Source organism: Pristiophorus japonicus, chromosome 1 (genome assembly GCF_044704955.1).
Source record: "Pristiophorus japonicus isolate sPriJap1 chromosome 1, sPriJap1.hap1, whole genome shotgun sequence".
NCBI classification, from domain to species: domain Eukaryota; kingdom Metazoa; phylum Chordata; class Chondrichthyes; family Pristiophoridae; genus Pristiophorus; species Pristiophorus japonicus.
Genome location: NC_091977.1, coordinates 229,422,252 through 229,544,147, shown reverse-complemented (window position 1 = coordinate 229,544,147; position 121,896 = coordinate 229,422,252). Strand labels below are relative to the sequence as shown.

Sequence of the window (121,896 nt, the reverse complement as noted above, 5' to 3'; positions counted from 1 at the left end):
AAGTGAACATTACTGCCCAAATTACTGCCGGCGCTAAATTCAGCAATTCGCCCAAATACCGTCCAAAATACCGCCCAGAAAAAGCTGCACTCACCTGATCTTAACCCAGCTGTATGGATGCCATGTTTTAAATCAGATGAAGTTGAAGAAAAGACTGCTTCAAGTTGATGGGAGCATTAAAGTAATTTATGAGTGGATTTTAAGGGTGTTTGAAAATCTTGCACATTATCTGAGCACATTGTGGTCAATTTAGTATACATTTGTGGTTGTTTAAGGGCAATTAAAGAATTTTGAAGACAGTTTAGGACATTTAAAGGAATGGGACCTGTAATTTCTCAGCCAATCTTGCTGACTACTCACCCGCTGCAGAATAGATATGGACGAAAGTTCATTGAAGAGCATTATATGCCCAATCGAAGAGATGGCAGACTGCTGAGGAGGTGGAGGAGGCCTTACCTCCAACGTATTTACAGGGAACAGCAGTCATATCTGCACCTGTCCAATACAATGTGCGTTAGAAGACTGCGCTTCCGAAATGAGGTCATCAGTGAGCTATGCCAACTGCTTAAGGGAGACCTGCAGCCTATCAGCACCATCAGGACCGCACTGCCCGTTGAGGTTAAGGTGACTGCAGCACTTTCCTTCAATGCATTGGGCTCCTTATCATCATCATCATAGGCGGGCCCTCGAACGAGGATGACTTGCTTCCAATGAGTTCACAGATGTTTCAATGAAGGACCCGATGTTCAGTCCTGAACTCCAAATGAAGGGTGGAAGATGCCTGTGCATGGATTTTTATAACGTGTGGTGACCGTTGCACATTAGCCACCACATGGGCTCGACAGAGCTAGGTCTTTATCCATTGGCAAGGGTTAACCAGGATGACTGGAGACCTGCTCTGTTGCACGGACTGAGTGCACACACATATCGCAGTGTGGACTGTCCCGTGCTGACCCTGGGCCCTCGGCTCTTCTGGGCCATATACCCTCAATTGCCGCACCTCCGCCATGATCTCTCGCCGCACCTCCGCCACAAACTCTCGCCGCTCCTCCGCTACAAACATTCGCTACACCTCCGCCACGATCACCCACCAAATCTCAGCCACGATCCCTCATCACTCCTCCGCCCCAATCACTCGTCGCATGTTCGCCATGACCTTTCCGCTCCTCCGTTGTACCAGGACCCCGCCGATGCTTCTGCCCACGCTCCAAACGGCGACCTGGGTCCTGATGACGTCACCCAGTCACCCACCTGAAAGCCGTCGCACATTTGTGTCGGCTCGCGCTGGAAGCTGCAGTGGCATGCTCCAGCTCTTATACTCCCGACCTGCGGTGGTGTCCTCTCGCAGGTCGGGGTGGCCCGAGAGGACACCACCGCAGGTCAGGAGTATAAGAGCTGGAGTGCCGGGTCCCTGCAACATCGTGGGCTTCTTATAGGCATCAGCTGGCAACATTTGTTGCATCTCTCAGCACACCACACATCGTTACATTCGCCAGATGACTGAAGCGCTTTACGTATGCAGGACGGACTTTATAAACATCTCAATGACCAGGGAGGCACAGAGTGAGAGGGCTTTGGGTTTTTCGAGAATAGCAAACTTCCCCAAGGTCCACAGTGTCATAGACTGTATGCACATCACCCTGCAAGCACCTTTAGAGGGGCCAGAGGTGTACCAGAACCGTAAGGGATTCCATTCCCTGAACGTGCAACTCATTGTCGACCACATTCAACGCACCATGGTAGTAAATGCCAATTTTCCAGGGAGCATTCATGATGTGTACCTCTTGCGTGAGAGCACTGTCTCTGACCTGTTTAACAGTCAGCCACAAGGTCAATGCTGGATGCTGGGTGACAAAGGATACGGCCTCGCCACTTGGCTCCTGACCGCCCTCCGTAAGCCCCAGACAGATGCCGAGCATCGCTATAATCACAGCCATATAGCTACACACAATAGCGTCGAAAAGACAATTGGAGTGCTGAAGCAGCGCTTCAGATGCCTGGACCACTCTGGAGACAGCCTGCAATACTACCCTGAGCAGGTCACTGAGTTCATTGCGGTGTGCTGCATTCTGCACAGCTATCAAGAGGGGACAGGATTTGCCAGATGGGACTGTGGACCATCTCAGGAGAGAGAGGAGGAGGAGGAGGACGAGCAGCCTGGCAATGAACCCGTGCCAACCCCCCTGCCCCGCCCCCCCCACCCCCTCCGCTCCCACTACAACCACAGGAAAAGCCCCGTGGTAGTTACGCAACTGCAAAACTGTTACATCAGCAGCTCATAAACGAACACTTTGCTTGAACGGTGACAGTTACGTTTCATCCTTGCCTGACAATTGTTTGCAACCTGTTATGTATGGACACAGAGTCAGACTGAACACTGTGAGCTCAAAGTAAAGTGTGACCATAGTCTTTTATTGCAGGTCTCCAGAGTGCCTCTCCAACCTGTGTGGCCTCCTTAAATACCTGGGCTCCCAATGGATTATGGGATTCTTTGGGACTCTAGAGGATGAGCCCTCTGGTGGCTGTACAGAGTAAATACAAGTTCACATATATAACACTCCCCCCCGCCAAATCAATATTGTAACTATTTACAACGTGAGTCGATCTGGGGCCCTTCTTGCCCTGGTTGATCGTCTCGTTGTGAAAGCTGTTATTGTTGAATCATTTGTTGGGCCCTCGCTGGGCTGCTGTGCAGCTATGCAGCTGGCCTTGCTGGGTTGCTGTGGATGATGGGTTCTGCTTCGTAGTCAACCGTGGTGCCGTGGTGTGGATGTTGGGGGATCAAAAAAGGTAGGGTCCAAGGTGGGTTGCTCAGGATAGTCCATAAATCTGAGTTTGATTTGGTCCAAGTTTCTCCGGTGAATGAGTCCATTTGAAAGTTTGACTCGAAACACACTGCTCCCCTCTTTGGCCATGTTAGCGTGAATGTTTTCTCAGAAGAATCACTCAACACTCAGAGTCGGTTCCAACGCCAATGCGGCCTTTATTAACGCCAGCGGGGAGGAAGCCTCAGGACTGGATCCAGGCACTTCACTCCGCTGAACAAAGAAACTCATCGATATTTATATGTTTTACAATAGTTCTTTACAGTTACTCAGCCCACTTCGAGTGGACACAATCCAATCATAATGATTATAGATTACATATAGGTTTCTTTAACCCAATAGGATTCTCCTGATACCTCAGTTTTTGTCAGCTCGGGCTGATTAATGTTCGGTTTTTGTCAGCTCGGGCTGATTAATGACCTCGTTATGTCTCTTCCTCGGGCTTCGGCTGTGTGAAATCACTGGTTCATTATAATTATCTTGTATCCAAGGCATTCCTGGTAGTGGGCCTCACAGGGTCATTGCTCGGTTATTGCTCGGTCAGTCCCAGTTCATTACCCTAGACCACGGTTTGGAGAGCCAAGAGCATAAACTTAGTGGCGCCTCCCTGGGTACATTTCTTAACTGCGAGCATGTATTACATCTGTGAACGCAGAACTCTAAGTCCGCATCGATACCGGGCCACCACACATGGGATCTGGCTATCGCATTCATCATTACGATGCCTGGGTGGGTACTGTGGAGGTCATTGATGAAGGTGTCTCTGCCCTTCTTGGAGACCACTACTCGATTGCCCCACAGAACGGGGTTCCCATCATGCTTGGGCAGCCATTTTATATGTGGCCGCTTTAAACTTATATGAGTTTAGATATATTCAGCAGGTGCCTAATGCCTAGTGTTTTATATATTCAGCAGGTGCCTAATGCCTACAACAGGCCATGACAGTGCCGGGAAGCCACTTGGGACCTTGTCCATAATTCACTACAAATACAGGATCATTGATTTCAATCTCGCGTGACACATTTGCACTATCGTGGTATGTACTTTGTTGAAGCCGCCTGCTCTCTACCTGTTCATGTTGATCAGGGTGAACTAATGAGAGCCTTGTCTTTTCATGAGCAGTTCAACAGGTGGGATTCCAGTGAGCGAGTGGGGTCTCATGCAGTAGCTAAGCAGGACTCGGGATAGGCGAGTCTACAGCGAGCCTTCAGTTACCCTCTTCAAGCCTTGCTTGATGGTTTGCATTGCTCTCTCTGCCTGACCATTGAACGCTGGTTTAAACGGGGCAGTTGTGACATGTTTGATCCCATTACGGGTCATGAATTCTTTGAACTCAGCACTGGTAAAACATGGCCCGTTATCGCTCACCAGGATATCGGGTAAGCCGTGTGTGGCAAACATGGCCCGCAGGCTTTCAGTAGTGGCAGCGGACATGCTAGCTGACATTATCTCACATTCAATCCACTTGGAATACGCGTCTACAACCACAAGAAACATTTTACCCAAGAACGGGCCTGCATAGTTGACGTGTACCCTAGACCACGGTTTGGAGAGCCAAGAGCATAAACTTAGTGGCGCCTCCCTGGGTACATTTCTTAACTGCGAGCATGTATTACATCTGTGAACGCAGAACTCTAAGTCCGCATCGATACCGGGCCACCACACGTGGGATCTGGCTATCGCATTCATCATTACAATGCCTGGGTAGGTACTGTGGAGGTCATTGATGAAGGTGTCTCTGCCCTTCTTGGAGACCACTACTCGATTGCCCCACAGAAGGCAGTCTGCTTGTATAGACATTTCATCTTTGCAACGCTGGAACAGCTTAATCTCTTCCTGCATCTGCACTGGGACACTGGACCAGCTCCCATGAAGCACACAGATTTTGACTAGAGATAATAAGGGGTCCTGGGTTGTCCAAGTTTTGATCTGTCGGGCAGCGACGGGTGATTGTTCACTCTCAAATGCTTCCATAACCATGGCTAAATCTGCAGGCTGTGCTATTTCCACTCCCATGCTGAGCAATGGCAGCCTACTGAGAGCATCGGCGCAGTTTTCTGTACCTGGCTTGTGGCGGTTGGCATAGTTGTATGTGGACAATGTGAGCACCCATCTCTGGATGCGGGCCGATGCGTTGGTATTTATCCCTTTATTCTCGGAAAACAGGGATATAAGTGGCTTATGGTCGGTTTCCAATTCGAATTTTAGCCCAAACAGATATTGATGCATTTTCTTTACCCCATAGACACAGGCTAACGCTTCTTTCTCAATCATGCTGTAGGCTCTCTCAGCCTTAGACAGACTCCTGGATGCATAAGCAACTGGTTGCAGTTTCCCCGAATCATTAGCTTGTTGCAATATACACCCGAAGCTATGTGACGATGCGTCACATGCTACTACCAAACACTTACATGGATCATACAACACAAGCAATTTGTTTGAGCATAACAATTTTCTCACTTTTATAAAGGCATTTTCTTGGCTTTTGTCCCAAACCCATTCGCCCCCTTTTCATAGTAAAACATGTAGTGGTTCTAACAGTGTGCTACGACCCGGGAAGAAGTTACCGAAGTAGTTCAGGAGTCCCAGAAACGACCGCAGCTCCATCGGTGCATTCTCAATTGCCTCCGTCTTCGTGCTGGTGAGCCTGATGCCGTCCACCACAATCCTCCTTCCCAAGAACTCCACTTCAGGCGCCAGGAAAATGCAGCGTTTTAACCTGAGCCCCATGCGATTGAGTCGATTAAGAACCTCCTCCAGGTGCTGCAGATGCTCGACTGTGTTCCGACCTGTGACCAAGATGTCGTCCTGGAAGACCACGGTGTGCGGGACTGACTTCAATAAGCTTTCCATGTTTCTGTGGAATATCGCCGCCGCTGATCGGATTCCAAACGGGCATCTGTTATAAACAAAAAGACCTTTGTGCGTGTTGATGCAGGTGAGGGCCCTCGATGATTCCTCCAGTTCCTGCGTCATGTAGGCTGAAGTCAGATCCAGCTTCGTGAATGTCTTTCCTCCCGCCAGCGTCGCAAAGAGATCATCGGCCTTTGGTAGTGGGTATTGGTCCTGCAGAGAGAAACGAGTGATCGTTACTTTGCAATCGCCCTTGAGGACAGGAATGATCGGACTGGCCCACTCGTTGAACTCGATCGGTGAAATGATGCCCTCTCTTTGCAGCCGGTCTAACTCGATCTGTACCCTTTCTCTCATCATATATGGTACTGCTCTCGCCTTGTGATGGATGGGTCATGCCCCCGGAATTAGGTGGATCTGCACTTTTGCTCCTTGGAATTTCCTGATGCCTGGTTTGAACAGCAAAGGGAATTTGTTTAAGACCTGGGCACACGAAGTGTCATCAGTGAGTGATAGCGCTCGGACGTCATCCCAGTTCCAGCATTTCTTTCCCAGCCAGCTCCTGCCGAGCAGCATGAGACCATCGCCTAGTACCACCGAGTGTGTAGCTTGTGCACCGCTCCATCATAGGAGACCTTTACGGTAGCACTGCTGATTACAGGAATCAGTTCTTTTGTGTAAGTTCTTAGTTTTGTGCGAACTGGAGTTAAGACTGGCATTAAGGCCTTGTTGTACCACAATCTTTCGAAAGTCTTTTTGCTCATGGTGGACTGGCTCGCACCCGTGTCCAGCTCCATTGACACCGGGAATCCATTTAGTTCAACATTCAGCATTATCGGGGGACAATTCGTGGTGAATGTGTGCACCCCATGTACCTCTGCCTCCTCGTTCTGAGGCTCTGGTTCGTTGTGATCCTCTGTGGATCTGTCCTCCTCTGCAACATGGTGGTTTGCAGCTTTAACAGGATTTGCAGCTTGCCTGCACACTCGTTGGAGATGTCCCATTGTTCCACAGCCCTTGCAGACGTACCCTTTGAATCGGCATGAATGGAAATGATGATCACCCCCGCAGCGCCAATAAGGTGTTAATGGCCTTGCATTCATCACCCTTGATGGTGGACTCTGAGACATCTGCGGATGTGCAGCTGCAGGTATATGTGACCTGCCCTGTACATTACGATTCGAAAACAACATCACTTTGTTCACAGCACTTGTAGCATCACTTGTGTGCTGAAAGATTTGCTTCATAGTGTCACTGGTGGCAATGAACACTTCGGCTATCGCTATGGCCTTACTCAAGGTTGGGGTCTCCACAGTCAAAAGTTTGCGAAGTATGGTTTTGTGGCCAATGCCAAGTACGAAAAAGTCTCTGAGCATGTGCTCCAAATGTCCTTCAAATTCACAGTGTCCTGCAAGGCGTCTTAGCTCGGCGACATAACTCGCCACTTCCTGGCCTTCAGATCTTTTGTAGGTGTAGAACCGGTACCTCACCATCAGAATGCTTTCCTTCGGGTTCAAATGCTCTCGGACCAGTGTGCACAAATCGCTGCATGATTTCTCCGTGGGTTTTGCTGGAGTGAGCAGATTCTTCATGAGGCCATACGTTGGTGCCCCACAGACGATGAGGAGGATCGCCCTTCGTTTGGCAGCGTTCTCTTCTCCATCTAGCTCGTTGGTTACAAAGTATTGGTCGAGTTGCTCCACAAAAGTTTCCCAATCAGCTCCCTTGAGAATTTCTCCAGGATGCCCACTGTTCTCTGCATCATTGGGTTCGTTATCTGTATCTTGTCGCCAGTTGTTATGTATGGAGAAAGAGTCAGATTAAACACTGTGAGCTCAAAGTAAAGTGTGACCGTAGTCTTTTATTGCCAATCTCCAGAGTGCCTCTCCAACCTGTGAGGCCTCCTTAAATACCTGTGCTCCCAAGGGATTATGGGGTCCCTTGGGACGCCAGGGGATGAGCCCTCTGGTGTACAGAGTAAATACAAGTTCACATATATAACACAACCCTTGTATTGATTGTTAACCTTCAGTTTGTAAAAGTGGGTGAGACACTGCACAAGAATTGTTAAGTGGAATAAAAGTTTATAATTTAGGAAAATTGAAAAACATAATCTTTGAAATAAATTAGTAAATAATTATTTTTAAAGGAAAATGAAACATAATTTAAACAAAACAACCAATTAACAGCAACAAACATTTGAAAACATTAAAAACTTAAAACACCCGCAACCCCCCTCCCCCCCCCCCCCCCCATGCAACAATCAACAATTTTAGAATAACAATTAAAATAACAATAACACCCACAACAATGACCACCACACCCTGCCCCCAACCCGGCAAAAATTCTACTTGCAGCCACCATTCTCACCGCCTTTGCCCCCTCTGGTCTTTACACATCCTTTCCCCCTCCCATTACCCCTGCCCCTGGCCCTACCCGCGATGACACCAAGATGTCGTGCAGCAGGGCGCCTCGAGCGCTGCTGCTGTGGGGGGGGGGGGGGGCTGGGGGAGGTGACAATGGCAGCATTATTTTGGGGGATTCTGGAGAAATATCGGTTTCTGACGACCCTTCTTCAGAGTCAGAAGCAATTGTTTCCTCCCGACTCTCAGGTGTTGCCGGCATAGGTGGTATGACACCTTGGGGTGCAGTGCCATATACCGATTCTATCATTTGCCGCATGGCATCGACAGAATTGGCGGTTCACCACACCACAGCAATCAGCTCTGCTATGTCCTCCGAATGACGTGCTGATTGCGTGGCGATGTTCCCAGCTAAGCCATCAATAATCTGGAGGAGCTCTCGACCAACGTTGACACTCGTCCTAGACAGTCCCATCATGTCCAGGTCGACGTCGTCCTGTCGTCAAGCATGCCTGCCCCGCCAAATAAACCTCCGCAGATTCGGCATATGTGCTGGATCACTCGGTGTGCCCTGCTGAACGCCGCTTAGTCCCGCTACTTCCTCGGAACCGAATCCAGGAAAGATGGATTCGGCTGAGGAAGAGGTGGCCGCAGGTAGAATGGACCCGAGTCCCCGACACCCCCTCTTCCATATTCCCCTGAACATGTTATGCACATGACATAGCTTGGGAGTCGTCAACTCGATCCTCCTCCTCCGTGGTCTCTCCTCCGGTGAGTACCAATTGTAGCTGTAATGGTGAAGCTCCAGAGGGCTCAGCAGGTCTCCGATACACCTGGGCAACTAGAAAACATAATATGAGAGGTTCGTAGAAGGGGAGGGGAGGGTCAGGGTGACACGATAATGCTTATGTTGTGCAGGCATATATAGAGGAGCAACACTACTGCATTAGAGATGTTACATGCAATTAACATGAACAGAATGTACAGAAACTGCATGGCATTATAAGATTTCATGATCCTAGCATTACATCACATTACATTGCATCATTCATACATTATACTCACATAGCATTAAATTACATGACCGCTGCATGGCCCGGGGATTATACATGACTTACCTGCCGCTACTACTGGATCTGCACCACCACCGTTGGCCAAGCAATTATGAGGGCTGCAGCCCACTCCTCCAGATCTGTGAGTTCCAACAACTCTGCTGGCCCTCCTCCCATGTGCCGATGCTCGGCGCAATTGGATGATATCTTCTTCTGCAAAGATGACTAGAGCATGGTATAAGCTAATTGCCCAGGTACTAGTACGGAACACACAGATAGACATCCACAATTAGCCATCTCCAATGCTTTTCATCAATGTCCCATTAATGTTATATGTTAATACCTTTAGGATGCAAGTGATGCATGATGAACACATCTAAGTACAGAAAAACAATGTAATAAGATCATGGATGGGTCCTCAGTTTAACGTCTAATTTGACACCTCCGACAATGCAGCACTCCCTCAGTACTGCACACGGATTTTTATCAGCCTAAATTTTTATGCTCAAGTCTCTGGAGGGGGACTTTAGCTCACAACCTTTTCACTCAAAGGCGAGAATGATACCAACTGAGCAGTTGGGATTCGGTTTTAACTGGTTTAAAATTGATTTGTGAAATTGTAAGTTTTGCAACTCGATGTTATGCAACACTATAGTATCCAACAGGACTTGCGTGTTGTCTCCGGTTGCGCGGTAACTGCAGTCACGTTGATTCTAATTTCCGGATTACCAACCAATCGGATCTTCCGCAAAACACTGACGCAATTTTGGAATGTTACCCGGGGTGTTACTAGTCACTGTCACCGTCGCTGTGCCAGGGTCGGAAAATTGGGGGCAAGTGACAGCGCAAGGCTAAAATTGCACACCAGCATCAGGAGGTGGGGGACTCGCCTCGAATTCCCCAAGAAACTCCGTCGAAGAGCCGGTATGTGTAGGTGTGCCCGGCGGTGCGGTCATAGTCTAAAGATCTGTTTGGGCGTGGGGACCGGGAAATTGGCAAATGCTTTGGGAGCGAATAATTATATGGGCACAATCTGCAGATCGCTCGGGAGAATATGCAAATAGTATTATTCTGGGTATAAGAGTAAAAGCAAAACCTCAAACTAATGAGAATCAATAGGAACGATTGGGCTGTGCAAAGGTGAGTGAGATGCACCAAGCGTAAAAAGACTTCAATTTATTAAAGTTTGGTTCGAGGTGCAATCTCTCTTATTTTGGACCGACTTTCGGTCTCGTCTGACTTGGGTTGCGAGATCTGGATATTTTGTCCTTGAGTTATAAGTTTTAGATGTGTTTAATTACGCTTATATTTCCGACTAAAATGGACGGATAAACCAATTTAACGTGTTTTCTGTTTATATATTTTAAAGACTGGTGCATTTGAAATGATAGCTCTTCCTATTACTGTTTACTGACTTCTCTGACGTATTTGCCCGTGGTTTGCAGCATCATTTTGTGCGTGTGTGTAATTGTAGGGTTCAAAGAATGATGGCAAATGAATTAGCACAGGGCACCAAGTCAAGTCAAACGGCGATCTTCGCGTCGCCAGAAAGCCCAGCCGCTCAGACAGAATGTGTTAATGCGAGTGCAGAGACACCAACTGAGACCGATGACTTGGCGAACTACTTGCAGTTGAAATCTTCGAATAAAAGGCGGGCGCTGCCCAAAAAACTATGCGGATATCTCAACAAGTTGGGAGGCAAAGGGCCGCTCAAAGGCTGCAAGACCCGCTGGTTTGTGTACGACCAGAAGAAATGCCACCTGTATTATTTCCGAACTGCCCAGGATAGCAGCCCATTGGGGAGCATGGATTTAGCAAACGCGGTGTTTAATTATTGCCTGGAAGCCGAGGAAGGAACCTTTGAAATCAAAACTCCGGAAAAGGCTTATACTCTGAAGGTGAGGTGCTTTATGTTGCTGCTCAATTCTAAACGGCACATAGTGATCGACATTCAATGTTATTTTAAACAAAAATCCAGCGTTCCCTTTTTAAAGAATATGAAAATGTTTTATTCACAAACCCACTCACCGGTCTTCTGACCAGAGGGGTGATCTCTTGAGTAGACATTAGATTGTGAAAAAAAAGTCAGGTTTCGGTGCTTTACGGGAGAAATTGTCTTTCTGTCTCTGCCTGTCTCTCTCCCTCTCGCTCCCTGCTTGTCTCCCTCTCTCTTTTTCTGTCTCTGCCTCTCTCCTCTGTCTCTGCCTCTCTCTCTCTGTCTCTGCCTGGCTTTCTCTTTCTCTCTTTCTGTCTCTGACTGGCTCTGCCTCTCTCGCTCGCTCTTTCTATCCAGTTTATTTATGAAATATTGATGCATTTGAAGCATTATTGGTTATGAAGGGCTTTAAAAACGTTTAACATTGAACACTGCACAATATTTCGGACTCCTCACTTTCCATCCTCATGGTTTACGTTAAAATGATATGCAGTGACTATCCAAATGACTTGTGACAGATACGGCAGATTCAGCATTATTGCAAAAAAGTTCCATAATTACAGATTTTGCCGAATAGTATCAACAAGTTATGAGGCAATTTCCAACTAATACTTGACTTGCTAATTTCTGTAAGTCCAGAATGAGAAATATACATTTACTGTTGCCGTGCTCTGTTTGCAATCGCTGCAAGAAGCAACTGCTTCTTTTCCTCTTTCCTGTTTCATCTACCCCAAACAAGTAATGACTTTTAAGAACGTAAGGAGCAGGAGTAGGCCATTTGGCTCATCGAGCCTGCTCTGACATTCAATAAGATCATGGTTGATCCGCCTTCCCACCCGATCTCCATATACCTGGATTCCCCGAGTACCGAAAAATCTAGCGATTTCAGTCTTGCTTTGCAGAGTACATATAATTGTTTATACGGAAGGCGAGTAATCAGTTTATGGGATAGAATAACAATTTCGATTCTTAGATAATGTACAAGATAAAGCCTGGGTGACTAATCACTAATCTGCAAGATTTAGTCATCATTTCCTGAGCAATACATCGCAGTGGCATTAACAATCTTATGGTGTGGTGCATAAACCACATTTAATTTCTGGCAAGATGTGCATTTCAATTTTGTATGAAAATCTGCTGGAAACGCAAAACAATATTTTGAGTGGGGTAGGGCCCTACTGAGGAATTGGCATCTTCCCACTCTCTTGGTTGCTGAGCTGAGCCGTACCAACCAAGCAGATTGGTGACTGGAGACTTGCGGTGAAGATGGGAGATGGAAAAATCGGATAGAATCATAGAAATTTATGGCACAGAAGGAGGCCATTCGTCCCAGCGTGTCTGTGCTGGCCGAAAAGGAGCTATCCAGCCTAATCCCACTTTCCAGCTTTTGGTCTGTAGCCCTGTAGGTGAGAGCATTTTAAGTGCATATCCAAGTACAGATACAACGTCTAAAATCCGGCAACCTCTGGATCGAGACAATGCCGATTTTCGGATTTTGCTGGATTTCGGACCTCGCTGTTGCGCTCCTCGCTTCCCGTTCTCAACTCCCCTGTAAGCCTTCTATCTATTACTTTAAATCTATGGCCCTGGTAATTGACATCTCTGGTAGAGGAAATAGGTCCTTCTTATTCACTTTATCTCGGCCCCTCATAATTTTATACACCTCAATTAAATCTCCTCTCAGCCTTCTCTGTTCCAAAGAAAACAACCCCAGCCTATCCAATGCTGTTACATGCTTTCTTGTGACTAAAGAAAGCTTTGGCCAGGTCTGGAAATGGACTGCCTTCCCTATTGGCAGCAGAAACATAGAAAATAGGTACAGGAGTGGGCCATTCGGCCCTTCGAGCCTGCACCACCATTCAATAAGATCATGGCTGATCATTCCCTCAGTACCGCTTTCCTGCTTTCTCTCCATACCCCTTGATCCCTTTAACCGTAAGGGCCATATCTAACTCCCTCTTGAATATATCCAATGAACTGGCATCAACAACTCTCTGCGGTAGGGAATTCCACAGAATTTCATGGAATCTAGAAATTCAGTGGAGAAAAAGCTAATTACGTGTGCGTCTTTAATTAAAGTCTCCTAGTAAAAGATCCCCTCGGAATGAGTGATCATAGCATGATTGAATTTCAAATTCAGATGGAGGGTGAGAAAGTTGGATTTCTAACTAGCCTTCTAAGCTTAAATAAAGGAGACTATGAAGGTATGAGGGGAGAGTTGGGTAAAGTAGACTAGGAAAATAGATTAAAGTGTAGGACAGTTGATGAACGGTGGTGTACATTTAAGGAGATATTTCACAACTATCAAGAAAAAAATATTCCAGTGAGGAGGAAAGGGTGTAAAAAAGATAGCCATCCGTGGCTAACTAAAGAAATAAAGGACGGTATCCAATTAAAAACAAGGGCATACAAAGTGGCCAAAACTAGTGGGAGGACAGAAGATTGGGAAGCTTTTTTAAAAGACAGCAAAGAACAGCTAAAAAAATGATTAAGAAAGGGAAGATAGACTATGAAAGTAAACTAACGCAAAATATAAAAACAGATAGCAAGAATTTCTATCGGTATATAAAAAGGAAAAGTGTGGCTAAAGTAAATGTTGGTCCCTTAGAGGACAAGACTGGGAAATTAGTAATGGGGAACATGGAGATGGCAGAAACTCTGAACAAATATTTTGTATCAGTCTTTACGGTAGAGGACATTAATAATATTCCGACAGTGGATAGTCTAGTGGCTATGGGGGGGGAGGAACTTAACACAATCACAATCAATAAGGAGGTGGTACTCAGTAAAATAATGGGACTAAAGACAGATAAATCCCCTGGACCTGATGGCTTGCATCCTCGGGTCTTAAGAGAAGTCGTGGCAGGGATTGTGGATGCATTGGTTGTAATTTACCAAAATTCCCTGGATTTTGGGGAGGTCCCAGCAGATTGGAAAACTGCAAATGTAACGCCCCTATTTTAAAAAGGAGGCAGACAAAAAGCAGGAAACTATAGACCAGTTAGTCTAACATCTGTGGTTGGGAAAATGTTGGAGTCCATTATTAAAGAAGCAGTAGCAGGACATTTGGAAAAGCATAACTTGGTCAGGCAGAGTCAGCATGGATTTATGAAGGGGAAGTCACGTTTGACAAATTTGCTGGAGTTCTTTGAGGATGTAATGAACAAGGTGGATAAAGGGGAACCAGTGGATGTGGTGTATTTGGATTTCCAGAAGGCATTTGCCAAGGTGCCACATAAAAGGTTACTGCACAAGATAATAGTTCACGGGGTTGGGGGTAATATATTAGCATGGATAGAGGATTGGCTAACTAACAGAGAACAGAGAATCGGGATAAATGGTTCATTCACTGGTTGGCAACCAGTAACTAGTGGGGTGCCGCAGGGATCAGTGCTGGGACCCCAACTATTTACAATCTATATTAACAATTTGGAAGAAGGGACCGAGTGTAACGTAGCCAAGTTTGCTGACGATACAAAGATGGGAGGAAAAGCAATGTATGAGGAGGACACAAAAAAATCTGCAAAGGACATAGACAGGCTAAGTGAGTGGGCAAAAATTTGGCAGATGGAGTGTAATGTTGGAAAGTGTGAGGTCATGCACTTTGGCAGAAAGAATCAAAGAGCAAGTTATTATTTAAATGGAGAAAGATTGCAAAGTGCCGCAGTACAGCGGGACCTGGGGGTACTTGTGCATGAAACACAAAAGGATAGTATGCAGGTACAGCAGGTGATCAGGAAGACCAATGATATCTTGGCCTTTATTGCAAAGGGGATGGTATATAAAAGCAGGGACGTTTTGCTACAGCTATATAAGGTATTGGTGAGGCCAATACTGCGTGCAGTTTTGGTTTCCATATTTATGAAAGGATATACTTGCTTTGGAGGCAGTTCAGAGAAGGTTCACTCGGTTGATTCCGGGGATGAGGGGGTTGACTTGTGAGGAAAGGTTGAGTAGGTTGGGCCTCTACTCATTGGAATTCAGAAGAATGAGAGGTGATCTTATCGAAACGTATAAGATTATGAGGGGGCTTGACAAGGTGGATGCAGAGAGGATGTTTCCACTGATGGGGGAGATTAGAACTAGAGGGCACGATCTTAGAAGAGATGAGGAGAAATTTCTTCTCTGAGAGTTGTAAATCTGTGGAATTTGCTGCCTCAGAGAGCTGTGGAAGCTGGGACACTGAATAAATTTAAGACAGAAATAGACAGTTTCTTAAACGATAAGGAGACAAGGGGTTATGGGGAGCGGGCGGGAAGTGGAGCTGAGTCCATGATCAGATCAGCCATGATCTTATTGAATGGCGGAGCAGGCTTGAGGGGCCGTATGGCCTACTCTTGTTCCTATTTCTTATGTACTTCTGTTCTTAAAGTTCTTGAGTCCCAGCTGTGGCTCAGTTGCTTGCATCCTCCCCTCCGAGTCAGAAGGTTGTGGGTTCAAGTCCCACTCCAGAGACTTGAGCACATAATTTAGGCTGGCACTCCCAGCGCAGTACTGAAGGAGTGCTGCACTGTTGGTGGTGCTCGCTTTCGGATGAGACGTTATACCAAGATCCCAACTGCTCTCAGGTGGACATAAAAGATCCCATGGTACGATATCAAAGACGAGCAGGGGAGATATCCCCAGTATCTTATCCGATATTTATCCCTCAATCAACATCACTAACACAGATTATCTGGTCATTATCATAATGCTGTTTGTGGGAGCTTGCTGTGTGCAAATTGGCTGCGGCTTTTCCTACATTACAACAACATTTAAAGAAAAAAAGTACTTCATTGGGACATGAAGTAGTCATGAAAGGCGCTACATAAATGCGTCTTTTCTTTTAAAGCCTGTTGTATTTTTCCTATAATGATTTTGAATGTGTGTGTGTGTGCGCGCACATCTGTTCCACACTTGACATGAGGGAATCAATCATTAGGCTAATCAATCCATCTAAATAGTAGATTTGGAGCCATGCTACAGCTGCCCTATTTAATGCACAAATAACACTGCAGGTCTTGTGTTGGAGCATTACATAGGAGTGACAACACGCAGACAGGCTGTTCGACCCAACCTGTTTGTGTTAAGCTCCTCAGTGCTAATTCCATGTGCTTGTTTTGTTCCCGTATCCCTTTATTCCCCTTTATATAAAGCAGCTCTTTAACATATTCTTAAATGTTAACATGGTCTCTGCTTCAATCACTAACTCCGGTCATGCATTCCATAGCCTCGCAACCCTCTGTCTTGCCTGCTCTCTGTCTTAAATCTCTCTCAGTTAATCTGGTATCAATGTACCCGTCAATACTGAACAAGAGCATTGTTTAATACAGCTGTCATTCCAGACATACAGTACACAGCTGCTGACCTGGGGTTGTAGCAACACTTCGAGCACAGTTTAGTCCTCTTCATTCAAAACTGCTTAATTCAAATGATATGATAATTTTTTTAAATTCCTAATTTCCTGTTATTTACACCATAGAACCATAGAATGGTACAGCACAGAAGGAGGCCATTCAGCCCATCGAGTATTCACTGGCTCTTTTGAAGAGCAATGCCATTTTTTCCCCTTCAAATATTTATCCAATTCTCTTTTGAAAGCCACTATTGAATCTGTGTCCACTGCTTTATCAGGCAGTGCATTCCAAATCTTAACCACTTTATTAAAAAAAAATGTTTTAACTCCAATGTCTTCATTGTTAATACAAGGGACAATCAGCAGAATGAAAAGCTAGCTAGCTGCAAGATAGATAGCTAAGAGTAGAGGTAACGGGTAGCTGTTCAGAGTGGCAGAAGGTGGGAAGTGGGGTCACACAAGGATCAGTGCTGGGACTACTGTTGTTTGCAATTTATGTTAATGATTTGACTGTTGGGATCAAACACTTTCTAAATTTTCAGATGACACCAAATTGCGGTGGGTGGGGGATAGTCAATACTGAGAAGAACTGCAATAAATTACATGAAGTAATTAATAAACTTGCAGATTAGGCATATAATTGGAAAATGAATTTCAAATATAGGTAAGTGTGAAGTATTGCATTTTGAGGTCACATATTACTTGGAAAATAAGAATCTAAATGAGGGAGGGAGTGACTGAGCACTTGGACAAGTATGAGCCGATCAGAGAGTCAGCACGGATTTGTGAAGGGTTGGTCATGTCTGACTAATCTAGCTCAATTTTTTTTTGGGGGGGGGGTCTTATCAAATGTCCATGTAGACAACATACTAAGGTTCCGCACTAGAAGTTATCAAAACAGAAGGTATTGAGAAAACTTGCAGATTGGGTGGGTAAATGGCAAATTAACTTTGGAATAGATAAATGTGAGGTGATGCACTTTGATAGGAAAAAACAAAACATCACCTACATCTTAGAAAATAAGAAACTAGGGTAGAAGAGCAAAGGGATCTAGGGATACAGATGAACAAATCATTAAAAACAGCATCGCAGGTCAGCAAAGCAATGAAAAATGCAAACAAAGCACTGGGATTTATTTCTAAGGATATAGAATTCAAAAGTGGTTAAGTTAAACTTGTATAGGACCCCGGTCAGGTCACACTTCAAGTACCATACTACATAAGGGACATAGAAGCACTGGAGAAAGTGCATAAAAGATTTCCAAGAATGGTGCCAAAACTGAGAGATTACAGCTATCGGAAAAGATTCAATGTGTTGGGTCTTTTTTCTTGAGAATAGAGAAGACTTAGTGGTGACCTGATAGAGGTCTTTGAAATTATGAATAGATTGGAGAGGGTCGATGTGGAGGGAATGTTTCCACTTGTAGAAGAATCCAAAACTAGCCGCCATAAATACAAGATAGTTACTAATAAATCCAAAAGGGATATGAGGAGAAATTTCTTTACTCAGTGGGAGTGGTGAGAATGTGGAACTTGTTACCACAGGAAGAGATTGAGGCAAATAGTTTAGATGCTTTCAAAAGGAAACTAGACGAATACACGAGAGAAAGGGGATTAGAAAGATATGCTGTTAGGCTGAAATGAGATAGATGGAATGGGAGGAGGTTTGTGTGGAATATAAACACCAGCACAGACTAGTTGAGCTGAATGGCCTGTTACATAGAAACATAGAAACATAGAAAATAGGTGCAGGAGCAGGCCATTCAGCCCTTCTAGCCTGCACCGCCATTCAACGAGTTCATGGCTGAACATGAAACTTCAGTACCCACTTCCTGCTTTCACGCCATACCCCTTGATCCCCCGAGTACTAAGGACTTCATCTAACTCCCTTTTGAATATATTTAGTGAATTGGCCTCAACTACTTCCTGTGGTAGAGAATTCCACAGGTTCACCACTCTCTGGGTGAAGAAGTTTCTCCTTATCTCGGTCCTAAATGGCTTACCCCTTATCCTTAGACTGTGACCCCTGGTTCTGGACTTCCCCAACATTGGGAACATTCTTCCTGCATCCAACCTGTCCAAACCCGTCAGAATTTTAAACGTTTCTATGAGGTCCCCTCTCACTCTTCTGAACTCCAGTGAATACAAGCCCAGTTGATTCAGTCTTTCTTGATAGGTCAGTCCCACCATCCCGGGAATCAGTCTGGTGAATCTTCGCTGCACTCCCTCAACAGCAAGTATGTCCTTCCTCAAGTTAGGAGACCAAAACTGTACACAATACTCCAGGTGTGGCCTCACCAAGGCCCTGTACAACTGTAGCAACACCTCCCTGCCCCTGTACTCAAATCCCCTCGCTATGAAGGCCAACATGCCATTTGCTTTCTTAACCGCCTGCTGTACCTGCATGCCAACCTTCAATGACTGATGTACCATGACACCCAGGTCTCGTTGCACCTTCCCTTTTCCTAATCTGTCACCATTCAGATAATAGTCTGTCTCTCTGTTTTTACCACCAAAGTGGATAACCTCACATTTATCCACATTATACTTCATCTGCCACGCATTTGCCCACTCACCTAACCTATCCAAGTCACTCTGTAGCCTCATAGCATCCTCCTCGCAGCTCACACTGCCACCCAACTTAGTGTCATCCGCAAATTTGGAGATACTACATTTAATCCCTTCGTCTAAATCATTAATGTATAATGTAAACAGCTGGGGCCCCAGCACAGAACCCTGTGGTACCCCACTAGTCACTGCCTGCCATTCCGAAAAGTACCCATTTACTCCTACTCTTTGCTTCCTGTCTGACAACCAGTTCTCAATCCACGTCAGCACACTACCCCCAATCCCATGTGCTTTAACTTTGCACATTAATCTCCTGTGTGGGACCTTGTCGAAAGCCTTCTGAAAGTCCAAATACACCACATCAACTGGTACTCCTTTGTCCACTTTATTGGAAACATCCTCAAAAAATTCCAGAAGATTTGTCAAGCATGATCTCCCTTTTACAAATCCATGCTGACTTGGACCTATCATGTCACCATTTTCCAAATGCGCTGCTATGACATCCTTAATAATTGATTCCATCATTTTACCCACTACTGAGGTCAGGCTGACCGGTCTATAATTCCCTGCTTTCTCTCTCCCTCCTTTTTTAAAAAGTGGGGTTACATTGGCTACCCTCCACTCGATAGGAACTGATCCAGAGTCAATGGAATGTTGGAAAATGACTGTCAATGCATCCGCTATTTCCAAGGCCACCTCCTTAAGTACTCTGGGATGCAGTCCATCAGGCCCTGGGGATTTATCGGCCTTCAATCCCATCAATTTCCCCAACACAATTTCCCGACTAATAAAGATTTCCCTCAGTTCCTCCTCTTTAATAGACCCTCTGACCACTTTTATATCCGGAAGGTTGTTTGTGTCCTCCTTAGTGAATACTGAACCAAAGTACTTGTTCAATTGGTCTGCCATTTCTTTGTTCCCCGTTATGACTTCCCCTGATTCTGACTGCAGGGGACCTACGTTTGTTTTTACTAACCTCTTTCTCTTTACATACCTATAGAAACTTTTGCAATCCGCCTTAATGTTCCCTGCAAGCTTCTTCTCGTACTCCATTTTCCCTGCCCTAATCAAACCCTTTGTCCTCCTCTGCTGAGTTCTAAATTTCTCCCAGTCCTCAGGTTCGCTGCTATTTCTGGCCAATTTGTATGCCACTTCCTTGGCTTTAATACTATCCCTGATTTCCCTAGATAGCCACGGTTGAGCCACCTTCCCTTTTTTATTTTTACGCCAGACAGGAATGTACAATTGTTGTAATTCATCCATGCGTTCTCTAAATGTCTGCCATTGCCCATCCACAGTCAACCCCTTAAGTATCATTAGCCAATCTATCTTAGCCAATTCATGCCTCATACCTTCAAAGTTACCCTTCTTTAAGTTCTGGACCATGGTCTCTGAATTAACTGTTTCATTCTCCATCCTAATGCAGAATTCCACCATATTATGGTCACTCTTCCCCAAGGGGCCTCGCACAATGAGATTGCTAATTAATCCTCTCTCATTACACAACACCCAGTCTAAGATGGCCTCCCCCCTAGTTGGTTCCTCGACATATTGGTCTAGAAAACCATCCCTTATGCATTCCAGGAAATCCTCCTCCACCGTATTGCTTCCAGTTTGGCTAGCCCAATCTATGTGCATATTAAAGTCACCCATTATAACTGCTGCACCTTTATTGCATGCACTCCTAATTTCCTGTTTGATGCCCTCCCCAACATCACTACTACTGTTTGGAGGTCTGTACACAACTCCCACTAACGATTTTTGCCCTTTAGTGTTCTGCAGCTCCACCCATATAGATTCCACATCATCCAAGCTAATGTCTTTCCTAACTATTGCATTAATCTCCTCTTTAACCAGTAATGCTACCCCACCTCCTTTTCCTTTTATTCTATCCTTCCTGAATGTTGAATACCCCTGGATGTTGAGTTCCCAGCCCTGATCATCCTGGAGCCACGTCTCCGTAATCCCAATCACATCATATTTGTTAACATCTATTTGCACAATTAATTCATCCACCTTATTGCGGATACTCCTTGCATTAAGACACAAAGCCTTCAGGCTTGTTTTTTTAACACCCTTTGTCCTTTTAGAATTTTGCTGTACAGTGGCCCTTTTTGTTCTTTGCCTTGGGTTTCTCTGCCCTCCACTTTTCCTCATCTCCTTTCTGTCTTTTGCTTTTGCTTCCTTTTTGTCTCCCTCTGTCTCCCTGTATAGGTTCCCATCCCCCTGCAATATTAGTTTAACTCCTCCCCAACAGCACTAGCAAACACTCCCCCTAGGACATTGGTTCCGGACCTGCCCAGGTGCAGACCGTCCGGTTTGTACTGGTCCCACCTCCCCCAGAACCGGTTCCAATGCCCCAAGAATTTGAATCCCTCCCTGCTGCACCACTGCTCAAGCCATGTATTCATCTGCGCTATCCTGCGATTCCTACTCTGACTAGCACGTGGCACTGGTAGCAATCCCGAGATTACTACTTTTGAGGTCCTACTTTTTAATTTAGCTCCTAGCTCCTTAAATTCTTTTCCTTCGACCTCATCCCTTTTTTTACCTATGTCGTTGGTACCAATGTGCACCACGACAACTGGCTGTTCTCCCTCCCATTTCAGAATGTCCTGCACCCGCTCCGAGACATCCTTGACCCTTGCACCAGGGAGGCAACATACCATCCTGGAGTCTCGGTTGCGTCCGCAGAAACGCCTATCTATTCCCCTCACCATCGAATCCCCTATCACTATCGCGCTCCCACTCTTTTTCCTGCCCTCCTTTGCAGCAGAGCCACCTACGGTGCCATGAACTTGGCTGCTGCTGCCCTCCCCTGATGAGTCATCCTCCCCAACAGTACTCAAAGCAGTGTATCTGTTTTGCAGGGGGATGACCACAGGGGACTCCTGCACTATCTTTCTTGCACTGCTCTTCCTGTTGGTCTTCCATTCCATATCTGGCTGTGGACCCTTCTCCTTCTCCTGCTTTCATTTTAACATAGAACATACGAAACTGTATGTTCTATGTTAAAATGAAAGCATGTGGAAATGGAATTAATGTTGTGACATTGGTTGGGAGGTCGGATGCAGAGAGTAGGATAAAGGAAATGTTCTCTCATTGACTGGATATGACAAGTGGCATTCCTCAGGGATCTGTACTGAGGACTCAGCTTTTTACTATTTATATTATTGACTTGGATGAAGGAATAGAGAGTTATATATCCAAGTTTGCAGATAACACTGTTGGGAGGCACAGTGAATTGTGCAAGTGGGAGCAGGAAGTTACAAAGGGACATTGACAGGTTAAGTGAGTCAACTCCATTTGCCACAGTTTTGTCCAATGTGGGGAAGTGTGAGGTCATCAACTTTGGATCAGAGATAGAAAAATCAGAATATCTTCTTAATGGTGAGATAATAGGAGCTGTGGAGGTCCAAAGTGATTTGGGTGTCCATGTACACAACTCATAAAAGCTAATACACAAGTACAAAAAATAATTAAAAAGGCAAATGGAATGTTGTCCTTTACCTCAAGGGAGCTGGATTATAAAGGGAAGTGATGCTTCAGTTGTACAGAGCCTTGCTCTGACTCCATCTGGAATACTGCATTCAGTTTTGGGCACCGCACCTCAAGAAGGCTATATTCCCCTTGGAGAGGGTGCAGGCTTAAAGGGTTAAATTATGAAGACAGTTTGCATAGACTTGGCTTGGAACCCCATGAATTTAGAATGTTGAAGGGTGATCCAATGGAGAAGCTATTTCCTCTGATGGGGAATCGAGAATAAGGAGGCATAACCTTAAAAGGAGAATGTGGCCACTTAGGAGTGAAATCAGGAAGCACTCCATACGAAGAGTAGTGGAATTTGCTCCCCCAAAAGGACGTGGAAGCTGGGCCAATTTAGATTTTTATGACCAATCGATTATTGTTGTTAAGGGAACCAAGAGATAAGGAGCAAAAGCAGATAAATGGAGTTGAGTTACAGATCAGCCAAGATCAAATAGAATAGCGGAACAGGCTTGAGGGCTGAGTGGCCCACTCATTTTCCTATCTTCCGATATTCCTAAGGAAGTCTATGTTTTAATAGCTTTAAATAGGGGACTGAGTCATTTTAAATGTGGTAGAAAAGGCTATTTAAAGGCATTGTTATTGTGATGGTTTCCACTTATATTATATAAATATAAGCTAGTCACCAATAAATCTAATAGGGAATTCAGGAGAAACTTCTTTACCCAGAGAGTGGAAACATAGAAGGAGGCCATTCCGGCCCATCGTGTCCGCACCGGCCGACAAAGAGCCACATGGCCCTTGGTCAGCATCCCTAAAGGTTACATATAAACCTATGAACAATGATGGAAAGGCAAAGACCACTCAGCCGAACCAATCCGCCTCGCCACAATTGCGACACCCCTATACTAAAACATTCTACACTCCACCACAACCGGAGCCATGCAATCTCCTGGGAGAATCCAAAAACTAGATAAAAACCCAGGCCAATTTAGGGAGAAAAAAATCTGGGAAAATTCCTCTCCGACCCATCCAGGAGATCACCCTGGCTGTATTCTATTCCCTACAGTACTTACCATTATATCTGCTCCGTTCAACAAAAGGTCATCCAGTCTAATCCCAATTACCAGCTCTAGGTCCGTAACCCTGCAGGTTATTGCACTTTAAGTGCCCATCCAACCGTCTCTTAAAAGTGGTGAGGGTTTCTGCATCCACCACTCTTCTAGGTAGCAAGTTCCAGATCCCCACAACCGTAAAGAAGCCCCCCCCTCAAATTTCCTCTCAACCTTCCACCAACCACCTTAAAACTATGCCCCCTCGTAATAGACCCCTCCACCAATGGAAATAGACCCTTACTATCCATTATGTCCAGGCCCCTCAATATTTTGTACACCTATTCCAATGAGATCAAACCCAGACTATCCAATCTATCCTCACAACTAAGATTCTCCATTCCAGGCAGCATCCTCTGCACCCTCTCTAGTGCAATCACGTCCTTCCTATAATACGGTGACCAGAACTGCACGCAATACTCCAGCTGTGGCCTAACCAAAGTATTATACAATTTAAGCATAACCTCACTGCTCTTATATTCTATGCTTCAGCCAATAAAGGCAAGCATTCCGTATGCCTTCTTAACCACCTTATCCACCTGGCCTGCTAATTTCAGGGATCTATGGACAAGCACTCCAAGGTCCCTTTGTTCATCTACACTATTAAGTGGCCTACCGCTTAATGTGTATTCCCTTTCCTTATTAGCCCTCCCAAAGTGCATCACCTCACACCTCTCTGAATTAAATTCCATTTGCCACTGCATTGCCCACCTGACCAGTAGATTGATATCCTCCTGCAGCCCATGACTTTCTTCTGCATTATCAACCACACAACCAATTTTAGTGTCGTCTGCAAACTTCTTAATCATACTCCCTATATTCAAATCTAAATCGTTGATGTATACCACAAAAAGCAAGGGTCCCAGTACTGAGTCCTGCGGGACCCCACTGGAAACATCTTCCAGTCACAAAAACATCCATCAATCATTACCCTTTGCTTCCTACCTCCAAGCCAATTTTGGATCCAACTTGACACTTTGCCCTGTGTCCTGTCGGCTTTAACCTTCATGACCAGTCTACCATGTGGGACCTTATCAAAAGCCTTGCTAAAGTCCATATAAACTACATCGTAAGCATTACCTTCATCGACCCTCTTGGTTACCTCCTCAAAAAAATTTAATCAGGTTAGTCAGACACGATCTTCCCTTAACAAATCCGTGCTGACTGTCCCTAATTAATCCGTGCCTTTCCAAATGCAGATTTATCCTGTCTTTCAGGATATTTTCCAATAATTTTCTCACCACTGAGGTTAGGCTGACAGGCCTGTAATTACTCGGCCTATTCCTTTCTCCCTTCTTAAACAAGGGCACTACATTAGCAGTCCTCCAATCTTCCAGCACCATGCCCAGATCCAAAGAGGACTGAAAAATGATGGTCAAGGCCTCTGCTATTTCCCCCTTTACTTTGCTCAACAGCCTGGGATGCATTTCATCCGGGCCTGAGGACTTATCTACTTTTAAAGCTGCTAAACCCCTTAATACCTCCTCTCTCACTATATTTATTTCATCCAGAATATCACACTCCTCCTCTATAGCAGTATCTGCAATGCCCCTTTTCTTTGTGAAGACAGATGCAAAGTATTCGTTAAGAGCCCTCCCAACATCTTCCATCTCCACACAAAGATTATCCTCATGGTCTCTAATAGGCCCTACCCTTTCTTTAGTTGCCCTCTTACTCTTAATATATTTATAGAACATCTTGGGGTTTTCCTTAATTTTACTGGCTAAGAATTTCTCGTGCTCTCTCTTAGCATTCCTAATATCCTTTTTAATTTTACCTCTGAACTTTCTATATTCCTCTAAAGATTCTATAGTATTTAGCTGTTGATATATGACATAAGCGTCCCTTTTTTTCTTAATCCTCCCCTGTAAGTCCCAAGACATCCAGGGTGCTCTAGAATTATTTTTCCCAGCCTTTTTCTTTTAAGGGCACATGTTTGGCCTGAGCCTTCCGGAGCTCCTCCTTAAATGCCTCCCACTGTTCGGACACTGATTTACCCACAAGTAGCTGTTTCCAGTCCACCAAGGCCAAATCACTCCTTAACTTAGCAAAATTAGCTTTTCCCAAAGTCGGAACTTGCTATCACAAGAAATAGTTAAGGTTACTAGCATAGATGCGTTTAAAGGGAAGCTGGATAAACACGAGAGAGAAGGGAATAGAAGGATATGTTGATGGGGTGAGAGGAAGAGAGGTGGGAGGAGGCTCGTGTGGAGCATAAACACCGGCATGGACTAGTTGGGCTGAATGGCCTATCTGTGCTGTAAATGCTCTGTACTAGGCACAATACAGATGGCTGGAATTTTCCAGCAGAATACATTTTGACTTGACTCTTTTTGAGGTTTTAAGAAATATGACGTAGAGACATACTTGCCGGATTTTATGTCAGCATATCCATACTTGCTGGCTATTTATCTTTTGACAAGAGATTAGTGTGCAAAATTAAGGCACATGGGATTGGGGGTAATGTATTGACGTGGATAGAGAACTGGTTGGCAGTCAGGAAGCAAAGAGTGGGAATAAACGGGTCCTTTTCAGAATGGTAGACAGTGACTAGTGGGGTACTGCAAGTTTCAGTGCTGGGACTCCAGCTATTTACAATATATATTAATGATTTAGACGAAGGAATTGAATGTAATATCTCCAAGTGTGCAGATGACACTAAGCTGGGTGGCAGTGTGAGCTTTAAGGAGGATGCTAAGAGGCTGCAGAGTGACTTGGACAGGTTAGGTGAGTGGGCCATTGCATGTTAGATTATCCACTTTGGTGGCAAAAATAGGAAGGCAGATTATTATCTGAATGGTGACCGATTAGTAAAAGGGGAGGCGCAACGAGACCTGGGTGTCATGGTACATCAGTCATTAAAAGTTGGTATGCAGGTTCAGCAGGTAGTCGAGAAAGCAAATGGCATGTTGGCCTTCATAGCTAGAGGATTTGAGTATAGGAGCAGGGAGGTCTTGCTGCAGTTGTACAAGGCCTTGGTGAGACCACACCTTGAGTATTGTGTGCAGTTTTGGTCTCCTAATCTGAGGAAGGATATTCTTGCTATTGAGGGAGTGCAGCAAAGGTTCACCAGACTGATTCCCATGATGGCAGGACTGACATACGAAGAAAGGCTGGATCGACTAGGCTTATAGTCACTGGAATTTAGAAGAATGAGAGGGGATCTCATAGAAGCATATAAAATTCTGACGGGATTGGACAGGTTAGATGCAGGAAGAATGCTCCTCATGTTGGGGAAGTCCAGAACCAGGGGTCACAGTCTCAGGATAAGGGGTAAGCCATATAGGACCGAGATGAGGAGAAACTTTTTCACCCAGAGAATTGTGAACCTATGGAATTCTCAACCACAGAAAGTTGTTGAGTCCAGTTCGTTGGATATATTCAAAAGGGAATTAGATGTGGCCCTTACGGCTAAAGGGATCAGGGGGTATGGAGAGAAGGCAGGAGTGGGGTACTGAAGTTGCATGATCAACCACGATCATACTGAATGGTGGTGCAGGCTCGAAGGGCCGAATGGCCTGCTCCTGCACCTATTTTCTCTGTGTTGTGCATGTATAATGTATGCACTGCAGCATTCAACCACTGAATGTATCTTCACACTGTATACACCATACCTGCACCACCAGAGGGTGCTACTGGTGGAGACCTAAGGGTCACCTGCACACTGCAGGTAACCAAGTATAAAAGGGAGCTCACCTCATTGTGTCCTCATTCAGGGGAGCTACAATAAATGGACTAAGGTCACAACAGTTCAAGTACAACACCCTACCTCATGCATATATAACAACTGGTGACGAAATTACAAATTTCCACGCGCAACATGGCTAACCTAAGCAACTTTCAACAATTCGCGCTGATGGAGAAGATTGGGATGCCTTTGTGGAAAGGCTCAAACAGTTTCATCGCGAACGACCTGGCTGGGGACACACCGACCTCGCTGGCTGATAAGTGCAGAGCCATCCTGCTCAGCAGCTGTGGGCCAACTGTCCATGGCCTCGTCAGGGACCTGCTAGCCTCAGCAAAGATGACAACCAAAACGTACACGGAGCTCGTAACAATAAAACAGGAACAGCTCAAACCTAAAGAGAGCATCCTCTCAGCAGACACCGGTTCGACACCCACCGGCGGCCCGAAGGCCAAGAAATCGCAAAATATGCTGCAGACCTGAGACAATTGGCCGCACCGTGTGATTTTGGCGACCACCTCACCAAAGCACTGAGGGACTTCTTTGTTGTTGGAATCGGCCACGAGGGCCTCCTCCACAAGCTGCTCTCTGCGGACACCACGGTCACCCTGCAGAAGGCAATTAAAGTGAGTCAGGCATTCTTGATTTCAGCCTGCGATTCCAAGAGGATGATGACTTGCCCCCAGGACTGTAACCCGACAAGTACCATGAATCGAATGGCGCCTTTCAGAGGCAAGACTGCGACCCCGAGTACCGCAACCCTGAGTCCGCCACATGGGGCCAACGGACTAGCCCCGTGCTGGTGCTGTGCAGGAAATCACAGGGCCCACCAGTGCCGATACAGAGACTATACTTGCAAAGGCTGTAACACTAAAAGTCATCTCCAGCGAATGTGTAGAAGAAATTTTACTCAGAGTTGCTGAAGAGTTGGCCGATCACCCGGGCTGCAGCGCTGATGAAGATGAAGAGAGAGTTTATGAAGCAGCTCAGCCCCTGGAAAAGGTGTACGGAGTGTATACCTGCTCCACCGAGAGTTCCCCATGGAAAATGGAAGTAGAAATCAACGGTGTTCTAGGCTCGATGGAGGTCGACACAGGGGTGGGTGAGCCAATCGCTGATGAATCAGACGGCCTTCGAGAAACTCTGGGACAATCCCGGCGAGTTGACCGAAAATGCTCCCAATCCAGGTGAAGCTGCTCACTTACACAAAAGACACCATCCCAGTCGTTGGCAGCGTGGATACCCAGGTATCCCATGGTGGCGCGATGCACAAGCTACCTTTGTGGATCGTTGCTGGTGATGGTCCAATGCTGTTGGGAAGAAGATGGATGAAACAAATCCAAATCTGTTGGAGCTGGGAAAGCCTCCAGGCCCCGGCGATCGACGTCCTACGCGGCCCCAAATTTGAATCCATCACAGCAGCTGAAAATCCTACCGTCCAACTCGACTGCCTGGCGAAGACACAGACCACACAACTCAACGGCGAGATAATCCAACCCAAACGACCAGACCTCACCTACTGGGCTCCAGTGGCAGGACTCCGAGGGAAGAAGATCGGCGCAGAAGTTAGATTCCTGGCTTCCGTGGTAGAACCTGGGGAGAAAAGGATCACCGCAGCCTACCTCGTGGAGAGAAAGAAGATGGCGCCCGCACCACGAGGTGAAGCAGCTGAAATCAAGATGGCCCCGACCAGACCACGAAGGGCTGCGTTGAGGGAGCAACACGTGATGCCGTGCAGTGAACCGGATTGGGGTAAAGATTGCAAGGCCCTTTTTAAAGGAGACCGGCAACCCAGCACAATTAAAGGGACAGTTCAACTCTTTATACAACGATGTCGGTGACCCTAATGTAAAAAATGTAATCAACAAATGCAAGTATATAAATGTACTGTTGAACAGCGATGCCGGTGATACTAATGAAAAAGATGTAATTAATAAATGCAGGTATCTAAATGTAACCTTGCACAGAGATGCTGATAGTATACAGGAAAGTGATGTAATTGGCAAATGTAAAAGTGTGAAGACAAATAATAATGTCGAGTCGGCTGATTGCGGTCGGAGCCAATGTATCAGGAATGCCAATGATGAAATGAGATGTGATGCCGGGTTCTACGTGCACGCCGACAAAGCCAGGGGCAACCTCCCGTGGGAAGCACCCAGGTCTAGTGGGCTACCCGATCATGTAGCCCGCACCTCCGGGACCAATGTGATTCCCCAGGGAGGGTGGCCACACACACAGTGGGAGCATACGCACTGCAGGGCCAGCGATCAATGGACGGCACAGGCACCACCACACGCACCCTGCCCCAGATCGGCCCTACCCCCTCTGGCCACCAGGGCCAGCACTGGGAGCAGGAGGCCAGCACCCTCCGGCCCTCCCAACGGGACCTGGGATGACCAGACTCCCACCACCTCTGAAGGGCAGCAGGGAGACCCTGCAGCCCTCAAAGGAGGACAGGAAGGCCACACATTCCTGTGGCTCTGCCCACCACTAAGCAACGGCTAAGGCCCTGAGACACAGCCAGGTGAGCAATCCGAGCCCACCCAGCTGGCAGGGGGCGCAGTCTGGTTGCTCCGGAACAAGTGTCCTCACCCACCTGCACCCACATCCCAAGGGCAAGACTGTAATACCACGTATGTACCTTACCTGTAATATGTACTTGTTCCACTACTGCTGAACCCCAAAACAGCGATATAACCAATCCTATTCTTTATTCTCTGTACATGTACGCCAATGCAGATGTCGAGCCACACATGCTCTATGCATGGGGGGGGGGCGGAATGGATATACGTAGCCATGGACACACATGGATCACACCCAGAGCCCACACAACCCTCCTCACAACCTCCAACTGTCCACTGTCGTGGCAATAAGGACTTGGGGGTCTACAGGGAGAGAGCCATTCCCAAGCAAAGACAAAGTGCAAGGGCTTTGTGCACTCAAGTCTAGGGCCAGAGCACACAGTGCAAAAGCCAGTGGCACAAGACTTAGGGGTGAGTGTTGTTGTGTATGTATAATGTATGCACTGTAACATTAGACCATTGAATGTATCTTCACAATGTATACACCATAACTGTACCACCAGAGAGTGCTACTGATGGAGACCTAAGGGTCACCTGCACACTGCAGGTAAGCAAGTATAAAAGGGAGCTCACCTCATTGTGTCCTCACTCATGGGAGCTACAATAAATGGATTTAAGGTCACAACAGTTCAAGTACAACACCCTACCTCGTGGAGTCATTACTAGTGGAGTGCTTGCATATATAACACTATATGTTTCTATGTTTCTATTATGGGGAGATGTCATTGAAGTGCAGTATTTCAAAATGGTGCCATATAACAAATGCCATCTTTAAAAGGTGACCTAATGCAACCATCTTTTGAGATAGGTAGGGGATGTGCTGAGAATAGCTGGGGAATGGAATATTGAGCACCTGTAGTATGTAAAAATGACTGAGATGATTGAAGCTAATCTGAAGGACATATGTGACCATTGCTCATACAACACACGACTGATATATCGGCCAAGGTATTTGTTTGATATAGGCTAGCCTTCACTCCTGTGTAACATGTTTATTTAAACTGACTCTCCAGTGCAGTGCTGAGGGATTGCTGCACTGTCGGAGGTGACCTTTTTTTGTTGAGGCTTTAAACCGAGGTCCTGGCTGGCCTCTCGGGTGGACATATGATCTCGTGGCACTATTTTGAAGAAGAGCAGGGGAGTTATCCCCGGTGTCCTGGCTAATATTTACCCCTCAATCAACATCACTAAAACATATTATCTGCTCATTATCTAATTGCTGTTTTTGGGACCTTGCTGTGCAGAAATTGGCTGCCGCATTTCCATTACAATATTAACTACACTTTAAAGAAAAGCATTTTGCAAAGTCCTGTGGCCGAGAAAGGCGCTTTATAAATGCAAGTTCTTTCTTTCTTGCATGAGTGTGTGGGACCAAGGATTTGTGTGTAAGGGCGGTTGTTATCATCAAGAAACGTCTCGTATGTCGAGTGGCTGGCTTTGAAATCAATTGTCAGAAATGTCTAATTGAAAGCAAGAAAGGGATCTGTGTAATATTTAAATGGGTTCAGTAAATGATTGACTTTATTTTGGTGAAGGCATGTCTTATAGCAGTGGTCTAATTTGTACATTTTTTAATGGATTTTCTATGGTTGGATATTCAAAGCTTTTTTAGGTATAGGGGAATATCACCGGTCCTTTGATATTTTTCTTGCAATTGGTGGGAACATGTAAGGTGGAGATCTCTTGACGATTTTCCTAGACCCTGACTCTGAGTTTCTGTGGAGTTCTCTCAGTCTCCTGCCATAACTACCAGAAGGGTTACTTTGAAAAAAGCAGTAATCCCTGCTATAGAAAGACAACCAATTTTGAAGTAATTCCTGTTACTTGGGCTGATTTGGACATAGCAAGCTCCCACATCACAACTTGCATTTATATAACCCCTTTAACGTCCAAACGTGCTTCACAGGAGTGTTATCAAACAACATTTGACACCCAGCCATGTAAGCTGATATAAGGACAGATGACCAGAAGCTTGGTCAAATAGGTAGGTTTAAGGCACGTCTTGGAGGAAAGCGAGGCAGAGATGTTTAGGGAGGGAATTCCAGAGCTTGGGGTCTGGGCAGTTGAAGGCACAGCCACCACTGGTGGAGTGATTAAAATTGAGGAAGTGCAAGAGTCCAGAATTGGAATTATAGCAGTGAGCTGAGCCACTTAATGTTTTCAGTACTGTTGATTGATGGAGATATGTTAGCCAAGGCACTGGGAGAGCTTCATGCTCTTATTCGTAGTGTCGTTGGATATTTTGCTTCTACTTGTGCTGGCATCTCGTCTGCAAGGCAAATGTGCACAACAGAATTCTTGCGTCAATTTGATTTTTTTCTCTCACCACATTCTGCGTTGTATCAATGTGAGACTTCATTATGTAGACTCCATATTCCTGTAACTTCCTCCAGCCCTCAGATCTCTGCACTTCTCCAATTCTGGCCTCTAATGCATCCCTGATTCCTTCGCTCCGCCAGGAGTGGCCGTGCCTTCTGCTGCCAAAGCCCTAAGCTCTGGAATTCCCTCCCTAAACCTCTCCACCCTTTTTACCTCTTTCTCGCTCTTTAAGATGCTTCGTAAAACCTACCTCTTTGACCAAGCTTTTGGTCACCTGTCCTAATATCTCCAGTGTCAAAATTTGCTTGCTAACGCTCCTGTGAAGCATTTTGGGACGTTTTACTACGTTAAAGGTGCTATATAAACACAAGTTGTTTCCGCTTCACTACTCTCATCAGTTGGAAGCACATGTGAGGACCCTGATCTCACTTTCAGGATAAGGGTACTCCATCCAGTCTTCTTTCTAAGTAGCCAACATTGCCTGGTCATAGAAGGGAAATTGTGGTTAGAAGCTGATAGTGGAAGTACTGTTTTACACCCCAGTGTGAACGCAAGCAGATTGAGGTGCGTTTGTACCGATGTGTGCCAAGTTTAGTCCTAGCCTGACAGGAATGGAGAATTCTGCTTATTAGCCACGAGGCAGGGATTGATAGCTCCACAGTTGTATCTGAATCCTTGTCCATGCAATGACATTGATCAATACCTCCACTTGTCTAGGTTTTTCAGTATCATCTTATTTATAGTGAAAGCATCCAAACCGTTAACCTAACCCACCCGCCGGGAAACTGATGAGATCGTGTGCAGGGCTGGTTTTACACACTGCCTGAATTTACTCCCAGTTGAAGTCAATGGAGAGCAATATCGGGCGGGGTGTAAAACCGGCTTTGCAGCCAATCCCGTCAGATAACTGCCCCCCTGCCCCCCCGGCGAGCTAGGCTATGGTTCAATGTGCAGGTTTAAGTCCGCTCATTTTTTTTCATAAATTGATACATGCTATACCACTTAAGACCCATTTAGGAAAAAGAAAATGCACTAGTTCCAAAAATAATCATATCAAAGGGGGAAATGATTCACAATTTCAATTGTCTGTCTGAAGTACAACAGATGTTTCCTGCCATTTTAAAATATAATTTTCTGGCACTGAGCCCGGACTCTAAATGTAGGTAAAATACCGCAGATACTGGAAATCTGAAATAGGAAATAGAAAATACAGAAATGCTTCGTCAGATTGTGCCTGAAACAAACAGTAACTTGTCACTTCTCGCCACAACAACAACAACTTGCAAAGTGTTTACAGCACTGAAACACGTCATTCGGCCCAACTGGTCTATGCTGGTGTTTATGTTCCACACGAGCCTCCTCCCACCTCTCTTCATCTAATCCTATCAACATATCCTTCTATTCCTTTCTCCTTCATGTAATTATCTAGCTTCCCCTTAAATGCATCTATACTATTCGCCTCAATTACTCCTTGTGATAGTGAGTTCCACATTCTAACCATTCCCTGGGTAAAGAAGTTTCTCCTGAATTCCCTATTGGATTTATTGGTGACTATCTTGTATTTATGACCCCTAGTTTTGGTCTCGGCCACAAATGGAAACATCATCTCTACGTCTACCCTATCAAACCCCTTCATAATCTTGAAGGCCTCGATCTGGTCACCTGCCAGCCTTCTCTTTTCTAGAGGAGAGAGCCCAGCCTGTTTGTGCTTTCCTGATGGATAAAACCCCTCCAATCATGGTGTCATGCTAATTAAAAAACATTTGTAAAAACTGCACTTTCTCTTTTTATAATATGGAGAGCAGAACTGTACCCAGTCATCATCATCATCATCACCATAGGCAGTCCCTCGAAATCGAGCAAGACTTGCTTCCACTCTAAAAGTGAGTTCTCAGTTGACTGTACAGTCCAATATGGGAATTACAGTCTCTGTCACAGGTGGGGCAGACAGTGGTTGAAGTCTGGTTTTCTGCACGCTCCTTCCGCTATCTGCGCTTGATTTCTGCACGCTCTCGGCGACGAGACTCAAGGTGCTCAGCGCCCTCCCGGATGCTCTTCCTCCATTTTGGGCTGTCTTGGGCCAGTACTCCTGTGGTCTAAGCGGGGTTATATAACCAGTTTTTCACACATTTATTTGCATTTATATAGTGTCTTTAAAGTAATAAAACGTCCGAAGGCAAACAAAATTTGACACCGAGCCTCCTATGGCAGTATTGGGACAGGTGACCAAAAGCTTGGTCAAAGAGATAAGTTTTAAGGAGTGTCTTGAAGAAGGAGAGGGAGGTAAAGAGGTTTAGGGAGGGAATTCCAGAGCTTGGGGACTAGACAGCTGAAGGCACGGCCGCCAATGGCCATCTGTCCTAATATCTCCTTATATAGCTGTATCAAATTGTATCTGATAATTGCTCCAGTGAAGCATCTTAGGACATTTTACTATGTTAAAGGCACTGTAAAAATCAAGTTCATTCAAAGCGAATGACTATATGGCCAGAGTTTACTGGGGTGAGAGGAATCTGAGATGGAATGCCTTTTTTGTTTTAAACAAAAATCTATAAAATTAATTTGTTTTCAGGCAAAAAATAGAGAAGTCATGATGTACTGGTTACAGCAGTTGCAACAGAAACGCTGGGAACATGATGAACAGAATCACCTCCTTGTAGACAGTCTCACCATCTCCACACAGCATCCTGAGTCACCACCAGCGTTCAATTCAGAAGGTATGTCCAGCTGTATCGTACTGAAATGTTCCAAAGCTTAGTGTGAAAACTTATTTTAAAGCCATGTCCAAACTCTTTCTAAAGTGAGTCTCCTGATAGATCAAATAATGGCCCATGTAAAGAGCACTGTGAATTGTCCAGGCTTTCTCCCAGCGCTTTTCAACTGCCCTGGCCCTAAGCTCTGGAATTCTCTCCCTAAACTTTTCTGACCAAGCTTTTGGTCACCTGTCTTAATATCTCCTTGTGTGGTTCAGTGTCAAATTGTGTTTGATAATCGCTCCTGTAAAGTACTTCAGGATGCTTTACAAAGGTAAAGGCACTACATAAATGCTAGTAGTAGTAGTGTTTAGTTAGTTAGTTAGTAGTTTCCATAGGCAGATTGAGACTCCTGTGAACTGAAACATGTCTTTTTCTGCATGCTGTGAATGGATAGTGCTTCTAAGATTAACAACTACCCTTTAAATCACAGTATAACGCAACAAAAAAAATGTTGGGTACCCAACAAACCTTGCTATCTGTGCTCAAAGGCGGTAAAATATCACACGGTTAGTTTTGCCTAAATCTAACAGTTTAAGAAAATAACTTCTTTTGTGTCTTCAGAATGTTCCAAAATTAAAAAGACTGCCTTGCAATTATATAGCACCTTTCATGACCTCAGGCTGTCCCAAACCGCTTTACAGCCAATTGTAGTCATTAACAGCTACATTTCCTATATTATAACAATTTGCTCGCAGCAAGTTCCCACACACAGCAATGTGGTAATGACCAGATAATCATTTTTTTTAGGTGTTGGTTGAGGGATACATATTGGCCAGGACACCGGGGAGAGCTCCCCTGCTCTTCTTCAAAATAGTACTATGGGATCTTTTACGTCCACCTGAGAGGGCAGTCAGAAGCTTGGTTTAACGTCTCATCTGAAAAACGGCATCTCTGACAGTGCAACACTTCCTCATACTGGGAGTGTCAGCCTAGATTTTGAACTTGAGTCCCTGGAGTGGGACTTGAAGCCACAACCTACTGAATCAGAGGCGAGAGCACTATCCACTGAATCACAGCTGACACAAATTACTTCACAGCCAATGAATTACTTCTGAAGTGTCGTTGCAAATTGCCAGCCAATTTGTGCACAGCAAGTTCCAACAAATGTTTTGCTGGTGTTGGTTATGGGAAGAATTAAGGCAGGGTAACTCCCTCGTTCTTCGAACTGCTCAATTCTCTCTCAAATCCATCTGAACAGGCAGACAGAGAGCCTCTGGTAACCAACACTTCAAAGTGTCTGTCTGCATTATGTATTGGGTTTTTAAGGAGTGGGGCTTGAACCCACAGCTGCCTGACTCAAGAGGTCAGAGTGTAACCACAGTCAAACTGACATTTATTTACAAGTATGACATGCTTGACAAATCTTCTGGAATTTTTTGAGGATGTTTCCAATAAAGTGGACAAAGGAGTATCAGTTGATGTGGTATATTTGGACTTTCAGAAGGCTTTCGACAAGGTCCCACACAGGAGATTAATGTGCAAAGTTAAAGCACATGGGATTGGGGGTAGTGTGCTGACGTGGATTGAGAACTGGTTGTCAGACAGGAAGCAAAGATAGGAGTAAATGGGTACTTTTCAGAATGGCAGGCAGTGACTAGTCGGGTACCGCAGGGTTCTGTGCTGGGGCCCCAGCTGTTTACATTGTACATTAATGATTTAGACGAGGGGATTAAATGTAGTATCTCCAAATTTGCGGATGACACTAAGTTGGGTGGCAATGTGAGCTGCGAGGAGGATGCTATGAGGCTGCAGAGTGACTGGATAGGTTAGGTGAGTGGGCAAATGCGTGGCAGATGAAGTATAATGTGGATAAATGTGAGGTTATCCACTTTGGTGGTAAAAACAGAGACAGACGATTATCTGAATGGTGACAGATTAGGAAAAGGGAAGGTGCAACGAGACCTGGGTGTCATGGTACATCAGTCATTGAAGGTTGGCATGCAGGTGCAGCAGGCAGTTAAGAAAGCAAATGGCATGTTGGCCTTCATAGCGAGGGGATTTAAGTACAGGGGCAGGGAGGTGTTGCTACAGTTGTACAGGGCCTTGGTGAGGCCACACCTGGAGTATTGTGTACAGTTTTGGTCTCCTAACTTGAGGAAGGACATTCTTGCTATTGAGGGAGTGCAGCGAAGATTCACCAGACTGATTCCCGGGATGGTGGGACTGACCTATCAAGAAAGACTGGATCAACTGGGCTTGTATTCACTGGAGTTCAGAAGAGTGAGAGGGGACCTCATAGAAACGTTTAAAATTCTGACGGGTTTGGACAGGTTGGATGCAGGAAGAATGTTCCCAATGTTGGGGAAGTCCAGAACCAGGGGTCACAGTCTAAGGATAAGGGGTAAGCCATTTAGGACCGAGATAAGGAGAAACTTCTTCACCCAGAGAGTGGTGAACCTGTGGAATTCTCTACCACAGAAAGTAGTTGAGGCCAATTCACTAAATATATTCAAAAGGGAGTTAGATGAAGTCCTTACTACTCGGGGGATCAAGGGGTATGGCGTGAAAGCAGGAAGGGGGTACTGAAGTTTCATGTACAGCCATGAACTCGTTGAATGGCGGTGCAGGCTAGAAGGGCTGAATGGCCTGCTCCTGCACCTATTTTCTATGTTTCTATGATCATTGCACAGAATTAGAAAAACACAGCAAGATGCTGATGGTACAGATACTTGGAAAATAATAAATATTGAATTGGTCCGCAGCATTTAAAGAGCCGTTATGTGTTCGAGTATGTCTTGCACAGTCTGATGAGAAAATAGTCATTGGCAGACTTCACAAAGTAATGTTTGTATAAGGGTGAGGTGATATTCCTATCCATTGCACATAGCTCAGCTGTCACATTAGCTTTGGGTTGCCAACTCCGGTTGGCTGTATTCCTAGAGGTTTCATCACATGACCTTCCATCGCCAACAACCCTGTATAAGCAAATAGTCTCCCCCTCCCCCCCCCCCCATTTCCAATAAACAAAAGTGTTAATTTTTTTATGCCCCTATGATATTTCTCCTGGGTTTGTTCGCGACATTGTCTAGGAGAATAATCTTCAATTCTTGGAGACTCCAGAGCATTCCTGCTTTAGCCTCAATTGAAACTCGATGGAGTACAAGAGGAAACATTTATTTTCTTGTACAATTATTTGCTATAGAAAGGATTTGCATTCCATACCGGTGAACAATGTGACGCACGAGGCCAAATTCTCCTCCTTGAGTGGCAGGGCGGGTCTGAACCTGCCCAGCGATTTCTCCGTTACGGGGGTGGGGGGGGGGCACTTGACATGTGGAGGAGGGCTCCTGGCAGGATTTCCAATACCAAGAGGGAGCCTGCCACTGCGGAAGTGGACAATCCACTTGTGCCGCACCCAAGGAGGCGCCGAAGGAAGTTAAAAGGGGATAAGGGCTCTCTCCACTTCCACCCCCCTCCCCCCCCCCCCCCGCAAAAGGCCTACACAACCTAATGCTGGAGCCGAATTGGAGATTGAGGAGGCTGCTACTAGTTCCTTTCTCCCATTTACAGAATTCTGCACCTTACTGATGACCCTGGGCCTGTTTTCCAAATGACAGCCAATCTCCAGTATCTGATTTCAAGTTCAGTAAGAAAAGACGTTCCCTTCCATTTTTAGTTTCGTTATCTCAAAAACATGAGACCACAAACATTTGATCACAAAGCAAAAAAAATACAGGAGAGAAATTTTCCTTATTTGAAGTAGGATAAAAGTTTTGCTTCTGTCACGAGGATAACACTTGAGTGAAGTGTGGTGCAAGGTAATTGAGGGGCTCGGGTATGAAAAGCTCCTGTTGCACTGAATGGTCATGTTCTCCTTTGTAATCTTGAAGGAATAATTTCAAGCCTTTACTCGTTTGCCAATGTATATTTTCACTTTAAGGGATAAAATGGAAATCCCAGCTGTCAGGGAAGGGTTAATGAGCTGTGGCTGCTTTACAATCATCTGTTTTGTTTTCATGGTAATGCACATTGAGTCATCCTCAAGTGCTTCATTGAGGTGGTGAAAACCTGTGAATGTTCAAGAAGAGACAACACTTCTGAAAGAAAGACTTGCATTTCTATAGTGCCTTTCACGGCCTCTGCAGATCTCAAGGCACTTAACAGCCAATGAAGTACTTTTGAAGTGTAGTCGCTGTTGTAATGTAGGAAACATGGCAGTCAATTTGCAAACAACAATGTGAGATGACCAGATAGTCTGCTTTTTTAGTGATGTTGGTTGAGAGATAAATCTGACCAGGACACTGGGGGAGAACTTTCCTGCTCTTCTTTGAAATATTGCAATGGGATTATTTATGTCCAGTTGGAAGAGCAGACAGCACCTCAGTTTGACGGCATCTCCGAGAAGTGTAGCACTTTCTCGGTACCGCACTGGAATGGGACTTGAACCCACAACCTTCTGTCTCAGAGGCAAGAGTGATACCTACTGAGCCACAGTGACACTGTGGGGTAGCTCTGTTAATAAAGGATGAGATCAGTGCAGTAGTGAGAAATGATATTGGCTCAGAAAATCAAGATGTTGAATCAGTTTGGGTGGAGATAAGAAATCGTAAGGGAAATAATTCATTGGTTGTAGTATATAGGCCTCCTAATAGTAGCTACACTGTAGGACAGAGTATAAATCAATAAATAATGGGAGCTTGAAAGAAAGGTATTGCTATAATCCTGGGTGATTTTAATCTTCTTATAGATTGGAAAAATCAAATTGGCAAAGGTGGCCTTGAGGACGAGTTGATAGTGTATTCAGGATGGTTTCTTGGAACAATATGTTGTGGAACCTACCAGGGAGCAGGCTATTTTAGATCTGGTAATGTGTAATGAGATTGGATTAACTAATGATCTCATAGTAAAGGATCCTCTAGGGAAGACCATAGCATGTTAGAATTTCAAATTAAGTTTGAGGGTGAGAAACTTAGGTCTGAAACTAATGTCCTAAACTTAAATAAAGACAATTACAAAGGTATGAAGAGAAAGTTGGCCAAAGTACACTGGGAAAATAGATTAAAAGGTAAGACGGTAGATAAGCAGTAGCAGACATTTAAGGAGATATTTCACAACTCTCAACAAAAGATTTATTCCAGTGAGAACAAAAGACTCTGAGAAGGATGAACTATCCGTGGCTAACTAAGGAAGTAAAGGATGATATCAAATTGAAACAAAGGCATAGAATGTTGTAAAGATTAATGGTAGACTTAGAGGATTGGGACATTTTTAGAAACCAGCAAAGGATAACTAAAGAAAAAAGAGGGAGAAGCTGGATTATGAGAGTAAAGTAGCAAGTAATATAAAAACAGAAAGTAAGAGCTTCTACAGATATATAAAAAGAGAGTAGTTAAAGTAAACGTTGGTCCCTTAGAGGATGAGACTGGGCAATTAATAATGGGAAACAGGGAATTGACAGAGAATTTGAATAAATAATTTATATTGGTCTTTATGGTAGAAGACACTAAAAGCATCCCAATAATAGTAGATGATCAAAGGGCTATAGGGAGACTGTCACTAGAGGAAAAAGTACTTGGGAAACTAATGGGACTATAGGCGGATAAGTCCCCTGGACCTGATGACCTGCATCCTCGGGTCTTAAAAGAAGTAGCTGCAGAGATAATGGTTGCAATCTATCAAAATTTCCTGGATTCTGGAGAGGTCCCAGCGGATTACAAAACCACAAATGTAACATCCCTATCCAAGAAAGTTGGGAGACAGAAAGCAGGAAACTATAGACCAGTTAGCTTAACATCTGTCATTGGGAAAATGCTGGAATCCATTATTAAGGAAATAGTAGCAGGACATTTAGAAAATCATAATACAATCAAGCAGAATCAACATAGTTTTATGAAAGGGAAATCATGTTTGACAAATTTATTAGAGTTCTTTGAGGATGTAACGAGCAGCGTGGATAAAGGGGAAACCATAGATGTAGTGTATTTGGATTTCCAGAAGGCATTCGATCAGGTGCCACATAAAAGGTAACTGCACAAGATAAGAGCTCACTGGGTGGGGGGTTATATATTAGCATGGATAGAGGATTACCTAACTGACAGAAAGCAGAGAGTCAGGATAAATGGATAATTTTCAGGTTGGCAAACTGTAACTAACTAGTGGGGTGCCACAGGAATCAGTGCTGGGGCTTCAACTATTTACAATCTATATTAATGACTTAGATGAAGGGAACGAGTGTACTGTGGCCAAATTTGCTGATGATACAAAGATAGGTGGGAAAGCAAGTTGTGAGGAGGACACAAAGCAACTGCAAAGGGATATAAATAAGCTAAGTGAGTGGGCTAAAATTTGGCAGATAGAGTATAACGTGGGAAAATGTGAGGTTATCCACTTTAATAGGAAGAATAAAAAAGCAAATTATTATTTAAATGGAGACTACAAATTGCTGCAATACAGGGGGATCTGGAAGTCCTCGTATGTGAAACACAAAAAGTTAGCATGCTTGTACTACAAGTAATTAGGAAGACAAATGGAATGATAGCCTTTATTGCAAGGGGATGGAGTATATAAGTAGGGAAGTCTTGCTACAACTGTGAGACTACACCTGGAGTACTGCATACAGTTTTGGTCTCCTTATTTAAGGAGGGATATACTTGCATTGGAGGCAGTTCAGAGAAGGTTTACTAGGTTGATTCCTGAGATGAAGGGGTTGTCTTGTGAAAAATGGTTGAGTAGGTTGGGCCTATATTCATTGGAGTTTAGAAGAATGAGAGGTGATCTTGTTGAAACATAAGATTCTGAGAGGGCTTGACAGGGTAGATGCAGAGAGGATGTTTCCCCTCGTGAGGGAATCTAGAACTAGGGGGCATAGTTTCAGAATAAGGGGTCGCCCATTTAAAATGGAGATGAGGAGGAATTTCTTCTGAGGGTCGTGAATCTTTGGAATTCTCTATCCTGGAGAGCTGTGGAGGCTGAGTTATTGAATATATTTAAGGTGGAGATGGACAGATTTTTTAACTACAGAGGAGTCCAGGGTTATGGGGAGCGGGCAGGAAAGTGGAGTTGAGGCCAAGATCAGATCAGTCATGATCTTAGTGAATGGCGGAGCAGGCTCGAGCGGCCAAATGGCCTACAACTCCTCCTATTTCTTGTTTTTATGCTCTCATTTGGAATTGTGTTTGGGAACAACTAGCTTATTTTAATATCTCCATGAAGTTAGGTGATGACATCCACAGTATAAAACTTGCCAATCATGTTATTCCATTCTGGAAGGGATAATGAGTCAGAATACTGTGTCATACTTGATGCTGACTGACTCCATTTGTGATCTGATGTGGCTTTTTCTTACAGAAGCTAACATACTGTAATTATGCGAGATAAACCTTTACCTTTTGTTTTCCATCAGATTTGCAGCTCAAATAATTTTAATGAGATACTTGTAACTGTCACCTAGAAAACTTGAGACATTCCTAATTAGCTATTACATTAAATAATAAAATAGAAGTTGCATTTATATAGCATCTTCAGGATGTCCCAAAGTTCGTCACAGCTAATGAAGTAGTTTTGTAAAATGTAGTCACTGTTGTAATGTCTAGAAATTCGTCAACCAAATTACACACAGCAAGGTCCCACAAACAGCAATGGGATCATTTGTCTTTGATGATGTTGCTTGAGGGATAAATATTGAGCATGGAGGACCCAGCCACATCAGAGCAGAGATTAACTGTAATGGCAAAACTCCAACCTGAGATTCACTGTGAAGGAATAGGATTACATCATCAACTGTAATTATAACTAATTGGTCAACAAGCCTTTTAATTCTTCGTACTGCATAGACATTTCGAGTGTACAGCAAATTTTGTGGGCTATGTAGTCTGCCGTTTTTGATAAATTTACACTTGTGTTGTATTTTTAGTCTTCATAGTGCAGAGAATTAATTTTGGAACTGGTAAATGTTTCTACTTCATAATTTCAAGGGTGTTGGTGCTAGAGATTGGGACACCTTTCCACTTTTTGCATGTTGGCTTTGAACACTCCTAATTTAAGTAATAATCCTCTGAGATCTCTGCGCTCCTCCAATTCTGGGGACTTGGATATCCCTGATTTTCATTGCTCCACCATTGGTGCCGTGCCTTCAGCTGCCAAGGCCCTATGTTCTGGAATTCCATCTCTAAACCTTTCTTCTCCTTTAAGACACTCCTTAAAACCTACCTCTTTGACCAAGCATTTGGTCACTTGTCCTAATATCTCCTTATGTGGCTCAGTGTCAAATTCTGTTTGATAAGGCTCCTGCAAAGCGACTTGGACATTTTAATACGTTAAAGTCGCTATATAAATGCAAGTTGTTGGGAGATGAGGCGAGCAGATGTGGAATGGGAAAACAGTGAATGTGAGGAAGGATCAGATAAAGTGGTGTATGAATGGAGTAAACAAGGTCTATATGATTAGGTGATGGTGATTGTGACTGGTAGAATGAATCAGACACACCAGTGAATTGCCTGATTCTCAGGACTGGTGTACATTATCCCTAAGACCACCTCGGAGTCAGAAATCGGTGAGTCTGTAGTGCTAATGGTTTGGATTTTTGGCAGGTGATCAAAAGCTTGGTCAAAGAGGTAGGTTTTAAGGAGCATCTCAAAGGAGGAGAGGTAGAGATGTAAAGAGATTTAGGAGGGAATTCAGAGCTTAGAACCTCAGCGACTGAAGGCACAGCCACCAATGGTACAGCAATTAAAATCAGGATGCTGCGCTGCACAACGACAGCCCTGCCTGCATCCTGGAGCGCTCCAGGAAGGAAGTGGAGGACTTGATTTAGTGCTCCACTTTCTTCCTGGAGCGCAAACACCACATTTTTTTAAAGCTGAAAAACATTAGTGCCTGACGCTAATTTTTTCAACTTTCAAAATGGGACGCTCCCAAATTTCTCCCCAAATCTAGAACTCTCTTCCCCCAAAATAGCTGTTGAGGCTGGGGGTGAGTTGTAAAATTCAAAACTGAGATTGCTAGATTTTTGTTTGGCAAGGGTATTAAGAGTTACGGAATCAAGGCAAGTAGATTCAGTTAAGTTACAGAGCAGCCATGATCTAATTGAATGGTGGAACAGGCTAGAGGGATTGAATGGCCTCCTCCTATGCCTATGTTGCAATATTCCTATGATTTGAGTTGTATTCCCTTGCAGGCATGTCTTTTGGCTATTCCAGGCTTAAGTTTAACTTTGTTTATTCATGGGATGTGGGCGTCGCTGATAAGCATTTATTTCCCTTCCCTAATTTCCCTTGAGGAGGTGGTGGTGAGCTGCTACCTTGAACCGCTGCAGTCTTTGTGGTGAAGGTGTTTCAGGATTTTGAGCCAGCGAAGATGAAGGAACAGTGATATATTTCCAAGTCAGGATGGTGTGTGACTTGGAGGGGCGCCTGCAGCCCTTGTCCTTCTAGGTGGTGGAGGTCGTGGGTTTTGGAGATGCTGTCGAAGAAATCTTGGTGAGTTGCTGCAGTGCATCTTGTAGATGATACACTGCAAGTTTGTTTGTAGGTTGACTGAAATATTGATTTTTTTTAAAAATCCGCATTGCGGACTGAAATACAGGTGGATTTATTTCTAAAGGAGGATGTATGATTGTTTTTTAACGGTCCTAAAATAAGCCATCAACTTTATAATTAAAAAAAAGTGGAACAGTAACCATCTAAAAACAAATCCAGTACTGTTGACCATCAGCAGAAAAGAATGAAGCAGAGCTAAAATGCTGAATTAAGAATAAGTTGTTCCAGTTTAGACACATGCCAAATCTATCACTGCGCATGGAATCTGTCCAATACTATCACAGGCACAATCTGTATTCTCTTGTTACACGTATTGCCTTTGAATATATAACTGCGGCTCAGTAGGTAGCACTCTCGCCTCGGAGATAGACTTCCCACTCCTCATCTCTCTTTTAAATGGGCGGCCCTTATTCTGAGACTATGTCCCCTAGTTTTAGTTTCCCCTATGAGTGGAAATATCTTCTCTGCATCCAGCTTGTCGAGCCCTCTCATTATCATATGTTTCAATAAGATCACCTCTCATTCTTCTGAACTCCAATGAGTATAGGCCCAACCTACTCAACCTATCTTCAAAGTCAACCCCCTCATCTCCGGAATCAACCTAGTGAACCTTCTCTGAACAGCCTCCAATGCAAGTATATCCTTCCTTAAATATGGAGACCAAAACTGTTAAGCTCATAATAAAGTAATGCAACTGAGTACTGTAGACAATGAGTAAGTGTGCTGGGCTCCCTTGGGACTCCAACAGGTAAGCCCTCTGGTGGTGGTATGATGCAGGTTGCCTCGGGTTGCATACATAACAAAAACTGTACGCAGTACTCTAGGTGTAGCCTCACCAATACACTGCACAGTTGTAGCAGGACTTCTCTGCTTTTATACTCTATCCCCCTTGCAATAAAGACCAACATTACATTTGCCTTCCTGATTACTTGCTGTACCTGCATACTAACTTTTTGAGTTTCATGCACAAGGACCCCCAGGTCCCTCTGTACTGCAGCACTTTGCAATTTTTTTCCATTTAAATTATAATTTGCTTTTCTATTTATTCTGCCAAACTGGTTAACCTCACATTTTTCCACATTATACTCCATCTGCTAAATTTTTGCCCACTCACTTAGCCTGTCTATATCCCATTGCAGATTTTCTGTGTCCTCACAATTTGCTTTCTCACCCATCTTTGTATCATCAGCAAACTTGGCTATATTACACTCGGTCCTTTCATCCACGTCATTGATATAGATTGTAAATAGTTGAGGACCCAGCACCGATCCCTGCGGCACCCCACTAGTTATTTGCCAACCAGAAAATGACCCATTTATCCCGACTCTGTTTTCTGTTAGTTAGCCAATCCTCTATCCATGCTAATATATTACCCCCAACATCGTGAGCTTTTATCTTGTGCAGTAACCTTTTATGTGGCACCTTGTCAAATGCCTTCTGGAAATCCAAATACACCACATCCACTGGTTCTCCCTTATCCACCCTGCTCGTTACATCCTCAAAGAACTCCAGCAAATTTGTCTAACATGATTTTCCTTTCATAAAACCATGCTGACTCTGCTGGTTGAATTATGCTTTTCCAAATGTCCTGCTACTGCTTCCTTAATAATGGACTCCAGAATTTTCCCAACCACAGATGTTAGGCTAACTGGTCTATAGTTTCCTGCTTTTTGTCTGCCTCCTTTACATTTGCGGTTTTCCAATCTGCTGGGACCGCCCCAGAATCTAGGGAATTTTGGTAGATTACAACCAATGCATCCACTATCTCTGCAGCCACTTCTCTCAAGACCCTGGGATGTAAGCCGTCAGGGCCAGTGGACTAGTTTACTTTCATAATCTATTTTCCCTCTCTTTATCATTTTTTTTTACTCGTTCTTTGGTGGCTTTTAAAAGTTTCCCACTCCTCTGGCCTCCCACTAATCTTGGCCACATTGTATGCCCTTGTTTTCAATTTGATACCACCCTTATTTCCTTAGTTAGCCAGGGATGGTTATTCCTTCTCATTGGGATATATTTTTGTTGCAAGTTATGAAATATCTCCTTAAATGTCTGCCACTGCTCATCAATTGTCCAATATTTTTAATCTATTGTCCCAGTCCACTTTAGCCAACTCTGCCCTCATACCTTTGTAATCTCCTTTTATTTAAGCTAAGGGCACTGGTTTGGGAAGCAACTTTCTCACCTTGGTGACCTAGCCAATATTTATCCCTCAATCAACATCATTAAAATAGATTATCTGGGTCATTATCTCATTGCTGTTCATGGAATCTTGCTGTGTGCAAGTTGGTTGCCGCAATTCCTACATTACAATGATGACACTTCAAAATTAGGCTTGTGTGGTGCATGGACATGTTGGGCTGAATGGTCTGTTTCTGTGCTGTAAATACTTTATTGGCTGTAAAGCACTTTGGAGTGTATTAATGTTATGAATGGCGCTACCTAAATGCATGTCACTTTTTTATATAGTGGGCATCAACCTACCCACAGGAATGAGTCCTGTATATGGATGTCCACAAACAGTGTCCTCGTCGGCACAACCTCAGACCCAAAGTCAACATTGTTCCTCGTGACTGCACATTAGAAATGTTGTTGGGCCACAACCTTTACACTCACCTTTAAGGAAATTATGCAGTCATTGTTTGTAGGCAAATGGCAGCTGAAAGTACAGGTTCAGCGGCACAAGTTGAGAATTATCAGCGCTGGTACCAAGCTAATCACTTTCACGCAATTTCTCATGAGATATAATAATATTGGCTCCCGGTTAAGCAATGCCTCGATTTAAAAATTCTCATCCTTGTTTTCAAATCCCTCCATGGCCTCGCCCCTTTCTATCTCTGTAATCTCCTCGAGCCCTACAACTCTCCAAGATCTCTGTGTTCCTCTAATTCTGGCCTCTTGAGCATCCCCGATTTTAATCACTCTACGTGCTTCAGCTGTCAAGGTCCTAAGCTGTGGAATTCCCTCCCTTCACCTCTCCATCTCTCTTTCCTCCTTTAAGACATGCCTCCCAAATCCGTGCCCCTCTTTCCCGCAATTCCATGTTTCAATCCCTCCAATCCGGTTTCTGCACCTGCCGCAATACTGAACCGGCTCTTATCAAAGTCACAAATGGCATCCTTTGTGACTGTGACAAAGACAAACTATCCCTCCTCGTCCTTCTTGACTTGTCTGCAGCTTTTGACACGGTTGACCACTCGATCCTTCTCCATCGTGTCTCCACTGTCGTCCAGCTGTGTGGGACTGCACTCGCCTGGTTCCATTCTTATCTATCTGCAACAGCTTCCCTTCCCGCCCCCACATCATTACCTCTGGGGTCCCCCAAGGATCTATCCTTGGCCCACTCCTATTTCTCATCTACACATTGCCCCTTGGCGATATCGTCCGGAAACACAACGTCCGTTTCCACATGTATGCTGATGACACCCATCTCTACCTCACTACCACTTCTCGTGACCCCTCCATGGTCTCTAAATTGGTCAGATTGCTTGTTCGACATCCAGTCTGGATGAGCAATAATTTTCTGCAATTGAATATTGGGAAGACCGAAGCCATGGTTTTCGGTCCCCGCCACAAACTCCGTTCCCTAGCCACTGACTCTATCTCTCTCTGTAACTTCTGTCTGAGGCTGAACCACACTGTTCACAACCTTGGTGTCATATCTGACCCTGAAATTAGCTTTCAACCACATATCTACAGCATAATTAAGACCGCCTATTTCCACCTCCATAACATCGCCCATCTCCACCCTTGCCTCAGCTCATCCGCTGCTGAAGCCCTCATCCATGCCTTTGTTACCTCTAGACTTGACTTTTCCAACACACTCCTGGCTGGCCGCCCACATTCTACCCTACGTAAACTAGAGGTGGTCCAAAACCTGGCTGCCCATGTCCTAACTTGCACCAAGTCCCGTTCACCCATCACCCCTGTGCTCGCTGACCTACATTGGCTTCCGGTTAAGCAAAGCCTCGATTTCAAAATTCTCGTCCTTATTTTCAAATCCCTTCATGGCCTCGCCCCTCCCTACCTCTGTAATCTCCTCCAGCCCCACAACCCCCCAAGATGTCTGCGCTCCTCTAATTCTGCCCTCCTGAGCATCCATGATTATAATCGCTCAGCCATTGGTGACCGTGCCTTGTTGCCCAAACCTCTCCGCTTCTCTACTTCTCTTTCCTCCTTCAAGACTCTCCTTAAAACAGTCCTCTTTGACCTGTGCTAACTTCTACTTATGCGGCTCGGTGTCAAATTTTTATTGCATAACACTCCTGTGAAACGCCTTGGGATGTTTTCATAGAATGATTACAGCATAGAAGGAGGCCATTCAGCCCATCAACCCATGCCGGTTCTCTGCAAGAGCCCTTCAGCTAGTTCTACCAGCCCCCCCCCCCCCCTTGCCCTATGTTAAAGACATTATAACGTTGTTGTTGTTGAAAAAAACATTCTTTTCCTCAGAGGAAACGAGCGAGTTCTTGGATCCCGTGAAGACGCCGACAGGCTTTGTTGGAGAGACAGCAGCTTCTCTGCCAGCTCCACTGCAACCAACCACCCTCCACAACATCTCTCTTAAACATCTGGGAACAGAAATTCAGTAAGTGTTTGATGTCATAGTACTTCTTGTGGATAGATGAGATTTTATTTTTGCAGCGAGTTGTTGTGATCTGGAATGCACTGCCTGGAAGGACGGTTGAAGCAGATTCAGTAGTAACTTTCAAAAAGGAATTGGATAAATACTTGAAAAGGAAAATCTTTGCAGGGCTATGGGGAAGAGAAGGGGAGTGGGACTAATTGGATAGCTCTTGCAAAGAGACATAACGGGCACGATGGGCTGGGTGGCCTCCTTCTGTGCTGTATGATTCTAATGAATCTATTTAATAGTTTGTAGCCTATGCCAATTTGATAGTGTTTATTCTACCATGTTCCAACATCAAGAGCCTCCTTCTGTGCCGTATAATTCTATGTCATTCAGTATTTATTTATTTGATTGCCACTGGAGATGATAACGTGTGTGTGTGTGTGTGTGTGTATATTGCGCCTTTAATGTTCACAGGAGCGTTATCAAACAAAATGTGACACCGAGCCACATGAAATATTAGGGCAGATGACCAAAAGATTGGTCAAAGAAATTGGTTTTAAGGAGCGTCTTAAAGGAGGAGCGATGGAATTCCTGAGCTTGGGGCTAAACAGCTGAAGGCACGGCCACCAATGGTGGAGCGATTTAAAATCGGAGATGCTCAAGAGACCAGAATTGGAGGAGCGCAGAGAAGCATTTAAGCACATGAGGGAGAAAGGAATAGAAGGATATATGGATGGGGTGAGATGAAGTAGGGTGGGAGGAGGCTCATGTGGACATAAACACTGGCATGGACCAGTTGGGCCGAATGGCCTGTTTCTGTGCTTTAACACTATGATTTTGGTTAAGTTCCTTGATACCACTCTAAAGTAGAAAGTCCTCAAGTAATTTTAGTACCAATAGAGTACAATGCAGCGAACTCAAACTTGGAAATGGTTTAAAGCATTTTTAATGTGTGCAGAATTGTCGCAAAGGCAACCTGCAACACGTCCACAAATCACACATGGCCTTTTAACTTTACCTGCATTTTGTTTTCACAACCTGCGTCTTTGATCAATTGTAAGGTCAGATTCCGTTTAAGCTGTATTTTTATTTCTTCGTGTCTGTTAGATAATGGATATGTTGCCGTTCCCTTCACTCACTGAAGGTTCGTTTACACTAATCACCACTCACTTGTGGTTTCATCTTTTTTGTTGTTTGTTTTGCACCCTCCCCCGAGCAGGAATTTTGGCTCTAAAACAGTGTTTCAGTTCTACGGAAACAAGCCATTAAGGGAAAATAGGACAAGTTTTGAGGAAATCAACCAGGGAACTAACGAAGCTGGTGAAGATGTCTCCCTGGCCAAAGGAGCAGATGTAGCAGGTAGGGCCATGCACACAGAGGCGAACGAGAACCCTTCCAGATAAAAATCAAAAACAAGCCAGTTTATTATTTCCATAAGTGGTTGGACTGGAACATGTCCCAGCCTAGCATTCTTTCAGTCATTCATGACTCATTGATTTATTCGCTATTTTAACTGGTTCACTCTGGGCTGCAACAGATTGGATTCAACACGCCTTTTGGAAAGTACCAGCGTGTGTGCGGTGCATCACTGCTTGTTTGTGTGTGTGTTTTTTATATATTGCCAAAAAACGCTTCACCTGGAAGTAATTCTGTATGATGTTAAGGCAGCAGGTATTCACTTAACCTTGGGCTGAAAGTAATCATTTCGAACAGTGATTTGCTCGAGGGTCACTGCCGTAAGGTGCTGAGGACAAGTTTGGCACTGGGAGTGGGAGTGGGATCGGGCTTGCGGCAGCAACCCTGGACTCTGTGGGACAAAGATGTCCTTAGTCTTGTGATGGACCTCCCATAGGCCCTTCTCTTACAGAACCTGCAACTACTGGGAACTTGCACATTTAATTGCTTGGCTTTATTCTGTAAGCCAAGACATTTCTTTTGTTCGTTTATCAACCGCTGTAAAGTCACCATTGGATTTTTGTAGAAAGAATCTTTACAGCTTTTTCTCCATATAAAATCTTACAGGTCATTCAGCCCATTGTGCCAATACTGGCACCTTTGAAAGAGCTATCCAATTAGACCCACTCCCCTGCTCTTTTCCCCCCACAGCCCTGAAAATTTTCCTTTTCAAGTATTTATCGAATTCTCTTTTTTGAAAGTTATTATTGAATCTGCTTCCACCACCCTTGCAGGCCGTGCATTCCAGATCATCATAACTCACTGCACCGTTGGAAGTGTCATCTTCTGGATGAGACGTTAAACCAAGAACCCATCTGCCCTCTCGGCTGGACGTGAAAGATCCCATGGCCACTATTTTGAAGAAGCGCAAGGGAGTTCTCCCCGGTGTCCTGTCCAATATTTATCCCTCAACCAACGTAACTCACATAGGAACAAGACAAGGCCTGGAGCCATTCAATTAGATCATGGCTGATCTTAACTCCATCTACCTGCCTTGGTTCCATTATCCTTAATACCCTTGCCTAATAAAAATCTATCAATCTCAGTTTTGACATTTTCAATTGATAGATTTTTGGGGAAAGAGTTTCAGATTTCCACTTTGTGAAGTGTTTCCTGACTTCACCCTGAATGGCCGAGCTCTAATTTAAGGTTGTGCCCCCTTGTTTTGGACTCTCCCACCAGGGGAAATAGTTTCTCTCTATATACCCTATCAAATCATTTAATCATCTTAAACACCTCAATTAGATCACATCTTAATCTTCCATACTCCAAGGAATACAAGCCAAGTATATGCAACCTGTCCTCATAATTTAACCCTTTCAGCCTCGGTCATTATCACATTGCTGTTTGTGGGACATTCTCATCTCCTCCTCTCCTGAAGGTTCTATACACCAAATTGTTCACAAAGACCAGAAGCTTTGACACTCCTGGGTTAGAGTATTCCAATATTAGTAAAAGGAGATTGCCATAGTGCATTGAGGGGAACAGGGTGCATACAGAATATAATCTCCGGATGCCATGCTCCCTTGGGAACAGTATTCCCCTTTGGGACATAGATCACTGGTCCTTCATCATTTGGTTTAACGTCTCATCTGAAAGATAGCACCTCCAACAGTGCAGCACTCCCTCAATACTGCACTTGGAGTGTCAGCCAAGAGTTTTGTGCTCAAGTCTATAGAGGGGGATTTGAACCCACAACCTTCTGACTCGGAGGCGAGAGTGCTACCACTGAGCCACAGCTGACCCCACTACCAATGGAAGCCCACCAAAGGTAATTAAATTGAACTATCCCTGGAACATTCAGAGGGGTCGGCGGCGAGTGAATTGGGCAGAAATTGCACTCTGCCATACTTTTGTTGGGCAATGACATTAACATCGGAATTGTGCCCATTGAGCTGAAATTGTGCTGTGTGATATTCTTAACGGTGCTTATTCATTCATCTAATGTTCCTTTGTCCACTATTTTAACTGAAGGGATTAATCTGTTTTCTTTGAACAGGTTAAATGTCTTCATTAAAATCTAATTCTTCGGTCTGCATTCACCATTGATGACGTGTGACAGCAAAATACAAGTTTCTCTAGTCTTTCCTCGTGACTAATTAATTTCTCTAATACCAGTTCGCTAAGTATCTGGGTCATGTCAAATCAAAGAGTTCTGCTTTTTGATCGGAATGTGAAGCAGAAGATTAGCTCTGAGCAAATAAGAGATAAAGCTTTGATGTGAAAGATTAGTTTGCCACATTCAGGCAGCTTTTAGGTACTTTCCAAAATATTTGGGAAAACTTTCAAGCAAAATATTTCAGCACTCTCTGCCAGTAACTCGTATTTAACAACTGGTCTTTGGACTCCACCCCCTCAAGTTACTAAGCGGTGATTCTCCTTTTTGTATTTGTTTCAGGTGGAACTCCAGAAAAACCATGCCCATTATCAAAGATTACCTGCAATCCTCTTTGTCATCCTGAGTGTAAACTGAAACCCCAACAGGGTTGGTATTCAATATTGATCTTTTTCTTTAGCTCATCTTTATTCCATTTGTAAGGTGATTGTATGTTGCAGTAACACTTGAGCAAGGTTAAACAGGAGTCTACCTTTCTCCGTACAAGCATTGCTAAAAAAGAAAAAGAACTGCATTTATATAGTGCCTTTCACAATCTCAGGACATCTTAAAGCACTTCACAACCAATGAAATATTTTTGACGTATAGTCGCTGCTGTAATGTAGGAAACATGGCATCCAATTTGTGCGCAGCAAGCTCCCTCAAACAGCAATGAAATAAATGAGCAGATAATCTGTTTTAGGTATGGGTTGAGGACACCTGGGGAGAACACCCCTGCTCTTCTCCGAAATAGTGCCACATGATCTTTTACATCCACCTGAGAGAGCAGACAGGGTCTTACTTTAATGTTTCATCTGAAAGACGGCACTGCCAACCGTACTGCACTGGAGTGTCCGCCTAGATTTTTGTGCTCAAATTTCTGGAGTGGGGCTTGAACCCACAACCTTGTGATTCAGAAGCAAGAGTGTATGCTCCTTCAGCCTTGGGAGGCTGATCTAAAAGACTAAGACGCTTTGATCAGGACTGCAGTGGCTGGAGATGACATGAGGACAATACATTTTCTGCAGCCAGTTGTGACGATCTGTAATGCACTGCCTGAGGGTGGTGGAAGCAGATTCAATAATTTTCAAAGGGGGAATTGGATAAATATTGTGGAAAAAAAATTGCAGGGCTATGGGGAAAGCCCAAGAGAGTGGGATGAATGGGATAGCTCTTTCAAAGAGCCGGCACAAGCACCGTGGTCCAATTGGCCTCTTGTGCTGTTTCACGCTGTGATTCTATGAATACAGTGGCAACTGCTACGAAAAGGTGGGGACAAATACCTAATGTTTCTCTGAAATAGAGTTCAACCCAGTGATAGTGGTTTGAAATTTAGTTGCCACCCTCTGCTAAGGCTTAGAATCCTCTAATTGCGTCTGCATCAATCAAACATTAGAACTGTGAACTTACTGAGTTGCCCTTCAGACGTGGATCTAAATGATTTTGATAAAAGGATATTGCAGTGTGCGCAGCTGTATGTAATGGGCCAGCATTTGTCTTTTTTTAGTTAAGGAATCACGTCAGGAAGAGCAGAAGACTCCACAGCAAAAGTGTTCAGGGGGCAGTTTGAGAAACCTGACCAATCTGCTCAACAGTAGTCCACTCTCTCTGGAGAAGGTCGCAGCGAAGGATGGGATCTCCCCAGACAAGGTCACCAGGTTACACAACGACATCTTGGGACTTACCAATGAGCTCAATGCACAAAAGGTAAGGCAAACTACTTGTGTTAACTCTCGTAAAGGGAGCGTATTTTACAAGGTTACTAAAATTTCAGTAAAAATGCCTGACTTGCGTTTCTAAAGGGTTATAGAATCATAGAATAGTATAGAAGGAGGTCATTCGGCCCATTGAGTCTGCGTCGGCTCCTTTCAAGAGCAACCCAGTTGGTTCCCAGTCCCTTCGCTCTTTCCCCATATCCCTGCAGTTTTTCAAGAATTTATCCAATTCCCTTTAGCTTGCCAGGTCTCTTCAGAGCGCGTTGAAAGAAATAACTTGCATTTCTGTAGTGCTTCAGAATGTCCCAGCGCTTTACAGACATTTTTGAAGTGTAATCACTGTTGTAATGTAGGAAACATGACAGCTAATTTGTGCACAGCAAGGTCCCACAAACAGCAATGTGATAATGACCAGTTAATCTATTTTAATGATGTTGGTTGAGGGATAAATATTGATCCCAGTACACCAGGGAGAACTCCCCTGCTCTTCAAAATAGTGGCCACGTTTACGTCCACCTGCGAGGGCAGACGGGACCTCGGTTTAATGTCTCATCTGAAAGATGGCACCTCCGACAGTGCGGCACTCCCTCAGTACTGTGCTGGGAGTGCCAGCCTAGATTTTGTGCTCAAGTCTCTGGAGTGGGATTTGAACCCACAACCTTCTGATTGAACTGATGTCACTCATAGACCAGACCGGGTAGGTGTGGCAGGTTCTCTTCCCTGAACCAGTTGGGTTCTTGCAACCACCTGGAAGTTCTGGTGCTGGACTTATTCAATTCAGTTTCACAACTTGTCATGGTGGGATTTGAGCTGATGTTAGTCCAGTCCCATAATCACTGGGGCGACATGACCCCATCACAAGGACGACAATGATTCAAGGTGAAGCTCTGTGGGTTGTCCTGGGGTCGTGAAAGGCACTATATAAATGAAAGATCTTTCTTCTATAATTTTAGTCATAAATTCCTGTTGGAATTTTTTTTGTGCTTTAGTTAAATGTTTTTACAAACTCAGTCCAAATTGCACAACATCACCTGCCTCTGTATAATGCATTACATAATTTCTTAAACTAAAATGCACCAGGTGGAAGTAGTGACCATACTGAAACCACTTTTTGTTTCCTACAGCATTGTATCACAATCTGCAGTGAGTTTTCTGTTGTATTGCATGCTTAAGAGGGCTGTTAACCCTCGAGTATATTGATGATACTCAACCTTGAGTATATTCACGGCTGAGATTGATTGGTTTTCTGAACACCGAGATATGGGGCTTGGGCAAAAAAGTGGAATTGAGGTTGAAGATCAGCCATGAACTTATTGAATGGCGGAGCAGGCTCGAGGGGCCGTATGGCCTTCTCCTGCTCCTATTTCATGTGTTCCTGTGTTTAATTCTGGATAAGGAAATAAGCCAAAACAGATAAATGCCCCGAACTGGAATTACTGCAAGTACTTTAATTCTTATAAACTAGGGGAGATTTGGAGAAGAAGCCTTGGTTAGTTTTTGTTTTGACTTCACCCTGTTGCATATAGATGACCGTTAATGCACTGTGTGAGGAGCTTGGTTCAATGCCAGTCATGTTTATAAGCACTGTACTGCTTAAGTAGGGGCATAAATTACCATTGTTGTTCAGTGTATTATGACACAAAGTCAAAAGTCTTCATAATTAGATCCTCATGCAGGAAACAGCTGCGATAAAAGTAAGCACCAGGTTTTGAAATAGAATGATTTTTGACAGTAACATTTTAAAATTGAATACAAGACAAATGGAAGGAAACAGCTACAGGGTTTGCACAGCTAGATTTGTTGCTTAATAAGTCATCATTATACAACCATGTATGTATTGTGAACAATACTGAGTGATCCAACAGCTGGAAAGTCACATGTAAGTCAGCAACATTTCTGCTGCATATTCTGTTCAGTGTTTCTCCTGTTAATACATACAATGTCTAACAGGAAAAGACCCTCGGATCCATCCGGCCTGTCCCACACAATAATATACATACTCCTCACCCCACCCAAAAACCATGTGATCTCCTGGGAGACGAGAAAAAACAGATTTTAAAATTCCCAGGTCAATTTGGGTGGCGTGGGGGGGAAATGTGGGAAATTCGTCTCCGACTCATCTAGGTGATTGAAACTAATCCAGGAGATCACACTGGCTCTGAATTCCCTGCAATACCTACCTTGGTTATCTCCGCCCCAATCAGAAACCGGTCCAGCTCTCGATTTGAGGGAATTCAGTCTATCGCACGAGACATTGGCCTGTTCCAGAGGTCTGCTATTCTCTAATCTAGATCTGGCCTTGTACAACTTAAAATTGTGACCCCTGATCTTCCCTAACCTATTTAATTGAAACAGACTGTCAACTGGAACACAATCTATTCCCTTCATCATTTTATAAACCTCACTCGGATCACCCCTAAGTCTATGCTTCTCAAGTGTAGAGTCCCAGCTCTTTTAGCCTATCTTGATAACCAAGATGCTTTATATTGGGATTTAGTCAAGTGGCCCTCCTATGCACCCTTTCCAAAGCCTCAATATCATCCACCATGTGAGGAAACCTAAACTGGACACCGTATTCCAATTGAGGCCTGACCAAGGCCTTGTATATGGACCTATCATTACAACATCCTATTAAGCATGCTCCAGGTTTCTCATTTCTATTATCCCTTTTCCCTTTCTCCCCACCAAAATGATCTCCGATTTGAAAATAATTTCTAATTGATTTTATAATTTTTTTAACTTGAAAACTGTAAGTTACGTACATAAAATTATAAATAATTTTACAGCACGAAAACCGGCCATTCGGCCCAACTGGTCTATGCCGGTGTTTATGCTCCACTCAAGCCTCCTCCCACCCTACTTCATCTCACACCCAATCAGCATAACCACCTATTAGCTCTACTAAAGAGCCGGCACGATGGTCTAAATGGCCTCATTCTGTGCTGTATCATTCTATGATTCTATTCTTTTCTCCCTCTATGTGCTTGTATCGCTTCCCCTAAAATGCATCCAATGCTATTCATCTCCCTGTGGTAGCGTGTTCTACATTCTCACCACTCTGGGTAAAGCAGTTTCTCCTGAATTCCCTATTGGGTTTATCAGTAACTATCTGATAGTTGATGATTTTGGATGGTTTCTTGAAATTTCATGGCTTTTTGACATTGGACTTTTACAGATTTGCACAGAGACAACAACTGGTGTGGTGTGTCTTCTCCTCGATGCACAGTCAAAAAAAAATACACAAAACTAACCGTTATATAATGGTTTTAAATAAAATTAGAAGAACATGGTGGTTGACTTAGCTTTTATAAAAATGTTTTAATTTAATTGTCGGGACCACGAGTACTACTCGATCCCACTGTCGCATCCATTTCGAGATAATGTTACAACGTCGCCAGCACAGGAGTGTTTTTAGGGCCCCACAAAGTGCCTCATGATTCACTCCTCGAGTCTCGCGATCCACCCACGTTGGTTGTGGAAGAAACTGTGGCGATTTCTTTTGTTTTGTTTCTGATCGTGCCTAGCGAGTGTTGAGAAAGATTAACGTGTGTCCGAATTTACATTGCCTGGAGCAGTCTGAGCAGGGTGATTGAGTTGTTCATTTGGGAAAATTTTAATTCCGCTTAAAACAAACAAAATCTAGAAATATAAAGTGGGGATCAGTAAAACGTGACCAAGAAGCTGTTGGATTAAAGACTTGCATTTATATAGCGCCTTTCATGACCTCGGGATGTCCCAAAGCGATTTATAGCCAATTAAGTACTTTTGAAGTGTAGCCATTGTTCTAATGTAGGAAACGCGGCAGCCAATTTGTGCACAGCAAGCTCCCACAAACAGCAATGTGATAATGACCAGATAATCTGTTTTAGTGATGTTGATTGAAGGATAAATATTGACCAGGACACCAGGGAGAATTATCCTGCTCTTCTTATAGAAATAGATTAATAGGAATTTACAGCACGGAAGGAGGCCATTTCAGCCCATCGTGTCTGTGCCAGTCAACAAAGAGCTATCCAGCCTATTCCCACTTTCCAGCTCTTGGTCCGGAGCCTTGCAGGTTACGGCACTTTAAGTGCACATTCAAGTACTTTTTAAATGTGATAAGGGTTTCTGCCTCTACCACCCTTCCAGAATTCCAGATCTCCACCATCCTCTGGGTGAAAAAGGTTCTCTTCAACTCCCCTCGAAACCTTCTACCAATTACTTTAAATCTATGCCCCCTGGTTGTTGACCCCTCTGCTAAGGGAAATAGGTCATTCCTATCTACACTATCCAAACCCCTCATAATTTTATTTAGGGTCTCCTCCGCCTCCTCTGTTCCAAAGAAAACAATCCCAGTTATCCAATCTTACCCCATAGCTAACATTCTCGTAAATCTTCTCTGTACCCTTGAGTGCAATCACATCCTTCCTGTAATTTGGTGACCAGAACTGTACACAGTACTCTAGCTTGTGACCTAACTAGTGTTTTATACAGTTCAAGCATAGCCTTTCTGCTCTTATATTCTATGCCTCGGCTAATAAAGGCAAGTATCCTGTATGCCTTCTTAACCACCTTGTCTACCTGTCCTACCTTCAAGGATCTGTGGACATGCACTCCAAAGTCCCTCTGTTCCTCTACACTTCTCAGTATTCTACCATTTATTGTGTATTCCCTTGCCTTGTTAGCCCTCCCCAAAGGCATTACCTCACACTTCTCCGGATTGAATTCCATTTGCCTCTTTTCTGCCCGCCTGACCAGTTCATTGATATCTTTCTGCAATCAACAGTTTTCATCCTCAATATCAACCACACAGCCAATTTTAGTATCATCTGCAAAATTTTTAATCATATCTCCTACATTGAAGTCTAAATCATTGATATATACCACGAAAAGCAAGGGCCTAGTACTGAGCCCTGAGGAACTAGTGTTTAACCAACTTGATCAAGTTTTAAAGGCAAATTGTGTTTAACTAACTTGATTGAATTTTTGATGAGGAAACAGAGGGTTGATGAGGGTAATGCGGTTGACGTAGTGTAAATGGATTTCCAAAAGGGGTTTGACAAAATGTCACACAATAGGCTTGTCAGCAAAATTGAAGCCCATGGAATAAAAGGGACAGTGGCAGCATGGATACGAAATTGACTAAGTGACAGGAAACAGAGTAGTGGTGAACGGTTGTCTTTCGGACTGGAGGAAGGTACACAATGGTGTTCCCCAGGGATCAGCTCTCGGACCACTGCTTTTCTTGAGATATATATATATATACTTGGATGTGCGGGCACAATTTCCAAATTTGCAGATGACACAAAACTTGGAAGTATAGTGAACAGGAGGAGAGTGATTTACTTCAATAAGACAGACAGGCTGGATATGTAGCAGATGAAATTTAACGCAGGAAAGTGTGAAGTGATGCATATTGGTAGAAAGAATGAGGAGAGGACATATAAACTAAATGGTACAATTCTAAAGGAGGTGCATGAAGAGAGAGACCTGGGGGTATATGTGCATAAATCGTTGAAGGTGGCAGAGCAGGTTGAGAAAGCAGTTTATAAGGCTTACGGGATCCTGGGCTTCAATAATAGAGGTATAGAGTACAAAAGTGTGGAAATTATGATGAACCTGTATAAAACACTGGTTCAGCCCCAACTGGACTACTGTGTCCAATTCTGGGCACCACACTTTAGGAAGGATGTGAAGGCCTTGGAGAGGGTACAGAAAAGATTTACGAGAATTATTCCAGGAACGAGGGACTTCAGATACGTTGATAGACTGGAGAAGCTGGGGTTGTTCTCCTTGGTGCAGAAAAGATTGAGGAGAGATTTGATAAAGGTGTTCAAAATCATGAGGGGTCTGGACAGGGTAGGTAGAGAGAAACTGTTCCCATTGGCAAAGGGGTCGAGAACCAGAGAACACAGATTTAAGTTGATTGGCAAAAGAACCAAAGGCGATGTAAGAAAAAATGTTTTTACGCCGTGAGTGGTTAAGATCTGGAATGCACTGCCTTTCAATCTTCCCTTTTAAAAGGGAGTTGGATAAGTATCTGAAGGAAAAAAAAATTGAAGGGTTACGGGGAAAAGGGCAGGGCAGTGGGACTAGCTGAGAGTCGGCACAGGCTCGACGGGCCGAATGGCCGCCTTCCATGTTGTAACCATTCTATGATTTCCACTGGAAACAGCTTTCCAGTCACAAAATCATTACCTGGCTTCCTAGCACTGAGAAAATTTTGGATTCAACTTGCCACTCTCCCTTGGATCACATGGGCTTTTACTTTTCTGACCAGTCTGTCGTGTGGAACCTTGTCAAAAGCCTTGCTAAAATCCATGTAGACTATATCAAACATGCTACCCTCGTCGAACCTCCTTGTTATACCTCAAAAAATTCAATCAAGTTAGTCAGACATGACCTTCCCTTATCAAATCCATGCTGACTGTCTTTGATTAAACCATGCCTTTCTAAATGCCGATTGATACTGTTCCTCAGAATTTTTTCCAATGATTTTCCCACCACTGAGTTTAGGCTGACTGGCCTGTAGTTACTTGGTCAATCCCTTTCTCCCTTTTTTAACAACGGTACAATGTTAGCAGTCCTCTGGCATCACGCCTGAAGCCAGAGAGGATTAGAAAATGATCGTCACAGCCTCTGCTATTTCCTCCCTTGCTTCTCTTAACAGCCTGGGATACAATTCTTCCGGGCCTGGCAATTTATCTACTTTGAAATATACTGAACCCCTTAATATATCTTCTCTCACTATGTTTATCCCATCTAATACTTCACACTCCTCCTCCTTAACTACAATGTCTGCGCCGTCCTTCTCTTTTGTGAAGACAAACGCAAAGTATTCATTAAGAACTGTACCCACATCTTCCAACTCTACAGACCGGTCTCTAATAGGCCCTTCGAAATAGTGCCATGGGAACCTTTACATCCATTTGAGAGCTGTCCAATGTAGTCCCATGCTCCCTCTTTTCCCCCATAACCCTGCAAATTAGACCTCTTCAAGTACATGTCCGATCACCTTTTTGAAATTTCCTATAGAATCTGCTTCCATCACCCTTCAGGTAGTGCGTTCCAGATCTTAGCAACCCTCTGGAGAAATTTCCCACCTTGTTCTTTTGCCGATTATTCTAAATTTGTGTCTTCTGGTTACTGGCGCACTTGCCAGAGGAAATAGTTTCTCTTTATTTACTGTCTCCTTCATGATTTTTAATACCTCTCTTAGATCTCCACTTAACCTTCTCTGCTCTAAAGAGAACACCCCCGCTTCTCCTGTCTCTCCACATAACTGCCCCTCATCCCTGGTACCATCCTAGTAAACCTTCTCTGCACCCTTGCCAGGACCTATTTCATTTCAGGGGTTTTTGTTTGAGGTGGGATTGCAAGATTGCTTAATGTCTTTTTAAAAAAAAATAAAGAATGGAGTTTTTCCAATTATTGCGACAGGAACTGGTCAAGCTCTTGCACAGGGCTCTGGAAGCCGCACAGCAGGAGAAGAGGGCTTGCAACTCCTACCTCGTGGCCGACGATTCCACCCGCTTGGAGCTGGTGCGGCACAAGGTGCGGCAGATCCGGGATCTGGATAACCGCATCTGTCTGCTGGAGAAGGAAAAGCAGGAGTTGGAGCAGAGCTTGCAGCTGGAGAGAGCTCACAGCGAGGAGCTGAAGCAACACATCCAGTTGCTGATGGAGAAAAACCACGCCAAGCAAGAAGTCATCCTGAAACTCTCCGAGCAGATGGCCAACGAAAGTATCTCCCGATCAGAAGCTTGCGAGAAAGTCAACACCGAGACGCTGAGCAAACTGAAGCAGAAGATTGCACATTTGAAGGTAATTGGTTATCGCCAACAAATTATGACAACAGCAACTTGCATTTATATAGGAACATAGAACAGGAGGAAGCCATTCAAGCTTGTTCCGCCATTCAGTCAGATCATGGCTGATCTGTGACCTAACTCCATCCACTTGCCTTTGCCCCATAGTCCTTAATACCTTATTTTCAAATTCCTCCACAACCTCACCCCTCCCTATCTCTAATCTCAACCAGCCCCCCACAACCCCGCCCCCCCCACCACCGAGATGTTTGCGCTCCTTTAATTCTGCCCTCTTGAGCATCCCTGATTATAATCGCTCAACCAATGGCGGCCATGCCTTTTATTGCCTAGGCCCCAAGCTCTGGAACTCCCTGCCTAAACCTCTCCGCCTCTCTACCTCTCTTTCCTCCTTCAAGATGCTCCTTAAAACCTACCTCTTTGACCAAGCTTTTGGTCACCTGTGCTAATTTCTACTTATGCGGCTCAGTGTCAAATATTTTATCTCCTAATACTCCTGTGAAGCGCGTTGGGACATTTCACTGTTAAAAGTGCTATATAAATACAAGTTGTTGTTGTTTACAGATATCTATCAATCTCCAATTTAAAATTAATAATTGACCGAGCATCAATTGCTGTTAGCGGAAGAGAGTTCCAAACTTCTACCATCCTTTGCGTGTAGAAGCATTTCCTAACTTCGATCCTAAAAGGCCTGGCTCTAATTTTTAGGCTATCTAACATAGTTAAACGTCTCAAGGCGCTTCACAGGAGCTTTGCCCAACAAAACTTGACACCGAGCCACATAATGAAGATATCAGGACAGGAGAGGTGGGTTTTAAAGAGCATCTTAAAGGAGGAGGGAGAAATGGAGAGGTTTGTAGAGGCAATTTCAGAGCTTAGGGCCTAGGCAGCTGAAGGCACGGCCACCAACTGTGGAGCGATAGAAATCAGGAGGTGTGCAATTTGAGCAGCACAGAGATCTCGGAGGGTTGTAGGGCTGGAGACAGTGACAGAAATAGGGAGGGGGTGAGGCCATGGAATTTACTGATTTTACCTGATGCATCGAATAATCTGAGTAACGTTTTGTCTGTGAATGCACACGTTCATTTGAGGCTCTCTACACATGTGCCTGTGCAAACACAAAATAACTAACTATTCCAATTAAATAGGTTAAGGAGGACTAGGGCTCACAATGTTAGAAGGCCAGATTATCAGGAGATGGATCATTTCCCAGAGAATAGTAGGCTTCTGGAACAGGCTGCCGGCTGGTGCGGTGGAGGCTGATTCACTGAATTCCTTCAAGCGAGAGCTGGACCTGTTTCTGGCTGGGGCAGACTTCATCTCCGACAAAAGGGGAGGCACTGCAGGGAATTCAGAGCCGGAGTGATCTCCTGGACTAATTTCAATCACCTAAGAAGGTCGGAGAGGAATTTGCCAAAATTCTTTCCCCCCAAAATTGGCCTGGGATTTATATTTGGTTTTTCTGCCTCTCCCGGGAGATCATGTGGTTTTTGGTGGGGTGGGGTGGGGAGTCTATATATTGTGATGCACAAAGTATCACTATTGTGTGGGACAGGCTGGATGGATCAAAGGGTCTTTTCCTGTATATCATTGTTCATGTGCTTGCCTGATGAGATCATATGGGGACTTGACACTATCACATGTCCCATATGACCGGATTTATTGAGAGCAGATTAAGTTTACTTTGAAGGTTACTGCGGATTTGAGGAGAAAACTGCAAGAGCGCATTCAAATTAAAAATGGGGCCAGTGTAGGAGTATCTGTGCAGATGCTTATTCTGATGGCTTATTAACCCCATCAGACAGGAAATAGTTATAGGATGTTTTGCTGTTGAAAACAGCCAAATTTTTTCAATTTCACATGATTTTTAAAAAAAAGTTACAAACCATAGTTACTTCGAAGTCATCCATTCAAATACTTTGTTGTCTTTCGGCAGGATGATCAAGAAGCCTACAAAACGCAAAACAAGTTCTTAAACTGTGAGATCTACCAGATCACCAAGCTTTGGCAGAGTACCAGTGATCATGAGAAGACTCTGGCCATGAAGGTATGGGGTGGCCAAGCATGTTGTGTGTGGCATATGAGATGAAGGTCATGGGACACATTGCATCAGGTCACCAGGGGTCACCTGCCAGGATGGCGATTAGGTTTCCATATTATTAAATGCATGTTTCCAGTTGACTGGAGATGCTTTTCTATCTGTTAAACATCATTTCTAATGCTGAATCCTAATTATAGAATGATACAGCACAGTAGGAGGCCATTGGGCCCATCCTGCCTGTACCGGTTCTTTTGAAAGAGCTATCCAATTGGCTCTTTTGAAAGAACTATCCAATTTGCTCTTTCCCCATAGCCCTGAAAATCTTTCCTTTTCAAGTATTTATCCAATTCCCTTTTGAAAGTTGCTATTAAATCTGCTTCCACCACCCTTTCAGGGCATACATTCCAGATCATAACTCGCTGTCTTTATACAAAAAAATAATAATTTTTTAAAAATTCTCATCTCCCCCTGGTTCTTTTGCCAATTATCTTAAATCTGGTCCTCTGGTTATCGGCCCTCCTGCCAGTGGAAATAGTTTCTCCTTATTTACCCTATCAAAACCCCTCATCATTTTGAACATCTCTCTAATTATCTCTAATTGCCGTCTCCCTTCCCCTTGATTTGATGCTGAACTGCCGATCGCTATTTGAGATTGATTTAACAACCCCGCACTAAATGTTGAGAAAGCTGGTTAATGCTACTCATTACCTCCAGAAGTTAACTTAATTATTTAGCATCTTAGACAGGAAGCAAGCTTTATGGAGCATTTCTTGACACATAATAAATTACATTTTGACCTTGCACGTTTAGCAGAGACATGAGTCAGCAACTCTATGAATATCTCACATAATGGATGTGAGTAGGTTAAAGACTTTGGTGTGTGGCAATATTGGGTTCAGCGATATTGTGCTGTTTGAGATGCATGGGATTGCTCCCCTTAGGGCTGAGAAGGTTAAGGGGTGATTTAATTGAGGTGTTCAAAATCATGTTAAGAGTTTTGTTAGAGAAAGAAAGAAAGAAAGTAAGAGGCAGGAGGGTCAGTAACCAGAGGACACAGATTTAAGGTAATTGGCAAAAGAACCAGAGGGGAGTTGAGAATTTTTTTTACAGTGAGTTGTTGTGATCTGGAATGTGCTGCCTGAAAGGATGGTGGAAACTGATTCAGTAGTAACTTTCAAAAGGGAATTAGATTAATATTGAAGGGGATACATTTGCAGGGCAATGGGGAAAGGGCAACGTTGGACTAATTGGTAAATAATGAGAGCATGATGGGCCGAATGGCCTCCTTCTGCACCATATGATTCGATGATTAGGTTTCAGGTTGATTGATTACTGTATCTGCGTGGGTTGAAAAGATAATTAAACCCCTTCCCACTACATTCATCTATTTTGCTCAAAGCTGAATCTTGCACACTCCTGTGCTGCTTTTAGTTTAAAGCGCCTGTACAGTTTGAAACTCGGTCATGTTACTGCACTAGCCGTCCATAGGCCTGGACTGATAATCCAGAGAACAGGAGATCAAATCCCACCATGGCAGTTTTAAGAATTTTAATTCAGTTTTTAAAATGTGGAAATAAACAGCTGGTATCAGTAAATGCGACCATGAAGCTGTCGGATTGTCGTAATAAACTGGACTGGTGCACTAATATCCTTTTTAGGGAAGGAAATCTGCCATCCTTACCTGGTCTGGGCCTATATGTGATTCCAGACCCACACCAATGTGGCTGACTCTTAACTGCCCTCTGAAATGGCCTCTCAAATCACTCAGTTGCAACAAACTGGAACACCCTACCTAACAGTAGTGTGGAAGTACCTTCACCACAAGCGGTTCTAGAAGGGCGGCTCACCACCACCTTCTTAAGGGCACCACAACCTTCTAGGGGATGGACAGTAATTGCCGACTTTGCCTGCAACGCACACATCCCGAGGATTAATAGCGTTTGAACCGGGATATTTTCATTGGCAGCAGAACCCGAGTAAATTCCCAGCCAACATGTAAAGCTGCGACACAAAGTCACGGTTTCCTGGGTAAAACTTGTGAGGTGGATAAGGAATTGCTGAAAGAGAAGAAGCAGAGTTAGAGAAAGCAATGTTGCACAGAATTACATAGAATGTACAGTAGAGAAACAGGCTATTCATAAGAAATAGGATCAGGAGTAGGCTAGGTGGCCACTCGAGCCTGCTCCGCTCCTATTCCATTCGGCCCAACTGATCCGTGCCGGTGTTTATGCTCCACACGAGCCTCCTCCCAACCCTCTTCGTCTCACCCAATTGGCATATCGTTCCATTCCTTTCTCCTCATGTACTTATCTAGCTTCCCCTTAAATCATCATCACCATAGGCAGTCCCTCGGAATTGAGGAAGACTTGCTTCCATTCCTGAAATGAGTCCTTTGGTGGCTGAACAGTCCAATGTGAGAGCCACAGACCCTGTCACAGGTGGGACAGACATTCGTCGGGGGGAGGGGGGGACTGATTTACCGCACGCTTCATCCGCTGCCTGCACCTGACCTCTTCACACTTGCAAAGTTGAGATTCGAAGAGCTCAACGCCCTCCCGGATGCACTTTCTCCACCTAGGGCGGTCTTCGGCCAGGGTCTCCCAGGTATCAGTGGTGATGTCACACTTTACCAGGGAGGCTTTGAGGGTGTCCTTGTAACGTTTCCGCTGCCCACCTTTGGCTTGTTTGCCGTGAAGGAGCTCTGCATAGAGCAATTGCTTAGGGAGCCACATGTCTGGCATGCAAACTATGTGGCCTGCCCAGCGAAGCTGATCGAGTGTGGTCAGTGCTCCAATGCTGGGGATGTTAGCCTGGGCGAGGACACTGATGTTGATGTGCCTGTCCTCCCAGGGGATTTGCAGGATCTTGCAGAGACATCGTTGGTGATATATATCTAGCAACTTGAGGTGTCTTCTGTACATAGTCCATGCCTCTCATCCATACAGGAGGGCGGGTATTATTACTACAGCCCTGTAGACCATGAGCTTGGTGGTAGATTTGAGGGCTTGGTCTTCCAACACTCTTTTTCTCAGGCGGCCAAAGGCTGCACTGGCGCACTGGAGGCGGTGTTGAATCTCCGTATCAATGTCTGCCTTTGTTGATAAAAGGCTCCCGAGGTATGGGAAATGGTCCATGTTGTCGAGGGCCGTGCCGTGGATCTTGATGACTTGGGGGGCAGAGCTGTGCAGCGAGGACAGGCTGGTGGAGAACTTTGTCTTATGGATGTTAAGCATAGGGCCCATGTTTTCATATGCCTCAGTGAATACATTGACTATATCCTGAAGTTCAGCCTCTGACTGTGCACAGACGCAGGCGCGTCCACATACTGCAGCTCAACGACAGAGGTTGGGGGGATCTTGGACCTGGCCTGGAGGCGGCGTAGGTTAAACAGCTTCCCACTAGTTCTGTAGTATAGTTCCACTCCAGCGGGGAGCTTGTTGACTGTGAGATGGAGCATGGCAGCGAGGAAGATTGAGAAGAGGGTTGGAGCGATGATGCAGCCCTGTTTGACCCCAGTCCGGACGTGGATTGGGTCTGTAACGGAACCGCTGGTAAGGATCACGGCCTGCATGTCGTCGTGGAGCAGGCAAAGGATGTTGACAAACTTTTGGGGCATCCAAAACGGAGGACACTCCATAAGCCCTCATGGTTGACAGTGTCAAAGGCCTTTGTAAGATCGAAAAAAGCCATGTACAAGGGCTGGCGCTGCTCCCTGCAATTTTCCTGCAGCTGTTGCGCTGCAAAGATCGTGTCTGATTCCAGGAGGAGCTCCTCGGCCACAGGGAGAAGACAGTTAAGGAGAACTCTAGCGACAACCTTCTCAGTGGCTGATAGCAGGGAGATTTCCCTTTAGTTGCCGCAGTCGGACTTTTCCTCCTTTTTAAAGATGGTCACGATCACTGCATCTCTGAGATCTCCCGGCATGCTCTCCTCCCTCCAAATGAGAGAGATGAGGTCATGTATCTGCACCAACAGCGCCTCTCCGCCATACTTTAGCGCCTCAGCAGGAATTCCATCCACACCCGTAGCCTTGTTGTTCTTGAACTGTTTTATGGCTTTGCCTACCTCGTGCAATGTTTGGGTTTCACTCAGGTGGTGGCGGGTCGCATGCTGTGGGATGGAGTTGAGAACACTTGAGTCAAAGGCAGAGTCTCAATTGAGGAGATCTTCAAAGTGCTCCTTCCAGCTGACCCTGACAGCCTCGGTGTCCTTGATAAGTGTTTCCCCATTTTCCCTTTAAATGCATCTATGCTATTCACCTCAACCATTCCATGTGGTAGCAAGTTCCACATTCTAACCACTCTCTGCATAAGGAATTCCCTATTCGATTTATTAGTGACTATCTTATATTTATGGTCCCGAGTTGTGGTCTCCCCACATGTTGAGCTGGAGCCAGGTTTTGAATATAGTTCTCCAGAAATTGGTATTTGGACCCCTTACTATACTGGATTGAGCAATGCATTGTAGATGATACTAAAAATGGTAGGGGACAATTCAAATCTAAAAATATTACATAAGTACCTGGACAAAATTTGCAAGCAGGGAGAGCAATGAAAGATGAAATCCAATACAGATGATCAGGGACAGGGGGACATTCTTAATCAACATCCCTGTTAATTACTACAGCTGTTTTGAGAAATAACGCTCAATTTCTTACGGGTAAATTGCATTGCCAATTTATAGATTAAATCCCAATTCCTTCTGAAGCCACTAACCCCAATATTTCTTGTAAATATTTCTTGTAACTGCCGTTTATTGTGATCCCTGCTCTGTGAACTGCAGATTCTAAATACAAGGTCCGAAATGGAACTATATTAAATGGATAGAGTATGTGTAATGTCACCACCTAGTGGGCAGGTTGGACATTGCAGAAATACTACATGCGAGTAAGTCAAAGAAAAATCATGCTGATCCCATAACCAACAGCGTTGCTTCTGTAGCAGGTTCTTCAGAATATCCAGGAGCCTTCCATTTTATTTTTTAAATCTTGTATCTTTTCCGCCCCACCCCCAATGTTTTTTGCTGTTGAAATTATTTTAAGGAATTTCTGATGCAGTGGCTTACCTGCGCCAGCTCTTTGAAAGAGCTGTCCAATTAGTCCCACTCTTTCCCCATAGCCCTGAAAATGTTTCCCTTCAAGTATTTATCCAATTCCCTTTTGAAAGTTACTACTGAATCTGCTTCCACTGCCCTTTCCAGCAGTGCATTCCAGATCACAATAACTTGCTGTGTAAAAAATATTCTCCTCATCTCCCGCTTGATTCTTTTGCCGATTACCTTAAGTCTCTGTTTTCTGGTTACCGACCCTCCTGCCACTGGAAACTACTTCTCCCTAATTACTCTATGATAATAGCCCTCACCTGTAGGATTTTTTTAAATTCCGGAACTAAATATAACATGAAGTTAAGTGTGTGAACTATTTTGAATCTCTGTCGTTGGTTAGGAATGGTTTTTTTCTTCTTGCTGCAGTGTGCTTATTTGGAGGCCAGGTACTGCCAGATCGAGAGCAAGTATCTAGTGATGCTTCACAACCTGCAAGACAACATCAGCGACCAAGGCAAGACCAGCCAGGAAATAGTGAAGCAGCTTATAGCTGACCAGTTGCGATTGGAGATTAAAGATGAATCTGTTCTTGCACATGGCAGTCCTTGCAAGTGAGTAGAACAAGACAGTGCATTTTTAATTTGGGAAAATCTCTTGTGCGTTAGTTTGAAGCTTTGAGAAAGATCTACATATCTCCCCTCCTGTGGTGGCCTTGTGGGTGAAGGCACCGCCTGGTGTAGCCACCCCAGTCCAAAGGTGGTGTATGTACAATCTGCATGCCGTAGCTCCTCTGAAGCACTGGAGGTCAGAATTTCCAAAGGGCTCTTCCCAATCTCCTGCCGTAACTTGAGTTACACCACCCACAGGAGTGTGATGGAATACTCTCCACTTGCTTGGATGAGTGCGGCTCCAACAGCATTGAAGAAGCTCGACACCATCCAGGACAAAGCAGCCCGCTTGATTGGCACCCCATCCACCATCTTAAGCATCCACTCCCTCCTGCAGTATATGTACCATCTACAAGATGCACTGCAGCAACTCGCCAAGGCTTCTTTGGCAGCATCTCCCAAACCTGCGATCACTACCACTTAAAAAGACAAGGCCAGCAGGCGCATGGAAACACCACCACCTGCAAGTTTCCCTCCAAGTCACACACCATTCTGACTTGGAAATATATCACCATTTCTTCATTGTCACTGGGTCAAAATCCTGGAACTCCATCCCTCACAGCACTGTGGGAGTACTTTCACCTCATGGCAGTTCAAGACGGCGGCTCACCACCACCTTCTCAAGGGCAGTTAGGGATGGGCAATAAATGCTGGCCTTGCCAGTGATCCCCACATCCCATGAATGAATAAACAAAGGGTAATTGGAAACTCTGGTAAACGACAGCTTTGTGATGTCCTGAGATCGCTACGGGCAGGCAAATCCTTTTTTCTTTCTTTAATTTGTTTCCCCAAATCTTCTGGGGAGAGATTTTTTTTCCACTGGCAATTTTAATAATATTTTACATCCACCTGAGCGGGCAGACAGAGCCTTGGTTTAACATCTTATCTGAAAGACGGCACCTCCGACAGTGCAGCACTCCCTCAGTTCTGTGCTGGGAGTGTCAGCCTAGATTTTTGTGCTCAAGTCTCTGGAGTGGGACTTGAACCCACAACCTTCTGACTCTTAAGACGAGAGTGCCACCCACTGAGCCACAGCTGACACTCAATAGTATGCAGCCTTTCACTTCTGACCTGAAAGAATGTTTTGTTTTAATCTCTTAATTTGCCCATTTGCAGCAGTCTTCACTGGTAAGCTCTTTTGTTTTCCCCACTCCAGTGAATATGATGAATATGGCTTCAACACCGTGTCTTCCCCAGTCCAGGACGAAAAACTCTTGGCCAGAATCCACATACTTGAACGCAAATCCAACAACCTGATGGTCGGCCAGGAAGGTCAGGAGAAAGCCATCCAGGTGAAATGGGCAAACCATCTATCCGGCAGGACCTGTGGAGAACTTGTGCCATCTCCAGAGTTAAAGAACCTGATCCGCAATGGCATCCCCAAGGAACATCGGAGCCACGTTTGGAAGTGGTGCACCAATCGGCGAGCTCAGCATATAAGGGAGCGATACGGTAGCAACCGTTACCAGGAGCTGTTGAAGCTGTGCGAGAACAAGCAACAAGCAGCATCCAAGCAGATTGAGCTGGACCTGCTTCGGACACTGACCAACAACAGGCTCTTCACCTCCCCAACTTCCAAGATGGTTCAGCAACTACGCCGGGTGTTGCTGGCATACTCGTGGCAAAACCCCGCTATTGGGTACTGCCAAGGATTGAACAGGTATCGTTTCTTGCTTCTCATTTACATGTACACCACCAAGCACACTCCTAAACCATTTCCTCCCTCTAGAGCTTTTCACGTTCATAACTAACAACGCGTGCATAAAATTTAAACTTTCTAACTCCACACTTCCCTCAGTCCTTCCTTCCTTCAACAATCTGCACATTTTTAAAACACACGTAGATGGTCTTGATTTAGGAACGTAGGAACAGGAGTCAGTCATTCAGCCCCTCGAGCCTGTTCCGCCATTCAATTGGATCATGGCTGATCTGTACCTTAACTCCATCTACCTGCCTTGGTTCCATATCCCTTATTACCCTTGCCATACAAAAATCTATCAATCTCCGTTTTGAAATTTTCAATTGACCCCCAGCCACTACAGCTTTTCGGGGAAGAGAGTTCCAGATTTCCATCACCTTTTGTGTGAAGAAGTGCTTCCTGCTTAACCCTGAATGACTTGGCACTAATTTTAAGGTTGTGCCCCACAAGAGGAAATAGTTTCTCTTTTCCTACCCTATCAAATCCTTTAATCTTCTTAAGCACCTCAAATAGATCACCCCTTAATCTTCTTCTATACTTGGTCTATGCAACCTGTCCTCATAATATAACCCTTCTAGCCCCGGTATCATTCTGGTAAGTCTGCTTTTTTTGGGGGGGGATGGGGGGGTGGAAGAAAGGGTACCAGATTCCCACTACTCTTTGTGTGAGGATGTGCTTCCCAGCATCTTTTCTGTAGTTTCTTAGATTCCTGTCTGTGGGGAGCGCCACACTTCTGAACTAGAATCTAATGCCTGCCGATCGAATCATTCAGGACTTCGCACGAGGGGGAAAAAATAGGCTGTAGAACAGAACCGAGGGTTCAAATTAAACTCGCAAACACGGAGAGCAATCCTTGTACATGTGCAGAATGGCATGCTCTTTTAGTTAGACTTATTCCCACACCCTTTCATCTTGAGCTTTTGTGCTGTAACTTGCTGGAATTGCGAGTTGATAACAGCACGGCAAGGGCAATGGGGCATGTGAACAACGGGACCAACAGTCCATCTCCTTAAACAATGAAATTTAAAGATTGAGAAATAAACAGAGGATCGACGGAGAAGGAAATGGGGTGAATTAAGAGTAAAATCAGGTACAGATAGAGAAATAGAGAGAGGGAAAGAAAGATTGGAGTAAAAGAGAGAAAAAGACAAAGGAAATGTAAGAAAACATATTTTACATTTTAAAAATCTCCAATAACAATTTAGTACATGCAGAAATGAGACTCCACTGTTTAAATTGTTCCCTTTCAGGGCCAGAGGGGTTGATTGGCACTGCATTAACAGTTATCACACTATTAAGTTCCAGCGCTAACTTTCTGCGGCGAGTTTAATGGGCAATTAATGTACAAATCCAACAAGTTCTTAAAAATAACGTAAGCTAAGGACGAGATACCGTTTGTGCGATGCAATCGGTGGAGCGAGGAAAAGTGACCAGTAACTTCTAGAGATTCACAACTCACAGCATAGCTCTTCATCCCCTGAACTGGCTGATTTATTCATTAATAACGCCGTGCATCGTTAACACACTGTTATCTTTCCAGCAAATTCCGGCCCATTTTTTTCCCCAAATGACTCTCCCTGCTTTAGAAAAATCAGGCTTGTAATGTCCAATTTTAAAATGGGGTGATCACTGGGCAACCTGTCTTAAAACCCAGTGGACAGTCAGGTGCCAATCCGAGCAGAAACTTAGTACCTGTATACCTTTACGCACTCTTAGCACCTAACTGTACATAGAAAATTACGCTTTAAATGTAATTGTCAGAAATCGCGCTCTCCTTCACACCCATCATTGTCACAGCATTTCTTGTTATTTTCTATTGATTGGCACTCAGTCCCTCATGGCTGGCTTGGAACAATACGTTCCGCAGACTAGTTTAGACACAGCTCCTATTTATTATTGCAGCACGGAGTGTGTTTTTTACCAACACCCAACCAATCGTATGATTTTAATTCCCTGTTTACAATGATCACTGCAATGCAGCAATGATGGAGAGGAGGCTGGCAGGTTGATGGGTTTTTTCTAGGCAAGGTGCCAGAGGAGCATTTCATACTGTGAGCATCAGGAAGCTGTGCTGACTGATCCAGACCAAACCACCAGTGTTTGGCTCTGGCCCCAGCACCTTTGCATTGATGCAGTTACTTGGGAGTGAAGCCAGCGAGCGGGATCCATGTCCTCGCCTTCAGTTCAGGCTGGAGGGGAGAGATGAGGAAATGACGCAATGTGTAAGAGGAATCCTTCGCACCATCAGACTGGGTTGGATTCATATCCAGACCCCAAAGCAGGATCTATTTATCAACTGTGTAAAATAAAGAACTTGCATTAATATAGTGTCTTTCACAACGTCTCGAAGCGCTTCACAGCCAATTATGTACTTTTTTGAAATGTAGTCATTGTTGTAATGTAGGAAACACGGCCGTCAATTTCTGCACAGTGTGACCGTGACCAGAAAATCTGTGTTTTTTTTAATGATGTTGGTTGAGGGATAAATAATGACCTAGGACACCAGGGAGAACTCCCCTGCTCTTCTTTGGAATAGTGGCCGTGGGATCTTTTGCATCCACCTGAGAGGTGCTGGATTGTGTCTCGGTTTAACGTCTCATCCGTAAGATGGCACCTCTGACAGTGCAGCACTCCCTCAGTACTGGCGCTGGGAGTGTCATCCTGGATTACGTGCTCCAGTCTCGAGAGTGGGGCTTGAACCTACGACCTTCTGACTCCCGAGGCAAGAGTGCTACCCACTGAGCCGCAGCTGACCCCTGATGCTACAATTGATGGAACATCTCTGGGATAGGAAGTGGGATGGGATGGGGGAAGAGTGCCGAACGTTCCCATACCCTATTTGTTATGCAGTGATTCCTGCCACAAAGTGAGTGTGGGTGGACTTTGGGTGAGGACAGAATCAGGATTTGGTTGTGCTGGAATAGTCTTCCAATACTTGCTCACCACACATTCCCATGAAGAAAAGGCTGCCTGAGCAGATGAGGGGATTACTCATCCATGCCATTGTTACCTCCACACTTGAATATTCCAACGTTCTTCTGGCCAGTCCCCTCATCTTCAACCCTCCTAAACTTGAGCTCATCCAAATCTCTGCTGCCCGTATCCTCTTCACTAAGCCCTGTTCACCCATCACCCTGGTGCTCGCTGACCTACATTGGCTCCCGGTCCAGCAATGCCTCAATTTTAAATTCTCATCCTTGTTTTCAAATCCCTCCATGGCCTCATTCCTCCCTATCTCTGTAACCTCCACCAGCCCTACAACCCTCCGCAATCTCTGCGTTCCTCCAATTCTGGCCTCTTGCGCATCTCTGATTTTTCATTGCTCCAGCATCGGTGGCTGTGCCTTCAGCTGCCTAGGCCCCAAGCTCTGCAATTCTCCCCCTAAACCCCTCCGCCTCTCTACCTCCCTCTCCTCCTTTAAGTCACTCCTTTAAAATCTACCTCTAACCAAGCTTTTGGTCACTGCCCGAGTATCTCTTTATGTGGCTCGGTGTCAGATAACGTTCTTGTGAAGCGCCTTGGGATGTTTTATTTATTATGTTACAGGCACTATATAAATGCAAGTTGTTGCTGTTACCTCTGGGCCTTTATCTCAACTGAAATTTTAAACTTCAGGAGAAAAATAGGAGTACTGGAAGGAAAGAAATTGCTCATTTAATAATTGAATAACAAAATAACTTGTTCCAGACTGGTAGCCATTGCATTGCTGGTCCTGCGGGAGGAGGAGGATGCCTTCTGGTGTCTAGTGGCTATTATTGACTGCATTATGCCGGAGGACTACTACAGCAACACCCTCACTGGCTCTCAGGTGAGAAATTGCTTCTCGTTGATCAACTAAACCAATTTTGGGGAGGGTTGGTGATGTGGGAAGAGTTTCCAGGAGACCTCTGTTGGATACTACAATAGAATTGTTTCATGCGTTGAGAGGGATGTATGAAGGTACCGGAGGATTTAAACCTCCTCTCAGCTGTTCATGAGGTTTACTGAACTTTTATAGAACTAATCACAGCAAACCTATAGTTATCAAAGTTCAGCACCTTTTGTGGTCATGTTGGTGTCTGATGGTTGTGGGAGTGTGTCGCCACATTTAAGTATCCAAACAAAGCTACTGAGAAATCCACATGGGTAGAATACCTATTTACCTGATGTTGAGAATGCGCACAGTCCCTCCGTAGGGACATGACCCACCTATTGGCCCGATGGGGAGAGCGCACAGTCTCTCCCTGCATGGGGGATTGACAGGGTAGATGTTGAGAGATTGTTTCCCCTGGTTGAAGAGACTAGAACTCGTGGTCCTAGTCTCGGGATAAGGGATCGGCCATTTAGGACTGAGTTGAGGAGGAATTTCTTCAGAGGTTTGTGAATATTTGGAATTCTCTACCCCAGAGGGCTGTGGAGGCTCAGTCGTTGAGTATATTCAAGGCTGAGATCGATAGATTTTTGGGCACTAAGGGTGATCGGGTGGGAAAGTGGAGTTGAGGTTGAAGATCAGCCATGATATTGAATGGCGGCGCATATGGCCTACTCCTCCCATTTCTTATGACATAACCTACCTGTTGGCCCAATATGGAGTGCGCGCACAACCTACCTGTTTGTTGGCCCGATATGGTGAGCGCACACTCTTTCCTTCTGAGGGACACAATGACCTAGCTAAGTCCACCAGAAGTTTTTATTTTGGGAATTTCCCAATGGGCTGCCCGATGCCCGTGCTGGGAGCTAGCTTTCATTAAATAAACAAATCTGCATTCTAGTATTGACACCAAACATTCCCAGGTTGAGTGAATCTTGGGTTAAACCCAAAGTAAAGCTTTTTGTATTGTGCTTGAACCCCAGCCTCCGAAGGTAATGAGAAAGAAAGACCTGCATTTATATAGCATTTCTCAAACATCTCATATAATGAGCCACTTTTGAAGTGCTCTAACTGTTAGACAAGCAACAATTTCCTAGAGTGTTATTGTAATATTTAACCAGCCAGTCATGTAGTTTTCCCCCAATGAGACAGTCAAAGGTGGTGCTGAATTTTGTGCTTGGTGCACTATGACAAGGCTTGAGCCTTAACCAGACTCTCTACTCTCACAGCCTTTAAGGTTTTTATACTAAGAGGTTACAATGATCAGGAAAGACTGAAAAGGCTCGGGCTCTTTTTCTCTAGAAAAGAGGACGAGGGGTGACCTGATAGAGGTCTTTAAAATTATGAAAGGGTTTGATTGGGTAGACATAGAAAAGATATTTCCACTTGAGGGAGTCCAAAATTAGGGATCGTAAACTAATAAATAAACTGAGAGTCACTAATGAATCCAATTGGGAATTCAGGAGAAACTTCTTTACCCAGAGAGTGGTTAGAATGTGGAACTCGCTACCACATGGAGTAGTTGAGGTGAATAGCACAGAATTGTTAGTGCTGTTGAGGAGGGGTTAAACTAACATGGCAGGGGGATGGGAACCTATGCAGGGACAGAGGGAAATAAAATGGGGGCAGAAGCAAAAGATAGAAAGGAGAATAGTAAAAGTGGAGGGCAGAGAAACCCAAAGCAAAAATCAAAAAGGGCCACATTACAGCAACATTCTAAAGGGACAAAGAGTGTTAAAAAGACAAGCCTGAAGGCTCTGTGCCTCAATGCGAGGAGTATTCGTAATAAGGTGGATGAATTAACAGCGCAGGTAGCTATTAACGATTATGATATAATTGGGATTACGGAGACATGGCTCCAGGGTGACCAAAGCTGGGAACTCAACATCCAGGGGTATTCAACATTTAGGAAGGATAGACAGAAATGAAAAGGAGGTGGGGTAGCATTGCTGGTTGAAGAGGAAATTAATGCAATAGTAAGAAAGGACATTCGCTTGGATGATGTGGAATCTGTATGGGTAGAGCTGCGGAATACCGAAGGGCAGAAAACACTATTGGGAGTTGTGTACAGACCACCAAACCGTAGTAGTGAAGTTGGGGATGGCATCAAACAAGAAATTAGGGATGCGTGCAATAAAGGTACAGCAGTTATCATGGGCGACTTTAATCTACATATAGATTGGGCTAACCAAGCTGGTAGCAATGCGGTGGAGGAGGATTTCCTGGAGTGTATTAGGGATGGCTTTCTGGAACAATATGTCGAGGAACCAACTAGAGGGCTAGCCATCCTGGATTGGGTATTGTGTAATGAGAGAGGACTATTTAGCAATCTTGTTGTGCGAGGCCCCCTGGGGAAGAGTGACCATAATATGGTAGAATTCTTTATTAAGATGGAGAGTGACACTATTAATTCAGAGACTAGGGTCCTGAAATTAAGGAAAGGTAACTTTGATGGTATGAGACATGAATTGGCTAGGATAGAGTGGCAAATGATACTTAAAGGATTGACAGTGGATAGGCAATGGCAGACATTTATAGATTACATGGATGAACTTCAACAATTGTATATCCCTGTCTGGAGTAAAAATAAAACGGGGCTAACAAGGGAAATTAGGAATAGTGTTAAATCCAAGGAAGAGGCATATAAATTGGCCAGAAAAAGCAGCAAACGAGGACTAGGAGAAATTTAGAATTCAGCAAAGGAGGACAAAGGGTCCAATTAGGAGGAGGAAATAGAGTATGAGAGGAAGCTTGCAGGGAACATAAAAACTGACTGCATAAGCTTCTATAGCTATATGAAGAGAAAAAGATTAGTGAAGACCAACGTAGATCCTTTGCAGTCAGAATCAGGTGAATTTATAATGGGGAACAAAGAAATGGCAGACCAATTGAACAAATACTTTGGTTCTGTCTTCACTAAGGAAGACAGAAATAACCTTCTGGAAATACTAGGGGTTCGCGGGTCTAGCAAAAAGGAGGAACTGAAGGAAATCCTTATTAGTCAGGAAATTGTGTGAGGGAAATTGATGGGATTGAAGGCCGATAAATCCCCAGGGCCTGATAGGCTGCATTCCAGAGTACATAAGGAAGTGGCCCTAAAAATAGTGGATGCATTGGTGATCATCTTCCAACATTCTATTGACTCTGGATCAGTTCCTATGGACTGGAGGGTAGCTAATGTAACATCACTTTTTTTTAAAAAGAGGGAGAGAGAAAACAGGGAATTATAGACTGGTTAGCCTGACATTGGCAGTGGGGAAAATGTTGGAATCAATTATTAAACATGAAATAGCAGCGCATTTGGAAATCCAAGTCAGCATGGATTTATGAAAGGGAAATCATGCTCGACAAATCTTTTGAGGATGTAACTAGTAGCGTGGACAAGGGAGAACCAGTGGATGTAGTGTATTTGGACTTTCAAAAGGCTTTTGACAAGGTCCCACACAAGAGATTAGTATGCAAAATTAAAGCACATGATATTGGGGGTAATTTATTGACGTGGATAGAGAACTGGTTGACAGACAGGAAGCAGAATAAACGGGTCCTTTTCAGAATGACAGGCAGTGACCAGTGGGGTGCTGCAGGGTTCAGTGCTGGGACCCCAGCTATTTATAATATACATCAATGATTTAGATGAAGGAATTGAATGTAATATCTCCAAGTTTGCAGATGACACTAAGCTGGGTGGCGGTGTGAGCTGTGAGGAGGATGCTAAGAGACTGCAGGGTGACTTGGACAGGTTAGGTGAGTGGGCAAATGCATGACAGATGCAGTATAATGTGGATAAATGTGAGATTATCCACTTTGGTGGCAAAAACAGGAAGACAGAATATTATCTGAATGGTGACAGATTAGGAAAAGGGGAGGTGCAACGGGACCTGGGTGTTATGGTACATCAGCCATTGAAGTTTGGCATGCAGGTACAGCAGGCAGTGAAGAAGGCAAATGGCATGTTGGCCTTCATAGCTAGAGGATTTGAGCATAGGAGCAGGGAGGTCTTACTGCAGTTGTACAGAGCCTTGGTAAGGCCACACCTGGAATATTGTGTTCAGTTTTGGTCTCCTAATCTGAGGAAGGATATTCTTGCTATTGAGGGAGTACAGCAAAGGTTCACCAGATTGATTCCTGGGATGGCAGGACTGACATATGAGGAGAGACTGGATCAACTGGGCTTGTATCCACTGGAGTTTAGAAGAATGAGAGGGGATCTCATAGAAACATATAAAATTCTGACTGGATTGGACAGGTTAGAGGCAGGAAGAATGTTCCCGTTGCTGGGGAGTTCCAGAACCAGGGGTCACAGTCTAAGAATAAGGGGTAAGCCATTTAGGACCGAGATGAGGAGAAACTTCTTCACTCAGAGAGTGGTTAACCTGTGGAATTCTCTACAGCAGAAAGTTGCTGAGGCCCGTTCGTTAGATATATTCAAAAGGGAGTTAGATATGGCCCTTACAGCCAAAGAGATCTAGGAGTATGGAGAGAAAGCAGGAAAGGGGTACTGAGGTTGAATGATCAGCCATGATCTTATTGAATGGCGGTGCAGGCTTGAAGGGCCGAATGGCCTGCTCCTGCACCTAATTTCTATATTTCTATACATTTAAGGGGAAGCTAGATAAACACATGAGGGAGAAATGAATAGGATATGTTGAAATGGGTTAGATGAAGTAAGGTGGGAGGAGGCTTGTATGGAGAATAAACACTGGTATAGACCAGTTGAGCCGAATGGCCTGTTTCTACGCAGTACTTTCTAGGTAATTCTATGTACTATTAATCCAGCTGTATTTGTCATTTGTTTGAGTGTTCTATCCCTCTGTTGCCCAGTTTCTAGACCTAATTCAACAGTAAAGGCAAAGTAATGGAACATTGGTGAATTGCAGCTGACTACCTCTTCATTTTGTCCAAGTTTGTAAATTGGAAAGAGTATCATGGTGAATTGTGATCATTGAATTCTTTGTTTATCTCATTGCAGGTTGACCAGAGGGTGTTTAAGGATTTCTTGTCCGAGAAGCTGCCCAGGCTCATGAATCACTTTGATCAGTATAACGTGGACCTCTCTCACATCACCTTTAACTGGTTCCTGGTTGTCTTTGTTGATAGCCTTCCGAGTGACATCCTCCTCCGGGTTTGGGATGCGTTCCTGTACGAGGGAACAAAGGTACTGTTAAGGTCTTGACATTGTACTATGTTCTTCTGCCAAAGATGGACCCGATAGTTAAAACGTATGAATATTAAACAGGGCTTCAGAAATGAAAAAAGCAGCAAATTGGGGTTGGAAACAAGGTCAAGTAAATCTAAAGGAAAATGATGAATAGGGAGATGGGTAGAGATGCGATTAATGAATGTTGAGAAATATATACTGACAGCCAAAACGTTCTACATTCTGGGAATGGGTAGAGGAAGCCAGAGAATCGATTAGGAAATGAACTTCTTGTCTGGAGATTGACACTAGAGTTAGCTGATTTGAAACAGTCGGACCACTGCAATTGGCCCTAGCATCCATCAGCTAAGGGGAGGGAGAGTCAGCCAGCACATCGCAGAATGATACAGCACAGAAGGAGGCCATTCAGCCTATCGTGCCTGTGCTGAGTGGTCTCTGTTGAAAGTGTGGACAATTGAGTGAGGGTGAGAGCAGCCTGGGCTGTGATACTGTTTTGTGATCAAACTGGCAGGAGTTGTCAGTAACCAGAGGACACAAATTTAAAGATAATTGCCAAAAGAACCAGAGGGGAGATAAGGAGAATTGGTTTTATGCAGTGAGTTGAGATGATCTGGAATTCACGGCCTGAAAGGGCGGTGGAAGCAGATTCAGTAGTAACTTTCAAAAGGAAGTTGGATATATACTTGCAAAGGAAAAATTTGCAGGGCTGTGGGGAAAGAGTAGGGGCAAGTGGGACTAATTCGATAGCTCATTCAAAGAGCTGGCACAGGCACGATGGGCCGAATGGCCTCCTCCTGTGCTGTATCATTTAATGATAAAGACTTGATTTACAGCCTCCTAAACAGGCCAAATCAGGTGACTTTGGAGATGGGTGGGGTATTGGGGGTGATGGGCAGAGGAAAGAGAAGGCCATAGGTAGTCAATGGGGCTGAATTAGTCAGTCCATCCTAGAACATAAGAAATAGGAGCAGGAGTAGGCCATATGGCCCCTCGAGCCTGCTCCGCCATTTAATACGATCATGGCTGATCTGATCATGGACTCGGGTCCACTTCCCTGCCTGCTCTTCATAACCCCTTATTCCCTTATCATTTAAGAAACTGTCTATTTCTGACTTAAATTTATTCAATGTCCCAGCTTCCACAGCTCTCTGAGGCAGCGAATTCCAGATTCACAACCCTCAGAGAAGAAATTTCTCCTCATCTCAGTTTTAAATGGGCGGCCCCTTATTCTAAGATGATGCCCTCTAGTTCTCGTCTCCCCTATCAGTGGAAACATCCTCTCTGCATCCACCTTGTCAAGCCCCCTCATAATCTTATACGTTTCGATAAGATCACCTCTCATTCTTCTGAATTCCAATGAGTAGAGGCCCAACCTACTCAACCTTTCCTCATAAGTCAGCCCCCTCATCTCTGTAATCAACCTAGTGAACCTTCTCTGAACTGCCTCCAAAGCAAGTATATCCTTTCGTAACTATGGAAACCAAAACTATATGCAGTATTACAGGTGTGGCCTCACCAATACCCTGAAGAACTGTAGCAAGATTTCCCTGCTTTTATACGCCATACCCTTTGCAATAATGGCCAAGATTCCATTGGCCTTCCTGATCACTTGCTGTACCTTTTGTGTTTCATGCACAAGTACCTCCAGGTCCCAGACCAAGAGGAGAGAGAACCAAGGATAGTCTAGCAAACTAGGGAAGGCATTGTCGATGTCTGAAGGCACAGTCTAGCCCAGCTGAGAAAAGAATGTTTTTATGTAGGCTGATTCAAGGGATAGTGTAGTATGGATGGCATTGAGATAGTATATCATAGGGACTAGTAGTCCAGTGTTAAGAATCAGAAAAAATGGCCTCCTTCTGTGCTGCATAATTCTTTGATAGTTGAAAGGTTCATAAGGTTCATAGAATTCATTGAGGCCATCAATGGATTCTTCTGATGATTCCCATGACAGTGCCCACAGCACAAGATTTAACATGGGCATCGAGTTGGGCTTGACGGGTGATACCTCCGATTTCAGGTGGAGACGATACGGGTAGAATGATTGTCATCTCTTGTGTTGCAGGTTATATTCCGTTATGCGTTAGCAATTTTCAAATACAACGAGGAAGAAATTCTGAAGCTTCACGATAACTTGCCAATTTATGAGTATCTCAGATGCTTGACCAAAAACATTTCTGAGGGAAGGTAAGATCTTTCTTTGATCAGAATTGACCAAAGTAGTGGATAATTTAGAAAATAATTCTTCTTAATAATTGCATAAGTATTTATAACCTGCTGTTTCTATCATTGATTGGAAAGCATTATTAACGGGTGCAAGCAGGTAGATGGAGAGCCAGGAAGTCTGCAGGTTAAAGGTCATAGTCTCCTGCCTCTGGCCCCATTTATAGTCATTTATAGAACAGATGAGGATGGATTTTCCACACGGTCAATCTGGTTGGTGCCACTCTCACCTCTTGGTTATAGTTTTGAGTCCCACACCAGGACTAGTTGACAATCTAGGTCAACACTCCAGTATAACACTGAGAGTGCCCATAATGGATAAGTAATTAAAATCGACATCCCGTCTGGATGTTAAATGTTGCAATGGGAAGATTGGTATTCTGGAAAGATGCAATTAGATGGGCTGGGGTATCGTCATCTAACTCAATTTTGTGACTAACAGATAATTTCCTTTCGAAGGGGAGGAGTCTTGCTTTTGGTCACCTGTCCTAATATATCTTGTGTGATCATGGTGTCAAATTTTTATTTGATAATGCTCCTGTGAAGCGCCTTGGGATGTTTTACTGCGTTAAGGCGCTATATAAATGCAAGTTGTTGTTGCTCTTTGAGTAGTGCCATGGGCTCTTTTATATCCATGTGAACACTCAGGATGTTTTAGGTTCAAGCTCCACTCCAGGACTTGAGCACATGGTCGGCACTGAGGGAATATTACATTGTAAACATAGGCTTTTTTAAAAACGAGAGATTCCACCAAGGTCACCCGTCTCAAATTAATGTCTCATCTAAAGAAACAGCAGCTCTGACAATGTAGTACTCTCTGTGCTAGATTATATGATCAAGTCCTGGAGTGGGGCTTAAACCCACAACCTTCTGACTCCAATGCAAGAGTGATCGAGGACATACACCATCCAATTTCTACAAAAGTGGACAGTAGGTCTCCATCCCTTCATTCAGGGGTCACTCTTCCTTCAATAGGTGTCACTCTTCCTTTTTATGTGTCAGCTGTGGCTGTGGGTAGCACTCTTGCCTTGGAGTCAGAAGGTCGTGTGTTCAAGTCCCATTCCAGAGACCTGAGCTCAAAAATCTAGGCTGGTACTCCAGTGCCGTACTGAGGGAGTGTGCTGCACTGGCGTTAAATCGAGGCCCCGACTGCTCTGTCAGACGGACGTAAAAGATCCCATGGCACTATTTCGAAAAAGAGTGAGGGAGTTCTCCCCAGTCTCCTGGCCAATATTTTTCCCTGAACCAACATCACTAAAACAGATTATCTGGTCATTATCACATTCCTATATTACAACAGTGACTACACATCCAACAAAAAAGTATTTTATTGGCTGTAAGGTGGTTTGAGATACTCAAAGTCGTGAAAGGCGCTAAAAAAATGCAAGTTCTTTCTTTCCTTTTCTTTCAATAATTTCAAATGGTCAGTAATTATTTGGTATCTCACAGGAAGCTGATGAACATTGCATTTGTTGAAATGAACCCATTCCCCCTGAGGCTGCTTCAAAATCGTCGTGCTGCACACCTGGAGAAGCTCAACGCTGAGCTGAGCGAACTGGAGAGGATACGTGAAGCATATGTGAACGAAAGAGTGGAACAAAAAGACTCGATTGGTGGTGTTAGTGAGGATGAGGAGGAAACATAAAGGAATTGTCCTGCAACCCCATTCCCTGAATCTTCTGCAGGTGACACCTGGAAGTCACAACTACGTTCTCCAAAGAAGCAGCACCTACACTCAAGGTGTCCAGTGATGGAAATAACTTTCTGCAAGATGTGTTTCCTTCATTTACAAGAGAACGCGCATGACTAAAGTTGTTTGATTTAAGTGTGTATTTGTTGTGTGCTTGTCATTGCCAATATCAAATATCCCGGGTCAGGTGTAGCAGAGTAAAACTTTGATGTATTCTGCCCCAACAAAGGTGCCTTTACCAAAGCTCAGAAAAGTACCTCCTGCAACATTGTGAACTTTTTTTTTTAAACAGTTCTCACACCAAATATCCGATGAATAAGACTGGCCATTCAGTCCTGAAATAGTCGAGGCGCTCTTGTCCTTTTGGAGTCACTTTAGCTAGGATCTGGAGTAAGTCTGCTCAGATTCATTTCCGATTGATAACTGGTAGAGAGGAGAGATTTCATCCCATCAATCTGAGCTGGATTGAAGCCAGATCCTAGTGATGAGAGGATAGTGGGCTGCACCACCTAGTTGTACAAGAAAATTATTTATAATTTTGGTGCCAAATTTAGCCCAATTTGGAATTCAGCAGATAAGTGTGTCCACATAGAATGCCTTGGTTAGGATAAGTGTTTGGATATTGGTTGTACAAACCTATTTGCAAGTACTCCCCACCTTTTGGGCGCCTATGGGAAAGAAATCTAATCTTCTGGTCGATTCCATGCTTTGTGGATTGATGGAATAAGAACATAAGAAATAGGAGCAGGAGTAGGCTATATGGCCCCTCGAGCCTGCTCCACCATTTAATATGATCATGACTGATCTGATCATGGACTCAGATCCACTTCCCTGCCCGCTCCCCAGAACCCCTTTTTCTCTTCTTGGTTAACAAACTGTCTATCTCTGTCTTAAATGTATTCACTGTCCCGGCTTCCACAGCTCTGTGAGGCAGCGAATTCCACAGATTTACAACCCTCTGAGAAGAAATTCCTCCTCATCTCAGTTTTAAATGGGCGGCCCCTTATTCTAAGATTATGCGCCCTAGTTCTAGTCTCCCCTATGTGGAAACATCCTCTCTGCATCCACCTTGTCAAGCCCCCTCATAATCTTATACGTTTCCATAATGAGTAGAGGCTCAACCTCCTTAACCTTTCCTCATAAGTTCTTTGGAGGGAGCTGCGGTAGCCCTACATACGGGAGAGATTGTTTTATTTATGACATTAAAAGTTTAACTGTTGATCTCATCTGTATTATTACCGGAATGTTTGTTGTGGAAGATTTTATGGCTTGTGTCAGAAGTTCTTATCACTGTTGGGTATAGGGCGACGTGTCTGAAGGTTGCAGGATTCGGCTGCAATCGATCCATCAACCTGGAACCATGGCCAGTAAACATGATTATTTCAAACTTAAAATATCTATTTTTAAAAAAGAACTACAACTTCTTCGGAAGCTTGTTTACCAAATGATAGAGGGGGGGGAAATGTACAAAGTGTGAGATCTTGTGGCATTAAGACTGCCGCTGAAAAGTTGCAATGAGCTGTCAATCAAAAACAGTCCAATCGGAACCTGTATCCTTTACCTCAGTGGAGTGATGTTGCTCAGGGGCCCAGAACCACAGGCCACCACTTCTTTCAGTTGTCAGTGGCAACAGTGTCCTTGATAACTGTGAACGTGAGCTAAAAATAGTTTTGTAATGTTTTGATCGCATCTAAAACTTATCCAATCCACAGACACACACACTTCCCCTCTGTTACAACTAATAAAAAAATGCAGAAATAAATAAAGAAAAAACCTTGCCTTGCTCTCCGGGCATTTGTGCCTGAGATGCGCTATATACTCACCATTTTTTTCAGGCTGTCAGAACGCTGCCGTTGAAACCAAATATCGCGACAGGTGCCAAGGGGGTGTTGCAGGCTGGATGACGTCACTACGTGGGCGGTGTTGGAGGGCGCTGCGTCACATTTTGCCACCTCTACTAAAGAGCCAACTGAATTTCTGGGGCGGTGTGGCCGCTGCTTGCCGCGGGCGGTAGACATTTGCCTCCTGTTAGCCGTCCTCTCCGGTGGTAACAGGTGGCGTTAGAAATGGAATTTCAACCTCTATAAGTGTCAGGTCTTTCGCTGAGTAACCTTGTCCAAAGGTACACAGCCATTTCTAAAGTGTTCTAAAGTCACATCTCGGATGTAACTCACCTGTGTGATGTATTTTCTTCGTAAACTGGGTCGTGTTACTTTTAATAGAGTTGGGGCGATTCATTTGCTACGACATGTGGTGGGGGGAGGCAATGTTGTGTTTATATTTAAAAAAAGACCCCCCAAAATATCCTGAGATTGTGATTACCTGGAATATATTCGACAATATTCAAAGTGTTTCCACTTTTTTCTTGCAACCTGCTGACTTTTTCTTGTTTATAAATGCAAGTCTTTTGCCACACTTGCTAAAACACAGAATGTTGATTTAAATTGTTCACGTACTAAATTGCCACAATTCATGTTCAAAAGGAAATTGTAGATGGTGTAAGACTTACAAAGTTTATAAAGTTCAGACTCGTGGAACAAACAACTCAAAACGCCGTTATCCCGTTTCCCCTCACAGGGTAACCTTTACTTAAATATCAACGAAAGAGTACAAGTAACCATCCAATAGCTTCAATACACAACAGTTCCTGTATAGACCTACGCCGTAAGACTTACTTTACTTACAGTTTATTCACTTTACACATAAGCAATTCTAAGCAAAATTCACAGGTAACTAATACTACCGGTGGTGAAATGGTCTATCCAACTGCAGCACCGCACTGCGATTTTACAGTCTAATTATATCGAATAATTTGGCAACCGGTCCAATACGTGTATGTCCCAAACCATACTAATAATGTTGGAATAATTGGTCTTCAGTTTCCTCCCTATCAAAAAGTCAGCAGTTGTTTTTTTTCCATGTATTAATTTCAATTCGGTGTAACTTCTGTAGCAACAGTTTTTTTTGCATTCTTATCAATCCGTAGGCTCCAAGGACAGTTATGTCTGAGGATTTTCGTAGACTAAGGCCTTCCCAGGACTCTTATCTGTGATAAACATTTTCGCAGCTGCAAAAAGGTTCAACAAAGAGAGCTCTTGGCCTTGCAAGGTATACTGGGTTATAAGAATTTGTTCAGTTTTGAATAAAGCAGAAAATGGAGTATTCTTACAATGCTTCAAGGCTGAATTTCCCAGTCCGCTTGGTTTACACGAAGAACCGTGGAATGTTCGAGCAGTTACCATCCTGAAACCAACTCCTATTTGGTACATTATGCTAAAAAATATTAAACTACATTCGCAACCTTGAAATATCAGTAAATTATAACGTAATAATCTTTAATATTTATAATTTGCTGAATCTTTAATGGAATCAGAGTAAATATTTTTATGTATCGAACCTTTTTTCTCAGTATTTTTTTAATGTGAGCTACAAATGTGATCAAAACCAAGATAAAAGATCAGAGATTATAGGCCAATACTTTCCTTCCCCTCCCTCCCTCACTTGTGCTGCTCCCCTAAAAGCTCATGGAACCAGGTCTGCACCTCCCCTAAAAATCAAGAGTAGTCTATAATAAACTGCTGTTCCCAGAACTTTATAGAAACTGATCCCAGCAGTGCAGACTATTAACTCTTTTGTATTGTCTCATAATGACCATTTCCGTCTGATTTACCAAGACCAATCATTGTATTCGAAAACCGGGTTCTGCAGTGGCTCAGATTTATTTTGCACCTTTTCTCCAGCCCATGACGTCATTCAAAAGCCTCCCAGTATTTGACAGCATTTTAATCCAATCCAGCCCTTTTAGCTTCCGTTCAGAGAGGGGTGTGTGTGCCCGAGTGTGTGTATGCCTTGCACTTTTTCGTGTGGTCAAGTTTCTAGCCTCTGGTATGCACCCACCTGAGATCATGTGATGGCTGATATCAAACGCTCACTTAAATGGTTGTGTGGGTGGGGAGAGAGAGGGGAAAAGGTGGAAAACTGAGATGTGATCTACAACCACTCTGAGTAGTTTGACACTTGTCAAATGTTCAGAAGCCAATTACAGATTCTTTGTCCATTATACTCCAAATGATGATGTTGGATTTCCTGGAGCAGATAGGATTTATTCATATGTGTCCACCAACCGATGCAACAGTCAGGTGACAGTTTTCAATGGAAATAGAACTAAGATGAGCTTTTTGGTACCTGGAGGATACTTGTGGCAAGGTTATTGGACAAACTTGTATCTAAAAAGTTATACAACCTGTTAGGTCTTGGATAAGGAGTCAGACTAGGTACTGCAAGCTCAAAGTAAGTGTGACCGTAGTCCTTTATTACAGATCTCAGAGTGCCTCTCCAGCCTGTGAGGCCTCCTTATATACAGGTGCTCCCAAGGGATTGTGGGATCCCTTGGGACTCCAGGGGATGAGCCCTCTAGTGGTTAGACATGGTAATTACAGGTTTACATACATAGCAACAATCCTCCGCCCCCCCCCCCTGCAAAAGTCAATAGTTTTAACTATTTACAATGTGAGTCGATCTGGGGCATTCCTTTTCCTGGTTGATCGTCTCGGTGCAAATGCTGGTGTTGGTGAGTCGTTTGTTGGGCCTTCGCTGGGCTGCTGTGCAGCTAACCTTGCTGGACTGCTGGGGGTGGTGAGTCTTGCTGGGCTGCTGCGGGTGATGGGTTCTGCTTCGTGGTCAACCGCTGGGTTGGTTGCCACTTGTGTGTGTGTTGGAGGGTCGAAAAAGGTAGAGTCTATTGTGGGTTGTTATGGATAGTCCGTAAATCTGAGTTTGGTTTGGTCCAAGTGTTTTCTGCAGGTGAGTCCATTTGCGAGTTTGACCACAAACACCCTGCTCCCCTCTTTGGCCAAAACAGTGCCAGCAATCGACTTGGGACCTTGTCCATAGTTCAACACAAATACAGGATCATTTACTTCAATTTCACGTGACACATTTGCGCAATTATGTTGAAGCCGCCTGCTCTCTACCTGTTCATGTAGATCAGGATGGACTAACGAGAGCCTTGTCTTAAGTGCCCTTTTCATGAGCAGATCAGCGGGAGGGACCCCGGTGAGTGAGTGGGGTCTTGTGCGGTAACTAAGCAGGACTTGGGATAATCGAATCTGCAGTGAGCCTTCAGTTACCCTTTTCAAGCTCTGCTTGATTGTTTGAACTGCTCGTTCTGCCTGACGGTTGGACGCTGGCTTAAACGGGGCAGACGTGACATGTTTGATCCCATTTCGGGTCATGAATTCCTTGAATTCGACACTGGTAAAGCACGGCCTATTGTCACTTACAAGGACATCAGGCAGGCCGTGAGTGGCAAACATGGCCCGTAGGCTTTCAATGGTGGCAGCAGACGTGCTTGCCAACATTATCACTTGGACTACGCATCTACACCCACTAAAAACATTTTTCCCAAAAATGGGCCTGCATAGTCGACATGAACCCTAGACCACAGTTTGGAGGGCCAAGACCATAAACTTAGTGGCGCCTCCCTGGGTGCATTGGTTAACTGGGAACATGGATTACATTTATGCACACAGGACTCTAAGTCTGCATCGATACCGGGCCACCACACGTGGGATCTGGCTATCGCTTTCATCATTACAATGCCTGGGTGGGTACTGTGGAGATCACTGATGAAAGTGTCCCTGCCCTTTTTTGGCACAACTACCCGATTACCCCACAGAAGGCAGTCTGCCTCTATAGACATTTCATCTTTGCGCCGCTGGTACGGCTTTATTTCTTCCTGCATTGCTAATGGGACACTAGACCAACTCCCGTGGAGCACACAGTTTTTTTATTAAGGACAGCAAGGGGTCCTGGCTCGTACAGGTTCTAATCTGTCGGGTGGCAACAAGTCACTCTCGAATGCTTCCATTACCATAACTAAATCTGTGGGCTGTGGCATCTCCACCTCGATGGTGGGCAATGGTAGCCTACTGAGAGCATCGGCACAGTTTTCTGTGCCTGGCCTGTGGCGGATGGCGTAGTTGTATGCGGACAACGTGAGTGCCCTTCCCTGGATGCGGGCCAATGCATTCGTATTTATCCCCTTATTTTCAGAAAAAGAGGGATATAAGCAGCTTATAGTCGGTTTCCAATTCAAATTTGAGCCCGAACAGATATTGATGCATTTTCTTTACCCCGTAAACACACGCTAACGCTGCTTTTTCGATCATACTGTAGGCCCTCTCAGCCTTAGACAGACTTCTGGATGCATAAGCAACCCATTGCAATTTCCCAAATTCATTAGCTTGTTGCAATACATACCCGACTCCGTACGACAACGCATCACATGTTAGTACCAAGCGTTTACATGGATTGTACAACACAAGCAATTTGTTTGAACATAACAGCTTCCTAGCTTTCTCAAAGGCATTTTCTTGGCTTTTACCCCATACCCATTCATCTTCTTTACACAGTAAAGAGTGCAGGGGTTCTAACAATGTGCTAAGACCCGGTAAGAAGTTACCAAAATAGTTCAGGAGTCCTAGAAACGACCGCAGCTCCGTCAAGTTCTGTGGTTTTGGTGCGTTTTTGATTGCCTCCGTCTTCGAATCGGTGGGCCTGATGCCATCCGCCGCGATTCTTCTCCCCAGGAACTCCACTTCAGACGCCAGGAAAACGCACTTCGAGCATTTTAACCTGAGCTCCACATGATTAAGCTGACTAAGAACTTCCTCCAGATTCTGCAGATGCTCGACGATGTCCCGACCTGTAACCAAGATGTCGTCCTGGAAGACCACGGTGCTCGGGACCGACTTCAGCAAGCTTTCCATGTTCCTCTGGAATATCGCCACGGCCAATCGAATCCCAAATGGGCATCTGTTATAAACGAAAAGACCTTTGTGCGTGTTGATGCAGGTGAGGCCTTTCGAAGATTCCTCCAGCTCCTGCGTCATGTAGGCCAAGGTCAAGTCCAGCTTCATGAACGTTTTCCCTCCCACCAGCGTCGCAAATAGGTCATCTGCCTTTGGTAGCGGGTATTGATCCTGCAGTGAGAAACAATTGATAGTTACTTTGTAATCACCCATAGATTCTGACGGTGCCATCTTAGTTGAGGACTGAAACAAGTGGACTGGCCCACTCATTGAATTCGATCGGCGAAATGATGCCCTCTCATTGCGGCCTGTCCAGCTCGATCTCCACCCTCTCATCATGTAAGGTACCACTCTCGCCTTGTGATGGATGGGTCGCGCCCCCTGATCTGCACTTTTGCTCCTTGGAACTTCCTGATACCTGGTTCGAACAGTGAGGGGAACTTGCTTAGTGCAGAGAGCAAACTTCACCAGAACCACCGCCCCCCCACCCCCTGCCTGTGTTTGGGCTCATTCGAAAGGAAATTTAATTTGGGACTATCTACCGAAAAGTTTGGAACTCTAAAGTGCTTATGGAAGAAACTACGAACTTTAACAGCATTATGAACTTTTACAAGAGAAATTCAAGCCTGTTGGCGGACCTAGGGAACAAAAGAAGCCCACTTGATTATTGGAACTGTCTGGAAGAATGAGTATTTGGAAATCTTCCTCCACAAGAGACATTACCATCACAGTATCACCCAGAGATAGCTCCCCATCAACATGGGTCTGTACAAACCATTTTCACATATACATCACAAAGAAGCCCAATCCAGCCTGTATGTGAAAGACTTAAGCACAAAAGGGCATTGCAATTACCAAACTAATTTTTCCATCAGGAAACAGTTTTTCGAAGATCAACCCACCCAAGACATATCAACTTTAACGAGCCCGACAAAATATTACAAAGAAGAACCAAGCCCGCCAAAATTATACAAAGGATTGTGAAGAGATTTGGTGGCAAGATTTAAACACTGAAATCGTATAACTGGCCACTGTTTTCAACAGAGGTTAGAGAGGTGAGAAGACGAAGAGAGAGAGTGGGGGGGAGAGAGGTGGTCGCTACTACCTCATCAAGACAAAGAGAGAAACCAATGCGACAGTTGTAAAACTAACTTCTCCAGCCTCGAAGTCTTGAAGTCCTGAAGGAAGGAAGAACATCACCATCTACCATTAACTATCAAAAGGATTGGTAAGCATAAATCCCTGCCTGCCCTGGAGTCTAACCTAGCCAGAATTAGGTATTGGGAGGTGGGTGGTATAATTTTACTGCAACCTCCTTTGAATGTGTAGTGTATGATACTTTATTAGAGTGATTATAAGTTTGACCTTGTACCTTTCCTTGTCTTGTTCTTTATTAGAGTGATTGTAAGTTTGGCCGTGTATTTTCTTACTAGAGTAATAAGCCTGTATAACTTTGACTATAATAAAATCGAAGCTCTTTACATCAAACCAGTGTCCTCTGCACTTTTGTCACATCCTCCAAATAAATCCAGAGCACAGAACCCAAGGGAGGGGGAGCGATTCGAAACCGCTCAAGTTGGTCAGAAGGGAACCTGACCCCCTCATAGAGACCACACAGAACACACCCCACACCCCACCCTCCCTTACAAAATGGCGACCGCGGCAGGACTCTGGTACATGGGGTGTGATGTAGAGAGTGCTGGTTTGGGGCAAAGAATCAAAATGGAAGAGAGGATTTCCTCCTATGTGTATAAGAAAGTGAATGTAACTAAAGAATGGGTGCTTAGTCTATTGCGTGCTGAGCGTCTGGCTGACACTGCAGCCCAGTGGACAGCAAGCAAAGATCACAAAGAAGCAGTAGAGAAAGCAATTTGGTTGGTCTGTCTACAGCGACAGGTTCAACTGCTAGACAGAATGAATGAAACATTTCAGGCAGAGTTATGGGAATGTGCAGAGAACTACCAGGAAAGGGTTATGTCAGAAGAAAGATTATCAGGAGAACTCTGTAAGCTAAAACAGGAAAGGACCCAAATAATGTAAAGGTTTAAAAACAGTCAGGACTATTTTCAATGTCAGGTTACCGAGGCCAAAAGTAATGAAAAGTCACTGAGGGAGGAAAGCACTCGCTTCACCCTACAAGTAAAAGAGCTCCAGGAAAGATTAAAAGATGTGCAAGCAGCGTATAAAGTAGCTAGCACTAATGGGTTTGAATCAGGAGACCACGGTCCCTGCCAGCAACAAATTAAAAGTTTAAACCTTGCTCTGTCCAAGGCAAAAGGCATGGTATGCCTAATAAGCCCGGGTATGCCCTAGGTAAACCTGGAAGAGAAGGAAGAAACTACCTGGCCACTACCTGTGGACCGGTGACTACACACCTGTGCAGCAGCAGGAGGGGCAAATCAGTTGCGGGGCGGACAGGGATAGTGAACCACCACCACCTGTAGCACCGAGTTTCAGCTCGGCTTGGCCATAGGGAAGAGAGGGAGGCGAGCCAGAACAGGGAGAGCCAGAACCAGGGCCAATGTGCCCGGTCTGGCAACAGAAGTTTGGCCCTCCCAACGGGAGTCCAGGGCCCCTGGAAAGTCAGTTTGTAGTGCCCCACACTCCCCCACCAGCTTAGGGCTATGATAAGCCACCTGGGAAAGCTAACTCCAAAGGGAGACCCCTCAGTTCACTTTGTGGAAGTGGAACAGGCAGGGGATATTAATGGGTGCGATGATGCAGAAATGGCAAAGATGCTTCTCCTATCTCTAGACAGCAAACTGTTCCAGTCCCTCTCTACTGAGAGCAAAAGAGGACAGAAAACACTTGTTGCTGTCCAGAAAGACATTTTAGAAGCTATGGGCTGCAATGATAGGAGTCCCTTCTCTAGAGTAGAGAAAACTGTGCAGCTCACAGGAGAAACCCCACAGGCTTTCGCAGACTGACTGTAGCCGGTGTACAAAAGCGCCTGCAGTGGGGACATAGACAGGGATCACTTAAACCCGGACGAATTAGCACACTGGCCCCGAAGCCTAGTAGCTAACAGTTTACCCAGAATAAGAACTAAGGCTGAGGCCTGGTTCGACACCAGAGATCCCCAAGCCACAGAACAGGGAGTGCTTAGCAACTGACCCTAGCTTACAGAAACGGCAGAGGGACAGAAGAGCACCCACAAAAGGGAAGGGTTCACGAAATCCAACCTAACCAAGACGAGTAAATGGCGCCACGAGGGGGGCAACTCCTCCCATACAAAACGTACCTGCTTTGGGTGCGGAAAGAGTGGGCACTGGAGAAGGGATTGTAAAAATCCTTGGAAGAATAGCACAGGAAAGAATTCTCCAGCCCCTGCCCAAAAGACCGAGACAGATAAGCCAGTCCCTCCCCACTCGTTTGAGACCATTTTAACTGCGCTCTGAGCCATGTTAGATGGCCCTGGGAAGGTAGCCACTGCCACCGGTACCGAGATCCCATCTGCACCCTCCCAACCAAAACCGTGACTAGGACAGGCGCAGCCTGTCCACCTGTGTGCCCTCGAGTATGATGCGTGGGGGAGACCGACCATACAGATGGAAGTGGAAAAGGTGAAAGGGACTTGCCTGCTGGACACCGGTGCCTCAAGCACCCTTGTCTATGCAGCTAACCCGCCGCCTCACCTCTGTCTAACGGGGTCCCCGACAGCTTGGTGGGTTTCACAGGCACTGAATAGACTGGCTCATTCTCCGTTCCGCTCTCCATTCATTTAGGTACACTCCACACTAAGTGGACTTGTGTCCTGATGAAGTGGGAGCAGGAAGGGAGAGGGATCTGGGGGCTGACTTCATCCTAGGACACAGGATCCTGTTGGATTTAAGAAACCACTGTCTTTGGGGGACAGGAGAGTGAGGTGATGGTTATCCCGGGAAAACAGGGAAAAGGGACGGTGTGCACCATGAAACCAAAGGAAGGTTACGACCTTGAATCACTGGTCAGTAACACCCCTGTAAAATATCAAGAGTATGTGAGGAAAAATCTTGCAGCTTTTGCCACTCACAAACACGACTGTGGGAGAATAAATGGGGTCAAGGTTAGCATAGATGGGGACCCCATGACCCGACCACAGAAACAATATAACTTCCCCAGGGAGGCGGAGGCAGACATGGAAACAGCCTTGGGTTCGCTGGTTAAACAGGGGGTATTGAGACCAATAGCTACCCATGTGAACTCTCCATTGTGGTCAGTTAAGAAACCGGACAACTCCTGGAGAGCCACGATGGACTATCGAGTAATCAACCGTAACATCCCCGCCTGTGCACCCACTGTTGCTGCTGTCGCCGACCTCATTGGAAGTATCCCAGCCTCCGCGACCACTTTCACGGTGCTGGATATTTCCAACGGGTTCTGGTCCATACCTTTAAGAAGGGAAGATCAGTACAAGTTTGCTTTTACCTTTAAAGGACAGCAGTATACTTGGAACTGTCTCCCTCAGGGCTTCCACAACAGCCCCAGTATTTTCCATCAGTGTATGGCCAACTGTTTAAAGGGTTTCAGCAGACCCCAGCAGTTAGTACAGTATGTAGATGACCTGCTCCTGTTCACCGAAGAGGGGGTGGAGCATGGCCCACTGCTGGCTGAACTGCTGGAGCTGCTGAAAGAAGAGGGATTTAAAGTAAACCCCAAGAAGGCACAGATCGGCCTGAAGGAAGTAAAATTCCTGGGACTGTTGGTGAGCGCTGGGGAGGGAGCCATTGACAAAGCTAGAAGGGAAGCAGTGCAGAAGTTACCCGCCCCCAACACAATGACAGGAGTAAGATCTTTTCTAGGGCTAACCGGGTACTGCAGAGGTTTCATTGAGGATTATGCAGCCACAGCAGCCCCTCTGCTCCGACTCCTACACAAGGGAGTGGAGTGAGAATGGGACAAAGGTTGCGAGGCAGCATTTATCCAACTCAAGAAAGACCTGCAGACCGCGCCAGCTCTAGGGGCCATAGATGGGGGTAAAGAGTTTTTCCTGGAGGTAGTAGCCAGTGGGGACAGTCTGAGCGCAGTACTGCTCCAAGAATGGCACAGCCGGCTGAGACCAGTGGTCTACTCCTCCAGGATACTCACGGATGTGGAGAAGGGATACTCCAACTGTGAACGGCACCTCCTAGCCACTCACTGGGCTGTGAAAAGATCACTGATCTTCACAGGGAGGTCCCCTATCACACTCCTTACCCACCATACGCCCACCCAAATGCTCCTGGACGTAAGGACGGGACAGTGAGCAGTGCCCGCATTGCTCGTTGGACCCTGCTCCTCTCTCAAATGGACCTATGGGTAAAGGGTCTCTGCGAGCCAAGACTCGCAGCCAACATGATTTATCCGGGGACAGCCCACGGGTGTTCCGTAGAAGGGATATGGGAAATTAACATAGGCTTTCGGGCTGGGTTATACCCCACAGGCCGAGAGATCTATGAGGTCGGTTCAAGCATGGTATCTGCAGGTGAACGACTCACAGGATGCGGAGTTTATGACCCCGAGGCAGGCATTGCCCTGGTGATTAAACTCCGCAGTACTATGAGCGCCCAGCACACTGAACTGTCTGCGGTGGTATATGTAGTCACACACCACGTAGAATTCCCTACCCCATACACGATTTGCTCGGACAGTATGTTCACATGCAATTCATGTACGGAGTACCTGGCTACTTGGTCCCGCCACGAATACACATCTGCAGACGGGAGACCCCTGGCAATTAAGCCCCTACTGGAAAAGATCATGAAAGCTGTAGAGGAAGAAGGGAATATCCACATTCATAAGGTGAAGGCACATTCCACCATTGAACCCCATAGCGAGGGAAACCAGCAGGCTGACATGTTAGCCAAGCAGGGGGCCCGCACGGGCAAGCTCTGGGATCCGTACAACTCAGGACCCATAGCAGCAGTCGGCGGCAGGATGGGAACGGCAGGGAAGGCAGGGATAGCTTTGCCGCTGGACCTAAAAACGGTTCAGACCCAAGACCCCATCCTCAACTGTCCTGAACACGCTAGCTAAAGGGGAAAGGATAGATGGCCCATACGGCACCGCAGCCATTGCCATTAAAGAAGGCATGCTGTTCAGGGGGGAGCAATGGGTAGTACCGCAATAACACCGGAGAGAATTGCTCCAGCTGGCCCACGAGGGTCCAGGAGCAGGACACCCTGGACCTGAGACCACTTGGCAACGAGTGGAATAGGCAGGGTGGTGGCCAGGACTCAGGGAAGATGTCCGCGAGTTCTGTCTGGTGTGCGCGGCCAACAACCCCGGCCCCCAGAAAAGAAAGGTGTCTATGGGACATATCAGGAGGGTAGAGGGACCCTGGCAGTCGATCCAGATTGATTACATCGGGCCCCTACCCACTGCCCAGGGAGGTTACAAGTACTGCCTAGTATTGGTGAATGTATTCACTAAATGGGTGGAAGCCTTCCCATGCCAAACAGCCACTGCCCTGGGAACAGCTAGGATCCTGGTCAGAGAAGTGTTCTCTCGATGGGGACTACCACAATACGTGGAGTCCGACCAAGGGAGTCACTTCACCAGGCAGGTGATGCAGGGGACCCTTAAGGTACTCGGCATCAAAGGGAAATGGCATGTCGCCCACAACCCGCAGTCATCCGGGCCTGTGGAGTGTTTAAACCATACCATCAAAGAAAGGCTGGCAAAGAGACAGGGGACTCACCCAAAGGGTGGGTAGAGGTTCGACCACTGGTCCTCATGGGGATCCGGGCCAGCCAATCAAAGAGCACGGAGTACTCCCCGTACGAGCTCATGACTGGCAGAGCCAGGAGAACCCCCACCCATTTGTTAGCCCAGGGACTCACGGAAGGTCAGCTTAGGGAAGCGAACCGGGACAGCTTTGTCAGGAATCTGTTTGAACACCTTAAACAGATTCACTGGCAGGCTGCTAACAACATGGGAAAACAACATCGGAGCAACCGACTGCTGCTAGAACCCCGCAAGCACCACGAGTGGGAGAAAGGGGACCAGGTTATGGTAAGGAATGACGCAAGAGTAGGGGTCTTTGAGGCACTGTACATGGGACCGTACCACATTGTCGACAAGGCAAGCCCCATGGTCTATGCCATAAAATTGCCCTGCCGAACAAAGTGGTTCCACATAAATCAGTGCAAACTTTTCAACCCAGGGGCTGCAGCTAAACGTAAGGGACAGCCAAAACCTGTAAACCGTGCTAAAGACAGGGACCCCCAGCCAACAGCCCCCGACTGTGGAAATCCCACAGGGGACGTGGCAGACCCACAGACTGCACCTAGAGGGGCAGTGGACTGTGTTACTGGAGGAACTGTCCCCCCAATCATTTGGGACTCGGACACACCTCCAGCAGCCGGAGCCTTAAGAAGAACTCCGTGCACACCACGGCCAAAGACACTGTGGTCACCAGCGCTCCAATTTAAATGGTTCAGCCCCGGGAAAGGGACCAGCTGCAAAATGGCACCTAAGGTCAGAGACCAGCCCGCGAGCAGGGACACCCAGCCGGTAGCCTCGGGCAACAAGGGACCCCCAGAAGGGATAGCGGTGAACCAGCCACCGAGTGAGAGTCCCCAGCCCATAGCCCTCGACCAGGCAGCCACTCCCAAAGGAGCGGTGTGCTGTAGCACTGGAGGGCACGTTCCCCCGACAGTGTGGGGCTCAAACCCACGTCCGGTCAGGGTACTTAGGGTTAGACGGTGCAGACCGATTTATCACCTACCTCGCTGGACACCCAGCAGGAGACGAAGAAAAAGAGAAGGCAGGAATTAACCTGGCCACCCGGAGACGGGTGGCAGATGCACAGATATAGCGATGCGAATTTAAGGATGTTTAGCAATATGAATTTAAGTATGTTTTGTGAATAAGTTTAGAATAGTGTAAGATTTATCTGTGTAATGATAAGTATATATGTATTAGTTAACTGGGGTACGGAAAAGAATCTACCTGTGCAGCTGTTAAAAGAAGCACAGGCCGGGTAACACCCGGGACTAAGAAGAATCTACCGGTATGGCTATTAAGGAAGCACCGGTAAGATAACAAGCAGAACGATTGTGAAATAAAGTTAAAAGCAATCGGTCCACAAGGAACTGAATAAGACAGCCAGTCGATTAAAGACTATGAGCCCAAATTGGAACTCAGTCACCTTTGTCAAGCCAGAGAGCTTTCTCAGGGCTAGACAATCAGTTTTATGTGTCCCTACAGGAAAAAGAACAGTATGGAAAGGATCCTGTTCCTTCTCGCCCTGATAAGGATGAGCAGCAGCGACCGAGGAGACGTGGAAGAATCCCTCATTTACGGGTGTTCAGGAGGAAGAGCACCGATCGTAACCGCCGGGGGTGGCCCCCGAGACGTGGAAGAACTCGCCGTTTACGCCCACGAGGGAAGATGGCCAGGCTGGTTGGGATTTATTTCTACCCGCTACTCCAGCCAGGAAGGTTTTACCTACGGGAAGGCCTCAGTTCCATGCCCCCGGATGTGGATCATCGCTGCCCGAGTCAGTGTTACAGAGGGAAAGTGTGTGTGTTTGACTTGCAAAGAGAACATTCCCCTGGGAAGATGGTGGTGGCTCAGAAAACTCAGCAAGGACGCATGAGACCAGGAATCGGACTGGGAAAGACTCGGTAATGGTACATACCGCACCATCACGGGGACACGGGGAGGAGTAAAAGTGTGTTGGGACAAATGGTGGGAATCCGAACAAGAAATTTACGTTTGCATGTGGGGATCAGAGAGTATTTGTCCCGCAGGCATATCGATCGCCTTCACCAAGCAATAGCAAGATGAAGGGGAAGTGATGGGGTGGGATTCTAGCTGACACGGGTGCGCGGTCCCACACTCCCCACTCCCAATTAACACCACCAAACTAAGAGCACACATGCAGTAGCTTCAGTAATATTAAAACTTACCGAGGTAACCTACCTGCATGGTGCCCGAAGAAAACAGAGCTGCTATACCAGGCCCTACTTAGAGACATGTTTAAGAAATTTTATGAGTTAGACTTTGGAAATGTAGACAAAGCAAACCTATACACCCTAAATGCTAGGGACACCATGGGCTCAGGGAGACCTAGAAGGGGAATCATAAACAACATTTTCACTACCTACAATACAGCATCCTCTGTAATAAATAGCCGAGATGACATAGAGCTGCAAACACAGATAAACAGTTTAAAGACCCAATTGAGAAAACTCCTAAAACAGGAGAACACCGTAGTAGGATCAGAACTACACGAGGACCAGGCTATGACTGTCCATTTAAAAGAAATAGTGGCTGAGCTGGAAAAACATGCACAGACAGTGAATGCACTTATACGGGAGGATAGAAATGCTTCTGACCAGGCTGCACAGAACGAGGTGTGCGTATTGTATGGGGCATGGTTGTTGGGCGAGGGCCGCAACAATCTGGAGGATTTAAAACAAGGTGTAATCTGCTCTTGGATCAGGAACAAGCACCTCGCAGCCCTCCACCCGTACAGCAATTCACTAAGCCCGTGCCAGCTCTGCATAGCCTCTGAAGCCTACCCTGTCCCAGTAGACTGTGGGAAATCTAACCACACTATTATGGGGATAGTACTAAGGATGCCGGTCATGGGTGGGACAGCCCGACCCGCACCGGTATACCGGGTGGAGAACATTGGAGTTAATCAGGGAGGTGCACACATTCGTTTTGCAGCGGCCCCACCCTATGTCATAAAGTGGGAGCACGCTGTAACGGGTACTGACCTCTCCGGGTGCCGGAGCTGGGATGCACACGTAATACTGTGTCCCCAGTACTTGAGTGCCCATTCAAAGTCACAGAGTGGGTTTAAAGCTGCTGGTGCACAGCCTAATAACTGCACCATGGAGGTAATGACACAAGACCATGTCCCTCCACAGGTAGCATACATAGGGGGGTGGGACATAGTGTGTCACCACCAGTGCGCCCCACTACCAACATGGACACTTCTGGTGTCCGGTAAGTGACAACAGTTTTTGCTTCAAACCTGAGGCATCAGTTCAAGTGGCCCAGGAACGGATTGTCCCCATTCCTGAACCCTCCACTGTCCACCTCACTGTGAAGGAAAACATTACAAACCTGCAGGATTATGTTGTACATTTTGGCTATGCAATTCCCCCTTCTACCCGAACATCTTACCGCTCTGCTAAAAGCTGTAATTATCTCACAAAAACACTTCTATACTCTAGAACAGAAAACCATTGAGATAGGGAAAAAGATTCTTGAGATCACCATTCCACCTTGGTGGGACCTTTTCAGAAATATAGAGGTCCCAGTCTGGATCCGAATCGCTTCCCACACTTTAGTTATTTGTCAACTCGTGATTATACTTTACTTTTGGTGTCTCACTTGCCGAGTGAAACACAGAGGCCGTCAGGTCAGGCACCAAAGGGTGCTATACGTTCCTTGGCCGAACTTGGGAATAGCGCAGGGAGGGGTGACACCATACTACCATGTTTAATTTGTATTTGATTTTACCTGCTATAAACCGCAACATCGCGAGTGTTCTAAGAGTGTTACTTAAATGTTTTGACTATGTACCTTTATTTTACTGAACTTAAAATGTGTTTGACTATGGACCCTTTATGCTATTTGAGAATGTGTTACTATGTGTTTTAATTTTACTTTACTTAAAGTTGTGTATGACTGTATACTGCCATTTTACTGTGAAAACCGAGTAAAAGAGGGACATCATACCCCCTCTATGCTATAACCGAATTGTAATGACTGTATTCGCCTGTATATCGCATTTCAACGGGGGATGCAGGGTAATGTTTAGCCAGTATAAATGCAGGGAAGGTTGACTCTCGGGAGCAGGAATTTTGCTGACCTTGATTGACACTCAAGGAGTGTAGAGTGTCAACAGGGGGGACTGCAGAGAGCAAAATTCACCAGAACCCCCCCTGTGTTTGGGCTCATTCAAAAGGAAATTAAATTTGGGACTATGTACCGAAAAGTTTGGAACTCTAACGTGCTTATGGAAGAAACTATGAATTTTAATAGAATTATGAACTTTTACAAGACAAATTCAAGCCTGTGGACGGACCTAGGGAACAAAAGAAGCCCACTTGATTATTGGAACTGTCTGGGTGTGAGGGCTGAGTTAACCTGTCTGGAAGAATGAGTATTTGGAAATCTTCCTCCACAAGAGACATTACCATCACAGTATCACCCAGAGATAGCTCCCCATTAACATGGGTCTGGACAAACCATTTTCACATATGTATCACAAAGAGACCCAATCTAGCCTTAATGCGAAAGACTAGGCACAAAAGGACATTGCAATTACCAAACTAATTTTTCCATCAGGAAACAGTTTTTCGAAGATCAACCCACCCAAGACATATCAACTTTAACGAGCCCGACAAAATATTACAAAGAAGAACCAAGCCCGCCAAAATTATACAAAGGATTGTGAAGAGATTTGGTGGCAAGATTAAAACACTGAAATTATAAAACTGGCCACTGTTTTCAACAGAGGTTAGAGAGGCGAGAAGACGAAGAGAGAGACTGGGGAAGAGAGGAGGTCACTACTACTTCACCAAGACAAGGAGAGAAACCAACGTGACAGTTGTAAAACTAACTTCTCCAGCCTCGAAGTCTTGAAGTCCTGAAGGAAGGAAGAACATCACCATCTACCATTAACTATCAAAAGGATTGGTAAGCATAAATCCCTGCCTGCCCTGGAATCTAACCTAGCTAGAATTAGGTATTGGGAGATGGGAGGTATAATTTTACTGCAACCCCCTTTGAATGTGTAGTGTATGGTACTTTATTAGAGTGATTATAAGTTTGACCTTGTACCTTTCCTTGTCTTGTTCTTTATTAGAGTGATTGTAAGTTTGGCCGTGTATTTTCTTACTAGAGTAATAAGCCTGTAAAACTTTGACTGTAATAAAACCAAAGTTCTTTGCATCAAACCAGTGTCCTCTGCACTTTTGTCACCCCCCCCAAATAAATCCAGAATACAGAACCCAAGGGAGGGGGAGCGATTCGAAACCGCTCAAGTTGGTCAGAAGGGAAGCTGATCCCCTCATAGAGACCACACAAACAACACACAACCCCTGCCCATCCCGCTTACATTAGGACTTGGGCACATGAGGTGTCGTCGACGGACGAAAGCGCTCGGACATCGTCCCAGTTCCAGCATATCTTTCCCAGCCAGCTCCTGCCGAACAGTGTGGGGCCATCGCCCGGTACCACCCAGAGTGGTAAATCGTGCACCGCTCCATCATAGGAGACCTTTACGGTAGCACTGCCAATTACGGGAATCAGTTCCTTTGTGTACATTCTAAGTTTGGTATGAATGGGAGTGTTGACTGGCCTTGAAGCCTTGTTGCACCACAACTTATCGAAAGTCTTTTTACTCATTATGGACTGGCTTGCGCCCATGTCCAGCTCGCTGGACACCGGGAATCCATTTAATTCAACCTTCAGCATTATCAGGCGACACATTGTGATGAATATGTGCACCCCATATACCTCTGCCTCTTCGGTCTGAGACTCTGGTTCGTCATGATCCACCATGGATCTGTCCTCCTCTGCAACATTTCGGTTTGCAGGATTAACAGTATTTGTAGCTCGCCTGCACATACATTGAAGGTGTCCCATTGTTCCACAGCCCTTGCAAATGTATCCTTTGAAGCGGCATGAATGGAATCGATGATCACCCCCGCAGCACCAACAAGGTGTTATTGCCTTGTATTCACCACTCTTGATGGCGGAATCTGAGTCATCTGCGGACGTGCAGCTACAGGCATGTAAGTCCTGCCATGTACGCTTCGATTCGAAAACAACGTTACTTTGTTCACAGTACTTGCAGCAGCACTAGTGTGCTGGGAAATTTGTTTGGTATTGTTACTGGTGGAGATAAACGCCTGGGCTATCGCTATGGCTTTACTCAAGGTTGGGGTCTCTACAGTCAAAAGTTTGCGAAGTATAACTTCATGGCCAATGTCAAGTGCAAAGAAGTCCCTGAGCATATGTTCCAAGTGTCCTTCAAATTCGCAATGTCCTGCAAGGCGCTTTAGCTCGGCGACGTAGCTCGCCACTTCCTGGCCTTCAGAACTCTTGTATGTGTAGAACCGATACCTCGCCATCAGAACGCTTTCCTTCGGGTTTAGATGCTCCCAGACCAGTGTGCACAACTCATCGTATGACTTGTCTGTGGGTTTTGCTGGAGCGAGCAGGTTTTTCATGAGGCCATACGTTGGTGCCCCGCAAACGGTGAGGAGGATCGCCTTTCATTTGGCAGCCCTTCTCCTTCCAGCTCGTTGGCCACGAAGTATTGGTCAAGTCGCTCCACGCAGGCTTCCCAATCATCTCCCTCTGAAAATTTCTCCAGGATGCCCACAGCTCTCTGCATTGTTGCGTTGGGGTTCGTCATCTGTATCTCATCGCCAGTTGTTATGTCTTGAATAAGTAGTCAGATTAGATACTGCAAGCTCAAAGTAAGTGTGACCGTAGTCCTTTATTACAGATCTCAGAGTATCTCTCCAGCCTGTGAGGCCTCCTTATATACAGGTGCTCCCAAGGGATTGTGGGATCCCTTGGGACTCCAGGGGATAAGCCCTCTGGTGGTTAGACATGGTAATTACAGGTTTACACACATAACACAACCTACCTGCAGCTATCATCATCAAGGGGGCGCGGTCTATAATGAGGTATTACTACCACTTTCTCTCATATCTTGCTCCACACTCAGTGAGCCCAGTAAGAAAAATCCAGGGGGAAATTCTTTAAAATATGCTAGATATGTATTTAATTACGTGCTGGGTTTTGTCATGGATATGTTACACTAACCTTAATTAGTGTCAAATGTTCTGCAGACTCTGAACTGTGCAGTCCCTCACTTTCGCCATTGTTTTAAAGTGAGAACCTTAATTTCATTTTCATTCACAAACTAATTCCCATGGAAATTATTCCTGATTTCTCAGCGTGCAAAAGTCCACATGCATCAGTTGTGGTGACATTAATTCTGCACTGTGCATGAGCTTAAAAACCCCAATAATAATAAGCACCCATGTTATTGGGTGCTGTCTGTCACTGATTACTGGGGATTTCTTTCACTTCTCCCTCACAGTCTGATCAAAGGATGTTAAATGCTCCGCGCTTTCACCCTTCCCATTATTGTTCTCCTCTTTTCCTGAAAGCGTTGACTCTTGCCGGGGTACAGGCCACACGCAGGGGGGGGTGATGCATTGGCACCCTGCGCTCGTGGCCGCTCCTTCACGTGCAAGTCTTAGACGAGGAGTCTTGGTAGACTGCTTGACCATGGGGAGCATCACAGCCATTCCTGATCCTGCCCGCGACTGACATGCACACAATTTCCAGGAAGAATCATTAACTGGGCCTATATTCTTCGGCGTTTAGAAGAATGAGAGGTGATCTCATTGAAACATACAAGATTCTTCAGTAGCTTGACAGGGTAGATGCAGGGAGCATGTTTCCCCTGGCTGGAGAATCTAGACCAGGGGTCACAGTGTCTAGATAAGGGGTCAGTCATTTAGGACTGAGATGGGGAGAAATTTCTTCATTGAGGGTGGTGAGTCTTTGGAATTCTCTACTCCAGAGGGCTGTGGAGGCTCAGTCGTTGAATACATTCAAGGCTGAGATCAATACATTTTTGAATACTAAGAGAATCAAGGGATATGGGGATCGGGCAGGAAAGTGGAGTTGAGGTAGATCAGCCATGACCTTACTGAATGGTGAGCAGGCTCGAAGGGCTGAACGGCCGACTCTGGCTCCTATATCTTATGTTCTTATATGCTCGTGATCAGAATTGGGGAAGCTCTGCCTGATGCTTTTTTTTCACCCTGCCCTTCCCAGGCCAAGTTGCTGAGGTCAATTATAGCACCAAAGAATCATTCCATTATCCACTGAACCATATTTGAGGGGATTTTCAGATTACAAATCCAAATTATGGTCATTAAATATTAACCTTACCCCAACTGGAAAATGATTCCTTATGTCACTTATTTTGAGTTTAAAGGTACAATCACAATTATTCAAGGCACACAAGCTTATTTTAAAAAAAAAAGCTCCTTGTGACTTAGTGACCGCTTTTGATATCACTTGTTTTACTTGGAAGAGCACTTGTTGTGTACACTCAAATGTAAATAGACAGAAATCAGTAAAATGGTTGCATCTTTTATTCCAAAATATTTTGTGTCGATTTATACACGAGTATATTTTTGATGATGTACCAATAAACATAATAAAACTGTTCGTTTTTGCTGTGCTGGTGAATGTTGGAGAATATTATCAAACTTCTACTAAAATTAATTGTCATGCGTTTGTTAGCAAAAATACAAATTTGTTGAATACTGTATGTTACAGGAAAGATGTGATAAGAACATAAGAAATAGGAGCAGGCATAGGCCATCTGGCCCCTCGAGCCTGCTCCGCCACTTAATAAGATCATGGCTGATCTGATCTTGGGCTCAGCCCCACTTCCCGGCCCGCTCCCCATAACCCTTCACTCCCTTATCGCTCAAACATCTGTCTATCTCTACCTTAAATATTTTCAATGACTCGGCCTCCACAGCTCTCTGGGGCAGAGAATTCCACAGATTTACGACCCTCTGTGAGAAGAAATTCCTCCTCATTTCAGTTCTAAATGGGCGACCCCTTAATTCTGAAACTATGTCCTAGTTCTAGATTCCCCCACAAAGGGAGACATCCTCTCTGCATCTACTTTGTCGAACCCCCTCAGTATATTTTATGTTTCAATAAGATCACCTCTCATTCTTCTAAACTCCAATGAGTATAGGTCCAACCTGCTCAACCTTTCTTCATAAGTCAACCCTTTCATCTCAGGAATCAGCCAAGTGAATCTTCTCTGAACAGCCTCCAATGCAAGTATATCCCTCCTTAAATAAGACCAAAACTGTACACAGTACTCTTGGTATGGCCTCATCAATACCCTGTACAGTTGTAACAGAACTTCTCTGCTTTTATACTCCATCCTCTTTGCCTCCATCCTCTTTGCAATAAAGGCCAACATTCCTGATTACTTGCTGTACCTGCATACTGAATTTTTGTATTTCATGCACAAGGACCCCCAGGTCTCTCTGTACTACAACATTTTGTAATTTCTCTCCATTTAAATAATAATTTGCTTTTTTATTTTTCCTGCCAGAGTGGATAACCTCACACTTTCCAACTTTATACTTCATCTGCCAAGTGTTTGCCTGATATCCCTTTGCAGATTTTTTGTGTCCTCCTCACAACTTGCTTTCCCACCCATCTTTGTATCATCAGCAAACTTGGCTACTTTACACTTGGTCCCTTCATCCAAATTATTAATATAGATTGTAAATAGTTGAGGCCCCAGCACCGATCCCTGTGGCACCCCACTAGTTACCGTTTGCCAACCGGAAAATGACCCGTTTATCCCGACTCTCTGTTTTCTGTTAGTTAGCCAATCTGCTATCCATGCTAGTATTTTACTCCCAACCTTGTGAGCTATTATCTTGTGTAGTAGCCTTTTATGTGGCACCTTATCAAATACCTTCAAGAAATCCAAATACACTACATCCACTGGTTCCCCCTTATCCACCCTGCTTGTTACATCCTCAAAGAATTCCAGTAAATTTGTCAAACATGATTTCAATTTCATAAAACCATGCTGACTCTACTTGACTGTATTATGTTTTTCAAAATGCCCTGCTACTGCTTCCTTAATAATGGACTCCAGCATTTTCCCAATGACAGGAGTTAGGCTAACTGGTCTATAGTTTCTTGCCTTCTGTCTCCCTCCTTTTTTAAATAGGGGCGTCACATTTGTGGTTTTCCAATCCGCTGGCATCACTCCAGAACCCAAGGAATTTTGGTAGATTACAACCAATGCATCCACTATCTCTGCAGCCATTTCTTTTAAGATCCTAGGATGCAGGCCATTAGGTCCAGGGGACTTGTCCACCTTTAGTCCCATTATTTTACCGAGTACTTTTTCTTTAGCGATAGTGATTGTTCATCCTTCCCTATAGTCCCTTGATTATCCATTACTGAGATTGCATGAGAGCGGGTACAGAGGAGATTTATGAGGATGTTGCCTGGACTTGGGAATTTTAGCTATGAGGAAAGATTGGATAGGATGGGATTGTTTTCTTTGGAACAGAGGGGAGACCTTATTGAGGTGTTTAAAATTGAGGAGCTGAGATAGACAGGATAGGAAAGACCCATTTCCCTTAGCAGAGAGGTCAATAACCAAGGGGCACAGACTTAAAGTAATTGTTAGAAGGTTTAGAGGCGATTTGAGAGAACTTTTTTCACCCAGAGGGAGGTAGAAGTCTGAATGCACTGCCTGAAAGGGTGGTAGAGGCAGAAACACTCACTGCATTTAAAAAGTACTTGGATGTGCATAGAAACATAGAAACATAGAAAATAGGTGCAGGAGCAGGCCATTCAGCCCTTCTAGCCTGCACCGCCATTCAATGAGTTCATGGCTGAACATGAAACTTCAGTACCCCCTTCCTGCTTTCTCGCCATACCCCTTGATCCCCCGAGTAGTAAGGACCTCATCTAACTCCCTTTTGAATATATTTAGTGAATTGGCCCCAACCACTTTCTGTGGCAGAGAATTCCACAGGTTCACCACTCTCTGGGTGAAGAAGTCTCTCCTCATCTCGGTCCTAAATGGCTTACCCCTTATCCTTAGACTGTGACCCCTGGTTCTGGACTTCCCCAACATTGGGAACATTCTTCCTGCATCTAACCTGTCTAAACCCGTCAGAATTTTAAATGTTTCTATGAGGTCCCCTCTCATTCTTCTGAACTCCAGTGAATACAAGCCCAGTTGATCCAATCTTTCTTGATAGGTCAGTCCCACCATCCCGGGAATCAATCTGGTGAATCTTCGCTGCACTCCCTCAATAGCAAGAATGTCCTTCCTTAAGTTAGGAGACCAAAATTGTACACAATACTCCAGGTGTGGCCTCACCAAGGCCCTGTACAACTGTAGCAACACCTCCCTGCCCCTGTACTCAAATCCCCTCGCTATGAAGGCCAACATGCCATTTGTTTTCTTAACCGCCTGCTGTACCTGCATGCCAACCTTCAATGACTGATGTACCATGACACCCAGGTCTCATTGCACCTCCCCTTTTGCTAATCTGTCACCATTCAGATAATAGTCTGTCTCTCTGTTTTTACCACCAAAGTGGATAACCTCACATTTATCCACATTATACTTCATCTGCCATGCATTTGCCCACTCACCGAACCGATCCAAGTCACTCTGCAGCCTCATAGCATCCTCCTCGCAGCTCACACTGCCACCCAACTTAGTGTCATCCGCAAATTTGGAGATACTACATTTAATCCCCTCGTCTAAGTCATTAATGTACAATGTAAACAGCTGGGGCCCCAGCACAGAACCTTGCGGTACCCCACTAGTCACTGCCTGCCATTCTGAAAAGTACCCATTTACTCCTACTCTTTGCTTCCTGTCTGACAACCACTTCTCAATCCACATCAGCACACTACCCCCAATCCCATGTGCTTTAACTTTGCACATTAATCTCTTGTGTGGGACCTTGTCGAAAGCCTTCTGAAAGTCCAAATATACCACATCAACTGGTTCTCCTTTGTCCACTTTACTGGAAACATCCTCAAAAAATTCCAGCAGATTTGTCAAGCATGATTTCCCCTTCACAAATTCATGCTGACTTGGACCTATCATGTCACCATTTTCCAAATGCGCTGCTATGACATCCTTAATAATTGATTCCATCATTTTACCCACTACTGAGGTCAGACTGACCGGTCTATAGTTCCCTGTTTTCTCTCTCCCTCCTTTTTTAAAAATTGGGGTTACATTGGCTACCCTCCACTCGATAGGAACTGATCCAGAGTCAATGGAATGTTGGAAAATGACTGTCAATGCATCCGCTATTTCCAAGGCCACCTCCTTAAGTACTCTGGGATGCAGTCCATCAGGCCCTGGGGATTTATCGGCCTTCAATCCCATCAATTTCCCCAACACAATTTCCCGACTAATAAAGATTTCCCTCAGTTCCTCCTCCCTACTAGACCCTCTGACCCCTTTTATATCCGGAAGGTTGTTTGTGTCCTCCTTAGTGAATACTGAACCAAAGTACTTGTTCAATTGGTCTGCCATTTCTTTGTTCCCCGTTATGACTTCCCCTGATTCTGACTGCAGGGGACCTACGTTTGTCTTTACTAACCTTTTTCTCTTTACATACCTGTAGAAACTTTTGCAATCCGCCTTAATGTTCCCTGCAAGCTTCTTCTCGTACTCCATTTTCCCTGCCCTAATCAAACCCTTTGTCCTCCTCTGCTGACTTCTAAATTTCTCCCAGTCCCCAGGTTCGCTGCTATTTCTGGCCAATTTGTATGCCACTTCCTTGGCTTTAATACTATCCCTGATTTCCCTAGATAGCCACGGTTGAGCCACCTTCCCTTTTTTATTTTTACGCCAGACAGGAATGTACAATTGTTGTAATTCATCCATGCGGTCTCTAAATGTCTGCCATTGCCCACCCACAGTTCACCCCTTAAGTATCATTCGCCAATCTATCCTAGCCAATTCACGCCTCATACCTTCAAAGTTACCCTTCTTTAAGTTCTGGACCATGGTCTCTGAATTAACTGTATCATTCTCCATCCTAATGCAGAATTCCACCATATTATGGTCACTCTTCCCCAAGGGGCCTCGCACAATGAGATTGCTAATTAGTCCTCTCTCATTACACAACACCCAGTCTAAGATGGCCTCCTCCCTAGTTGGTTCCTCGACATATTGGTCTAGAAAACCATCCCTTATGCACTCCAGGAAATCCTCCTCCACCGTATTGCTTCAAGTTTGGCTAGCCCAATCTATGTGCATATTAAAGTCACCCATTATAACTGATGCACCTTTATTGCATGCACCCCTAATTTCCTGTTTGATGCCCTCCCCAACATCACTACTACTGTTTGGAGGTCTGTACACAACTCCCACTAACGTTTTTTGCCCTTTGGTGTTCTGCAGCTCTACCCATATAGATTCCACATCATCCAAGCTAATGTCTTTCCTAACTATTGCATTAATCTCCTCTTTAACCAGCAATGCTACCCCACCTCCTTTTCCTTTTATTCTATCCTTCCTGAATGTTGAATACCCCTGGATGTTGAGTTCCCAGCCCTGATCATCCTGGAGCCACGTCTCCGTAATCCCAATCACATCATATTTGTTAACATCTATTTGCACAGTTAATTCATCCACCTTATTGCGAATACTCCTTGCATTAAGACACAAAGCCTTCAGGCTTGTTTTTTTAACACCCTTTGTCCTTTTAGAATTCTGCCGCACAGTGGCCCTTCCTGTTCCCCGCCCCGGGCCTCTCCGCCCCCCACTCCACCCCATCTCCCCTCCGTCTCCTGCCTCTGCCTCCCTTTTGTCTCCCTCTGTCTCCCTGCATTGGTTCCCATCCCCCTGCCATATTAGTTTAACTCCTCCCCAACAGCACTAGCAAACACTCCCCCTAGAACATTGGTTCCGGTCCTGCCCAGGTGCAGACCGTCCGGTTTGTACTGGTCCCACCTCCCCCAGAACCGGTTCCAATGCCCCAGGAATTTGAATCCCTCCCTGCTGCACCACTGCTCAAGCCACGTATTCATCTGAGATATCCTGCGATTCCTACTCTGACTAGCACATGGCACTGATAGCAATCCCGAGATTACTACTTTTGAGGTCCCACTTTTTAATTTAGCTCCTAGCTCCTTAAATTCGTTTCGTAGGACCTCATCCCTTTTTTTACCTATGTCGTTGGTACCAATGTGCACCACGACAACTGGCTGTTCTCCCTCCCATTTCAGAATGTCCTGCACCCGCTCCGAGACATCCTTGACCTTTGCACCAGGGAGGCAACATACCATCCTGGAGTCTCGGTTGCGGCCGCAGAAACGCCTATCTATTCCCCTCACCATTGAATCCCCTATCACTATCGCGCTCCCACTCTTTTTCTTGCCCTCCTGTGCAGCAGAGCCAGCCACGGTGCCATGAACTTGGCTGCTGCTGCCCTCCCCCGACGAGTCATCCCCCCCAACAGTACTCAAAACGGTGCATCCGCTCTGCAGGGGGACGACCACAGGGGACCCCTGCACTACCTTCCCTGCACCGCTCCTCCTGCTGGTCCTCCACTCCCTATCTGGCTGTGGACCCTTCCCCTGCGGTAAGACGAACTCACCACACGTGATACTCACGTCACTCTCAGCATCGTGGATGCTCCAGAGTGAATCCACCCTCAGCTCCAATTCCGCAACATGGACCGTCAGGAGCTCGAGGCGGATACACTTCTCACACACGGAGTCGTCAGGGACACCGGAAGTGTCCCTGAGTTCCCACATGGTACAGGAGGAGCACATCACGTGACCGAGCTCTCCTGCCATGCCTTAACCCTTAGATATCCTTAAATTGGTAATAACAATGTTACAGTTCACTCACTGATATAAAAAACAAAAAGAAAAGCTACTCACCAATCACCAGCCAATCACTTACCCCATTGGCTGTGACGTCACCTTTTGATTCCTTTATACTTCTATTTTGCTTTCTCTCCCGCTGTAGCTGCACCGGTACGCCTTTTATAGGCCGCTCCGACGCTGCTCCCGCCTCTCCCCAACTGCCGCTGGTACTCGAGCTCCCGCTGGGCCTTTTATAGGCCGCTCCGATGCTGCTCCCACCTCTCCCCAACTGCCGCTGGTACTCGAGCTCCCGCTGGGCCTTTTATAGGCCGCTCCGCGCTGCTCCCGCCTCTCTCCAACTGCCGCTGGTACTCGAGCTCCCGCTGGGCCTTTTATAGGCCGCTCCGACGCTGCTCCCGCCTCTCCCCAACTGCTGCTGGTACTCGAGCTCCCGCTGGGCCTTTTATAGGCCGCTCCGACGCTGCTCCCGCCTCTCCCCAACTGCTGCTGGTACTCGAGCTCCCGCTGGGCCTTTTATAGGCCGCTCCGACGCTGCTCCCGCCTCTCCCCAACTGCTGCTGGTACTCGAGCTCCCGCTGGGCCTTTTATAGGCCGCTCCGACGCTGCTCCCGCCTCTCCCCAACTGCCGCTGGTACTCGAGCTCCTGCTGGGCCTTTTATAGGCCGCTCCGACGCTGCTCCCGCCTCTCCCCAACTGCCGCTGGTACTCGAGCTCCCACTGGGCCTTTTATAGGCCGCTCCGACGCTGCTCCCGCCTCTCCCCAACTGCCGCTGGTACTCGAGCTCCCACTGGGCCTTTTATAGGCCGCTCCAACGCTGCTCCCGCCTCTCCCCAACTGCCGCTGGTACTCGAGCTCCTGCTGGGCCTTTTATAGGCCGCTCCGACGCTGCTCCCGCCTCTCCCCAACTGACGCTGGTACTCGAGCTCCCACTGGGCCTTTTATAGGCCTTTTATAGCACTTGAAGTGCTGTAACCTACAAGGGTACAGACCAAGAGCTGAAAAGTGGGATTAGGCTGGATAGCTCTTTTTTGGAAGGCACAGACACGATGGGCCGAATGGCCTCCTGTACTGTAAAATTCTATGATTCTACACTGTACCACAAAAAGAAGATTCTTTGCTAAATTTGTCTTTTTTTTTAGAATGAACAAATAGATATAAAGACATGAATCTGCCCTATTGAGGAATGTATTGCTTATTTAAATTTCTCATCAAAAAAAGGTTTCGTTACATACTTAAATGTAACCTAATTTCAAGGAGTTATTCAATTTTAAACAATGCCTGGTTATTACAATAACTAATTTTCTCAGCTGTTAAATTATGTGACTTCTTTAACTCACTTTAATTTGTACAAGGTATATAAATTGGAATATTTAATCTAATACAAAAGCAAAATACTGCGGATGCTGGAATCTGGAATAAAAACAGAAAACGCTGGAAATGTCAGCAGGTCAGGCAGCATCTGTGAAGAGAAAGCAAAGTTCGGGTCGAAGACCCTTCGTCAGAACTGGAAAGTGTTCGGCAAGAACAGATTCCTAACTAGCACTGAAAGGGAGAGGGGAAGAAAGAACAAATGGAAAGGTCTGTGATAGGGTGGAAGACAAGAGAGATTAGAGACAAAAGGGATCATGGCCCAAATTCAAATGCAAATGCAAGAAGTTAGAAAAACATTAGTCGAGATAGGGTATGAATGGTGGGATTATGACCAACTGCCATTAGAGACAAGGAGAGAAAAAAGAAACAGGCCCTGAAGGGGGGGAGGGGTAGGAAAGAGAGCCAAAGATTGGCAGTGGTTACTCTCTGAAATTGTTGAACTCTATGTTGAGTCCAGAAGGCTGTAAAGTGCCTAAACAAAAGATGAGGTGCTGTACCTCGAGCTATTTAATCTGTCTTTTTTTAGATGGTGACTGTCCATTGCAATCTTTGGGCCCATGCTCCATATTCACTGGGTTTTAGAATCACTGAACTCTCGCTGCAATTGGATCCCATGACACTTATGATCAGGAGTTTACTTTCATTGCCCAAAATCTAGTCCTACAATAGTGTTAACCCAGGGTTGTAACAATGCAACCTCGTGTTCGTTGAACTGGTTATCATAATCTCTGTTGTGTCTCCTATCATTTGGAAGATAGACTGATGAACACTTTTTTGCGATGAGGCCAAACTGTAAACCAGCAGGTTGACTCACCGTGAATGAACTGAAAATTGGGCTGGAGTTTGTTGCACGCTTGCGCCATAGCAATGGCATATCTACGACATGCGTCACATGCACTTATGTCTGGTGACACTGCACCCTTAGAGGCTAGAGGCTTCTCTGAGGCGTCGTCTTCCTCCTCTGGCTGGCCAGTGGTGGTGGCGCTCTTGATGGACCTGTGGGAGAGTAAAGAACTGAGTTAAATATGCCATATGGAGAATGGGTACAGATACCATTATACACATGATGACCAGTCAATGGCTGCTGACATCAGTGTCCATATGAGTGACTTATGTATGCTATTTAGCTGTATGAGATGTAATTCTGTCACCAGGTTGCTGAGATGCCCACCACACCCGCCCCCCCTTCCCCCCCCACCCCCGTCTCCCATCTCCAGCTGTTTAGCAGCTCCCAATACTTCTAACGCAGCCTCCTCTACTGTTGAGTGAGGGAAATGATGGAGGCCCACCTCCAGTTCTCTCCCTCTCCCTCTTACTGTGTGCTCCTTTTTTTCCTGCAAGAAGGGGAAGAAGAGAAGGTTGAGTGAAAGTGATGGAATGAGTGTAAGGAATGGATAGGTTACATCTTTAGAAGGAGGCTATGAGGGAGTGGGATGCCAATGCCAAATGGCCTCCTTGTGTGTTATTTGGTTTAATTGCATTAGGATGAGAGGCGGTTAGTCAGATGGGAATGTGATAATGTAGAAGGAGGGATGAGTGGGTGTGCAAGGTTTGTTGGTGTAAATAATGATGCACAGGAGTAGGGTTGGGAAAGCAGAGTGATGGGGATGTGATGAGAGGCTAGCAGGATGAAGTTGAGTGTGGCTTTGTACTCTCCTGATCTAATGAGATCATTGAAATGTTTGTAGCACTGCACCCCAAGTCCTCCTGAACACATCCCTTTGTCTTTTGGGGAGGTCTCTTCCACCCATTCGAAGAGAAGAGGACCTCCCTGCATGCTCTAACTCCCTCCACAAACATATGGTTAATTTCATTTTGGCATCACCTATAAGGGATTCCCAGCATCCAGAAACATTGATGTTATCAAGCAGGCTAAGCAGCCAATCACATTGAAGAATTCTCACAGACAGCAAACCAGGAAGTAAAAAGCACTGATTATCCTTCCCTTTTTAGTCATTTTACAGAGAACAAAATAAATATTGGAACATACACATGGGATTAAGGTAGAAGCTGAAATACCATAAACAAATGTAAAAAAAAAAATTGGTATTATTTTAAGCATCTAGGAATTTTTATCAGAATGGAGAAAGTTGACATTCCACAAATATAAAATTAGTTTTTCAAGACCAGAAAATTTGCTCAGCAGTAATTATGACTTAGTACATTGTTTAAAAATCAGTTACTCCTCATTCAACAAGGCTTAACTTTTAAAAGGTTTTTTACAGGGTGAATAGTGCGTCAAAAAAGAAAGACTTTCATTTATAAAGTGGAAGTTTATGTCAAATCAGTGATTTTTATTTGAATCCACCTGTGAGGACTGCGACAGCGCACCCTGTGGAGGAGCAGGGTATCACTGACAGCAACTTCAAGATTTCCACGTTTAGCTGCGCACGTGCAGACGCCAGAATGTTGCTGTCAGTTTTATGGTGTAATGGCGGTGGATGCCAACAGATGCGTTATAACCACAAATTCTGTGTTACTCGATATATTTGTTGTTGGGAAGAAACTGAAGATTAGACATACTTCACGGAGATGCAATTGATGCCAGTCATTAGGGTTGATATTCTGGAGTAAGAATGCCCCAAAGGATTGAACATGACCTTTATATGTACACCAGACTAAAATCGGATGAGATTTTAAAGGCTGGCTTGTGCTTCACTGCCAGCTATTGGGGCTGTATTGCGCCTCTTTAACTAGGAACACAATACTCCAGATTTTCCCTTATCTCCTGCTCTTTTTGTGTGAATGAGACCCACTTCTTGGCCCCCCCCCCCCACTTCACTGGGCCCTGTCCACCCCTCACTTGGCCCTGTTCCTTCCCCCCTCACTGCCCCCCTCCCCCCACTGGGCCCACCCCTCACTGGGCCCTGTCCCCCCCCCCCCCCTCAAGGCTCTGTCCCCCGCCCCCTCACTGGGCCCTGTTCCCCCATCACTGGGCCCTGTCTCTTCCCCCCCCCCCCACTCGGCCTTGTCCCCCCCCTCTCCTCACTGGACCCTGTCCCCCCCTCTCCTCACTGGACCCTGTCCCCCCCTCCCCCTCACTGGGCCCTGTCCCCCCCCTCTCCTCACTGGACCCTGTCCCCCCCTCCCCCTCACTGGGCCCTGTCTCCCCCCCTCCCCTCACTGAACCCTGCCCCCGCCCCCTTACTGGGCCCTGTCACCCCCACTCGGCCCTGTCCCCCCCCTCCCCTCACTGGGCCCTGTTCCCCCTCCCCCCCACTCGGCCCTGTCCCCCCCCCTCCCCTCACTGAACCCTGTCCCCCCCCTCCCCCCTCACTGGGCCCTGTCTCCCCCCCCTCCCCTCAACCCTGCCCCCCCTCACTGGGCCCTGTCCCCCCCCACCCCCACTCGGCCCTGTCCCCCCCTCCCCCCACTCGGCCCTGCCCCCCCCCCTCTCCGCACTGGACCCTGTCCCCCCCCTCCCCCTCACTGGACCCTGTCCCCCCCCCCTCCCCTTCACTGGGCCCTGCCCCCTGCCCGCTCACTGGGCCCTGTTCCCCCCCCCCCCTCACTGGGCCCTGCACCCCCTCCACCTCTCATTGCCACTAAACTATTGGCCACTAATGTACTACAGGTACTAGTACAGGTACTACGGGCCAGCCCACACTGCGATACGTGTGCGCACTAGGTCCATGAAGCAGAGCTGGTCTCCAGTCGTCTTGGTTAATCCTTGTTACTGGACCAAGACCTAGCTCTGTCAAGCCCGTGTGATGGCTGGTGTGCAACGGTCACCACACATTAAAAAAATCCACACGTAGGCATCTTCTACCCTTCAAGATTTAGTTCGGGACCTGGAATTTTTAGGTCCTCATTGAAACACCTGTAAAAACAAAGACAAAAGGGTCTAAAAAGTGAATCTGTGGCCGGTAAAGATTGATTAGATAAGATTTTAAAAATCTGCATATGCTAGAAATTTGGGAAAACAAACAACTCAATCAGCATCTACAACAACAACAACTTGTATTTATATAGCGCCCTTAACATAGTAAAACGTCCCAAGGCGTTTCACAGCAGTGATATAAAACACCAACACTTGGCACCGAGCCACATAAGGAGAAATTGGGGCAGGTGACCCAAAGCTTGGTCAAAGAGGTAGTTTTAAGGAGCGTCTTGAAGGAGGAGAGGGAGGTAGAGAGTCAGAGAGGTTTAGGAAGGGAATTCCAGAGCTTGGGGCCTGGGCAACAGAAGGCAAGGCCACCAATGGTGGAACGATTATAATCAGGGATGCTCAAGAGGCCAGAATTAGAGGAGTGCAGACATTTCGGGGGTTGTAGAGCTGGAGGAGATTACAACGATAGTGAAATAAATAATTACCAAGTACTTAAAAGATATTGGTTAAATAAACTTAATTTCTGGCACCCCATCCACCACTTTAAACATCCAGCACCGGTGCACCTACAAGATGCACTGCAGCAATTTGCCAAGGCTTTTTCGACAGCACTTCTCAAATCCGCGATCTACCACCTAGAGCGACGCCCCCGCCGGTCAGTGCCCCCGACAGCTTTTCCCGGCGGGAATCTTCTTGTGGCTGGGTGACATGTCCGCCCTTAAAGGGGAGGGTGCACTGCCATGACCGCCATTTTATTTTAATTGGCAGCCGACTGCCAGATCGACCCGACAATGGTGGCCACGGGTTCGGCCGAGGCGTCAATAGGTAGCCCGGCACCCCCTCTTGGGTACCGGCTGCTGGTCCGGCCAAAACCCTCCCTGGTGGCCCAGTGTTTGCCACTAAAGTGGCTACAGAGTTCACAGCGACCCTCCCCTTTAACTGAAGGGGAAGGACATTGTGATGCGTCAGCACGATGACGTCATCAGTGCGGCCTGATGACTTGGAGCAACAGCCACTCTGACCCCCCCGCAACTCCGTCCTGGTGACGACAGCCACTCCGACCCGCCCGCACTTCCGTCCTGCTGATGACACCACTTCTGCCCCGATACAAAAGAAAATTCCAAGAGCTGAATTTCTCCGGATTGTCTGCCCCATGCATTGGGGCGGACAGAACATGTAAAAATCGGTAGGTGCGCCCCGTTTCGGGCAGAGGGCAATTTCGGCCCTGTAGCGTGCTGTTTTTGGATGTAACGAATGGGGTGAAATTTTACATTTACCTAAATCTGCAGGCCAGCGTTCTTGTTTATTGTCTGAAACTGTTTTACATTTAATGACTGAACATTTTATTTGGGGACTAATTTCCAGAACTGGGGACTCTTCTGGGGACACAGTACCTAATCTGGGGACTGTCCCTGGAAAACGGAAATCTATGGTCACCCCAAGTTAAAGGCCTTTGGCACTTTTCTACAGCAACATAGCTGAGTGTGCCAACTCTGATCGTAGGATTACAAATGGGAGCCACATATTACCACTGTGTGGCGCTGTTTGCTGACCCTCCAATACCTTGTTGCAGTTTTTCAAACTAATTCAGGTTAAATTCAAGTTTAAATTTAAATTAATTCAAATTCAAACTAAAAGACATCACTGTTTCCATGTCAATATTCAATCCTTTTTACTTTAAATAATGAAACCAGTTCTTTAAAAAAGAAACCCACAAAGCTTGACCACACTACTTAAAAGAGCCCCAGTGTTTGTGTTTCTTCCCCACACCCTTCTAAAATCCTGCTTTATCTAATCACATTATTCGGTCATAAACCTAACCGTTGCACCTTAACTGACACACACGAGGTAGTTGTGGCTGTCGGAGGGCAATCACCACAGCCCCAGGATGGCGATGAAGGAGTTAATTTTTTTTTTAAATTCGTAGCCAATCTTTCCAATTCTTTGTCAAATCACAAACGCCAGAGGTCACCTTGCACACATCAAGGATCACTCTGCGCCAATGCTCTTAGCCAAAAGGCCTGGAGCCACTGTACCGTTCCTGGAAGTACTGCAATACCAGGTTCGTGCCATGGAGGTGGATGGGTCAAGCCCCCCACACACCTCCGTGGAGGTGGATGGGTCAAGCCACCCCACCCACCTCCTATTTCCAAAAAGCATAGGAGAATCACCTTCCTGATCCAGGGAGAACCACCTTGGGGTCATGGTTACTCCCCTGTCAGGTCAGTTACGCATGATCTTAGCCAAAAGGCCGGTCTTGGTTTAACTATTTTCAGCTGCTTCATCAATGACCTTCCCTCCAACATAAGGGTAAGGGTGAAGCTGTTTGCTGATGATTCCACAGTGTTCTACTCCATTTACAACCTCCCTGATAATGAAGAAGCCATGTTGACCTACAAAACAGTTTTTTGAAAATTTGGCTCAGTGGGTAGCACTCTCAGCTCTGAGCCAGAGGGTTGTGGGTTCGTGTCCTGATCCTGAGACTTGAGCCTAAAAGCTAGGCTGACATTTCAGTGCACTACTGAGGTAGTGTTGCACTGTTGGAGGTGCCATCTTATTAATGAGCTGTTAAACTGAAGCCCGGTCTGCTCTCTCAGGTGAACTCTCTCTGCTCTTCTTCGAAATAGTGCCATGGGATCTTTTACATTGAAAGGGCAATATTTGTCATTCAACCAACATTACTAAAAAAAACAGATGATCTGGTCATTAGCTCATTGCTGTTTGTGGGAGCTTGCTGTGTACAAATTGGCTGCCGTGTTTCCTACATTACAACAGTGACTACACTTCAAAAAGTAATTAATTGGATGTAAAGTGCTTTGGGACATCCTGAGATTGTGAAAGGTGCTATAGAAACTAAAATCTTTTCTTTATTTCTCTCTCTAGTTCTCTCTCCTTTCTCTTTCTTTCCTTTTCTTTTCTCTTACAATTCCTTCCTTCTTCAGAAATGCATTGATACTGCCCTGTCCAATGGCCTTCCCATGATAAATTATTTCACAATTGTGTAAAATAAAGTTTTGCCTGACCTTTTCTTTTACTCTTGACTTGTTTATTTCATAACTCTCTAAAGGTTCCTGACCAATGCCAAGAAACCGTAGCCAAAGCAAGCAGAGTATTAGGTTGCCGAATAGAGCTATTCAATATAAACAAAGCTCACTGACTTGTCCTTGTGAAAAACCCTGGTCAGACTGCATTTGGAATACTGCGTCCAGCTTTGGTCTCCTCACATGAAGCTTCTGGAATCAGACCAAAGAAAGGCCTCGAGGATGATCCTCAGTTTGAAAGACCTTAATGAAATTTCAGCTGTGACTCAGTGGGTAGCACACTCACCTCTAAGTCAGAAGGTTGTGGGTTCAAGTCCCACTCCAGGGACTTGAGCACATAAATCTAGGCTGACACTCCAGTGCAGTGCTGAGGGAATGCTACACAACAGCTGTAAGACAAAGGTCCTCCAGTAACCTGACCCCGCCACACAGCACTGCCCCCCCCCCCCCAGTCATCAAAATCCACGGCGCGGCCCTGGACAACATGGACAACTTTCCATACCTCGGGAGTCTATTATCAGCAAGGGCAGATGAGGTTCAACACCGCCTCCAGTGCGCCAGCGCAGCCTTCGGCCGCCTGAGGAAGAGAGTGTTCGAAGATCAGGCCCTCAAATCTTGCACCAAGCTTATGGTCTACAGGGCTGTTGTGATACTCGCTTTCCTGTATGGCTCGGAGACGTGGACCATATATCGTAGACACCTCAAATTGCTGGAAAAATACCATCAGCGATGCCTCTGCAAGATCCTGCAAATCCCCTGGGAGGACAGATGCACCAACGTCAGTGTTCTCGATCAGGCCAACATCCCAAGCATCGACGCACTGACCACACTCAACCAGCTCCGTTGGGCGGGCCACATTGTTCGTATGCCCGACACGAGACTCCCAAAGCAAGTGCTCTACTCGGAACTCCTACATGGCAAGCGAGCCCCAGGTGGGCAGGGGAAATGTTTCAAGGACACCCTCAAAGCCTCCTTGATAAAGTGCAACATCCCCATCGACATCTGGGAGTTCCTGGCCAAAGACCGCCCTAAGTGGAGGAAGAGCATCCGGGAGGACCTTGACCACCTCGGGTCTCGTCGCCGAGAGCATGCA

General features: G+C 45.3%; 1 protein-coding gene and 1 long non-coding RNA gene across 3 annotated transcripts; one reads left to right on the top strand and one right to left on the bottom strand.

The window, feature by feature from the left end:
• Positions 1-8,922: 8,922 nt before the first annotated feature.
• LOC139268881 (uncharacterized) lies at positions 8,923-61,982 on the bottom strand. The gene is made up of 3 exons (XR_011594131.1): positions 61,674-61,982; positions 52,811-52,980; positions 8,923-9,318 (listed from the first exon to the last, which is right to left on the bottom strand). It is a non-coding gene; the product is annotated as an uncharacterized lncRNA (long non-coding RNA).
• tbc1d2 (TBC1 domain family, member 2) lies at positions 9,878-85,672 on the top strand. Of its 2 annotated transcripts, XM_070887663.1 has the most exons (15): positions 9,878-10,017; positions 10,568-10,991; positions 34,688-34,832; positions 48,797-48,932; positions 50,137-50,276; positions 52,771-52,857; positions 53,975-54,174; positions 61,605-61,988; positions 63,927-64,037; positions 69,501-69,685; positions 70,899-71,402; positions 75,129-75,249; positions 80,261-80,446; positions 82,512-82,633; positions 84,119-85,672. In XM_070887663.1, exons 2-15 carry the CDS (start codon positions 10,578-10,580, stop codon positions 84,312-84,314), a joined length of 2,931 nt encoding a protein of 976 aa, XP_070743764.1. In that variant the 5' UTR covers positions 9,878-10,017; positions 10,568-10,577; the 3' UTR covers positions 84,315-85,672. The 2 variants fall into 2 exon arrangements, with proteins under 2 accessions (XP_070743764.1, XP_070743772.1); XM_070887671.1 differs by lacking the exon at positions 61,605-61,988.
• Positions 85,673-121,896: the final 36,224 nt, after the last annotated feature.

Excerpts from the sequence above, each read along its gene's own strand:
- tbc1d2 (XM_070887663.1), top strand. The coding sequence starts at position 10,578 with ATGATGGCAAATGAATTAGCACAGGGCACCAAGTCAAGTCAAACGGCG. Across the intron at positions 61,989-63,926 it reads AGAAGATTGCACATTTGAAG|GATGATCAAGAAGCCTACAA; the intron begins GTAATTGGTTAT and ends GTCTTTCGGCAG. Across the intron at positions 75,250-80,260 it reads ACACCCTCACTGGCTCTCAG|GTTGACCAGAGGGTGTTTAA; the intron begins GTGAGAAATTGC and ends ATCTCATTGCAG.